Here is a 144179-nt window from a genome sequence, read left to right as displayed (position 1 = left end):
GTTTGATATCTTGACTGCTGCTTCCATGGGCATTGATTGTGGAGCCAGGCAAAATGAGATCCTTGACAACTTCAATATTTTCTCCATTTATCATGATGTTGCTTATTGGTCCACTTGGGACGATTTTTATTTTCTCTATGTTAACGTATGATTCATGCTGAAGGCTGTGGTCTTTGATCATCAGTAAGTGCTTTGAGTCCTCTTTACTTTCAGCAAACAAGGTTGAGTCATCTGCATATTGCAGGTTGTTAATGAGTCTTCCTCCAATCCTGATGCCCTGTTCTTCTTCATTAGTCCAGCTTCTTGTATTATTTGCTCAGCATACAGATTGAATAAGTATGGTGAAAGGATACAACCCTGACACACACCTTTCCTGGCTTTAAAACTATGCAGTATCCCATTGTTCTATTTGAACAACTGCCTCTTAGTCTATGTACAGGTTCCTCATAAGCACAATTAAGTGTCCTGGAATTCACATTCTTTGCAATGTTATCCATAAGTTATGATCCACACAGTCAAATGCCTTTGCACAGTTAATGAAACACAGGCAACCATCTTTCAGATATTCTCTCCTTTCAGCCAAGATTCATCTGACATCAGCAATGATATCCCTCTTTCCATGTCCCCTTCTGAATCTAGCTTGAATGTCTGGCGGTTCCCTGTCTACGTGCTGATGCAACTGCTTTTGAATAATCTTCAGTAAAATTTTACTTGTGTGTGATATTAATGATATTGTTCGATGATTTCCCCATTCTGTTGGATCACCTTTCTTTGGAATGGCACAAATATTGATCTCTTCCGTTCAGTTGGCCAAGTAGATGTCTTCTAAACCTCTTGGCATAGACAAGTGAGCTGCCCCAGTGCTGCATCCATTTGTTGAAACATCTCAATTGGCATTCTGTCAATTCCTGGAGCCTTGTTTTTTGCCCATGCCTTCAGTGCAGCTTGGAATTCTTCCTTTAGTGCCATCGGTTCTGATCATATGCTACCTCCTGAAATAGATGAATGTGGTCAAATTCCGTTTTGGTACAGTGACTCTGTGTTTTCCTCCCATCCTCTTTTGATGCTTCCTGCGTTGTTTAATAATTTTCCCTCAGATCCTTCACTATTGCAGCTTGAGGCTTGAATTTTTTCTCCAGCTCTTTCAGCTTAAGAAATCATGAGCATGTTCTTCCCTTTTGGTTTTCTAACTCCAGGTCTTTGCACATGTTATTATAATACTTTGTCTTCTCAAACCACTCTTTGAAATCTTCCGTTCAGCCCTTTTACTTCATCATTTCTTCCACTGACTTTAGCTACTCGATGTTCAAAAGCAAGTTTCAGAGTCTCTTCTGACATCCATTTTAGTCTTTTTTTTTTTCCTGTCTTTTTAATGACCTCTTGCTTTCTTCATGTATGATGTTCTAGATATCATTCCACAACTCCTTTGGTCTTCAATTGTTAGTGAACAATGTGTCAAATCTATTCTTAGGATGGTCTCTGAATTCAAGTGGAATATACTCAAAATTATATTTTGGCTCTCGTGGACTTGTTCTAATTTTCTTCAGCTTCAACTTGAGCTTGCTTATGAGCAATTTATCACCGGTTGTGCAGTCAGCCCTGGTCTTGTTCTGACTGATGATATTGAGCTTTTCTATCATCTCTTTCCACAAACATAGTCTATTTGATTCCTGTGTATTCCCTTAGCAAGGTTTACATATATAGTCACCTTTTGTGTAACGCTCCCCAAATCTGGCCCAGATAAAAGTGCTAAAAGCACGAGAAAGGAAATAGCTAAGGACTAGTAGTTCCAGATACCTCAAATGGTGTTATAACCAAAACATTGTCTGTTCTTGTCAGCTGCAGTTGAGTTGACCCCCAACTCATGGGGTCCGCATGCACAACAGAACGAAACACTGCCCTGTCCGGTACCATTCCCATGATCAGTTGCCAGTTGAACCATTGTGATCCATAGGGTTTTCAGTAGTTAGCCCAAAAAGTGGCAGATAAAAATTGCAATAATTGAATGAAAGTAGTCACCATTGCCAAAATGGCATTCTAGGAAATGCTAATAAAAATTCCCCAAATCAAAAGAAAAGAATATGTGGTTTGATAATATGGGAAGAAGCTGGGTCAAAAAGAATTACATAGATTTCTTCACTGCAGGATTTCCAGAGTCTTTGATATGCTAAAGTAAATCTCCAAAGACAGACTATAATATGCAAAATTTCCTAAACTTCTTTGAACACAGCATCCTTTTTTCTTAGAAAGATGTGTTAACATTTTGTAGATCACCCATTTTCTGTGGAATACAGTTCAAACAAGCTAACCTTTATTCTTTCTCTGTGGTGAAAACTAGCAGAGTGTTGTGCTGAGAGAAAGATTTGTGCTGTGTGTCTTGGGTTTGCACATCTATATGCACTTACATGTAAAGTAGTATAATAAATAAGTTAAAACAGGTGGTCTTATCTGGTACATTGCAATGTGATCCATAAGCAGGGCTATGAAAACCAAAGATTCATTTAACTAGCTGGGTTGCTATGAGTCGGAATTGACTCCATGGCAATGGGTAGCTGGGTGGGGAGAGAGAATTGAACTATAGACAAATTTGTGTATGCATATTTGTTTCTGCTGTTATCTGGAGAGAGGCTCCATTGTGTTCATCAAAGATTTAAAGAGTTCCAAGATTCAAAACAGTTTAAAAACCAACTGTATTTTACACAGTAAAAATAATCTTTGCAAAGGTGATATTAACACTGAATTCCAGATACTGTTGTGATTTCAGATACATCAAAGCTTCTATTGAAGACAATATTCTTTGTTCTATCTACCATGCAGAGTTAATATGAAGATAAAGTTATATCGCAGATGCAGAGAAGCTTTCATGAACATTTAAAAAAAAAGACTTGTTGCCACTGAGGCGATTCCAACTCATGACAACCCCATGAGTTACATAGTAGAACTGCTTCCTAGCGTTTCCTCGGCTGTGATCTTTACAGATGGAGACTTGACAGCATGATGGTTAAGTGCTCATCTGCTAACCCAAAGGTCAGCTGTTCAAACCCACCCAGAGGCTCCACGGGAAAAGAAACCTGGCAATCTATACCCATTAAGATTATGGGGCAGTTCTATTCTGTCCTATAGTTTTGCCATGAGTAAGAATTGACTCAATATGCCGAGTGAAATAAGTCAATCACAAAAGGACAAATACTGTACAAGACCACTATTATGAAAACTTATGAAAAGGTTTACACACAGAATGAAACCATCTTTGATGGTTATGAGGGAGAGGAGTGATAGGGAGGGAAAAACACTAAATAGACAATAGATAAATGGTAACTTTGGTGAAGGGTAGGACAATACTAGGCAAGTCAGCACAACTTGACCAAGGCAAAGTCATAGAAGATTCATACCAAAAAAAGATTCATAGACACAGCCAAACTCCCTGAGGGACTGAATTACTGGAGAATATCTAGCTCAGTTGTCATAAAACAGTTTATAAAGAAAGTATTCTACATCCTACTTTGATGAGTAGCATCTGGAGTCTTAAAAGCTTATAAGTAGCTATCGAAGATACTCCACTGTGCCCATCCTGTCTGGAGCAAGGGAGAATGAAGAAAACCAAAGATACAAGGGAAAGATTAGTCCAAAGGATTAATGGACCACAACTACCACAGCCTTCACCAGACTGAGTCCAGCACAACTAGATGGTGCCCCGCTACCACCACTGACTGCCCTGAGAGGGATCGCAATAAAGGGCCCCAGACAGAGCTGGAGAAAAGTGTAAAACAAAATTCTAACTCACAAAAAAAAAAAGAAAAGAAGACCAGACTTACTGGTTTGACAGAGACTGGGGAAACCCTGAGAGTATGGCCCCTGGCCACCCTTTTAACTCAGTACTGAAGTCACTCCTAAGGTTCACCCTTCAGCCAAAGATTAGACAGGTCCATAAAACAAACAATAATACACATAGTTCAACCATGTATATGAGACTAAATGGGCACACCAGCCCAGGGACAAGGATGAGAATGCAGGAGGGGACGGGAAAGCTGCACTAATGAAATGGGGAACCCAACGTGAGAAAGTGAGAGCATTGACATGTTGCAGGGATGGCAACCAATGTCACAAAACAACTTGTGTATTGTTTAATGAGAAATTAATTTGCTCTGTAAATTTTCACCTAAAGCACAATTAAAAAAAAAAAAAAAGAGTTGACTCAAAGGCACACAACAACAAGAGGAAGCAGAGGACCTGGCCTTTTTCCACGGTGCTGCTGGGCAGGTTCAAACAGTCAACCTTTAGGTTTGTAGTCAAGTGCAAAGCCTTCATGCTGCCTGATAAGCATAAAATGCTATACAATTATTAGAATTATTATTATTATTATGGTAGTATTAAATCATATTTTCGTCCATAAGAGGCAATATAGGAAAAGAAAAAAAAAAAGGTAACATTTTGAGATTAGCGGTGTTTTCAATCATGTCATATGCATGCAAAAGCTGGACAATGAATATGAAAAATTGATGCTTTTGAATTATGGTGTTGGTGAAGAATATTGAATATATCATGGACCGCCAAAAGAATGAACAAATCTGTCTTGGAAGAAATACAATCAGATGCTCCTTAGAAACAAGGATGGAGAGACTAAGTCTCGCATACTTTGGACATGTTATCAGGAGGGCTCAGTCCCTGGAGAAGGACATCATGCTTGGTAAAGCAGAGAGTCAACAAAAAAGAGGAAGCTCTTCAATGAGATGGATTGACACGGTGGCTGCAACAGTGGGCTCAAGCACAACAACGATTGTGAGGATGGCACGGGACCAGGCTGTTGCACATAGGGTCACTATGAGTCAAAACCTAACAACAACAATGTAAATCTGAAAACCACTCAATCTACAAAGAAATGGAAAATCATCAAAGAAGAACTAAAACCAAAGGAAAGCTCTGTCAGGCAAGCTCAAGCAATGACAATTAAGTAATTTGATGAATGCCTCTAATGTATGCAGGAAGTCCATGGATCTTAACTACTTAGTACAAAACACCAACATTTTAAGTGAAAATGGCATGTATTGATCTTTAAGTAATATTAGTAATATTCCTGCTGTACACATATACTTTCAAAGAAAGCAAATCTGGGTTAATTGTGGAACCTTAAAAACAGCATCAATGAAAATTGTTGATAAATAACAATGGTTCCTGGGTGGTAGAAACAGTTTGCACACGACTAAAACCAAAACAATAAAACCATTGCCACTGAGTCCATTCCGGCTCATAGCCACCCTACAGGACAGAGTAGAACTGCCCCCATAGGATTTCCAAGGAGCAGCTGGTGGATTCTAACTGCCAAACTTTTGGTTAGCAGCTGAGCTCTTAACCACTGCACTCTTTGCATTGAACTACTAGCCTAAAAGTTAGTGGTTCGAACCCACCTAGCGCTGTGGGAGAAATGCTTGGCAATGTGCTTCCATAAATATTACAGCCAAGAAAACCCTATGGAACAGTTCTACTCCATAACAAATGAGGTTGCCGTGAGTCAGAATTTACTCAACAGTATAAAACAACAACATAAATGACAACAGATCTGTGGCCTTATAACCGTGAAATATAAAGCATTCATGATCCCAAGTGGTATTCAAAGGATAAAGGGGTTTATAAAATAATATGAGTTAGTATCTACCACTTAAGGAGCCCTAGTGGTGCAGTGGTTAAGCCATGGACTGCTACCCTAAAGGTCGGCAGTTCAAACCTACCAGCTGTTCCAAGGGAGAAAGATGTGGCAGTTGGCTTCTTTAAAGATTATACCAAACCTACTGCCCTCAAATTGATTCCGACTCATAGGAACCCTATAGGACAGAGTAGAACTCCCCTAGCATGGCATAGTGGTTAAGAGCTCAGCTACTAACCAAAAGGTAAGTAGTTCAAATCTACCAGTCGCTCCCTGGAAACCCTATGGGGCAGTTCTACCCTGCCTATAGGTACTCGACAGCAATGGGTTTGGTTGTAGTTTATTCCATTCTACAGATGGAGCCCTTGGATGGTGGTTAATATGCTCAGTTGCTAACAAAAAGGTTAACAGTTCAAGCCCACACAGATGTGCCTCAGAAGAAACCCCTAGCAATCTACTTCTAAAAAACTCAGCCTACAGAGCCAGTTCTACTCTGACACACATGGAGTCATTATGAATCGGAATTGACTCTATGACAATTAGCCATTCTGTAGATAAGGAAACTGAGGTTCAGAGAGGTGTGACCAAGTCCACCACGTAGCTAGTAATCACCAGATTTAAGATTAAAAGTCTAGTCTCTCTGATTCTAAAATCCTTTCCATTTCAACACATCTGCTGTTTCTCCAGACAAAATAATTTCAAAAATGAATAAAACTAAAAACAAATGTGAAGAAGTGTTTGGTTGACATAACAGCAAATCTAAAAGTTTAAATACCTAAAAATAAACTTACAGAAGATCTTAATAAGAAAATATTTTTACCGTTAACCTCAAAATTTATTTTTATAACTCACATATATAGGAGAAAGTTTAAAAGGAAAAGTACTTTTAACAGAAGTACCACTTACTTAGTAAATGACAGAATCGGTGGTAAATGAAATAACTACAACTATTATAATTAAAAATAGAAGAAACACTTAGCTAAAACTTATTGATTGACAATAGGCCAGCAGTAAAAAAAAAAATACAAGTGTTATATTTAATAAAATGTTCTCTGCTCAATATTACCTATTTTTATCCTGGTCTTGAAATAGCAATGGCAAGATCTGTAGTTTTAAACCAGGTTAAAGGATGATCTAGTTTCTTTGCACCTTCAGAGTCCTTTTTAAGAAAGTTTTTTTTTTTTTTTTTTTACCTTTACAAATTCTGTTAGGATATCTCACAAACCATTAATCTCAGCTGTGATAAACAAAACGCACAAGGAAGACACTTGCCATTCTTTATTCTTCTGCACAAAAACCCCACCTTTGGAAAAACCTTTCCCTGAACACCAACCTGCCACCACTTCTTCAATGAATGAGTAAATAGGATGAGAGCCCAGAGCAGCATCCCCAGGTTAAAACACCAAAGTTTCATCAGGAGATCCCTCAGGTTCCTGACCCACAATGCAAAAGGAAATAGAACAACTGAATTAAAAGTTCCACCTGGAAATCAGGGAGCCAAATAGTTTATGTGAGTATGGAGAATTATCCTCTTCCCCAAAATCCACATAGGATTCCTCAGTGGAGGTGTGAGTTAGTTTAGCAGCTTAGAAGACACAGAAGCAGCATGAGAGAGTCTCAGGAATCTTCACTGTTAAAAACGTCAGCAGAAACGAGAGCGTTCCTAGTGCCCCAGCCTCCCAGGCTCTGTGCCTGGGTAGGGACAACTAGCATCAGCAACTGGGGAGTACAGGAACAGGGAGTTCCCATTACAAAGCCTGTGAAGTTGTTTTCTCGATTTGTCAGGTCTTATTTTTATGGCCTAAGCATCTCTCACCGTCTTACTCCCCACCCCACCCCCCAATTCCTCTTGGAAATTACATCCATTCTCCTAACTTCACCTAAGCTCCTCTCCCCCACAAGCAGAATGTGAAATGCCTCTGTTTCCTCAGTCCTAGAGACTCAAGCCCTAAAAGTCACTCCAAAAAATGAGGAGCTGCAGGGTAGGCCTGCAATAGCTTCTTTTTCCTTTACCTTCCACAACCACGTGCTTCATACTGCCTCCTTAAGGAAAGAATGCATAACAATGAAAGAACTAACAGATGAGTCTGTCTGCTAGGGTTTTTCTCATAAAATGTGGCTATCTAAAAATAATATTTTTTATTTATTTAATTGTCACAGTGGAGGTGATGGCGGCGCAGAAAGAGTGCTTAACACCTGCAGGTCAACAGTTAGAGAACTCCCATCCTTCTGGTTTTCACAGAAGGAAGGCACTCTCTTGGGTGCAAAAGGATTTAATCCTCTTTTCCTCTTGGGTTGACACATATATAGAGACATCTGGGGGACTAGGTAGGAGCCCTGGTGGTGTAGTTGTTAAAACACTCGCCTGTTAACCAAAAGGTTGGTGGTTCGAGCCCACCAGCTGCACAGTGGGAGAAAAATGTGGCAGTCTGCTTTCTTAAAGATTTACAGCCTTGGAAACCCTATAGGGAAGTTCTACTCTATCCTGTAGGGTCACTATGAATCAGAATGGACTTGATGGCAGTGGGTTTGGTTTTTTGATTGGAAACTAGGTGGGGGAGTGTTGCCAGGAGGCAGGGTTTGAATTGCAAAAGAAAACATTGGTAAGAGGCGCATCAGTCAGTTTGCTTTTGCTTGCTAGTCATTGAAAAGCAGAAGGAGCCCTGGTGGCGCAGTTGTTAAGAGCTCTGGTACTGGTTGCAACCATCAAAAAATATTAACATCTTATGAAGAACCAATTTTAAAGGATGCATAATCCCACAGATACCCCCTACTAATGTATTAGTAAATATCGTCTCTGTCTGTTACATACACACATAAGTACAAAAATTAGGATTATGGTATGTTAATTTAAGTTTTTACATTCCCTTTCTCACTGTAGTAATGGCAGCAATCATATCAACTGTGACACCTCTCCTCTAGTACGTATTCACAGTCTACAGCTATCTTTTAATATCCTTAATTACTAAAGTGTTTCATTTCAAATTAAGTCACAGGGTAAGATCCTGCTTCTTGGTGAGGGTCTTGGTTGCAGATAGAAATTAGACATTATTCACTAAAACCGAAGTCAAATAGTCAAACACTACCTCCTCTATGAAACATGGCCTGGCTGCCTCCTGTGCCAACCTAAGAAGAATTCCCTCACTTGTGCTGCAATACTATCTATCTGTTTGTCTCCTCCATCTTAACACCTATGAGTTGTGACACCATTGGTTGTTTACCTGAGTACTCCCCCACAATACCCCTGAAATCCGGGGTGATCTTTGATTTATCTTTGTACCCTCAAGAGTCTAGCATCAGTAGATACTCATTATATGTTTTATTAAACAGTAGAACAAGCTCTGGTTTTGTTTACTTCTTTTTTTTCCCCCTTGTTTCCTACGATGGTTTATCTTATTTAAAAAGAGGCAAAGTTTGACTGGTTAATTTTTAAAGTATCATTTGGAAGAAAGGGAAATGCAATTATTCCAATATTAACCTGGATATTATGCTTAAGTATCAGTAAAGCATGTACCTAAAAAAGCCAGGTGTCTATAAAAATCAAGCAGTAACTTAACAACCAGGTGATGGTTGCTAAGGAACTGCGTTATTCTGCGAGCACGTGGCATATGAAATATGGCCTAGATTCATCTCCTACATTAAACATCTTCCTTGGAGTTATCTGAAAAGTCTAATTTTGCATAGCTTGTCAAGGTATATAAGTTCCTCCTTCAGCTATCCTGCTCCTGCTATTACAAAATTATATGGTTCTATACATAGAATGTTATTTCAATACCATCATCTGGTCTGAACCTCAGGTTGCCTGGATTACAGACTGAGCCTTCTTTAGCTCTAAAGTATTTCAGTGATACTAAATGTTACCATCACTTACAGTCACCACTAAGGAGCAGCCATCACTCCTGATGCACTGACAGGGCTAAACACAAAAATTAAAATCTCTACAGTGTTTCTATGTATTCTACAGTGAAACAAAAATGAATCAGAGATTATTTGAAAGTTTAGGAAGACTTTTGCTCACCACTAGGAGTCCCTGGGTGATGTAAAATCTTAAGTGCTCGACTATCAGCTGTGGTTGACGGTTCGAACACACTCAGAGGTGCCTCAGAAGACAGACCTGGTGATCTGCTTCTAGAAGGTCGCAGCCTTGAAAACCCTATAGAGCAGTCCTGCACACACGGGGTCACCAGGTGTAGGAATCAACTCAACGGCAACTAATAACAGTGGAATATAACAGAGATTTTGCCATTTTCTGTCTAAAATAAGTTGGCCCCAAACCTTGACAGGGGGAGGTCCAAAAAGTGCTGAGGGATTGTGCTAAATTCAAGCACTAGAAATTGTGATTGAAATAAATATCTCAATACTTACCTACTGCATTGGTTAGAAATTTTTCACTGTGTAACAGAAACCCAAATCAAATTAGCTAAAGCCTGATCACCCCTTCCCTCCCCGCAAAAAGTCTTATTGAGGCAGTAGAATAACCAAAAAAAACAAAACCACTACTACCGAGTTGATTCCAACTCAGAGTAACCCTGTAGGATAACTCACAAAATCGAAGGACCTGTAGAAAGAACAGAAAAGAACTGAGGGCATCAGGGACAGGAACCATGGACAACTCAACAATTCTCTCTCTCAGCTCCAGCCCTCATCTATGTCTTCTTCTCTCTAGGTCTCAGTCTCACTTCCTCAAATTTTTCCTGCGGCCAGGGATGTGACCATGAGCGGCTCTGGAGTCACATTCAAGAGGCGAGTGCTTTAGCTCTTCATCTTCAGTTTGGAAAGTTCTGTGGGAAGAAGAATGGCTCAGCCTGGGTGACTTGCCCAGCACATGGTACAGGGTAGCATTAGATGATGAGATTGGCAGGTCCTCCAGAACCAGGGCGAGGGGGAGCAACCATCTCCAAGAGAAAGAGGGAAGCTGCTTCAAGAAAAATGGCAGAACTTAAGATAAGCAGAAGTCCATTACACCAATCATGTTTGCCAATGGTTTTTAATACCACTCTCTTTAGCCCGTCGCTATAAAATTACAGGACAATCTAACACAATGTCACCTCTAATACTCATTATTCTGAAATGTTATAAACCTTCTTCACCTAAAGAGATCACTATGCCAGCACAGTTTATGGTTTTCACATGCTTCACTCTATAAAATGGTTACATGATAAAATACTGAGGTTTAGTTTTCTCAAAAGACTTTTCCATTGAAACACAAAGAAAAAAAGTATAGAAAAGCACATATTTGGAGTATCTTCTCCACAGTTTCAAAGATTTCTAAAATCAATGTTTCCTAGTTCATTAACAATCCGTTATTTAATTATAAGAGTAAAACATTAAGTCTGACAAACATAGTGACTCCCAAAGGAAAAACATTGAGTACTTACAGGTGTCTGCTGTGTATAGTCAGATCCTCTCAGCTCTGTGGTTCTAGGCTTGAGTTCCTGGTTTTCTTACTCAGATAAGACTCAATAATTCCTAGTATATTTTAAGTAAAGGAGTGTGGCCCGTAGATATATATACATGGGAAAAATTCTTATAAGGCACAAGCTGTTTATTCAGCAAGCATTTATACAAATATATTCACTCTCTCAACCTAGAAATCTAAGTCTTTGTTTAAAAAAACAAACGAGGCTTAATGCTTAAGAAAGTATTTGCAGATGTATAGTTGGACAATTTAATGTATTCAAAAGATAGTTATCTGCCAAAAATAAGATAAATCCGTTTATAGCAAGTGTCTCAAAATGCCCTACATATTCTTTTCTATTTGAATAGTTACTCATGCAAATGAAGCTGACCCAATTCCATCCTGTTAACCTAAGAACATTTAATACATCAAATCATCCTGAAGCTTCTAATCATCTTCCAAAAGACCAGTCTCTCTTGAGTCAATTCGGACTCATGATGAACTCATGTGTTCCAGAGAAGAACTGTGCTCCACAGGGTTGTCAACAGCTGTAATCTTATGGGAATGCTCACTGGGAACCTGTACATAGAACAAGAGGCAGTTGTTCAGACAAAACAAGGAGATACTGCATGGTTTAAATCAGGAAAGAGGTGTGTCAGTGTTATATCCTTTCACCATACTTATTCAATCTGTATCTGAGCAAATAATCTGAGAAGCTGGACTATATGGAGAAGAATGAGTCATCAGAATTGAAGGAAGACTCATTAACAACATGCAATATGCAGATAACAGAGCCTTGCTTGCTGAAAGTGAAGAGGACTTAAAGCACTTACCGATGAAGATCAAAGATCACAGCCTTCAGTATGGATTACAGCTCAACATAAAGAAAATAAAAATGCTCACAACTGGACCAATAAGCAACATCATGATAAACAAAGAAAAGATTGAAATTGTCAAGGATTTCATTTTACTTGCATCCACAATCAACACACATGGAAGCAGCAGAAATTAAATGAAGTTTCGCATTAGGCAAATCTGCTGCAAAAGACTTCTTTAAGGTATTAAAAAACAAAGATGTCACTTTAGGACTAAGGTGCACCTGACCCAAGTCATGGTATTTTAATCACCTTGTATGCATGTGGAACCTGGACAATGAATAAGTAAGGCTCAAGAAAAATTGATGCCTTTGAATTATGGTGTTGGTAAAGAATATTGAATGTACAATGGACTGCCAGAAGAATGAACAAATCTGTTTTGGATGAAGTACAGCCAGAAGTCTCCTTAGAAACAAGAATGGTGAGACTTTGACTCACTCATTTTGGACACGTTATCAGGAGGGACCAGTCCTTGGAGAAGGGCATCATGCTTGGTAGAGGATCAGAGAAAAAGAGGAAGACCCTCAATGGGAAAGATTGACACAGTGGCTATGTGATGGTTAAGGCTGTGTGTCAACTTGGCTAGGCCATGATTCTCAATGGTCTGGCAGTTATGATGCAGTTTGGCAGTTTTTTAATGATGTAATTTGACAGTTACATAACAATGTAATGAACTTTATGATGAGATCTGCTGTGAGCAGCCACTACGTTGAAAGGGAGTTTCCTTGGGGGTGTGAACTGCCTCCAGTATATAAATTGATGTTCCAGCAAGTCTCTCACTCTAGATGCACATCCCGTTCACCATCATCTGGCCTCCAGTTCTTAGGATTTGAGCTAGCAGCTCACTGGCTGATCTTGGGATTCATCAGCTTCCACAGCCTGTGAGCCAGTAGCCTGCAATCTTACCTCCTGGTCTTGGAATTCTTTGGCCTCTGCAGCCTGTGAGCTGATTTTGGGTTCATCAGCCCCTGCAGCTATGTGAGTCAGGAGAAGCCTTCAGCCTGATGCCTGACCCACGGACTTGGGACTTGCCAGCCTCTACAACTCTACAACCACATGAGCCATTTCCTTGAGATAAATTTATGTGTGTATATATATATATATATATATATATATATATATATATATAAAATAAAATATATTTCACTGGTTTTGTTTCTCTAGAGCACCCAGCCTAAGACATTTTGTACCGAGAGTGGTTCTAGAGAAACAAAATTGTAAGGATGAGTTTTTGAAATTAGTTCTTATGTCTGGTTAGTCTTAAAGATGTTAATGACTCTGCTTCCAGTAGTAAAGAACGCACTGCTAATTCATGGCATGAGGTGGCAATAGAAATACACAAAATATAACCATCAATAGATCAAGTATTGGTGAGAGGGAAGGCTCTGGGTGATCAGAGCTGTTGATACTTTTCTACAATTTTGTCAGAATGTGAAGTATAAGGAAGCTAGTTGGTTGGTCCTACTTTCACTAGACAAAGTGGCGAAAAAAAGAGATGAACTCAGGGCTTCAGAATCACAGCTCAAGCATCACATAAACGATCTCAAAGTTGCTACTTGTCAAGTGGCCATCTAAGATGCATCAATTTGTCTCAACCCACCTGGAGCAAAGGAGAATGAAGAACACCAAAGACACAAGGAAAATGAGCCCAAGAGAAAGAAAGGGCCGCATAAATGATAGACTCCATCAGCCTGAGACTGGAAGCACTAGATATTGCCCGGCTACCACCAATGACTGCCCTGACAGGGAATACAACAGAGAATCCCTGATGCAGCAAGAGAAAAGTGGGATGCAGACCTCAAATTCTAGAAAAAAGACAGACTTAATGATCTGACTGAGACTGGAGCAACCCCAGAGGACATGGGCCTCTGTTAGCCCAAAACTAAAACCATTCTCGAAGCCAACTCTTCAGACAAAGATTAGACTGGTCTATAAGACATAAAATGATACTGGTGAAGAGTGTGCTTCTTAGCTCAAGTAGACACATGAGACTATGTGGGCAGCTCCTGTCTGGAGGTGAGATGAGAAGGCAGAGGGGGACAGATGCTGGTTGAATGAACGTGGGAAATACAAGGTGGAGAGAAGGAGTATGCTGTCACATTGCAGGGAGAGCAACTAGGGTCACAACAATGTGTATACAAGTTTTTGTACGAAAAACTGATTTAAATTGTAAACTTTCACTTAAAGCACAAAAAAAAGTTGCTGCTTGTGTCCTGAAACAGCCTTAATTTTTGTACTAACAGAACTGATATTGCTGAAAACCAAACCCACAGGCTTATTGTAAGAGTGGTTGAATTAAAACACTGATTGAATTCTCAACCTTGAATGGTGTCTGAAGTTAAAGTGAGAGCATTAATTGAAAATAATTGGAATCCTGAAACTTGGGATGGGGACATATGGGCAATGTCTTAGTCATCTAGTGCTGCTATAATAGAAATACCACAGCAAATGGCTTTACAAAGAGAAATTTATTCTCTCACAGTCTAGTAAGCTACAAGTCCAAATTCAGGGCATTGGCTCCAGGGGAAGGCTTTCTGTCTGTGTCAGCTCTGGAGAAAGGTCCTTGTCAACAGTCTCGCCTGGGTCTGGGAGCATCTCAGCACAAGAACCTCAGGTCCAAAGGACGTACTCTGCTCCCGGCACTGCTTTCTTGGTGGTATGAAGTCCCCATGTCTCTCTGCTTGCTTCTCTCTTTTATATCTCAAAAGAGATTGGCTTAAGACACTATCTAATCTTGTAGATCTCATCAATATTAACTGCTGCTAATCCATCTTATTATATCATAGTGATAGGATTTACAACACATAGGGAAATCACATCAGATGAAAAATGGTAGACAGTCATACAATACTGGGAATCATGACCTAGCCAAGTTGACAGATATTTTTGAGGGACACAATTCAATCCATGACAGGCAGATAATCAGGAAGCTAGGGACACTGAGCCCCTAAATTCTGTTGTATCACACATGCGAACAGAACCAGCCCTCTCACTTCTGTTTCAACAGATTACTCCATCTTTGTCTGCTAAGCCATCCTCTTCAGTAAAACCATTAGCTTTCTACCTCCATTTGATGATATTAACCCAGCTGTGTCTGAAAAGCCTCTGTCTGAGTTCTTCACCTGGGAGGCATCTTGGTCATTGCCTGGGGCATCCCCTGAGGAAGATGCCTTACAAGACATTCTGATGTTTTCAGAACACATTCCCACCACTCATTTTTGCTTCCAGACCTATAATTAGACTTAAGTCTCAGTGAGCCCCAAAAAGTGAAGTACAAAGTGTGACCCATTAGGAGGTGTGCTACACTCCAAAAGAACTGTTTGCCTTTTCTAATATGTACAAACAGAAACCTGGGGAATATGATTGGGAATAGCTATTAAGGGTGTGAGATAATGGTACAAAGAACATACAGGTGGATCAGTCTGAGTTTATTAACATGGTCCCACTAAGCACAGATTCTTCATTCAAGGTTTCAGCTTAAAAGGTTAGAAAGGATCTATTAGTCTATTTGATAGGTTATTTGATTGGTTCACTGAAACATTGATTACATGATGGCCTACGTTAAATCAAGTACCAGACCTGCATTGGTGTACTGTAGAAGAAGGTAACCAAAGGCTTAGGGAAATTGCCATGTTAAGGTAGATTTATCAGATTAGACCCACATACCCACACATGGAGTACCCAGAGGACACACTTTTCACCACAACAGTGAGATAAAATTTGTGAAAGGAGCTGCAAGATTCTTGAAGACTACTGTGATTGCTATTTTATGTAAATCAGGTTTGTCAGTGGGAACTGCTCTAACTCAATTAAGACAGCTAACTACCATGGGGCTGATTGAAACCTGTGGTGGTAGAGGTCAAGTGGCGGTACTCAATTGACAAAGACAAAGTAGGTCTGGTTACCATAATGGACAGCAGAGTTGAAGCATTAATCAGAATCGTCTGATCTGTATGGAGTTATGGCATTGGCTACTTAGTCATGGTGTGCCTAGAAGTGAAATAGATGGGAAATCTACTAAATATTTTCTTGATCTATGCGAGCGGCGGGGCCCTGGTGGCACATGGTTAAGAGCTTGGCTGCTAACCAAAAGGTCAGTTCAAATCTACCCAGCCACTCCTTGGAAACCTTATGGGGCAGTTGTACTCTGTCCTATAGGGTCACTATGAGTCAGAATCAACTCAACAGCAATGGGTTTTATACAAGTGGAAGAATTCTAGGTCAAGTGAAGGGCAGTCTAACTTGAATCACTAAGAGTAGAAAGTCACGGCCCCTCAACCAATTCCCAGACTTAAGCCAGTTTATAGACCCAAAATCCTTGAATTAAGGGGAGGCCAGGTCCCTTTGAGTAAGGATCCCACTGCACTTTCAAAAAATTTATACTGTTAATCTTTCTCCCAGCCTTATTCAAAGGGATCTATGTCCTTTTATAAGAAAGGTTTTCATCAGGAAAAAGGGAGTAACTAGACTTTTCAGGGATTACTGGACACTTGTTCTGGACTGACACTAATTCCAAGAGACCCAAAATATCACTGTGGCCCACCAGTCAGAGTGGAAGTATATGGAGGTCAGGTTATTAATGTAGTCTTAGCTCATGTCCTTTTCACAGTGGGTACAGTGGGTCCCTGAACCCATCCTATCGTAATTTTCCCAGTTCTAGAATGCATAATTGAAATAGACATACTCAGAAACTGGCAGAACCCCCACGTTGGATCCCTGACCTATGAAATAAGGGCTATTATGGTAGGAAAGGCTAAATGGAAGCGATTATAACTGCCCCTCCCTAGGAAAATAGTAAACCAAAAGCAATTCCTGGAGGGATTGCAGAGATTACTGCCACCATCAAAGACTTGAAAAATGCAGGGTTGGAAATTCCCACCACTTCCCCATTCAACTCACCTATTTGGCCTGTGCAAAAAAATAGATGAACCTTGGAGAATGACAGTGGATTATTGAAAACTTAACCAGGTATTGACTCCAGTTGCAGTTGCTATTCAAAATGTGGTCTCATTTTTTGAGAATATGAACACATCCCCTGGTACCTAGTATGCAGCTATTGATCTGGCTAATGCCTTTTTCTCCATATCTGTTTGGAAAAACCACCAGAAGCAGTGTGCCTTCAGCTGGCAAGGTCAGGAATACATCTTCACTACCCTACCTCAGAGGTATATCAACTTTCCAATCTTATGTCATAATTTTGTCCACAGGGAAGTTTATCAACTTTGCCTTCCATAAGACGTCACGCTGGCCCATTACATCGATAACAGTATGCTGATTAGACTTAGTAAAGAAGATGTATCAATGAATCTAGACTTATTGGTAAGACATTTGCATGCTAGAGGATAGGAAATTAACTGAACAAAAATTCAGATCCCTTCCACCTCAGTAAAATTTCTAGGGATCCAGTGGTGTGGGGCATTGTCACAAATTGAATTATGTCCCCCCAAAATATGTGTCAACTTGGTTAGGCCATGATTCCCAGTATTGTGTGGTTGTCTTCCATTTTGTGATTGTAATTTATGTTAAAGAGGATTAGGGTGGGATTGTAACACCTTTACTAAGGTCACATCCCTGATTCAATGTAAAGGGAATTTCTCTGTAGTGTGGCCTGCACCACTTTTTACCTTATAAGAGATAAAAGGAAAGGGAAGCAAGCAGAGAGTGGGGGACCTCATACCATCAAGAAAGCAGTGCCAGGGGCAGAGTGCAACCCTTGGACCCAGAGTTCCTGCCCTGAGAAGCTCCTTGACCAGGGGATGACTGATGAAAAGGCCCTTCCTCAAGAGCAGACAAAGAAAGTATTCCCCTGGAGCTGACGTCCTGAATTTGGGCTTGTAGCCTACTGGACTGTGAGAGATTAAATTTCTCTTTGTTAAAGCCATCCACTTGCAGTATTTCTGTTATAGCAGCACTAGATAACTAAGACAGGATTTCGCACCGAGAGAGTGGGGTGCCACTCTAACGGATACTAAAACTTGGAAAAGGTTTTGAAACTGTGAATAGACAGAAGACTCAGAAGGAAGTAAGGAGAACTGTTAACACCAGAAAAGGAAAAGATGGTGAGAAACATCAGCAGAGAACCAGCAGCAGCAGAACCAGGAGACCAGTGCCAGTTGGCACCGGAGCTGACCCACAGGGCGAGAGAGCTGAGTACCTGTGTGCAGGAGGCTTTCTGGCAGAGTGGAGTGCTTCCATGCACTTATTGGTGGAGCTACTGAGCTTTGGAACGCTTGCCCTAGCAAGGCAGATGCCAGCATGAGACCAAGAAACCAGGAAGCAGAAGCTGAAGAGGCAAGGAACAAAGGAGCTGTCTCGGTCTCAAAGGGTAAGGCCACAACCTCTGGGGTTTCAAAGGATAGAGCCATGGCCCCTGGTGTTTCTAAGGGTAAAATTGCCACTCAGATGGACTAGGAGAATGATGTACCTAAAGCCAAGGGAGCAGAGTTGCTGTCCCAGTGGGCCTGGAAGGCAGAGCTGAAGCCCAGGGCTGAGGGGCCTCCACTCAGAATTGGGAGAGTGTGACCAATTCCTAGAGTCTGGAAGGCAGGCCTATTGTGTGAAAGGTCTCAGAGAACAGGATTATTTTCAAAGCCTTGAGTGCTAATGTAATGTGTTCTGCTGACTTGCTTGGTGCCTGTTATGCCTTCTTTCCCTTCAATTTCCCTCATTTGTAATGGAAATGCCTAGTTTGTTTCTGCCTGTTCTGCCATTGTACTTTGGGAGTAGATAACTTGTATTCTAGGTTTCACAGATGAAGAGGAATTTTGGGATTTTGGACTTGGAGTTGATTTAAGACTTTTGCTATGATTTGATGGGGTGAATGTGTCTTACATGTAGAAAGGACATGAATTTTGGGGAGCCAAAGGACGGAGTGTCATGGATTGAATTGTGTACCCCAAAAATATGTGACAACTTGGTTAGGCCATGATTCCTAGTATCGTGTGGTTGTCCTCCATTTTGTGATTGTAATTTTATGTTAAAGAGGATCAGGGTGGGATTGTAACACCTTTACTAAGGTCACATCCCTAATCCAATGTAAAGGGAGTTTCCCTGGGGTGTGACCTGCACCACCTTTTACCTTACAAGAGGTAAAAGGAAAAGGAAGCAAGCAGAGAGCGGGGGACCTCATACCATCAAGAAAGCAGTGCCAGGAGTAGACTGCATCCCTTGGACCCAGGATCCCTGTATTGAGAAACTCCTCAACCAGGGGAAGACTGATGAGAAGGACCTTCCTCCAGAACCACAAGAGAGAAAGCATTTCCCTGGAGCTGATGCCTACTAGACTGTGAGAGAATAAATCTCTCTTTGTGAAAGTCATCGACTTGTGGTATTTCTATTATAGCAGCACTAGATAACTAGGACAGGCATGTTGAGATATTCCTTCTAAAATTAAGGATAAGTTATTGCATCTACCCCATCCCACAACTAAAAAGGAGACAAAATGCCTGGTGGGCCTCTGGATTTTGAAGGCAGCATATTCCTCATTTATGTGTGCTAGTTCAGCATATCTATCAAGTGACTCGAAAAGCTGCTAGTTTTGAGTTAGGCCCAGAAGAAGAAAATGCTCTGTAAGAGGTTCAGACTGCCAGGTAAGACATCCTGCTACTTGGGCCATATGATCTAGATGATCCAATGTGCTTGAAGTGTCAGTGGCACATAGACATGCTGCTTGGAGTCTTTGGCAAGCCCCTATTTGTGAATAACAGCACAAACTGTTAGGATTTTGGAGCAAAGCCCTGCCATCCTTTGCAGATAACTACTCTTCTTTTGAGAAACAGCTTTTTGGCTTGTTACTGGGCCTTAATAGAGACTGAATTCTTAACTGTGGGCCACCAAGTCACCTTGTGACCTGAGCTGCCCATCATGAACTGGGTGTTGTCTGCTCCACAGAGCCAAGAAGTTGGACATGTACATCAGCACTCTATCAGTAAATGGAAGTGGTACATACGAGATCAGGCCTGAGCAGGACCTGAAGGCACAGTAAGTTGCATAAGGAAGTGGCCCAGATGCCCATAGTCTCCACTCCTGTCACATTACCTGCTCTCTTCTCAGTCTGTACCTATGGCCTCGTGGGGAGTTCCTCAGGATCAGTTGACTGAGGAGTAGAAAATTTGTGCCTAGTTTACAGATGCACGCAGGCACCACTCAAAAGTAAACAGCAGCTACATTACAGCCCCTTTCCGGGACTTCCCTGAAGGGCAACGGTGAAGGGAAATCCTCCCAATGTGCATAACTTTGACCAGTGCACCTGGTTGTTCACTTTGCTTGGAAGGAGAAATGGCCAGATATGTGATTGTATACTGATTCATGGGCTGTGGCCAATGGAACATGATTAGAGAGTTGGAGACAAGCAGGTATGGGGAAGAGGTATGTGAATATATTTGTCTCATGTGAACACTCACTAAAGGGTGACCTTGGCAGAGGAGAATTTTAACAATAAAGTGGATAGGTTGATGCATTCTATAGAAATCAGTCATCCCCTTTCCCCAGACACTCCCGTCATTGCCCAGTGGGCTCATGAACAAAGTGGCCATTGTGGTAGGGATGCAGGTTATGCATGGACTCGGCAACGTGGACTTCCACTCACCAAGGCCGACTTGGCTACAGCCACTGCTGAGTGCCCAATCTGCCAGCAGCAGAGACCAAAACTGAGTCTCTGATATGGCACCATTCCTCTAGGTGATCAGCCAGCACACTGGTGGCAGGTTGATTACATTGGACCACTTCCATCACAGAAAGGGCAGCATTTTGTTCTTAATGGAATAGACACTTTCTCTGGATACAATTTTGCCTTCCCCGCATGCAATGCTTCTGCCAAAACTACCATCCAGGGACTCACAGGATGTCTTATTCACTGTTTTGGTATCCCACACAGCATCGCCTCCGATCAAGGGACTCACTTCAAAGCAAATGAAGTGAGACAATGATCCCATGCTAGTGTAATTCACTGATCTTACCATGTTTCCCATCATCCTGAAGCAGCTGGCTTCATGGGATGGAATGGCTTCTAAAGACACAATTACAGTACCAGCTAGGTGGCAATACCTTGCAGGGTTGGGGCAATGATCTCCAGGAGGCTATATATGCTCTAAACCAGCATCCAAAATGTGGTGCTGTTTCTCCCATAACCAGGATTCATGAGTCCAGAAATCAAGGGATGGAAATAGGAATAAGCACCACTCACTATTACCCCTAGTGACCCACTTGTAAAATTGTGCTTCCTGTCCCCATGACCCTTTGTGGTTCTAGAGGTTTTAGTTTGAAAGGGAGGAATGCTCCTACCTGGAGACACATCACCGATTCCATTGGACTGGAAGTTAAGAATTCCTCTTGGCTACTTTGGGCTCCTCATGCCTCTGGATCAACAGGCAAGCAGGAAGTTACCATATTAGCTGGTGTGATTGAGCCTGGTTACCAAGGAAAAATCAGACTGATGCTACATAATGGAGATAAAGAAGAGTGTGTCTGGAATACAGGAGATCCCTTAGAGTGTCTCTTAGTACTACTGTAATGGATTGAATTGTGCCCCCCAAAGATATGTGTCAACTTGGTTAGGCCATGATTCGAAGTATTGTGTGGTTGTCCTCCATTTGGTGATTTTCCTATGTGTTATAAATCATAATCTCTGCTCGTAGTTAAAGAGGATTAGGGTGGGATTGTAACACCCTTACTAAGGTCACACCCCTAATCCAATGTGAAGGGAGTTTCCCTGGGGTGTGGCCTGCACCACCTTTTATCTCACAAGAGATAAAAGGAAAGGGAAGCAAGCAGTGAGGGAGATCTCGTAGCACCAAGAAAGAAGCACAGGGAGCAGAGCGTGTCCTTTGGACCCCAGGTTCCTGCAGGGAGAAGCTGCTAGTCAAGGGGAAGACTGACGAGAAGGACATTCCTCCAGAGCCAACACAAAGCATTCCCCTGGAGCTGACACCTTGAATTTGGACTTCTAGCCTACTAGACTGTGAGAGAATAAATTTCTCTTTGTTAAAGCCATCCACTTGTGGTATTTCTGTTATAGCAGCACTAGATGACTAAGACAACTAACATGCCCTGTGATTAAACTCAGTGAAAAACTACAGCAACCCAATTCCAACTATTAATGACTACTAATGGCCCAAACCCTCTGGAATGAAGTTTTGGGTCACCCCACCAAGCAAAGAACCACAACCTGCTGAGGTGGTTGCTGAAGGTAAAGGGAATACAGAATGGATTACTACAACATGACCAGTTTCAGAAATGAGGAATGTAATCGTTATGAATATTTCTTCCTTGAAACAAATATTTTTGTTTTCTTCACTTATGACACGTAAGATGTAAACGGGGCTAGTGCATTTTCAGTTGTACATGTGTTTGTTGTATCATAATATGTGCAAGTATGACTTTATAATTGTCTTTATTTAGAGATTATGTATGGCTTAAGAAGATGTGTACAGGTGCCAAGTTGACAAGGGGTGAACTGTGATAGTTAAGGTTGTGTGTCAACTTGGCTGGGCCATGATTCTCAGTGGTTTGGCAGTTATGATGTAGTTTGGCAGTTATATCATGATGTAATTTGGCAGTTATGTAATGATGTAATCAACTCCATGATAGGATCTGGTATGAACAGCTGTTAAGTTGAAAGGGAATTTCTTTGGGGGTGTGGTCTGCCTCAAGTATATAAACGGATATTCCAACAAGGCTCTGTCTCTGAATCCTGCATCTGACTCATCATCTGACCTCTGGTTCTTGGGACTTAAGCTAGCAGCTTATTGCCAAACTTGGGATTCGTTGGCCTCTGCAGCCTGTGAACCAGTGGCCTGTCATCTGACCTGCCAATCTTGAGTTCATCAGCCCCTGCAGCTCAGCTATGTGAGTTAGGAGGAGGCTCCAGCCTGACAGCTGACCCATGCACTTAGGATTTGCCAGCCTGTACAGGTGGTGTCAGTGGTTAAGTGCTATGGCTGCTGACCAAAGGGTTGGCAGTTCGAATCTTCCAGGTGCTCCTTGGAAACTCTATAGGGTAGTTCTACTCTGTCCTATGGGGTCGCTATGAGTCGGAATCAACTCGAAGGCACTGGGTCTGGGTACAATCATGTGAGCAATTTTCCTTGAGATAAATCTCTCTCTCTCTCTATTTATATGCTTCACTGGTTTTGCTTCTCTAGAGAACCCAACCTAAGACAGGCTGCAATAATAGGCTCAAACATAGCAACAACTGTGAGTACAGCGCAGGACCAGACAGTATTTCGTTCTGTTGTACGTACTGTTGCTATGAATCAGAACCGAATTTATGGCACATAACAACAAGAAGAAAATCTTATGGAAGTAGATTGCCAGGTTTTTCTTCTGAAGCACCTCTGGGTGGACTCAAACCTCCAACCTTTCTGTTAGTAGCCAAGCATGTTAACCATTTGCACCACCCAGGGGCTCCATCTAAGCGTCTTCAGCCCCTACAAATTTGGCTTGCTTTCACATAGTACCAACTCACTCCCATTTACCCATTTTAGTGTCTTACCCTCTCCCCCAAATTCACACAGTCACCTCCTCCAGGGTAAGACATTTACGTCTAATCATTCACAGTCGTGTGGGAAACAAACTGCACAGTCAAAACAGGATAAGGCAAGGAAGGTTCACTTACAAAAGGAGTAATCATAAACACAGTGTGAGCTATTGAGGAAGTTTGCCATAAAACACAGAGTGAGACAAGCTTTATAAACTTTCTCAGCACTTCAAGAAAAGGGGAGCATTTCTGATTTGAATTCTTCCTAAAAGACTTTCACCTGTAACTCATAGCTTTTCATCTTTACTTTTCTTTTCCATGACCCCAGATCAGCCATCCCTTTGGTTACCACAAGCATGGTCATAAGTTATCCACCTATTGCCTCACTGGGGTTTTACCACAAATTGATGTATAGTGTTGTAGGAATAGCATGCACAATCACTGCAGTGGGAAATAAGCCAAAAGTCCCTGGGTTGTGCACATGGTTAATGTCCTCAGCTACTATCAGAAAGACTGGAGGTTCATGTCCCCTCACAGGCACCTCAGAAGAAGGGCCTGGTGATCTACTTCCAAAATATCAGCCATTGAAAACCCTACGGAGCACAGTTCTACTCTGATGCACATGGGGTCGCCATAAGTTGGAAAGGACTTGAAAGCAAATGGTTTTTTAAATAAAGTTTAAAACATGAATGTCCTACCCACTAAAACTGTTATTTGATAATCTCACTGTATATATCTGAAGTAAATGAAGTTGAGATCTGATGTCACCAGTAGCCCATTCAACTATCTACAAAAATCAGATAGCAAATAACATGACCGATTCCAACTTTGCTTGTGCTGAACACCTGTAATAAGCCATATAGAGACAGGAGAAAGAGAAAAAAAAAATTTTTTTCCAATTCCTGTTAATAGTACTTAGTTTCACAGTTCTGGATATCAGTCCAATAATTAGAAGAGTTTTAAATGTAAAGACCAAAGTCCATAGAAAAAGAATGTTGTTTAGATTTCATAATGATGATCATTAAAACCCCTTAGAATTTAAATGGTCTTGTGAAAACACAGGATTTCTTCCAGGTAAGTTCTCCCAACAAGCTGAGATAGAGAAACTATAAAGACAGGTTTAAATGCATGAGAACAATACTAGTTGTAAGGTAATATTAAATCAGGGGTGGCCAGTAGAGCTAAAATAGTCAAGATAACAAGGAAGTGATCTAAGAGAAGTCATAAGAATCCCTAAAAGAAGCAATTACGTGAACTGACTGCATCAGAACCACCTAATAATAAGTAATAAGCTTCCCAAGTGGATCTGATGCAAACCTGTCTATAGCCTAGATGGCTAATAGTCTATTGTTGTCGTTAGTTGCCCTGAAGTCAATTCTGACTCATTGAGACCCCATGTGTGCACAGCAGAACTGTTCCATACGGTTTTCAAGGTTGTGACCTTTCAGAAGCCAATCTCCAGACCTCTCTTTCGAGGTGCCACCGGGTGGGTTCAAACTGCCAACTTTTCAGCTAGCAGTAGGGTGCTTAATCGCTTGCGCCACCCCAGTACCAATTCTTTGCTTCTTCTTAGTAAGAGAACCCTGGTTTTGTTGGGAGTAGTGTATCCAGCTAAAAGCAACATTTTCCAGATTCTTTTGCAGGTTGGTGTGGACCTATGACTAAATTCAGGTAGGTGAATGTAAGTGGAGACTGTTGGATATTGCTTCTGAGAAAGATCCTAAAAGGGGGATGCAGAGCTGCGTGTGAACTTTTTGCCTTTCTTCCTGTTCCTTCTTGCCCTATGAGGAACTCAGATTCTAAAACTGAAGCTCTAGCTGCCCTAAAGGGGGAGTCACAGCTAAAGACGACATAGCAGGAAGGTCAAAGAAGCTTGGGTTCCTAATGACCATGGAACTGTCACACCAGTCCTGGACTGCTTCTCCTATACCTTTTTTTTTTAATAGAAAAGTAAACTTTACACGTTTAAGCCCCTGCTATTATCATCAAGGAAAACCTGGTGGCATAGTGGTTAAGAGTTCGCCTGCTAACCAAAAAGTTGGCAGTTTGAATCCACCAGGCACTCCTTGGAAACCCTATGGGGTAGTTCTGCTCCATCCTATAGGGTCGATATGAGTCAGAATTGACTCGTTGGCATTGAGTTTGATTTGGTTTATTATCATCAAGGAGTCCCTGCGTGGTGCAAATGGTTCACGTGCTCAGCTGCTAACCTAGAGGCTGGAGGTTCAAGTCCATCCAGAGGCATCTCCAAAGAAAACTCTGGCAATCTACTTCCAAAAAAATCAGCCATTGAAAACCCTATGGAGCACAGTTCTACTCTCCAACACATGGGGTTGCCATGAGTCAGAATCCACTCAACGGCAACTAGTGGGGTTTCTTTGTTTTGTTTTGAATTATCATCAAATCTTAAGCACAGTGATGCTGGTATTTTCTTGGCCTTACCAGATTTTAACAAAAGATTTTCATTTTCACACAACAATAACTACCTCAACAATGCCACCCGGTTGACAGTGATTGCAGCATATCATTTGGAAATGTTACACTACTGGGGAAAATATGTGTCTTAGAGTTAGTGGATATTTGAAGTTTCCAGGTTATTCAGCTACCTTAGCATACCTGAAATATGGCTAGTAAAGTCACTGATCCTGGGACCATAGAGAAGTCAGGGGTCTGCAATATAGGAAGTTAAATGGCCAAAAGAGAAAGTATAGCTTTGTGCCTACACAACAAAGACAGGAAGCTAAGGGAAAGGCAATTTAACACAAATATTGCAACTACAGTTGGATGGTAGGCAAGTATTGGTAAGAAAGCAGCTGTAGTAGCATCTGTCAGTGAATTTATTTATTACAGGGTTAAGAATCTTTTGTACAGTAATAGACCTTAAACAAAGAGGGAATGTGGAAATCATGGCTGCCTACTGATAAAAACCAAAGTGAGACCCAATGGAAGAAAATGTTGCCAACCAGAGCATGGAAGACAGACTGGCAATTAATGTTCCCCTGGCACAGGCCATCAGTACTTAACTCTGTTAATACACCTACACTAATTATCTGGTAAACTCATATTACTGTTTTGGTTGTTCTCAACGCATTTAAAAAAAAAAGAAAAAAAATTTAAGCTCCTAGTTAAAGAAATCCTTTCAGATGTGATGAATGAGAAATAATTCAGGAGGGCCTTACTAAGCATCCAGAATTATTATAGTAATGCTATTTAGGGACTATTATAAAACTGGATAACATTGTGAAGAATGGGAATTCCAGAACACTTAATTGTGCTCATGAGAAACCTTTACATAGATCAAGAGGCGGTTATTCAGACAGAACAAGGGGATACTGATTGGTTTAAAGTCAGGAAAGGTGTGCATCGGGGTTGTATTCTTTCACCATACCTATTCAATCTGTATGCTGAGCAAATAATACAAGAAGCTGGATTATATGAAGAAGAATGGGGCATCAGGATGGGAGGAAGACCCATTAACAGCCTGCATTATGCAGATGACACAACCTTGCTTGCTTAAAGTGAAGAGATCTTGAAGCACTTACCAATGAAGATCAAAGACCACAGCCTTCAGTATGGATTCCACCTCAATAAAAAGAAAACAAAAATCCTCACAACTGGACCAATGAGCAACATCATGATAAATGGAGAAAAGACTGAAGTTGTCAAGGATTTCATTTTACTTGGATCCACAATCAACAGCCTTGGAAGCAGCAGTCAAGAAATCAAAAGACGCATTGCATTGGGCAAATCTGCTGCAAAGGACCCCTTTAAAGTGTTGAAGAGCAAAGATATCACCTTGAAGACTAAGATGCACCTGACCCAAGCCATGGTATTTTCAATCGCATCATGTGCATGTGAAAGCTGGACAACGAATCAGGAAGACCGGAGAAGAATTGACACCTTTGAATTGTGGTGTTGGCAAAGAATACTGAATATACCATGGACTGCCAAAAGAATGAACAAATCTGTCTTAGAAGAAGTACAACCAGAATGTTCCTTAGAAGCCAAGGATGGCGAGACTGCGTCTTACATACTTTAGACATGTTGTCAAGAAGGATCAATCCCTGGAGAGAAAAGGGATTGATCATGCTTGGCACAGTACAGGGTCAGCAGAAAGGAGGAAGACCCTCAATGAGGTGGATTGACACAGTGGCTGCAACAATGAGCTCAAGCATAACAACGAGCTCAAGCATAACAACGATTGTAAGGATGGCGCAGGACGGGCAGTGTTTTGTTCTGTTGTGCATAGGGTCGCTATGAGTCAGAACCAACTCAACGGCACCTAACAACAACAACATAAAACTGGACTCCCACGTTATCGATACTAAGCAATTTATAGAAATGAACCATAGCAGGGTTAGACTTAAAAGCTGGGAACAAACACAGATTATCCTAACTCAGAGTGAACCAGTATTACATCCACACAACCACACGGAATAACTTATACTGGTAATGGAAAGAATATCCTCATTAAAAGGGATCCAGGATATTATTAGCATTAGAAAAATGAGGTAGTTCTGGAAACTTCTGAAAAATTGTTGTTAATATTACACATACTTTTTTTTTTTAACTAGGTAAAATATGGGGGTATTGGTGGTTCAGTAACGGAATTCTCATCTTCCATGTGGGAGAACTGGGTTCAATCCCTTGCCAATGCACCTCAGTGCAGCCACCACCTGTCTGTCAGTGGAGGCTTGTATGCTGCTATGACAACGAACTGGTTTCAGCAGAGCTTCTAGACTAAGATGGACTGGGAAGAAAGGCCTGAAGATCTACTTTCAAAACCAGTCAATGAAAACCCTATGGATCACAAGGGTCCAATCTTCAACCAATCATGGGGATGGTGCAGGACTGAGTGGCGTTTCCTTCCAATGTGCACACGGTCACCATTAGTTGGGGGCCAACTCAATGGTAGTAGCTAACAACAACAACAGGTAAAATGAAAGAATAGTCTGTAGAGACTACTTACGGCAGATTGAATCAGTCTGTTACTTCTTCATCCTTTATTAGATTTGTATATTCATGCCCTTTGCCACTACAGAGCCTATCTGACCCACAGCTGGATGCAAAGCCACCCAGCTCAGCCCAGACTAAATCAGCTGAATTCCAATCAGCAGACTTGTAAACATGAAAGTAACAGCCTGTTGCTGTTAGCCTGAGACTTCTGGGGTAGTTTGTTACTCACATTACCAGTACATGTTAACTGATAGGTTCGCACTTTTTCAAATAAAGTTGTGCAGTATAAATTTAATCACAGTTGTCCATATCCTACCTTCAACCACAGACTCCAATAAGTAGCACATTTCGTTTTGCTTCTCAGATCTTCAATGCCCTAACGCCTCTGTTTACTTCACGTTGTTGTTCGGTGCCATCAAGTCAGTTCCAAATCATAGCGCCCCCTATGTACAACATAACAAAACACTGCCCAGTCCTGTGCCATTCTCACAATCATTCTTATGCTTGAGCCCATTGTTGGAGCCACTGTGTCAGTCTATGTCCTTGGGAGACTTCCTCTTTTTCACCGACATTCTGCTTTACCAAGTACGATGTCCTCCAGGGACTGGTAGCTCCTGATAACGTGTACAAAGTATATAAGATGAAGTATTGTCATCCTTGCTTCTAAGGAGCATTCTGGCTGTACTTCCTCCAAGACACATTTGCTCGTTCTCTGGCAGTTCATGGTATATTCAATATTCTTCACCAACACCATAAGTCAAAGGCATCAATTCTTCTTTGGCCTTCCTTATTCATTTGTCCAGCTTTTGCACGTGTATGAGGTGATTGAAAATACTATGGCTTGGGTTGGGGCATTTTAGTCCTTAAAGTGGCATCTTTGCTTTTTAACACTTTAAAGAGGTCTTTTGCAGCTGATTTGCCTAATGCAATACATCTTTTGATTTCTTGACTGCTGCTTCCGTGGGCGTTGATTGTGGATCAAAATAACATGAAACCCAGGACAACTTCAATCTTTTCTCCATTTATCATGATGTTGCTTATTGGCCCAGTTGTGAGGATTTTTGTTTTATGTTGAGGTATAATTAGTACTAAAGGCTGTGGTCTTTGATCTTCATTAGTAAGTGCTTGAAGTCCTCTTCACTTTCAGCAGGCAAGGTTGGGTCATCTGCATAATGCAGGTTGTTAATGAGTCTTCCTTCAATCCTGATGCCCCATTCTTCTTCATATAGTCCAGCCTCTCAGATTATTTGCTCAGCATACAGATTGAGTAAGTATGGTGAAAGGATACAACCCTGATACACACCTTTCATAACTTTAAACCTCACAGTATGCCCTTGTTCTGTTTGAATGACTATGTCTTGGTCTAAGTACCACAATCAAGTGTTCTGGAATTCCCATTCTTTGTAACGTTATCCATAATTTATTATGATCCATACAGTCGAATGCCTTTGCATAGTTAATAAAACACAGGTAAATATCTTTCTTGTATTCTCTGCTTTCGGCCATGATACATCTGACATCAGCAATGATATCCGTTGTTCCACATCCTCTTCTAAACGTGGTTTCAATTTCTGGCAGTTCCCAGTTGATGTATTACTTCAGCCACATTTGAATGATCTTGAGCAAAATTTTACTTGTGTGTGATATTAATGACATTATTTTATAATTTCCCCATTCTGTTGGATCACCTTTCTTTGGTATGGGTACAAAGATAGATCTCTTCTAATCGGTTGGCCAGGAGCTGTCTTCCAAATTTCTTAGCATAGACAAGTTAGTGCTTTCAGCACTGCATCCATTTGTTGAAACATCTCGGTTGGTATTCTGTCAATTCCTGGAGCCCTGTTTTTCGCCTGTGTCTTCTGTGCCCGTTGGACCTCTTCCTTCAGTACCGTTGGTTCTTGATCGTATGCTACCTCCTGAAATGGGTGAATGTCAAATGGTTTTACCTCATACTCAAGGAAACTGGCCAAAAGATAAACAAATGTAGAGAATAACAAGAAGCACAAAAATATTCACATAAGCAGTGAAGCTACCTTGTTTTAATATAATGTTGAAATAGCTCCTTTTATCAGACATACAATCTGTACACTAAAAAAGATTATCTCATAAAATTTAATGTTACTATTTTTATTTTACCTGTTTACTGATTTTGATGAATGATAAATCTTTACAGTATTCACTCATTGAATATCTTTGAAATAAACATATCACCAATTCCCTATTTATCTCTCTCCCTCATAATTCCTGGTACATGGTAGGCATTCAAGTTGATACATAATAAATAATGAATAACATGGTTTCAAAGGTGTTTACTATTTGGTCAAAAATTATTTTTTTTTGTCAGTCATAACACAAAATATATATGAAAATACACATTAAATGCCGTTAATGCTCATCAAATCTGCATTAGTGCTATGTGAGAACACCTTATGGCTCATGGGACAATGGAATTCCTGAGATCAATGTTGACCTTCATTGATCATTTTCCTTACTGCTAAACCATCTTTCCCTAACTTGGGAGTGTAAATTCAGGTTAGGATGCTCAAATTTAGACCAACTTTCTATATCTACTAAATGAGTAAATATTTGGATCACAGACTCCAATCAGCAATCAATCATGGGGATGGCGCAGGACCGGGCAGCATTTCATCCCATTGTGCATTGGGTTGCCAGGAGAATGCAGTCGACTTGAGGGCATCTAATAACAACAACAATCTTTTACAAAAGGTAGAAAAATAAGCATAGTGTGCTGATTTCCCTCCCTCAAGATATACTGAATAGGAGACATGCAGACTGAACACAAAAGAAGTCTCTTCTTAATTTCTCTTATCATCCATAAGGAATGTATGCTGTCTAGTTAATCGGTCCTTGACATACAACAGCCCAGCTGTTGCTTTGCATTTATTTAAAAAATTCTTTGCTAAATAACTGCACTCATCTTTCAAAGTAGATTGCTTAAAATTTTACTCAATTTCTTTCTACAAACCAACACATTCTTCATTTTCACAAATCAAATATGTTGTACACTGACACTGAGTTTCTACCAGCTTTACATTGTTTTGCCATTTGTAATGGGCTCAAAGTCAACAAAAAAGCAATTCTGGTTTTTTATGAATTCTGCTAGAGAACACACTTAGAAATAAGGCATCAGACAAAGTCTGGGCTTAGTAGGACTATAAAACTTTATTGATTTCAAAAATTCATAGTTTTGTCAAATGGTTTTCAAAACAATCCTACAAGTCCCTAACTGAAATATAAAACAACAAAAACTATGAGCAATATTTCTTTCTTGGGTTCATTACAGCCTGGCTGGAATCATTTTTATCTGTGTGGCATACATTTTGTTTCTTCTCCACAGTTTGATGTACTTGTCCTTGAAAGCATTAGAACAAATTCATTTTAATTGGAAATGTACCACTCTGAAACCACTTGAACCTTTGATCTTATCTTGTATTTTTCTCTGGGCCTCGGTGTATGAATGTTTGTAGAATGCATGTCTCTTGCTTCAGGATGGTTTTCTAATATATATGTAACATAGAAAAGTGGGTACGTATCAAAGATTCCATACACCAAGCCCTTCAAACTGGAACTGAAAATCTTTAGAAGCATTTTTAAGTACAAATAATGGTCTCCTTCATCCATCTGAAGCCAATAATTAGTTTTCTTGACCTACAATTGAAAACAAAATTATCTTTCAACTAAGTAGATTAGCTTAAAAATCCCTTTGGAGATGTTTTTATTTATTAAACGCCTTCATTAACAGCACCATCTTCCATTTCCTATTACTCCAATTCAATGTCTCCTGCAAACAAGGTAATGAGCAGGATGGCTATGAATCCAGTTAACATTCCAGCATTCTGAATCATGAAGAAGGTGAAATCCGTTTTTCTTCCAGTTACCTTTTCTCTCAGCATATCATTCATCTCGGGAAACTAGAAGAAAGATATATCGTTAGATAACTGTTGCCATCTTGTGGTAAAATATAAAAGTCATGTATAGATTTCTGTGGAGGTAAAATGATCATTGATTTCAGATGTTTAAAAATTTTAGCATAGATAGCATAATAAGGATATCTAATGTTATCATCATTCAACATGCGGAAAAGTACGAAATAGCATTCTTCAACTGCCCCAGTCAATTGCATGGGATATACTTTATTCTTTCTCATTCATTCTCTTTATCTCTCTGTCTCTCCCTCCTGCCCTCTCTTCCTTCCTTCCTTCCTCCCTGTGCTCTAGCCACACCAGCCTTCTTTCAGACCCTCAAATGCATCTAGCTCTTCCCTGCCTCAGAATCTTCACACACCTTAACCTTCACCTGGACTCTTCCCTCCCCAGTTTTCCAATGGGCTAAATTCTTCAGGTCTCGGATTAAACTATACCTTCTCAGAGACACTTTCCTTAAATAAATAAACTTTCCTTAAAAAAATAAACTTTCCTTAGCTCCTCCAAATTTACATTAGATTCCCCCAGGCCCCATTATCATCTATCATCATATATATTGCTTTTCCTTTCATAGTTTGTTTTTACTATCTGTAATTATTTACTTATTTGTATGATTTTTTTTTTTTTTTTAATTCTGGTTCCCGTCTCTGCAGACAGAAAGCCCCATAAATGCAGCAACTGTGCCTATTTTGCTCACTCCAGTGTCCCCAGTGCCTTACAGATTTCTAGGTTTGGTACAGAAATATCAATAAATAGTAGCTGATGAAATTTTTTTTTTTTTTTAGAAATCACTATACATTTAATTCCTGATCTCTTCAATTTTGCTGCTTTCTGCTTACGCTACCCTCACAAAAGCATAAGATTCTTGAATAAATTATGTACTGTTCTAGGATCGAAAATTATAAGAGTCTCATTGCAGTGAAAGCAATTAAAACGCCAAGTCTTGTGCTTAAAATCCAGCAGACGACTTCTACCGAAAATGCTACATGAGGAGATCTGGAAATGACAGTTTCAAGCCGTATTCCAAAACGATATTCTACACATGTTGCAGTGCATTGTACCTAAGCATCTTAGAGGTTTTCAGAATTCTCAGTCAATCCACATGTCTGACGGAAGAAAACTGTCGCCAGGATAAAATGGGTGAAAGATGTGACACCATTTTTAAAAGAGCAAAACTGCTAAGTGTTATACAGCATCACGTATTATTACTATTTTTTAAACCGGACAACTTTAATAGATTTTGCCCTTATGTGAGATGGAAATGATGACTGGAATAAAGACAGGGTGAGACGGTGATTCTGTGAAAAACATACAGGTGCCGTACTGGTTCTAACAGATACAATCCTTACTCAAGGATCTGCAGAGACCAATGAACAGAGCCAGACAGCCACAATTTGGAGCCAAGAATGCAGGTGAAGGAAATTAAGTGATTGAATTATGTATGTAATACATGGTCCATTCAAAATGCAAAGAAAATATTCCTTCATTTCCACACACTTATCACATTTTCATTTTCCAGAAAGCTGTCCATGATTCAATTCATTCTGAAATATACAGGACCATTCATATGCTCTCTTATACACACACGGGACCACTGATACACTCTCTGTCTCTCTCTCTCTCTCTCACACACGCACACACACACACACACACACTCAGATATAAACAAAGACATAGGCATAAGCATAGATACAAATATATACTGGCCCAAATATCCAAGTTTAATTTTAAATCCAAGTTTCATTTTACAAATTTTAGTTTACCAGTTTTAGTTTAGCCCAAAAGTCTTCACTGTTCAGATCCTTGAAAAAATAAAATGCTATTTACTCTAACAAGTTTTTCATCTTCTAAATATGATATCCTCACAAAAGGGGAAAAAAATTCTTTGAGGACATACAATAATAGAAGGCAGGGGCATTGGTGGTTCTGTGGTAGAATTCTCACCAGAGTCCAGGGTTCGATTCCAGGCCAATGCATGTCATGGTTAGCCTCCAACTGCCAGTTAGTGGTGGACTGTGTGTTGCTAGGATACTGAACAGGTTTCAGGGGAGCTTTCAGACTAAGACAGAGTAGATGGAAAGACCTGGTGATCTACACCCAAAAATCAGCCAGTGAAAACCCTATAGTTCACAATGATCTGCCCTGCAATCAATCACGGGATGGCACAGGACTGGGCAATGTTTTGTTTCACCGGAGACGGGATTTCCTTGAGTTGGGGGCTGACTGAATGGCTAGCAACAACATAACAGAAGACAAGGTTTACCTACCATGATGCAGAAGGAAACGCAGGAAACTATGTCTAATTCAGCAAAAATTAAATCACTTCATCATCAGTCAATAAAAATGTAGATAAAAGAATCAATGAAAATCACTTTCAAATTACCATTAGTGCAAACTACTCAACAAAAGTTATTTATTGAACTGAGAATGTTTTAAATTCCAATAAAAAGGTTTTTGCACACTGGGGAAAGCAGAATTACCCAGATGTTCACTTCTAAATTTTAAATCAAAGGAAAATCAAATATTTTAATTACTTACCATATCTGCCAGAGAAATATAAAGGAACATGCCTCCAGCTAGTGCAAAGATGATATTTGGAGCAAAATTGTTGCCCACCAAAATGCCAAAAGCTAGCCCAACATAGCAGGAACACGCAGAAAGAAAGTTGAATAGCAAAGCTTGTCGTGTGCTCATCCCTGCATTGAGTAGGATCACAAAGTCCCCTAGAAGAAGAAAATAACAAGTGAATTTTTTTTTAATTGAGATAAAAGGTAATTATCAATGTCCGACAAGTACTCCTTCACTGTGATGCATCAGCAGAATTTTAGGAGCTTGTTACCTAAAATACATCATTCCACTAAAATCAAGAAGCAGAGAGCCTTACCTAGCTCATGAGGAAACTCCTCACACAAGATTGCTATCGAAGTACTGAGTCCCTGAAAGAGAGACAAGGTGAAGGAAGCCCCAATCGCCAGGCCATCGATGAAGTTGTGGAGGGCATCACTGAGCGTTATCATCCAGGCAATTGTCCCTATTTCTGACAGCTTGGGCCCCTTCAAGCAGGTGCATGAACTTGACTCCCTTTTTTCATCCTGTAAAACAGCAGAAAACCAATCAGCATGATTAGCAATTTCTTGAAAGTCTAAGGGATACAGAAAAGTAAGAGATGGGTTATGTCTTGAGAGAGACAAGCGTTCCAACATAAAGTCTTTCACGGTGGATAGGAGCCCCTAATATTTTATAACAAGAAATTTACAGTGGGGAGAATGGAAATGAATCAGTTGAGACTCCCTGAGCAAGCCATTTAAAGACATTTTACTTTAGTTTCCCCTTAAAACAATCTTTTTGACTCGTATGAACAAATTCTTAACACTGCCTTCCTAAAATGTATTAATATTAACCTAAAAATTTGATTTACTCAAGGACAAATTTTAAAGTCTTTTCCATATTACAACTGAAATGTGAAATCCATATTTAAAGCATGACATCAAGAAACATTTATTTCAAATCCTTCTATGCCATTGTGTGACTGTGAACAAATTACCTCGGCCTCAGTTTCCTCAGCTGTGAAATGCAGAAAATACATTAAATGATTCCTTTATTTCTGAATAATTTATTAACTTTCTACTGTGTTTCAGGTATTGTGCTGGGTATTTAGGCTATAAGAATGTGGTCCCAACCAGCTCTAAATTTCAATTATTCTCTTAACCAAGTTCATAAAAAGTAATTGGAATAGGCTTGTCTTTACACTAATACTTCTTTCCATTCTGAAAAAATAATAAAAATAGAAAATTCTATAATAGATCCTTTGTAGGAATTTAGAATTTCATAAAATTTACAAAATTTTACGCCATCAAGTAACAAACTGCCAACTAATGCATATTCCAGAAACCACAGGGAAAATGTAAAATTCATTTTAAGTAGTGTAGCAGTTTCCAATTAACTGGGAAACATTTTATACCTAATTTTCCTCCCCTCAATTCTACCAAAACAGCCAATCAATGTATTTATTGGACCTCTGCAATGTGTTAAACATTGTACTATTGGCTGTTCTGGGAATACAAAGAAGTGGAAATAACAGCTCTGTCTTCAAGAAACAGGCACCTTGAAGAAACAAGACATAAAGTATATGGCTGATCTTTTTTAAAAACATGATACATAATCAAATGAAAGATGCTTCCTTCAAAGCAATCACCTGAGAGGCATTACACTTAATACAACATTGCTTTTACTGCTCAAAACATTTTGGGGACAATTCTTTCAAAACTGACTTTAGATCTTGTGATATATCTTTTCACCGTTTCACTAGTGGCAAATCTCCGTCTTTGGGGGATGTTTTCGGTTTGTAGACATAGTCAAAAGTCATTTATTTGGAGCCAATAAACCCTTAAGTTAATATGGAACCAAAACTGGTGAATAAATTGAGTGGCAAAACTAAGCAGGGTGGGTGGGGGACTTGAGTAGTGGTAATAAAAGGAGGAGGAGGCAGACGAGTAGGAGGAGGAGGAAGAAAGGGAGGACAAATATTAGAAGGAAAAGAAGAAGGGAGAGGAGAAGGAGGAAGAGGGGAAGCAGAAGGAGAATCTCAAAGTTGTAGGAAAGACTCAGGAGATTAATTAACAGGAAAGTAAAAGTAATACCAACGCCTTCTTAGGATTGTTGTGAGGATTAAATAATAAGAAGTAGAAATAGAAGGAGGAGGAGTGGGGGAGGGGAAGAAAATAGCAAGGGCATATAGTATTTGTTATGTGCCAGGCATTGTTCTAAGCACTTTAGATATTTAATTCATTTAATCATCAGAACAATGATAACTGCAGATACTAGTATTACCTTTTTATAGTTGAGGAAACTAAAGCACAGAGTGGTTGGTGAGCTTACTCAGGAATACACAGCAAATAAGTGGTTTTTTTTTAATATCACTATTTTACTACTCCAAATTTTTGGGGGGAGGAGCATTTCTTATTCGTAATAGAATCTGAAGGCAATTGACGAGGAGAACTCCCCCTTGCCAAAAAAAAAAAAAAACTCTTCTAAACACAAGTAGCAATGTTACAGTAAGTATTTAATCTCCTTGAAGAGGCAAATATCAAAAAATAATTCCATTTTGTCCAAAACATGGCCTTTTTATAGACATATCTTAAATGCACAGCATAATAAAAAATAATGACACAGAACATGTCAGTTGGGTGTTCTGGATAAGAACTGTCCCAGAAGAGGGGGCAATTACTGCTGAAGGAGTAACGAAAGTGATCATGGCAAAGCCACAGAGGAAGCGATCTGAGCTCTGTAAAAACTTATTGCCAAAATACATTTAATAAAACCATATTGAATTGAAACAGTTGTTTTCATATTCCAGCCTGGGTTACCTAATCGTACATTTATAATTTCCTTATTTACTTGTGTTGATTTAGGGCAAAGACTATATAAGACCAAGTATTGACTACTTGATTTTACATATGGAGTCTGCATACAACACCCTTTATGCTGCAAAAGAATTTAATATATCAGGCATGAGTCTTTCACCTCTAAGTACAGATATCAAGTCTATTTATTATACCTTATATTAGCTCTATAAATTTAGGTCCCAAATGATACCATTGGGCAGGTTAACAGGTATACATTTTTAATAGTTTCAGAACAAACTGAAGTGGTCAAAGAGTTCTTTTGTATTTCATCTGTAACTAAGTCGCTGAGCAGAAAGTACAAGTGCAAGTCTTTCTAGCTCAGTTACTGAGTATTCTTCTCCAACCCTCCAACCCTCCACCTTTCTTGTTTGTTTGCTTGCTTCCTTGTTTGATTTCTACATTAAAGGTGAGGCTATTTCTACCTTCAGCCATGATGAAGTAACTCAATCTAGTGAAAAGACATCCAGGAGAACTGAGCTCTAGCTTGGCTCTGACAATAATTACTGTATAATCTTAAGCAAAGCTCTTTTATTTCCCAGGTTAGTTGTTAATGGAAATGAAAGTAAAAGTGAAGTGTAAGTGATCAGAATTGGGAAAGACTACCATGTATTAAAGCAGTAAGAGGAGAGAAGAGACTAAGAAGAGTTTCAACATAAATTTGCAAGGAAACAAAGAGAAGAACAAGGAGGAAGAGAAAGGCAAGAAGGACAAGGAGGAGGAGGAGGAAGAGAAGGAGGAAAAGAGTAAGGAGGAGAAGATGGAAGCAAGGAAAAGGACAAGGCGTAGGACAAAAAAGGGGGAGGACAAGGAAGAGAAGGAGGAGAAAGAAGAGAAGACGAGAAGGAGGAGTTGTAGAGGGAAGAGGAAAGATAAAGAAACAGGTTGGCTATCCTTCAGTAGAATATGAATCATAAAAGTAATGGTTTATGCCTGCAGTGAAATACTATGTAGTGTAGAATAGATGATGAATATCTACATTTTTGTACATGAAGATGTCCAAAACTGTGTTGAGGTATATATATATATACACACACAACATTGTTTATTGGACGCCTTTTTGGTAAAAATAATAATCATTATTGTAATTACATGATGGTCTAAGTGCAAATATCTGGAAAGATATATACAAAAATGCTAACCATGGTTCTCTCTGGGAGATAGTACTGTAATAAGTTTTTTTTTTTGTACATCTTTTCTGGATTTTTGTGTGTTTGTTTTCACTCATTATGCATTATTTAAATACACCAAAAAATAAATAAATAAAGTCGTGTGGGGAAGGGATGAGAAAAAAGCCAGAGGGAAAAGTGAACCTGTGAGGACATGGGTGTTATCACCAGTGAACAAGGTGAAGTTGGGGGAGCAGGTTGCCTGCTGGGTTTTGTTTGCAATGAATTATGCATCCATCCCTCGGATATGGTGCTTTTTTCACTGAAGTGAATCCTTCTTGGTTTGCTTAATAGATCTAGAGAGTAGCAGGAACACAGATCCCATTCTGCACTGTGAGACGCAAAGTGAGCTGTGATTAATGAAACAGTGTTTATAGCTTATGGTCTTTATGTTTTATTGATAAGAAGGCAAAAGCGAACAACTATGACAGAGGAAAGTTAAATTTCACATGCCATGTGCCAAACTGAAAGAAACATGCAGGAGGAAGGAAGAGCTCTGCTAAAAAAGAAAACCAAGTCAAAAAAAAAAAAAAAGGTAGCAACCCACCTAAAAACACAGTGAAGGTGGCAAAATGAAATACACATGCCAGGAAAATAACAAGGAAAAGTATATATAAAGCAATACATAAAAACGTATGCCCATAAGTGAGAAATTAATGTAATAGAAATAAGAATAATAAAATGTTGTCTAAAGGCTGCAAATAAATGAAGATTTAAGGAACACAGCACTGGAAGGCAGACTACCTTAATGATTACAGGGCGCAGGACTTGGCAACAGGTGAACCTAAGTTTAAATAATGTCTCTACTACTTAAGAGCTCTGTGCCCTTGGAAAAGTTACTTGGCATCTCTGAGCTTCAAATTCCTCACATGTAGAATGGAGAAGATAATACTAGGGTCTTCATAGGATTGTAGTGAGGATTAAATGACATGATGCTTATAAATCACTAACCAAAAGTGCTCCATTAATTATTATTATTATATAACATAGATCACTGCATCTAAAAAAGTACTGATGAACACAGCATTACTACAAGGAAGAGACACAAAAGCTGCCTAACACAAAACTGTGCCAAGAAAAAAAGATTTATCATCTCAGATTGGTATTATATTCAGGAGTCTATTGGCCATGAGGGAGCCCAGGTGGTGCAGTGGTTAAAGCGCTCAGCAGCTGACCAAAAGGTCGGCAGTTTGAACCCACCAGCTGCTCCCTCCACAGGGGAAAGGTGTGGCAGATTTACAGCCCTGGAAACCCTATGGGCCACTATGAGTTGGAATCCACTCGACAGCAGTGGGTTTGATTTGGTATTGACCAAGATTATTGGATAAAAAAGGGAGAAAAATTAAATCTACAAAGAAACAGCTTTAGGAAAGTGAGGCGGAGCTGAGACTTGTCTCAAAAAAAAAAAAATGAGAAAATATTTTAACAAGGATGGGCAAGCTTGGGCATAAATGTGCTCTTGGAGAAAGCCCAACTACTGAAGCTCAAAGTTGTATGAAAGAGTCAGGAGATTAATTAGCTGGAAAGTAAAACCCCCTATGAAAAGTATAAAAGCCGAGTTAATAGGTTTATATGAATCAGACAGTTGACAAGAGTAAGAGAACCTTAAAGATGTGAAGTAATATCTCGTGTATCACAGCACTTCATAGTTTACAAAGCACTTCCACCTGTTAACTTCTTCACTGTCTTTTGACCTTTACAACGTCCTCAAGAATGAAAGAGGACAGAGGCTGGTATTTTAGAGATGAGGAAAAGGACATTCCACGAATACAAATGATTGCTCAAAGTCACACAGAAGGTGTTGGAATTAGACTACTTAATTGTTCACTGAGCACCTTGTTTATAAACCTAACCCAGTGCCGTTGAGTCGATTCCGACTCATAGTGACCCTATAGGACAGAGTAGAACTGCCCCATAGAGTTTCCAAGGAGCGCCTGGTGGATTCGAACTGCCGACCCTTTGGTTAGCAGCTGTAGCACTTAACTGCTACGCCTCCAGGGTTTCCCTTCATTTATAGCAGGCAGGAATTATGCTGAGAAGATTTTTAAATAACAGGATCCTCATCTGGTTGGAATTCATAGTCCAGAAAGGAATTCCCAAGATTCAAACCTCAGGTCTGTGATAAATAGCTCCCATTTGCCCATCCCAAATGGTTCTCTACTCTTCTCCCTCTGCTGTCTGCCCTGAGGCTGTCCTGAATGGGCCACCTCTACAGGCTCCTTGTCCTCTGGTTTCCATTTGAGATTGGCTGTTAGAAAATCCGGGAAGAGATACGGAGAGAGGGAGAAAGAGGAGCTCAGGGTATTTGTGCCTCTGGTCTCCCTTCATGGCCTCTCCTCCAGCTGTATATGACCCTCAAATCAAGGCCATAGCTCTTCTCAAGATAACTCTTTCCAGGTTCACCCTCTCCTCCACCCTTTCAGTCTAGGGGCGGTAACAACTTTGCCATTCCCAGTCCCTAGTCCACCACTATTCCTAGTGACTACCTTACAACCCGTTCACACCTTATAAATAAACCCTTCCCAGATTACACTAGGAGGCTCTGGGTGGTGCAAACGGTTAACACACTCAGCTACTAACCCAAATATTAGAGGTTGAGTCTACCTGGAGATCCTCAGAAGAAAGGCCTGGTGATCTACTTCCAAAAAATCATCCACTGAAAACCCTATGGGGCACTGTTCTCTGACACACATGTGGTCACCATGAGTGAGAATCAACTCAACAGCAACAGGTTTTAAATTATCCAAATTTGAATGTGCCTTCCGTTTCCTATTGGAATTCTAACTGATACAATAAATAAATAATGTGGGAAATGGCCATAGGAAACAGACCCCCAAAATGAGACTCTTTAATTGGGCTTCCCATTTGTTCGAGGTATAGGGGAAATGGAACATGGGTTATCCATAAGGTGGGCTGCATTTCTGAGTGAAGCCCAGAACACAAAAGGGCTCTGAAAGGTCTAGGCTGTGTTGCAAGCTTCCCCTCCATCTGGGTCTTAGGACTTATCAGTCCCAGTGAAACTGGGAAAGTTTGTGGCAGACAGAGATGTTATAAGGAGCTTCTGGCAAGCCCTAATCAGAGAATCACACAGTGCAACCTCCTAGGATTTCAGAGTAAAGCCATGTCCTTTTCTGCATTAACTATTCTCTTTTTGAAAAGCAGTTCCTGACTTGCTCCTGGGTTATCATAGAGACTGATTTTCTGCCCATGGAATGCTAAGTGACTTTGGGATCTGAACTGCCCAACATGAACTGGATGCTGTCTGATCCAGCGTACCTTGAAATCACATATTCCCATCAGCATTCCACTATTAAATGAAAGAACATACTGAGGCTGGTCTTGACTCACGGATAAATTGTAATAGTAGGTAATCCAGACTCTCATGGTATCTAATCCTAATGCTTCATCTCCTCTTCCTCAAACAACAATAATACTTCATGGGGAGTTCCCTATGGCCAGTGTGATGGTTAATTTTATGTGTCAGCTTGCCTAGGCTGATTCCCAGGGGCTTGGCCAGGCACTGACTGATTCCTGGTCCATAATATAATGTAACCACCTTCCATGATGTGAGCTGATGTGATCAAACAATCAGTTCAAAGGGGAGTTTCCTTGGGGGTGTGGTCTGCCTCCAAAATATAAATGGATATTCTGACAGAGTTCTTTCTCTATCCATCTTTTTTCTCTCTCCTCTCTCTCTCGACCTAGCAGTCTTCTCATGGCCAGAGCTATGGATCTTGGGACGCAGGCCTGCCACCGGACCACAGATTTTGGACTTGCCAGTCTCCCACGATCTTATGAGCCAGCAGTGTTCCCCAGCCTGCCACCTAACCTATGGATTTGGGACTTGCTAGCCCCCAAAATTTCATGAGCGGCTTCCTTGAAGTAAATCTCTCTCTCTCCTTCTCTCTCTATGTGTGTGTGTGTGTTTCTCACTGGTTCTGTTTCTCCAGAGAACCTAAGACAGTCAATTAACTGAGGCTAGATCTGTAGGTGTGCCAGCACCAGTCAGCCATACAATCTTACTCATAATAGACATAAAATACAGTGATAAAGGGAAATCCTCCAAGTGCGTAGAACTTTGAGTGGAATATCTGATTTCTAGCTCTAGAGAAGAAATGGCCTGAAGTAGAGATTTACACAAAATTATGGGTGAGTGCTAAGGGCTGGTCAGAGATTTGTAAAGAATAAAATTGGAAAATTGATGGCAAAGATATCTGGAAAGAAATATATGGATGAACCTCTTGTAACAGGAACAGGGTGTGAAGATAATTTTGTTACATGAAATCTCATAAGAGTTTATCATAGAAGATAACTTCTTAACAATGTGAACTTGAAGATCTGATTGTAAATATCACTCTTTCTCTTTATCAGTCATCCCATTGTTTGCTTAATGGACCCACAAAGGGGCCATGGTGGTGGGGAAAGAATTTATTCATGGGTTCAGTGTCCTCTTCGCTTACTAAGAGTGATCTGGCTTGCCAACACTGAATAAAGCTGATAATAATGCTGAGCCCCAAAAGGGCACCACTGCCCAATGGGACAGGAGGGACCAGATGGATATGTGTGGCAGCAGAGCGATTACATCATGGTATCACATTGGATCTCTCCCATCCATACCTTTGGACTCAGAAGGATATACATATATGATATGCCTTCCCTGGCTTAGGTGCTTCTGCTAGGACTATCATTCATGGGCTTACAGTATACCTGCTACCTAGTCAATGTATCCTGCACTAACTGCCTCCAAACAATTTTTCAGCAAAGAAAATGAGACAAAGGGCTCAATCCATAGAATTCACTGGTCATATCATTTGCCCCTCATAGAAGCAACTAACTGAATGCAACTGTGGAATGCCCTGCTAAAGACTGAGTCAAGGTGCAAGCAAAGAGATAACACCTTGAGAGGCTGGATTTCTGCCCACAGCATGTGGATACGTTTTCAACTGGCAGCCAAATATATGGTGCCATCTCTCTGCAGAGGATACACAGATCCAGGAACCAAGGGGTGCAGGTGAAAGTGGCCCATCTCACTTTTATAACTAATAACCCACTTGAAGAATTCTTGCTTCTTGTCCCCAAGACCTTAGACTTGGTGAGTTTGAAGGTCCTAATATTGAAGGGAGTAATGAGTCCATCAAGAAATACAATCATTTTCTGATTAATTGGAAGTAGAGACTAATTCCTAAAAATGTGGGTTCTTTATGCCTCTAAACCAAGGTCTAAATGAGAAAGTCACTATGCTGGCTAAAATAATGACACTCAATTATCAAGGAAAATTGAGTCGCTGCTACAGAATAAGGACAAGAGCAATGCTTGGACTCAGGGATTTCAATGGAGCACCTCCTGGTACTCCCTTCCCAATAGTCCTGGTCAAGGGAAAGCTGCAGACAACCAAGGACTCATATCTTGCAGGTATGAAGGTTTGGGTAACAGACCCCACTTGGAAAGGGACCCCAGCCAGTCACAGTGACAGCAAACAACAATGTAATCATAGAATGAATAGTGGAAGGAAGCAGCTATGATTATCCACTTACGCCTCACGACCAGCTATTGAGGGGAGGAGCAGCTATAATTTATGTTCTTTAACTGCATCTTTTCTCCATCCTCGTCTGCCAATGTTTTATATGAAGAACACTGGTGGTGGCCAACACTTTAGTTTCAGGTTACAACATTACTGAAATGACATCATGCAGTGATGATGACTTTATGCATTGCTTGTGTTGGGGCGTGCATTTTTCACCTACATGAAGGACAACAGTGAGGCTGATGGAAAAAAGGGGTGGAATATGCCAGATAGCTTTCATTTTTCCCTCCAGATCCATTTTCCACCCTTCTCTTTCCAGCTTTCTGCCCCATGAGACCTGTATGAACTCTATCAAAGGATTCACATGGCCCTGGCTTCCAGTTGGTTCCAGCCAAAGAGCTCTTAACACAAAATTGGAAGGAGGAAGGAAAGGAAGAGCGAGGCATTTATTCCCTTGGTTCCCTTCTTGATGGGAAACTTAGGCTGACTATGTCCCCAATTAAAGATTGCTGCTCCCCTCACAATGGCTTTCTCTACAGGACTAGCTCCTTCCAGGTTCTAGTAACTTCTTTCTTTCTTGCCTTTGGACATATGATTGTTAACAGCTCCACTATTACTAGTCCCAGGTTACTACACTCTCCCCTACATCCCACCCACAGTTTTGTAAATTGTCCCTTTGGGAGTAATCCTCCTCTATTTATCCTAATTTAAGTGTAAATTGTCACTTTGGAAACAAGCTTTTCTCTATTAATCTTTAATTGAGGGTGCCATCTCTTTCTGGAAAGGACACCACTGATTCCAAGTCTAATGCTCATTTCATAACACAACACCCACTGACTCTATATTTACTATTGGTGTTGGCAAAAAAAAAAAAAAAAAATATTGAATATGCCACGGGCTGCCAAAAGAATGAACAAATCAGTCTTGGGGAAGTACAGCCAGAATGCTCCTTAGAAAAAAATGGCATGACTTTGTCTCACTTTGGAAATCTTATCAGGAGTGACTAGTCTTTGGAGAAGGGCATCATGCTAAGTAGAGCGTCAGCAAAAAAAGAGGAAGACCCTCAACAAGATGGACTGACACAGTGGCTCCAATAACAGGCTTAAACACAGCAATGATTATGAGGATAGCACAGGACCAGGTGACCTTTCAATCTGTTATATATAGGGTCGTTATGAGTCAGAACCAACTCAACGGCACCTAACAATAACAACAACAGTGGAAAAAGTAACATAAAGTATTATATATGAAAATATATGAAGAGTTAAAGTCACTCTACAAATGTAAAATTTTCATACGCTTTGTTTTTATGGCTAGATTTTCCAGTAATTTCAATGTTTATACTTTATTCATGGTGGTTTTTTGGTCTTCCCCTTAGCTATGAAAAGCCAGTTTCAGCTTACAATAACCAAACTTAAACTTCATATAAGAAAGGCAAAATGAATTTAATCTTTAATGAATATAACTAGATATAATTCAAGTGTATTTAGCCTCTAGTTATTTGGTTTCAGAAAAACCCCATACCTATTTCTAAAACTCTGCTAATGAAAATAACCATTAACAGGAAAATAACAATTTCCAGAAACCTTGAAAATTATTTCCTTTCTCCATACATTCTGTGGGATGTGAGTAAAGTTGTTTTGGTCTGTAGGAGCTGAAATAATTGCCTTTCGTTTTCAATGTGGGACCATGTCATTTTACAGCCTTGAAAAAATAATAATTTAAGGGAAACCTGAGGGATTTTCAAGAAATCAACTACTATTTTGCCAATGGAATTTAAAGTATACACTAATTAAATATTTACAGTTATCCTAATGGACTGTCTATTTACACTACTCTAAGATTGCCTACTGTTGGTACGGCTAAGGATAGCATTAATGCTCTTGTACATTCAGGAAACAGAATATCACTTCTTATAAAAGGCCTGAATAATGTAATGTACTCCCCAGTCCACAAAACTCTCATTGTTACTTAGGAGGCATAAAGGGAGTCAGAGGCACCAGGAATTGGGTTAAGTTTCAATGTCCACTGGAGAAATTGGTTGCTAAACCAAAACCAAACTGTTATGGATTGAATCGTGTCCCCCCAGAATATCCAACAACTTGGCTAGGTCATGATTCCCAGTATTGTATGACTGTCTACTATGTTATCATCTGATGTGATTTCCCTGTGTTGTAAATTCTGTCACTATGAAGTAACAAGATGAATTAGCAGCAGTTATATTAATGAGATCTACAAGATTAGATAGTGTCTTAACCCAGTCTCTTTTGAGATATAAAAGAGAGAAGCAAGCAGAGAGACAGGGGCACCTCATACCACCAAGAAAGCAGAGCTGGGAGCAGAGGTGTCTGCACTGAGATGCTCCCAGACCAAGGTAAGACTGATGACAAGGACCTTCCTCCAGAGTGAACAGAGAGAGAAAGCCTTCCCCTGGAGCTGGTGCCCTGAATTTCGACTTCTAGCCTACTGGACTGTGAGAGAATAAACTTCTCTTGAGGTATTTCTGTTATAGCAGCACTAGATGAACAAGACACAAACCCACTGCCATCAAGTCAACCCCAGCTAAGCAACTCCAAGAAGAATGAATACCCACATGTATATGGCACATTATGAGAACTTTAAGCTCTCCTTAAACACAATAATGTTTTCTTTTACGCACGTGATTTGTAAGTATATTTTTCATGCAGGACAGTTTTTCAACCTTAATACAGTAACTGTATAAAATTTTTCTTTCAGTGGCAACCTGTAGTCTTTAAAATATGGTAAGTATCTTGTCTGTTTTGAAGGGGATATGACAATGAATCTACTAGATGGAAAATCCTGGTAAAAAGTAGATCTCTGACTCATAGCAACCCTATAGGACAGAGCAGAACTACCCCATAGGGTTTCCAAGGAGCAGCTGGTGGATTAGAACAGCCAATCTTTTGGTTAGCAGCCGAGCTCTTAACCACTGTGCCACCAGGGCTTCTCAGGAGGCTTAAAGGGAGTCAGAGTCACCAGGAATTTGGTTAACTTTTAATCTAAGTCAGAGAAATCGGTTGCTAGGATCCTAAAAATCAGTATTCCCCAAAGACAGGAATATCTACATTTCTATGGAAGCATCAAGGCTTCTAGAATAATTCAGATGAGGAAACAAGGTAAGATGGGGTGGGGGTAGGGTAGAGGAACTGACCCCAAGCAAAAGCCGCCTGCTGTGTATTTACTATTTGACATGAATTATGTCAAGGACTGAACAGCAGAAGATTCCATCGAATGTACAACAATGATTGACTAGGCCTGCAGAAAAAATGAGAGTGCTGACTGCCAGATAGGATGTAGAAACACAAGCCTTTGAGGGCTAGGAACTTGGGAAAAGTGGTAAGAGCAAAGAATGATAGATGCGAAGAGGAAAGAGAGCAACAAGTATCTATAGCCACCATGACAGAACCACCAATTAGGGCCATAATAGAGGTGGCAAGAGGCAGGCAATCTGCCAGCAGAGAAGGGAGCGAGTAACACAGAGACAGAAATGAAAATTATTCTCTTTGAGGAGGTAGCCAGCACACTGGTCTGTATTTAAATAGTTCTGAAAAACAGAGACCGTCTTTGTATGTAGAGAGTGAGGGGTAGGGGCTACAGAGAGGATTAAGGTACCAGGACGTTAATCCTTAAAGGTGTCACCACGACATTCTGAAGATTTACTGACTGGTTTATGAAAATAACTTTTATAGTGGGAAATTGAGCACAAAAGATACAGTATATACTACTAGTACACAGAACATAAATGATGATGATGACAGTACTAATAACATGCCCTCATATAGCACTCACAATGTTCCTGGCACTATTCTAAGCATTTTACATGTATCAAGTCATTTAATCTGTACAACAAAGCTACGTGGTTATAATTCCCATTTTTGGAAATGAGGAAACATTAGCACAGAGAGGATAAGAAAACTTGCCCAAAATTATACTTGTAGAAAGGAACAGAACCAGGATTTGCAGCCCTATGCCAAACAAGCTAAATTTGTGATCTCTAGCAGATAAGAGATCTTATTTCCTGTGTTGTTCATGCCTGTTTACCCAGTATTTAGCACTGCAGGCACTCAGTGAATATTTGTTGACTGAATAAATGAAAGCATGGTTTCTCATCACAGATTCACAAATCATTGTCAAATGAATCATCTATCCCAGTTTTTCTGAAGAGCAAACACATGGACATTTACATACAATGTGAAAAAGGTGAGCACAGAAAAATGTTCATTAATCAATTCCAAATCAGTCTATGTACATAAAACTCAGAAAGTGTACAGGTGTTTGTTTCTGTTTGTTCGTCGTTGCCAATTCTTAGCGACCTAAAGTTATAAAAAAAAAAAAAAAGTTGTGGAGCAGGATTAAAAGTTCCTGGAGAGCAAGAATTATTTTTCATTTTAGTCCAGAGTTTAACACATATTAAATGTTCAAGAAATGTTTTCTTATCAATAAATGATGGGAGAGGGGCATTTACTGTGCTGAGCCAAATGGAGAGGTAGAATATCAAAATTACTCAGAGTCCACAGAACTCAGGGCGCCTCCACTTTTATCCCAGTGATCTCTAAATGACAGAAGGTTTTTATCAGCAGTCATCTTGCATCTCAGTTTATGAGACAAACATTTATCAGAAAATTATTTTGAAAAAAAAATTTTGAAGGAGTGCTTAAAAATAAGAACAGTAAAAACAAAGGCAACTAACATTGTTGAGTGCTTGAGTCGGAATTGACTCTACAGCAACCAGTTTGTGTTTTGGGGGGTTTACTGTTTTCTAGGTCTTCTCCAAAATGTCAAGAGATGAACACTATCACCCTTATTACAGATTAAGTAAATGAAATTACCTTGAGGTAAAAACTCCACCAAAGCCACAAAGTGAGAAAATGGAGAAGCCAGGATTTGGCCCCAAGCTGTTTAGCTCCTCGGTCCACTCACTAAGAAGCAGACAGAGTGCTCAAGAGAACTGTGAGTTCATTCAGATAAAGAACTGTTGAGCTCAGGAGTTCACTGCTACAACCATGGTTAATTTATTGATATTTGCCAGCCTCCATCCTAGAACACGCCAGTGATTCAAGTACTCCTGATTTTGAGTAGAATGGAGTCAGCTGATGTTCTGAGGTTTGTTAACACCTCAGACACATTTTAAAAAATATCTCTAATCGTTGGGTTGAGGGAGTGACACTGTTCTGGAGCTTTCAAATCTATATAACCTGTTGTTTACAGACTGCAAGCATGGATGGAAAAATACAGTCGTTTTCTTGACTACCTCTTCCTGAGTCTGTTGCAATTAATGAAAAGTCATCTTAGAACCAGAGGTTTATTTATTATCAACAGTATTCAACTGTTTGAACACAGTAACACTTTGAAGAAGGATTACTACCTAGAAATTTCTCTGATGTCATTGTATACCAGCCTCCACTGTGTCCTAGCTACTCTGACATTCTTTCAATTCCCAAAACCCACCAAACTCATTCCCACCCTAGAGACTTTGCACTGGCTGTTTCCTCTTTTATAATACTCTTTTCCCTTATCTTTGCATGGATAGTTCATTCCTACAATTAAAATTTTAACTTAAATGGGTACGTTTCAAAGAGGCCATCCTTGGTCACCCAAGTTAAGTAGGCCCAGATACCATCACTTCACCACATTTTAATTCCTATGTTATTGGGCTGCACACCTCACTGGAATGAACCAAAGTGAGAGCAGGAACATTTTCCATCTATTTCACCACAGTATTTTCAGGGTATAGACTAGAACCTGACATGTAGGAGTGATCACTTTATTTATGGTGAGTGAATAAATGATAGAATGACTGACTGACTACCATCTTCTTCTGCCCTTTAATATAATTCACTTATTTAACTTACAGATCAAAATGTCATTCTGAGCATGAAATGTTAACACAAAAGAGGTGTGATGTATCATGGAAGCCCAATTTAAGATCGCCATTATTGTAACATCAAAGTTTCATGACACTCAAGCTTTGGTAAAATTAACAAATGATAAAATAACTCAGAGAAGTTATGATCTATTTTTTAAAAAGTGATGTCTTCCCAGTAAAGGTTTGTAACAATTTTACTTCCCAAATGTAAAACAATCTCTAGACTTGAGTTTTTCTTTTTCTAACCTAGAAAACTGTTAAATATTATGCTCACTTCAGTTTTTCTCACACATATTTTACAACCTAGTAGTAAGAGAGTCAAGCTTTCGGGACCTTCATTTGCTAATGTGGCACGACTTAAAATGAGAAGAAACAGCTGCAAACATCCATTAATAATTGGAACGTGGACTGTACGAAGTATGAACTAGGTAAATTGGAAATGGTCAAAAATGAAATGAAATGCTTGAAGCTCAATATCTTAGGCATTAGTGAGCTGAAATGAACTGGTATTGGCCATTCTGAATCAGACAATCATATGGTCTACTGTTCTGGCAATGACAAATTAAAGAGGAATGGCATCACACTTGTCATCAAAAAGAACATTTTGAGATCTATCCTGAAGTACAACTCTGTCATTGATAGGATAATACCCACATGCCTACAAGGAAGACCAGTTAATAAGGCTGTTATTCAAATTTACATACCAACTACTAAGGCCAAAGATGAAAAAATTGAAGACTTTTGCCAACTTCGGAAACTCTGGTGGCGTAGTGGTTAAGGGCTATGGCTGCTAACCAAAGGGTCGGCAGTTCAAGTACACCAGGCACTCCTTGGAAACTCTATGGGGCAGTTCTACTCTGCCCTATAGGGTCGCTATGAGTCGGAATCGACTCGACAGCACTGGGTTTGGTTCTTTTTTGGTTTTGCCAATTTCTGCAGCCTGAAATTTATCAAACATGCAATCAAGAGTTACTGGTAATTGGAAAGTGAAAGGTGGAAACAAAGAAGATGGATCAGTAGTTGGAAAATAAGGCCTTGGTGATAGAAACAATGCTGGAGATCGCATAATAGAGTGTTGCAAGACCAACGACTTCTTCATTGCAAATACTTTTTTCAACAACATAAATGGCAATTGTGCATGTGTACCTCACCAGATGGAAAACACGGGAATCAAACCGACTACATCTGTGAAAAGAAAAGATGGAAAAGCTCAATATCATCAGTCAGAACAAGGCCAGAGGCCAACAGTGGAACAGACAATCAATTGCTCCTATGTAAGTTTAAGTCGAAGCTGCAGAAAATTAAAACAAGTCCACGAGAACCAAAATACAACTTTGATTATATCCCACCTGAATGTGGAGACCATCTCAAGAATAGATTTGACACATTGAACACTAATGACCGAAGACCAGACAAGTTGTGGGATGACATAAAGGACGTCATAGATGAAGAAAGCAAAAGGTCATTAAAAAGATAGGAAGGAAAGAAATGACCAAAATGGATGTCAGAAGACACTCTGAAACTTGCTCTTGGACACAGAATAGCTAAAGCAAACAGAAGAAATGATGAAGTAAAAAGGCTAAACAAAAGGTTTCAAAGGGAAGCTCAAGAAGACAAGTAAAATATTGTAAAGAAATGTGCAAAGACCTGTAATTGGAAAACCAAAAGGGAAGAACACGCTCCGCATTTTTCAAGCTGAAAGAACCGAAGAAAAAATTCAAGCCTGAAGTTTCAATTCTGAAGGATTTTATGGGCAAAATTTTGAACAAGGCAGGATGCAACAAAAGAAGATGGAGGGAATACACAGTCACTGTACCAAAAAGATTTGGTCGACATTCAGCCATTTCAGGTGAAGTCCAAGCTTCACTGAAGGCACTGGGGATAAACAAGGCTCTACGAATTGATGGATTACCAAATGAGATGTTTCAAGGTGCTCACTCATCTATGCCAAGAAATTTGGATGACAGCTACCTAGCCAACTGACTGGAAGAGATCCATATTTGTTCCATTCCAACAAATGGTGATCCAACAGAATGAGGAAATTATTGAACAATATCATTAATATCACCCACAAGTAAAATTTTACTGAAGATAATTCAAAAACAGTTGCTGCAGTACATTGATGGGGAAATTCAAGCCAGATTCAGAAGAGGATGTGGAACAAGGGATATCGTTGCTGATGTCAGATGGATCTTGGCTGAAAGAAGAGAATATCAGAAAGATGTTTACCTGTTGAATATGTAAAGACATTCAACTGTGTGGATCATAGAAAATTAAGGATAACATCACGAATAATGGGAGTTCCAGAACAGTTAATTGTGTCATAAGGAACTTGTACATAGACCAAGAGGCAGTCCTTCGAACACAAAAGGGGATACTGTGTGGTTTAAAATCAGGAAAGGTGTGGGGCAGGGCTGTATCTTTTCACCATATTTATTCAATCTGTATGCTGAGCAAATAATCCAAGAAGCTGGACTATATGAAGAATGGGGAAATAGGATTGGAGGAAGGACTTATTAAGAACTTGGAATATACAGATGACACAACCTTGCTTGCTGAAAGTGAAGAAGACTTGAAGCACTTATTGATGAAGATCAAAGGCTACAGCCTTCAGTATGGATTACACTACAACATAAAGAAAACAAAAATCCTCACAACTGGACCAATAAGCAACACCATGTTAAAGGAAGAAAAGATTGAAGTTGTCAAAGATTTCATTTTACTTGGATCTATAAACAATGACCATGGAAACAGCAGTCAAGAAATCAAAAGATGTACTGCACTGGGCAAATCTGCTGCAAAAGACCTCTCTAAAGTGTTGAAAAGCAAAGATGTCACTTTGAGGACTAAAGTACACCTGACCTAAGCCAAGATATTTTCAATCGCCTCATATGCATGTAGAAGTTGGACAATGAATAAGGCAGACCGAAGAATTGACACCTTTGAATTATGGTGTTGGAGAATACCGAATACACCATGAACTGCCAGAAGAACAAGTTTATCTTGGAAGAAGTACAGTCAGAGCACTCCTTGGAAATGAGGATGGCGAGACTACATCTCACGTACTTTGGACATGTTATCAAGACGGACCGGTCCCTGGAAAAGGACATCATCATGCTTGGTAAGGTAGAGAGGGTCAGGGAAAAAGAGGAAGAGCCTCAATGAGATGGACTGACACAGTGGTTGCAATAATGGGTTCAAACATAGCAACGATTGTGAGGACGGTGTAAGACCAGGCAGTGTTTCCTTTTGTTGTACACAGGGTCACCATGAGTTGGCACCGACTTGATGGCATTTAACAACTGTAAGAAAATGACCTAGAAAGCATCAGACCAGAGATCCGTATGGTCTACTGAACCCTCAACGGTAACCTTTATGGCAGCTTTCTCAGCTATTAAATGTCTGACTTTAATTCACCTTCTCTGAGTTGCTATAAAGGTTTAATAAAGTCACATTCATTAAGCTCTTTGATATTCCTAAGTAGAAGACGATTCAATAAAATAAAGTCTGTTCTTTTTTCTCTGAATGTTCTGATATGTGATGACAGAAATGAAAAGTGATAGCCCAACCACTTTTAAAGAGAATTGGGCTCACATGTTTGTATTTCTGTTCTACTGATAAGAACTTAAAATTTCTTACAATACTTCTGAATAAATTAGGCCATTGATTAACATGGTGGATAAAGTTAAAGACAGGAAACAGTCACCACTTAATTAAAATAAATGAGGAGTCATTAATTTAACTGGATTGAGATTCTCAAAGGGGGACTGAAATTCCTTATCTTCAAAGCAGACATATAGTAAAATCAAGTTTCACCACCCAATCAATGATCTTGACTCTAACCTGAAGGCCCATTTCTTAAGAGTGAGCAATTACTTTGGTCTTCAGACATCTTTAATTCTTCTTTTTTATTCACTAATATTAAGCACGGGGTCAGCAGAAAAGAGGAAGACCCTCAACAAGATGGATTGACACAGTGGCTGCAACAATGGGTTCAAGCATAACAACAATTGTGAGCATGGTACAGGACTGGGCAGTGTTTCATTCTGTGGTACATAGGGTCGCTATGAGTCAGAATCGACTCGACGGCACCTAACAACAACATTATCAATGTAGTAACAATAGTTATACAAGTGATAGTTGTGACCTGGACATTTCCATCCAACATAAAGCTGAATAGATATGGATATAAAAATAGATGGATATCTATAGGTAATTGTGTGTGTGTACATGCGTGTGTGCATGCATGTGTGTGTGCCCGTGTGTGTGTCTGTGTGTACGTGTGACAATCCGCTTATACTCTATTACATAGTGTCAAACTCAGAAAGCATTTTGGCAAGACTAGGCTCCACTTTTGGTATGCTTTTTGACTTTTTAGAGTTTAGGATCTTCATTCTGGGTTTTAGTACAAGAATAAATACAACACAAAATAAAAGAATATAGCATAAATTCTGTCTCCCTAAGTGCCTCTCTCTGGGACATGGACTTCATTAGTACAACAATAAAATACCTCATGCTCAGGCAAATTTCCCATCATGTAATCCACTGAATAAAAGTTACTCACCAGGTCCTGGTCCAGAATTCCCAAACTGCAGAATGTAGCATGTAAAGAATATAGCACTACATAAATATTTTTAAATGAGCAAATTGCAAAAGCCAAAGAAAAGAAAGAGACCTGTTTTGGCAAGTCCCATAATTATGACATGGACATTCTTTATAATGCAACATGAAAAAACAAAAAAAAACCTTGAAAAAGCTGACATTAAAGAAGCATCGGCAACGGAATCTGTATTTAAAAAAATTTCCGTTACATATGCTGATTTACAACTGGGCTTTCTACATAATGAGACTAAACAACTCATTCTAATGCCCGGAATAATTTACTTGAACCTCTGATTTTTTTCCTCTCATTTTTCAAGAGAAAAATGTCTTGGCATTTCAATTTTTTTGTATCAGTCAGCACGCATACTAGAGCAACACAGCAATTCTTCATTATATTAATAGGTAAAAATTAACTTGACACCAAGCCTAATTGTGTAAAACCTCACTAATTCTTCTAAATAGGGATAAGCCCTGCTTGATTAGTGGAAGCAATTTACTGTAGAACATGTTCAGATAAACGCACTTTTATTGCTTTTCAGGAACTCACACTAACAAACTGGGCACCAGCAGCAAGCACACAGTGTGCTAGAAGTCCCAGAAAACCTACCACAGTGTATGGATAAAATTAATTTAGCATATCAATTACGTAACAGCAGCTTGGTATTTCCTTAGATAACATAAAAACTTTGGGTGCAATCTCATCTACGAATTGTTTCAAAAACAATTTTTATAGATGCTGCCCAAAATGCTTTACAGACCAGCCCATAAGCAACTTTTTCATTGCTGTAAAAAATATAGATGACGCAATATTTGCCAATTCAACATGTCATTTGTACAATTCAGTGAAACCAATTACATCAATCGTGCAATCACTACCAATATTCATTCTATAAGCAAATTTTGACAAAACATAAATTTATTTGCTCTGACAAATTAGTAGAGCCAAAATTAACACGACTGCACTCTTCAGACAACTCTCGACTCACTACATGCTGTACCCTGAGCTAACTGTTAGAAATAAATACCGATTATAGCAATGCCCCCATTAGAAAGTTAGTGTCATGTTTATGGAACAAGCATGGATTTTGGATGCAAGACTCCAGGAGCAGATCTTATCGCAGCCTTGCCATTATACTGTGTGGACTTGAGTTACTCATCTGAGTCTTAATTTACTCATCTGTAAATAGATCAATATTTCTTTCACAAGGCCAATGTGGAAATTAAGCTTAAGCTCTAAAGCATCTAGACTGTCCCCTCTATTCTTATACATTAGGTTTTTGTTTTTTTTTTTTTTCCAAGTACTTCTTACATAAGAGGGTATTAGCTGGGAGGTCATAGAGGAGCTTCACTGGGTTCATGAACCGCCTTAAATTGTATGCAAAATTTGGTGAGTCTGCATATTCTTTTGGTGCAAAAGTCAGTGGGTTCCATCAAACAGCTTCCTAACAGGAAAAATTAAGAACTATTGCTCTATAGAGATTCCTCTCTTAAATTTTTCAAAATTAGAAATGTTTAAATATAATAATTAGAAGTATTCTAATTATTAGGTTAGTAATTAGGTTACTGTTTTACCTAATCTTATTTGCCTAGCAACTTCCTGCCCATCTTTAAAGACCTCTGCGAGCATCACCTTGTCAGTAATTCAACCATGACTGTCCCTGCATCACTTCCCACCCCAACTTGTGCCATATCTTTCCCTCCACGGTAACCTGATCATGCTCTCTACTACAGTACTTATGGAAACCCTGGTGGCATTGTGGTTAAGAGTTTGGCTGCAAACCAAAAGGTCGGCAGTCTGAATCCACCAAGTGCTCCTTGGAAACCCTATGGGGCAGTTCTACTGTGTCCTATAGGGTCTCCATGAGTCAGAATCAACTTGATAGCAACGGGTTTTCTTTTGGTTTGGTATAGTACTTATCACACTATGCTACAACTAGTTTTTACATGTCTACAAGGAGCGCAGGTGGCACAACAGTTAAGCTCTCAGCTGCTAACCAAAAGGTTGGCAGCTTGAACCCATCCGGCGACTTTGAGGGAGAAAGACCTGGTGATCTGATTCTATAAAGATTACAGCCTAGAAAACCCTATGAGGCAGTTCTACTCTGTCACATGGGTTCACTATGAGTCAAAATCAACTTGACAGCACCCAATGACAACATAAGAACCTGTAAGGGATGATTCATAAAATTTCATTTTGTACCCCCGATACCAGCCACATAGTAGATGTTCAAAAAGTATTCATCACGTGAATAAGAATTTTTTTCTTACAAAACTGAATTTATATTTGGATTTTAGTAAAAGCAGTCATTTTAATTGATAAAAAAAGAAAAAATTATTGCAAAAATTTAGGCAACAATTAGAACCCTAGATTTTTGATTCCAAGCTAATGCAACAAGGCAACCACCCTTGTTGATGATGACTGGAGATTTACTCTGTGAAGCAATTGAACCAGAGAGACCCTCAATTCAGCAAAACTGAAGAGTGCAGTGAAGCACAATGCTAAAGACAGGGGACAAGGTCAAAATACTTATAGCGCCCCAGCCCCCTTCTCTTCCTACCCCACTTTCCAACAGGGGCAGCCAGGAATATACTCCACCCTTCCTACCTCCAGGAAGGACTGTGGAGAAAACAACCACCCAAGAGAAAAGATCAGCAGATAATCCACACACACATAGAGCTTCCAATCAGTTTGCTTTCCAATTTTCTCTGCAAATTTATTTTATGGAAAGGCATACATTTTGTCTGTTCTGTCCCACTGATGTATCCCCAATGCCTAGAATAGTGCCAAATACATATTAGGTACTTTATGACTACTTGTTGAAGGAGCCATGGTAGCACAGTGGTTAAGTGCTATGGCTGCTAACCAAAGGTTTGGCAGTTTGAATCCACCAGCCACTTCTTGGAAAACTTATAGAGCAGTTCTACTCTGTACTATACGGTTACTATAAGTCAGAATCGACTTGATGGCAACAGTTTGGTTTTTGGTTTTTTGTTGAAGGAGTACAATATATTTAAAATATGTGGGATTATCAGGGGGACCCAAGCACTTCAAAACTGTTATCTTTATATTTGTAGAGTTATCACTTCATATCAGTTATTAACAAAGCAATTCTCCTAAACTTCGTTTTGCAGCTAAATTCCACTTCATTGCATCTCAGTTTTAAATGGTAAAATCCACGAGTCGACCTCTCGAAATGGCTGATTGTAATTTTTCTTTTACTAGAAAAATAGTCGGATCATATCACTTTACATTTATTGGGATCTATTCTTAATTGGAAGAACAAGAGATTTCATTTAGAAAGAAAGAGACAGCTAATGGACTGTTGAAGGAATGAGCTAGATGGTCCCTCTAGTGGTCCTGAAGAGCTAACACACATCCCAAAGGACCTAACATTTTTAAGGAATCAGTACCTAATATGGTCCTTCTAATGCTGTGGGTGGAAACCCTGGTGGCATAGTGGTTAAGTGCTATGGCTGCTAACCAAAGGGCTGGCAGTTCGAATCCACCAGGCGCTCCTTGGAAACTCTATGGGGCAGTTCTACTCTGTCCTATAGGGTCGCTAGGAGTTGGAATCGACTCGACAGCACTGGGTTAATGCTGTGGGTATCAGGGGTGGTGTGGGAGGGGATCTGCCAGTTTCATAGATACTGAAATTACCCCTCCACGTGTCTAAACAGAAAAGAGAGAGAAAAGAACAAGGCAATTGTCACAGGGTATAATGTTTATGTAAAACATTACCTAGTGGCAATAACCAGAGAAATGGAATCCTGGGCTCTCCCTTCCCTTCCTCCATATGTCTTCTTACTTCCCCTTTACTACCCTACCTTTCCTCCAAAACATGGGCACAGACACACAAACACACACTCACACACCACACGAACTGTTGAGCCTAACATTTATTGGGTCTGGAGCAAGAGCCTTTCATCATTTGTCTAAATATTTGGAAGTTATAATAAAGTTAATAAACTTACATAAAACACCTGCTGTTCTCCTACTGTGACAAATATGCCTTCATGACATTTTTTTTAAATGTACATAAAGCTATGATTTTTAGATAACTGAATATAGACAAAATACAAAGACTATTAAATTTAATTATTGTATATCTGAATATTCTATGATGGGGGTAGAATTGTCCATATATATAACAGAATGTTATAACATAAAATAAAGACATTCCTAAGTTATACATTTTAATTATTCTATAACATTTATTTTGTTCTGCCATTTCACTAAATCAAGAATTATACTGTTATAATCTAGATTATAATTGTAATGGTAGATGATAATGGTAATGCCAAATTAGACTACTTTTCTTAGCTCCTAATTTTTAGATAGTTTTGTATTATTTTCAATTTGTAGAAATTACACTCTGTTGAGGCAGTAGCAACTGGAATTGCCAATAAAATTCTTAAAGCAATCCCTGGGTTCAGAAATGAACCATGAATTTTACATACCATGTTCTATCACTGTAATGTCACTTTGAGGTTAAATTATTATCATATGAAATATTAGAAAATATTTTTTATTATTAAAATCACTGTCACTTATATTGCAATATCCACTTTCTTTTAAAACAATATCTAGACCTTACAGTATTTCTTGCAGCCCTGGGGGTTCAGTGATTAAGAACTCAGCTGCTAACCAAAAGGTTGGCAGTTTGAATCCACCAGTCACTCCTTGAAAACCATATGGCGCAGTTCTACTCTGTACTATAAGATCGCTATGAGTTGGAATCAACTCGATGACAATGGGTTAGGATTTGAGTTTTACAGTATTTCTTAAATTACACCTCTTTTAATTTTTTTATTTAAAAAAAAACTGAATAGCACTGTTGCTCAATCTGTTTGAATCTTTCTTCATTTGAGATTATATCTTTAATGAAAATGGAAAGAAAAGAGTCTCCATGAGAAACTAGTTTCAGGGCTATATGGCTCATCTCAAAGCCTGTTGCGTGGTTGTCATTTTACCATTCCCCTTCCCTGATTTCTTCAGCTGGACCTCTTATTGCTAGGAGCATACGCCCAGAACCCTAGCTTCATTCCACCTTCTCACTAGATTGGTAGTTTACCTAGATTTACAATTCCACGATTGTTTCCATTTAGAAGATTGAAGGAATTGTGCCACTGGTCTCCAGTGTCAATGTTGGGAAGTCCAATATCATTTGCTTCCAGTTCCTTGGTATGTGACCTGTCTTATCATTCTCAAAACATTTAGAATATTCTTCGCCCAGATATTTGCATGGGTGGCTCTTTCTCATCACTGAATTCTCTGCTGACCTCTTGGAAGACTTTTGTTACCAACCAATCAAAAAAAAGCCTCCACAAGTCATTCTCACATCGCCCTGTTTTATTTTCATCAAAGTATTTATTGCTCCCTGATAGCTTCTTGTTTTACTCTTTTCTACAGTCTGTTTCTTCTGAATAAACTGTAATCTCCATATTAATGTTTCCTTCTCAATCTCCAGTGCCAAGGACGATGCCTGGCATATAGCAGTTACTCAGTAAATATTTATTGAATAAATTAATGAAAGCCTGTACTCTAGCATTACTGCCAGAAGTAGAGTAAGAATGGACTCTTGACTGATATTTCTAAATTAGGTATAAGAGCATCATGTGTAGGATTTCGTCTTTGTCAGGATGCTTAGCTTTACTGTAAACATGTCTTCTGGCCATAGCACATCCAGTATCTGAAGAATTATTCATCAGTGTTTAAACCAGTAACACAGTTGACCGACACTTCCTGAATCACCTGTCAGCAAATTCAACCATAATTTTGCTATGATCCAGTATTTACCAAAATCTTGCATAACGCAACTAGAATTTTGATAGTGTAAGGATGGTTTTTAACTATCATTCTCTAGGTTCTCACTGCTATGTCCCTGCATTAAATTATATCATCAGAAAGCAATGTCTTTGGCCAAATTATCTTCCTTCTTATAAAAATAAATATTTATCATGTTAAGAGTTAATGCCGCCATCTTGTTTCTAATAGAGCAGTGACACGTGGAAAGCTGTACCAAAGCGTGTAAGAGCATAGGCTATAGCTTCAGATGACCTCAGTATGAATACAAGCTTCACCACTTATGAACTATGTGTCCTTGGATTTGCTGCTTAACCGCTACATGCCATAATCTCCTAATTATAACAGTCCAACAATTCTAACAGTAGTGTCCCCAATTTATTATGAGGATCAATGAGGTAGTTCATGTAAAGTAGTAGGCAAAGTCTTTATACATAATGAGTATTTTAAAAACCTTAGCTGAAATTATTATAAGAAATTATCTATTTAAACATTTCTATACCTTTTGCAAAATCTTAGCTGAAAGCACTATTCATTACATTACATAAAATAAATTCCTTAATTAGGTGAGAATTATATGATCGATCACGTTTTCTTTCCAGAGGGAAATCCAGGTCATGGTCTTTTACCATAGTAACTTCTATTCTGCTTTTTTGTTTTTTTTTTTTTAAGATAGCTTCCTTTTCCTTTTTGAGTTTATTTTAATTTTCCTCTTTCATATTGTGTTTAACTTCATAACTTATGGTTCTGCCATTTACTAGCATAGAGACCTTGTAGAAGTTATATAAAATTTAAAGCTTCACTTTCTTCATCTGTTAAATGGGCATTGTTTTGGGCACCAAAGACAATGTCATACCAGTATCTCTTTTTTAATAACCACTCCTCTACTCCATCCATACTCCACTGGGAGCCATATAAGAGGCCCAATTTTCTAAGCACTTATTATTTGTCTGGAAGTGGACATCTAATTCAAGATGGGCCAGGAAGACACTTCTGAGGAATTTCAGATTTAGTACTGAGAGAACTGCCTTCCGGTGGCTGAAATTATAAGACATAAATCTCAGGAGTTGCTAGTAGCAATGTTTTCCGCTTATGGAATGAGTCAGTCCACAGCCAAAGAAAAGAATGATACTAAGACCCAGCTTTACATTCCATTTATTCCACATATCCAGGAATGAGCCTGATATATACTTAAATGTACAAAATATTGGCTTGTCCTCATTTATGGAAGTTGATACATAGTATAAAGTAGGTAGTGTAATAAAGAAAAAAGTGGAATCAGCATACCTGTAGAGATACGACATCGACATTATCAAAATGGATGTGTCCATTAGGTTCTGTGACAGCAGGATTTGCATAGCACGTAACACCATTGATGGCAGGTAACGTTTTGGGTTGATGGGTTTTTTCCTGAGGAGGGCCAAAGTCATCACTTGCAAAGTGGGTATGATTATTCTACAAGCAGGGGAAAAAAAAGCAGAAGTTATAGAAAGATTTAAAAAATTAAAAAAGATGGCTTCCACAGACAAGAAAATAGAGTTTACTCCTTTTTGTTTGTGAGAGGAAATTTTTATGCCTATTCTATATGTGGTAGCCCTGGTGGTGCAGTGGTTAAAGCAATCGACTGCTATGTGAAAAGTCGGTGGTTCGAAACCACCAATGGCTCCGTGGGAGAAAGAAGTGTCATTCTACTTCCATAAAGATTTACAACCTTGGGAACCCTATCAGGTCGCTATGAGTCGGAATCGACTCAACGGCAGTGGATTAAAAAAAAGACAATAATTGGGAGTGGTTTATTCTATATGTATTCAATGTGATCTTTTTAGATTTATAAATTTCTCTTCCTTTCAATATTCTCTCATTTTCATTTATTAGCTTCTGCTGATTCTTTTTTCATGTTAGGCAGATATACTTTCTTATTTTGATGAGCATGAACGGAATATAAATTATGCACATCTGTAATTTGGCATTAAATTGTTAGTACTTGTTTAAATTCTACACTAAGAATCAAGTATTTCTCTTATACTTGTCAATACATTGACTCTTTTCTTTCTCCTCACATTCACAAATCTAATAACTGGACCTTTCACACAATCCTAAGAATAAATTCCATGCCTTTATTTGACTATATAAAGTAACTTTTGTTAGTAAAATATCAAATGTATTAGTCTATTTACTTGACCATATGTCTTCAATAACATCTTAAGCATTCTTTCAACAAAGAAAAATATGTAAAATCCACCAAACACAGCAGCTGCTTTCTCAACATAGTTGTCAACTTTGGGATCGAATCCAAATGCCTGAGGAAGGAAAAAAAAAAAGGTAATTCAGGTAAAATCAAATAATTTAACTTGATTTCTGGAAAATAATACCATATTTTCTCAGCACATATTTTCACCAAAGTTCTAAGCCTATCTTCACATCCAGATAATATTGAGAGTTTACCTGCCAAAATCACAAAACAAAAACTCTGAAATATGAGTAACAAAACTGCAAGGGATAGCATACAGACCTTATAAACAGAGAAAGTCCCATTAAAGAAAGACACCAAAGGACCTTATAGTTGCCTAGCGATAGCACCTACAGAAATTTTTGCCTTGAAAAGCAAACTATTAGCAGTAAATAAACAGCACTGATTCCTATCTTCAGAAGACGGGATTAAGTCTAGGTAATGAAGATAAATGAGATGTTGATGACCCAGTTTCTCTAAAAGTAATATATTTGCCCATCATACCCAGAGTCAAATTTTTAAAGTAAATATGGTAGGCCACTTGGATAACTGTTTCCCTAAGACAGATCCTCTTATACCTAGTGGGTCCCATGAAGTCATAAAGAAATAAATAAATCAAGGACTGGAACCAAGAATAAAAAAGATGATTTAAGATGGATATCTCACACACACACACACACACACACTCACTCACACACAGTAAGAATGAACTAATCCATTGTTTAAAGGACCAAAGGACAAGAGTTAGAGTTTGAGCTTATAGAGTCAAGATCCCCCTAACAGACAAGAAACATAAATTTAATGTAAATAAATAAAACAGGAAGAGAGCGTAATGCACAAAAGCCGCAGCTTCCACCCATCCCACCCATCGCACATCTCCCCTCAGGCCAGCAGTCTAGTACACAGGATGCCTGGGTCCTTGTTCTACATTTGCTTCTGCTAAGACCTCACAGCCAGATCTTCATCTGAGTGACCTCTCAGTCCCCATTTACACAGCACAAAAATGGTGTAAAAATACCTACTGCATATATTTAATACAGCTGTTATGAAAAAAAAGAAATAACAAAAAGGAAAGAAAATTGCCAAAAACAAGGAAAAAAAAAGAACTCTGCATGGAAATTTGAGAATTATTGCAAGAGTTCTTTAGTGCTTATGTAATTCTCTGATCACTTCCGTAATTCCTTAATGATCATAGAAAGGCAAAAGAACATCCAACCATAAATGTTTTTGAAGGGGTTTCTTATTTTCCTGGTAGACGTCTGCAGCAAAATAACAAACCTCAAAATCACAGATGTGGAATGTCCAGTACACATGCAATATCAGTTTAATTTAATTTGACCCACAAGACACATGTGAGATATCAATATAATTAAAACCAAAAAAAACCAAACCCAGCGCCGATCGAGTCGATTCCGACTCACAGCGAACCTATAGGACAGAGTAGAACTGCCCCATAGAGTTTCCGAGGAGCACCTGGCAGATTCGAACTGCCGACCCTTTGGTTAGCAACTGTAGCACTTAACCACTACGCCACCAGGGTTTCCGGAAATATAATTACACATATAAAATTATATATTATACATATATTATACATTATATTTAATATAATTAAAGCACATATAATTTTACATATGTAATTATATTAAACACTTTATATATAATATATGTAATATGTATTTTTATATCAGAAAATTTGCATTATAATCCCAGCTTTGCTACTAGCTGATTATATGACTATAATCAAGTCATTTAACGCCCCCGGACTTCAATTTTTTTTTCATCTCTAGAATTAAGAGTTTGAAGTAGATGTTCTCCTAGGTCTTTTCTGCATCAAATAATAAGGGCCAGGCCCAAGAAAATGTGCACCCACTTTTGTACATAGCTGTCAAAACTGAAATAGGCTTTAATTAAAATTTTGAGATGAAGTTGGTATTCTCATTTGGAAATACCACTTTCTCTTTGTTCAGGGCTTGTCCCTCCATCTCTATGTATGCATGGGCATGGAGAGATACAGTCCATGGTACAGATATTCCTCTAGTTCCCCTTGATGGCTCCCTCTTATTAACATCTCTTTCTCTTTCTCCTCCTCATCAACTTCCCCTCCCTTTTCAACTCATTTATTCTCCCTCCTCTCTGTTCCTGAAATTGAAGTCCACAATATAGACTTTGAATAAAACACACATATTTGTGGGTAAATCGAGTAGTGTACTGTAGTCAATGTCAGATCAATAATGCTTCATATCAAAAGAAAAATAAGTTGCTGTTTATTTATTGGCCCTAAATTAATTTTCCCACAGTCAAAAAGGAAAAGAAAAGGCTTGTGAATTGTGCTTTATCATCCAGTCTTTTACAGCTGTAGTAAATATATGAGGGAATTTTATGGTGTATCGTCAGTAAATTTGACATTGTGTCCTCCTTAGAAAATAAATAATGAAATGGTGTGTAGAAAAACTAAATTTGCCAAATGCAAGGCAGAATGAAGTTTTAAAGCCCTCCAAAGTGTCCCAAAGACGTCTGAGCACGTACTGGTGGCTGGCCTTCCAGAATGTTAATTTTGTCTCCAACACTGACATCCACTGCAGCTGGGGACAAGCTTTTACATTTGCTGTGATTCAGCGTTCTCTTATTCAAAACACTATAAACCAGATCATAAAATGCTGTGAGAATTATGGAGGCTAAAAATGTACAAAGCCCTAAAACTTAAAAAAAAAAAAAAAAAATTGTTCACAGAAACAAATAGCCCATATCCTTACCTCTGGAATAAGTTGAAAAATTGCATTTGAAAACAGGGTCCCAATAGCCAGCCCCACAAAATAGGTCAAAACCTTAGGAAAATAAGGTTTCTTTATCAATGGAGTCAAGACCAATCCAAGAAGAGACGCCAGATTAATAATCGTCACTGACAGGAATCCATACCCCCAAACTGTGGGTGGGAGAAAGAAGAGAATAGACATTAATCAGCACAAATGAGCCAAATGAAGTCTTATTGTACAGTAACCTTGAAACAAATTTCTTCTTTAAAAACTTGAAACAGATTTCTTCCTTAAAACAAAATCTTCTCTACAAAAATCATAACATGAAGAACATAAATATTGCATAATAAAAATTAAAAGTAAACTACCTATGCTTCAATAAGTCCTAACTGTGGAATCAAAGAATATTGTAGCTAGAAGAGAATTTGAAGAACATCAAGACCGCAGGTTTCGAACTACATTCAGCTGCCTAGTTTCATCTTGGCCCAGGGCCTAGTACAAAATTCAGTCTCCCAGAGGCATATACAGGCAGTGTGAGTTTCAGGAGAAGGTATGGAATGATGAGTAGAGGGTAGGGGTGGAGACGGGTGGGGATGCATTATCTGCAAGATGACTGTAGCTGCTGACACTAAACTTATAATCCTCTGCAGGTGCCTGTGTAGAGCACCTCCTGGGGAGGGACAGCACCTTAGCCCCCAGCTGGGGCCTCCTGGGACCTGGAGTCAGCCCAGTGCATGAGCACTCAGGAAGTGAGCACATGCGGCCGGGAGGGAGCAGCTGTGTAAGACATAAATACGCTGTGCAAAGGAGACCCTGGTGCAGAGAAATCTTTCATCTCCAGGGCCTGGCACCCAAAAGGTGCTCTATAAATAGTGCTTTGAATTAAATTAATTAATGCTATCAAAAGCTTCACAGCAAGTGTCATGTGTGACCTGTTGCTTTGGGCTTCAGTTGCCCCATCACGCAAACACACACACACACACACACACACACCATTTGCCATCAATTTGATTCTGACTCATGGCAACTCCATGTTTGTCAGAGTAGAACCATGCTCCACAGCCTTTTTAATGGCTGATTTTTCAGAAATAGGTTGCCAGGCCTTTCTTCTGAGGCACTCTGGGTAGACTTGAGCTTCCAACCTTTCAGTTAGCTGCTGAGTGCATTAACCGTTTGCTCCACCCTCATCAGAAAAGAGTGGCTGATATAAGGATAAACTGGAAATTCAAGTGAAACCTACTGTGTGACTCTAAGACAACAGTCTATGGCAGTGCAGGCGGAGATACAATGTGGCCTCTGGGATCGTGCAACATGTGACCTTCCCTATGGCCCCATACGCTGTGCACCAAGTACAATATGAAAGATTAGAAAGCTGCCTCTGCACTGCCACTTTTTTAAAATGCCCTGAAAACATTCTTAAAAGTAGAGCCATTTTTCTTATTGACACCAACAGTGGAATATGCTAGTGATACCTAACACAGTGAGTGTTTGCCATGTGCCAGGCACTGTGCTAAGTGATTGACAGGTATTAACTCATTTCATCCTCACAAAACCCTATAAGGTAAGAACTATTATCACTTCCTTCATACAGTTGAGGAAATCAAAGTATATGGAGTTCAAATAAGGTCACGCAGATAGAAAGTAGACTTCAAACCCAGGCCGTCTGGCTCCAGTATCCGTATTTTTTAGCAGTATACGTTATTACTTTCTGTGGAAGTAATCTAATTGCTAAAAAGCACAAGGGATTCAACAAAACTGTGAACATTTCATCCTGAATTATACCTCAGGCATACAAGTTTAGCCACGCTATTCTTGTCTAGGATACCCTGGTGGCATAGTGCTTAAAAGCTATGGCTGCTAACCAAAAGGTCAGCAGTTCAAATCTACCAGGTGCTCCTTGGAAGTCCTATGTGGCAATTCTACTCTGTCCTTATAGGGTTGCTATGAGTTGGAATCAACTCAATGGCAATGGGTTTGGTTTGGTTTCTGGTATTCCTGTCTAAAAGAGTCTATCTACAAATAAACAATGTTAGCAAATGTCCATGCAGCCCACGATTACTGACAAGGAGTTTATAACCCTTTGCTTGGAGATCTGGGACAAACACACGCATCCACACACACACACATTCACACACACACACCCCAAAACAAAGTAGCATATGTTTAGCACCAAATGAAGGGCACAGATAATAAATGTTACTATGTGACCACAAAGGAGCCCTGGTGGCACAGTGGTTAAGTGCTCAGCTGCTAACCAAAAGGTTGGTAGTTCAAACCCACCAGCCACTTCACAGGAGTCCGTTTCCGTAAATATTTACAGCCTCAGACACCCTATGGGGCACTTTTTATTCTGCCTTATAGGGTCACTATGAGTAGAAATTGACTCATTGGCAATGGGTTGGTTTTCTGAGTTTATGTAACCACAAGAGTCATCTCAACACTGACCATGACTTTCTCTTCCCCAGACACGTTGCTATCAATTCCAAACTCTTGACCATGTCCTACAAAGTCATCCTTCAGTCCACCTCATCCCTATTTTTTATAATCTTTTCATCTAAAACAAGGCTACCTATTCCCCTCTTTCTAATTAGAAAGTGTTTTCAACCCCACATCTTCCTCCACTGTATGTCTACATGTGGTTTCTCTTAACACAAACACTAGCCAACATTCATTCAACAAATATTTATAATCTCTTTAGGTAGACAAGAGGTATACATATGAAAAACTAAAAAAAAAGCAATTTTTAGTACCAAATAGAAGTAAAGCCATATACATATATTAAATATATCAGCTTCTCCTGAGAAATCCTGCTCCACTTACCCTCATTGATTATCTCCACAGATAGCAGAAACATCAGGGTCAATTTCAATTTCCCACTCTGCCCCAGTCAATTCCTATAGACAGTTGGTGACCAATCCTTATAGTTCTGCCTCAGGGATATTTCTTTCCTCCAGCATCTCTACCCTCATTGCCTCTGCCTTGAGTTCAGGCCCTCATCGTCTCTTACTCCTTCATCTGATTTATTGACAGCTTTCAATTTTGTCTTCCTCCTCCTAGCTGACATGACCACCAGGCATATCATACTAAACACAAATTTGATCATCTCATGCTCCCATTTGAAGCTGCCCTTCATAAACTGACTCCCACATAACCTCTCTGGCTTTACTTGCCCTGCCCCCTCCAAACATGGCCTTTATCCAGACACAGTGTTTTCCAAATAGCATTAACTTCGCATTATGGTTCTCTCTCTGGAAATACCTTTCCATTTCCGTTGCTGAAGGAACTCACATATGGCTCTCCATGCCAACTCAAAGACCTTCTCTATGAAGTTTTCCTGACTCATCAAGAGTCCCACAGCTTCTTGTTTGAAGCTAATCTGTCCACTGACCATTTCTTGTGTGATAGAGTAATTTTATCACTTACATGCTTGTCTACATCATATAGATTGTGAGATTCTCAAGGAAAGGGGCTATCTTTTATTCATACATGATTCCTGGCGAATTGCCCAGCAAATAAGACATTCTTCGCTGAATGAGTTAATAAAAGCCGTATTTCAAGGTGCACCTCAGAACTCTGTCAAAGAAAATACCAATTCATGTACTAGTCTGATCTTTCTAAACTTCCTTGCTCTTTTACACATCTATCAGAACCACCGGGAACTGTTGGGGAGTGTAAATGATCACACTCTAGCCATACTGCATAGTTTTCCCTTCTTGTATTGTTATTATTCAGAAAAAGGTCCATTCATCAAAAATGAACTGATATAAAAAAATTCCTTGGATCTCTCTATATACACATGAGACTCCTTCTAATAATCTGTTTCAAGCAGGAGCCTTTCTCTTTGCTTCTAACTGCATCTATAAGAGCTTAATAAATTTCCCAGGAATAGTATCAGTAACAAGAGCTAACATTTCTTGACTGTCCATTGTGTGTTAAGTTTCTTCTAAGAACTTTACCTATTTTAATTCATTCAATTCTCGTAACAGCCCTATAAAGTGGGTCCTATTATTATCCTCACTTTACAGATAAGGAAATATGATCCTGGTCTTTTCTGCAAATGACCCAGATCTAAATATATAAGCTTCAATTTCTACCTGGCCCCATTCATACAGAGCAGCTGTTCAAAATGGCGGTTAACAGTGTGAGCTCTGGAATCAAATTATTTGGGTTCAAATTTAACTCTTATATTCACTGGCATTTTAGATTTGTTGGTTGAATTCACTAAGCTTCAGTTTTCTTACGTCAATAATGCTAGTTTCAATTTCATAGAGTTTTTACAAGATTAGAACAAAACTAGTTAGTGCAGTCCTTGAAATATAGTAAACCTTCAATAAATTTAGTTTAAAAATATATCCAATGGAATATTACTCAAACATAAAGAGAAATGATACATGCTACAACACGGATGGAACCTTGAAAACATTACGCTGAGTGAAATAAGTCAATCACAAAAGGACAAATATTGTATGATATCACTAATATAAAGTACATAGAGTAGATAAATACACAGAAATCAGAGTTTAATAGTGGTTAGCGGGGCAGTAGGGAGGGGAAATGAGGGGGATTCCTGTTTAAAGCCTTAAGATTTTGTTTATGGAGATGAAAATTTTGGCAAAAGACACTGATGGTGATTCCACATGACTGATGTAATTGATCTCACTGAATTGTATATGCAAAAAATGTTGAATTGGCAAATGAGGTGCTACCTATATTTTCACAACAATTTTAAAATATAAATGGGTAGGAAGAATTTCAAAAGAAATGGAGATACACAGTGAGAAAAATTAATGTTGTTTATTATTTCCAAAAAAATTAATTAGTTTAAGTGGACCACAATATAAATTTAGTTCATTTAGTTGTCATACAGTGTCAAGAACAACAAACTAACAGTCAGGAGACTTGGGCTCTAGTCCCACCTCCAGTATTTTACCTACCAGCAGCCAGTTTACTTCTCTGGAGCTTACATTTACATCATTGGTTGTATTAGGGAGTTGGAAAATATGATCTCCAAGGATGCATCAAATAAAAGTCTACAGTATTTTTATATGTTACTTGAATTAAATAGTCTCCTGTGACCTCACCAAAAAAAAAAAACGAGGCAATTTCAGCCCATTAAATTAAGCCTAAAATGTAGTTAATTTACCTCCTAGAGAACTTAACTTACCATCAATTTATTACACTCATCAATATGACTTTAAAAACATCTGAAAGGCAACTTCACAAAATTTAAGGTCCCTGAGAAATAAGGCTGTTCTACCTGCCCACTGAAACAGTTCAAGGGAAGCATGCTCATAAAATCCTTGTATCACGACTCCTTTCAACTGCTTTTATTTTGGTTTTCCATCCCCTTGCATGGGCTCAAAAGTAACTCTACATTAAATGAACAAAAAACAGATATACCCAAATCCAGTACATTTAATTATTTTCAAATCATATCCTTGTTGGGGAAAAAATAGGCTTTCACAAGGACTAGAGCATGATGTAAACCTATAAACACATTTGTCATAAGAAGCGCAAAGATGTATTCTGTCTGCTCTGTACCAGGCACTGTTCTAGGCACCTGAACATATGAACTCATTTGATAATCCCAATAATTCTGTAAGTAAGGTAGTATTATTATGTAATTGAAACACAGAGACATTAAATAAATCTCCTGAGATCACCCAGGTCCACTAAAATAAAACAATAAAAGCTGAAAGACACTATATGGGCCCCACAGAGTTTCCAAGAAGCAGCTGGTGGATTTTTGAACTGTCGACCTTTTGGTTAGCAGCCAAGCTCTTAACCACTGCGCCATCAGGGCTCCATGAGCAAATCTGAGATATTAAATTAGTAATACTAACTACTACTTTCCCTAATTATATTGAAACTTCCTATACCTTCCCCCCCCCACCCCTTCATACCCCACTTCAACCCATTTCAATTCCTCAGATAATATGTACTTTAAGTCATTTCTCTTTATCAGGTCTTCTGTCCAAATATTTGGTACCTTTCTGATGTTTAACATAGCGTTGTTGACTTTCCCATTTTATGACTTTGCAGTATTGATCCTAGAATTCTCTCTCATTTCCTGCTTACCACTTCCCTGTTTCTACCTCCTGAGTCCCACCTAGTTCCTGAGAGTAAATTGAGCAAGTAGGGTTAAAAACACTTTTGAATATTAATAATTAACCTGCACAGAGTGGATATGCTTTTCCTTAAGCCCCATCTCCTGCACCCAGAATTATGCACATGTTAGATATATTTTATTTATTTACAGACACATATATAGCACTAACAATGTCTTCAGTGCATTACAACCTTATGTTTGTTGTTGTTAGTTGCTGTCAAGTCAGCTCCAACTCACGGCAACATTATGTTTAACAAAATTAAACACTGCCCAGTCCTGTGCCATCTTCACAATTGTTGGTATGTTTGAGTCCATTGTTGCAGGTATTACGTCAACCTTATGAGAACCCTATGTGTCAATCTTGGGAGAAAGGTACTATTATTATCCCCATTTTAGATGAGAGAACTGAGGCAGAAGAGCTCAAATCACATGCCCAACATAGCAAGGAAATGACAGAGCTGGATTTGAGCCCAGGTGGGTTGACTTCGGAGTCTGTGCTTTTCCTATGCTCTACTATTAGCAGTTGCTGAGTTTAGTTTTGAATGTAAAATGTATGACAGTTAAACAGAGTTGTAGAAATACCAACATATTCTCATTTAGAACACACTGTAAAAAATATTTTATTGAACAATTAGCTTGGAAATTATTGTCATTCACAAAAACTGTTAATTATATTTATCAGATTTGTGCTTGGTGCTTTTCATTCTTTGTGTATATAAATATAGAATATGAAAGAGAACATGGATTCTGAAGTTAAGACTGTCTGCTTTTGAGCCTGGCTCTACCACCCACAAGTTGTATAACTTTGGCCAAATGACTTTAACCTCTCTGTACCTTGGTTTCCCCAGCTATAAAATGGGGATAATAATGCTTAGCTCACAGAGTTGTATGAAGATTAAATTAGTTAATACATGTAAAGTATTTGGAACAGTGCTGAGTACATAATAAGTACTACATAAGAGTTGACTATTATCATTGTTGTTTTTCCTGTTATATAGAGAGAAACCTAAGTACTCATACATACACAAAGGAATCCAAAAGTAAGTACAATAGCCATTTCATTTCTTGGCCCCCCCCCTTTTCTTCTCTATCCATACTCTCTTCATATTCTCTATCTATACTCAGAATCGACTCGACAGCAATGATTTTTTTTTTTATACTTGCATTAGGTGAATTTGCTCAGACCTTCAGTTTTCAATACCATCTCTACTATGACAAATCTCCAGCCTTGCTCTCTCCCTTGAGCTCCATATGTGTACATGCCACAGCCCACTGGACATCTGCACTTCAGTGTCTATGTCAATAGCTGACCATGTCAAAAATTATGCTCTTTTTTATTTATTTATTTTTTTACAATAAGCATTTGTTTTCTCACGGTTTTTGGTTTTTTTTAATCCCTTGAATTTCAATTTTTTTTATTGTACTTTAGATGAAGGTTTACAGAGCAAATAGGTTTCTCATTAAACCATTAATACACATATTGTTTTGTAACACTGGTTGCCAACCCCACGACATGTCAACACTCTCCCCTTCTCAAACTGGGGTCCCCCATTTCCATTCATCCAGCTTTCCTGTCCCTTCCTGCCTTCTCATCCTTGCCCCTGGGCTCGTGGTGCATTTAGTCTCATATACATGATTGAACTATGTGTGTTATTGTTTGTTTTATAGGCCTGTCTAATCTTTGGCTGAAGGGTGAACTTCAAAAGTGATGACTTAATCACCTAGTGCTGTTGTAACAGAAATACCACAAGTGGACGGCTTTAACAAAGACAACCTTATTTCCTCACAATAAAGTAGGTTACAGGTCCAAATTCAGGGCGTCAGCTCCAGGGGAAGGCTTTCTCTCTCTGTCTGCTCTGGAGAAACGTTCTTCTTGTCAGTCTTCCAAAGGACGCACTCTGCTCCTGGTGCCTCTTTCTTGGTGGTATGAAGTCCCCAATTCTCTGCTTGCTTCCCTTTTTATCTCTTGTAAGATAAAAAGAGGTGCAGGCCACACTCCAGGGAAACTCCCTTTATACTGGATCAGGGATGTGACCTTAGTAAGGGTGTTACAATCCCACCCTAATCATCTTTAACATAAAATTACAGTCACAAAAGAGAGAACAACCACACAATACTGGGAATCATGGTCCAGCCAAACTGATACACATATTTTTGGGGGGACATAATTCAATCCAAGTAAAGTGACTTCAGTACTGGGTTAAAAGGGTGTCCAGGGGCCATACCCTCAGGGTTTCCCCAGTCCCTGTCAGGCAAGTAAGTCTGGTCTTCTTTTGTGAGTTAGAATTTTGTTCTACATTCTTCTCCAGCTCTGTTCAGATCTCTATTGTGATCTCTGTCAGGGCAGTCCGTGGTGGTAGCCAGGCACCATCTAGTTGCACTGGACTCAGTCTGGCAGAGGCTGTGGTAGTTGTGGTCCATTAGTCTTTTGGACTAATCTTTCCCTTGTGTCTTTGGTTTTCTTCATTCTCCCTTGCTCCAGACAGAGTGGGACCAATGGAGTATCTTAGATGGCCACTCACACAAGCTTTTAAGACCACAGACACTACTCACCAAAGTAGTATACAGAATATATTCTTTATAAACTGCTATGCCAATTGAGCCAAAAGTCCCCCGAGATCAAAAATTATACTCTTGATCCTCATCAACCGCTTCCTGACCAGCAAATTGCTCCTCTCCAATTTTCTCCATCCCAGAAACCATTTATCCACTTTGTCTCACCCAAACCTTGATGCACCTTTCCCTTTCCTGCGTCCAGTCCAGAGGCAAATTATTTTAGCATAATCTCCAAAATCTATCCTAAACTTTATTACTTCTCCCCAGTTCTGTCTCTCCTACCTTAATCCAAGTCACCATCACCTCTAGCATCAACCCCTGGCAATAGGTTCCTGAGCAATCTCTTTGCTTCTTACTGTTGGCCCATTACAATCTATTCTTCAAACCACAGGTGGAGTACCCTCTTACAAATTTAAATGAAATCAAACACTCCACTGTTTAGAAGACCACAGTGGCTTCATACCACATTCAGAATAAAACCCAATCATTTTATTGCACTTTATAAGACCCTGCCTACCTCCCAAATATCACCTCCTCCTACTCTCTCTCCTGCCCACTATGCTTCAGACACAGGCCTTCTTACTGCTCCTTACACAGGCCAAGCTCATTCCTAAGCTTATACTCACTTTTCCCTCAGCCAAGAATATCCTTTCCCCAGAGATGATCTTGCCATGACACTCTCTTTCTCCTCAGTCAAGACTCTGCTCAGATGTTATCTCATGAGAGAGGCCCTTATTGACCTGTCAAAAATCACACCTATCCAACACCTCCTTCTGTCCCTTACCTACTTTATTTTCTTCTTGGTATTATCACTCTGAAGTTATAGTACTGATTTGCTTGTTTGTTTCGATGTTTAGTATCTCTCTTCACTAAACTGTTTAAGCCCTAAAAAGGCATGGAAATTTTCTTCTTGTTCACTTATAAATACTGTCCTACGCTGCGTTCTCTAGAGAAGCAAAACCAGTGAAGTGTATATATATATACACATACACACACACACACACGCACACACACACACACACACACATGCACACACACACACACAGAGATTTCTCTCAAGGAAATGGCTCACACAGTTGTAAAGTCCCAAGTCTGTGAGTCAGGCATCAGGCTGGTAGCTTCTCCTGACTCGCATAGCTGCTGGGGCTGATGAACCCAAGATCAGCAGGTAAGAAGACAGGTCACTGGCTCACAGGTTTCAGAGGCTGAAGAATCCCAAAATCAGCAGGCAATACTGCAGGCAGCTGGCTCAAGTCCCAAGAACCAGACGTCAAATGATGACAAGCCAAATGCAGGATCCAGAACAAGCAAGGAAGCTTTGCCAGAATATATATATATATGTATGTATATGTATATCTGTGTGTATGTATGTGTATGTATATGTATATACATATATATACATATGTATGTGTGTGTGTGTGTATATATATATAAAATGATGCAAGCTACACCCTCGAAGAAACTCCCCTTACAACTGATTGGCTGATCACATCAGATCACATTGTGAAGGATGAATATATCATTATATAACTACCAAACTACATCATTACATAACTACCAAACCACTGAGATTCATGGCCCAACCAAGCAGACACACAACCTTAACCATCACAAATAACCAATGCATAGAACACTGCTTGCCATGTAGTTCAATAAATATTTATTGAACGAATTCATGAATGAAAAAGTGAGAAGTAAAATATCCATATGGGTTAAGTTCACAATTTCAGGACACCAAAAAATTGCACATAACTGGCAAATACACCCCCCTGAACAACTGGTTTATTTCACTGTTGAAAGTACACTTCTACAGGTTATGCATATGAACTATATATCAAATACATACTCTTTTTCTTGTATTTTTTAATGACTTCACAGCAAATTATTCCTTAAAAATTATAGACATAATCATTGTTGGCAATTTTTTTCATTTATGAAAATTAAAGGAATAAGATTTAATCTAAAAGCAAGCTAGTTCCCTTATCAGTTTACTGATAATTGCAGATAAACTAACAAGGTTTAAGATAATATAAGAAAAAGTTAATATAAATTAACTGATCAATTACGAGCCAAATATTCAATGTGCAATCCAATGTGCACATCATAAAGTATACGTTGCTTAAAACCAGGAATTTTTATTTAGGTTTCTAAGTGGTTCCTAGTATAACTTTGACTCCTCAAATGGAAGAGTATGACTTATGAAGCTTGAACAAGTTCTAATAATTCTTATTCTAACTACTTTCAGAATATAAATATTTTTACCAAGGAGTTCTACATAGATTAATTAAAAACAATAAAGCAGAAAAAAGAAGCATATTAACTTCATTTCAAACTGGCCAATAAATTTTTCAAACAAATAGGAGGAAAAAATCCCAACATACCTTCCGAAAGACTTGATTTTGTATTATGCTTTGGCCTAGCCTCGCAAGGGTGAAGGCTCAATTGCTGTAAGACTGCTGGACAGATGGTAGACAAGTTAGAGCTGGTTATCTGGGTAGCATTTGAAAAGCCATGAAGGTAAAAGATCTCCTCAGCAGATAAACACTAAAACAGAATAAACAAAGTAAACAAATATATGTTAATGTAATAAAGCACCCAAGCAAAGATGCTATAAAGGTACACAGAATATTGCACCTAAAAGCCCTTACTCTTTATATAAAAGCCCACTACAGAAATATATGGGCCTCTTAAATTGTGCAACAGTCCAAATCTCCTAAAACCCAGAAACAAGAAAAATAACAAATAACAACAAAGAAAAAAGTAAATAAATTTCTTAATCAGTAATCTACCTATATAGCAGACAAAAAAATAACAATTGGTTCGGGGATGCCCAAGAACTTTAAAAATATGAAAAGCAAACCAAAGGGCTCCAAAATGGTTCCATGTTTTCTGTCACCCCTCTCTGCTTACTTTGGTGCTAATGGATATTTGGTGAGGGCTGCTAGAGTGGCTCTCTATAACATTTCTTGTAGATAAATACCTACTTCCTTTACAATTTCACAGTCAAGAAATGCATCCCTCCTCCTACACAGCAAATAATAACTCCAATATAGAAAAGTTGATTTCAAGTCTGTTCTTAGCACAAACTATTGTTTACTAAAATATGTATTCTCAATGATGGCAAATAGCTTTTCTATACTATATGAAGTTTCTAAAATAGAGCCGTGTTGTTTAGAAATTCATTAACTATTAATTACAAATTTAATGAATTACAGAAAAAAATCACAAAATTTTTTTTTACTAAAATAACTTTTTAAAGGTATCATTTTGCTCTTGGGCACATTTTAACTGTAATGTATCTTCTACATACTTACATTATAAACTATATAAAAGAAATTAAATGTGTTGCTATTGTTAATAAATATCTGAAGAATTATACAGTAGGAAAAACAGCCATTCACTCAAATAGAAGTCTTTAATAAGCACAATTGAAAAAAGTTGCTTGTGCACGTTAGCCAATACTTAAACCCCACTAAGAACTTACAGCCTGGTGGCACAGTGGTTAAGCACTCAGCTGCTAACGAAACGGTTGGGGCAGTTCGAACACACCAGCTTCTCCACAGGAGAAAGATGTGGCAGTCTGCTTTTGTAAAGACTTCAGCCTTGGAAACCCTATGGGGCAGTTCTACCATGTCCTATAAGGTCTCTATGAGTCCAAATAGACCTGACAAGCAGTGGGTTTGGTTTCTATTTGGTTTAAGACCTTAGCTATGAATGATATAGAGAACTCCAAAGTTGATGCTCATTGTTTTAGAATTTGGGAGGGAAAAAAAAAAAACTGTTGCTATCAAGTTGATTCCAACTCATGGCAACCCCATGTGTGCCAGAGTAGAACTGTGGTCCACAGGGTTTACGATTGCTGATTTTTTGGAAGTACCTTGCCAAATCTTTCTTCCAAAGTGCCTCTGGGTGGACACAAACCTCCAACCTTTCAGTTAACAGCCAATCATGTTAATCATTTGCACCCCCAGCGGCAAACTACTTTGGTACCAGGAGAACATTACTGATTATAAAGATTAAAAAAACACCAAATATACAAGATATACGCAGATGTCAAAAACTAAAATTCAACTACTTTAAAGAAAATGCACATTTAGACCTTTTTTTTAGTGTCTAACCATGAACCTAAAACTGTTCCCTATTCAACCCACTCTCTCCTTTGGGTTCGGATGATGATTGCCGAGCGCCACCAAAAACAGCAAATGCAATGCCCTGTAAAAAGTCTTCCTTTAGGCCTAAAATAGAGGATAATAAACTCATGGAGGGAGAAAATAGCTCTATAGTCAAAAGGAGAAGGGAAACTGAGTACAGTTTATTCATCACTATGAAGCCGCCCAGGAGCATAATTGCTAGGCTCAAAAATTACAGAGCCGATGCGGTTCGACTGCCCACTGCATGATTCCAGGAATAAATAGGTGTAAGAGTACAAACACAAAGCACTACTGTTTCCCTGCAAGGAAGTCTTAACCTACTTGGACTTCAAGTTCCTCCGACTAGAAAGAGGAGGAAAAGGGGAGGGTGCCTAGATAATCTCCCAAGTCCTCTCAGAATTAACATTCTAAAACTTCATAAAATTTGATGACTCTGACTCAAATTATGACCCATTAGTGATTCAGGAAATTTGTTTAATAAGTCATAGACAGCATTTTTTAATGAAGTAAATTAAAACAGGATAGAAACTACAGAGTGCATCACGCATAGCATGGGTCATACTTTAGTTTCAGTTATACAAATCCACACACAAATACACTAGGTCACCCTTGGGGCAGATTATCCAACAGGCAAGGTCAGCATGGTGCTTACCTTGCTTACCAGATGATCCTTGGTGAACAATTTCACATTTTTTCACCACATCAAAGATTCTGCTTCTAGGTATGGCTGGTATCTGTCTCTCTCCCAACCCCACAGCACCTTCCTACAGATTCAAAGCCTCTTTTCAAATTTAGAGTCTCTGATTGAGTGGACGACCCAGTAAACCAGGTAAGCACAGGCTGTGCTACCTTGTTTGTTGGATAATCCGCCCCTGGTCACAATGTAAAATTTCTTTCTTTCTATAAATGGCAGTCAAGGATTTGAAAGCCACTGCTCTTGAGGATGCCCAAAATCCCTTTGTATAGAATTAAAGACACTCTTCTACATATAGGTGAAGAAAAAAATAAAAACAGTACAGTCCAGTGAATAAATAACCAATGCTGTACGATAGCCTTTAGAGTCTCAATGATCTACACAGCAGATATCATGGCTGGGCAGGTGGTCGTGGGTAATAGCACTTTGACAGTGGCCACTGACCAATCACCAGGAAGAACTCAGAGGTGGAGAGATGACAAAACTCAAGGCCTTGCTTTGTGATAACAGAAAGAAAATACTAACGGTGGAGACAAACTGAATTCATGGCAGGCCTGCTTTATTTAAAATAGCTATGTACTGGCAATACACTACATCATTTTCAACAGCAGCATATTTTGGCTTCAAACAATCTTTATTTCTATTATACTTTGATTTAATACAGTTGAACCCAAAACAAAAGAAAGCTGTCGTCTAAGAAAGGGTGGTGTCTGCCAGAGCAGGGACAAAACAGGATGAGAGCCCAAGGCCTGAATAGTGAGAGAGACAACAAAACCGGTTGAACCATTGCCCAAGGAATTTCAAACACCCTCTCAAGCACACCCCTTCATCTCTAAGACAAACAATGAATGAATTATGGCACTAGAAGGAGCAGCGAGTGTTCCTCAGAAATGAACTCGGGTGATTATACTGCATAATATGTGCCTTAAGAAAACCCTGTGCCCTTGCACCATCTCCCTCACTAATACGCACTGACAGGTTCCTTCTTTCCACCTATTTGGCTTTTATTATGCTGCTTTTCTCAGGAGTCCCATCCTGAGGTTTGCTGCAGCCGTTTGAGCTCTGTGCTATCAGAGACAATCTCCCACCTGCAATTATCCTAAGGTTAAGTGGATTGTCTCTTTTCCTAAAGACGGTTTCTAAATATGGAGTTAAATTGCCATTTGCTGGTATTCTGTCACATTAAGGTCATCTCCAATGGGCTTTATAAGCATGAAACACCAAAGGAAGGTAGCAGAACAGGTAGGAAGGTGTAGACCCAAGTTATAAACAAGACTGAATCACATTAACAAATAGTTCCACGTATATCTTCTGCCTCCCCTGCTCCTTCTTCCTCAGCAGTTCTTCCTAGTTAGAGGTTTCTCTGCTTCTTTTTCATTATGTGTTTGTGTAAAGGCTGAGAGCTGGTGTAGGGGAGAACATGGGGAAGATTAAGTGACTGGGAAAATTTCCTCCCTCAACATTTTTGTACAGGTGAAACCTGCTTATAAGTACCAAGGCTCACGGCAAGATTTGAAATTACCCAGCTTGGATATCACGTATAATAACCATGCAATTATATTAAACAGTTGCCATCAAGTCGATTCAGACTCATGGTGACCCCATATATTGCAGAGTAGAAGTGGACTCCATAGGGTTTTTATGGCTGTGAATTTTTGGAAGAAAACTACTAGGCCCTTCTTTAAGGCACTTCTGCGTGGGTTTGAACTGCCAACCTTTTGGTCAATATTTGAGTGCTTAATCATTTGTGCCACCCAGGGAATGCTGTAATTATACTACATGTTACATGTATTTTTATTATTATTATTCATTCACAAATATTTATTGAACATAAAAATCTGGGCATAATATTGATAGCAGAAGTGGAAGGTGGGGCAATCTGGAGGATGACAACGAAGAAAGAAATAGAATAAAGATAAGTCATAGACCTTCCCTCAAGAAACCTAAACAACTGTGGCAGAAATAAATCATATACACCAATATGTATAAAACCAGAGGGAAAGTGGTTAAGTTCACGAGAGACATCATGGTGAAGTAGCCTATGGAGTTCCTATGAGGGAGAAGAGGTATGCCAAGTGAAATCACCAAAAAACGACTAGGAAAGTAGAAAGAGGATGTGGTTACCAGTGAGACTAGGGAACCTGGAAAGCGAAACACATTTGGGGGGATGATGACAAGTTTGGCCTTGGAGATTTTAAGCTGCAATCCCAGGGGACACCCAGATGGAAATGACCAGTGAGCTTTCTCTGAGATAAGGATGCAGCTCTCTTCTGCAATGAGATAATAGCTAAGTGGGAGTGGAGGAGATCATCATGCGAGAGTGTAGAGAAAGAAGAGTAAAAGTTTGGGAATACATCTACAATTTATGCAAAAGCAGGAAAGGGAGACATTTAAGAAAGAGACAGGAAAACAAGCCCAAAGAGTAAGAAATAATCTAGGCCAGTAAAATGCGGTGAATACCCATTACTTTGGCCGACCTGAGATCCCTCCACCATCATCCAGTAACAGACTGCCTTACTGCCATGGGAGACCCCTTCCATGTGATTTAGTGGGGTAAATGGAGGGGCTGGCCAGGGAACACAGGACCCAGGCCTATCCACTCTCTGGGAGAGCTACTGAAGAAGCCTTTCTCCACTAGGATTTCTAAATTGGTAGGTCATGAGTCTAGCACTCCTTGGCCACTTTTTTCACCATGTGAAAAGAGGCTGGCTAAGAAGTAAAGAAAAAGATTCCAATACCATCATTAATCTCCTGGATACAGCCGTGCAGAAATCTAATTCTGTCCCTCAATTCTTCAGTCACCTAAGTCAACAACTTCCTTCTTGGCTTAAGCTAGTTAAAATTGAGTTTCTTCCACTACAAATGAAAAAGTCCTGTTTGTACACAAATAATTATTTAAAAGGAGTCCCTGGGTAGCACAAATGGTTAAGCGTTCAACTATTAGCTGAAGGTTGGCAGTTCGAACCCACCCAGAGGTCCTCAGAAGACAAGGCTGGCAATCTGCTTCCAAAAGATCACAGCCTTGAAACCCCTATGGAGTACTTCAGCTCTGCACACACAGGCCAACATGAGTCGGAATTGACTCGATGGCAACTAACGATTATTTAAAAGCCATTTTTTAAAGCTCATGAATGAGATATACATTCAGATCTTGTGGAGAAGGAAAAAAAAAGATAAAAAATTTTTCACTTTTTAAAGCTTCTACATTTCTTCCTTTTCTCAATATGCAGGCTATCTTCTTCACTTGACTGTCTTCTCAAATGGCAATCATTAAATCATATAAAACAACAGGACAATCTGACCCTGTACCCATTATGGCAAGGCCTTGATACCACACCAGAAATTAACTATCTTCCCGTTTAAAAGTCACCGCAGAGTTGGACGTAGGTTCCGTTTTGCCATGAGCTGATTCTGTGGGAAACTTAGGAGTTCACATTCCTAATAAATACACTGCTAGGTATAGAGGTAAAGGCTGACAGAGGGAGCACCTCGTAATTCACTTAGACTTTACGACAATCAAAATTGTAATGAAATATCAAGTCCAGTCAGTTTTTCTAGGCTGTAAAGTAATTGAACCACACAAACTTTAAATTCCACTACAAAGGGAGCCAAAGGCAGGACAGGGGTTAGAATGCAAGTCTGAAAAAATCCTGTTGAATCTCTTTTCTCTTAAGGACTTCTCTGCCCTGCCCTACTCTGCCGCTGACCGCTACAGCTTTTACTTTTTTACAGGAACTACAGCCATCTTCTAGAATTTGGCCATGCATGCAGCTAAGATGGAAGCTGTGCAAGCTATCCTTCTCCACACCACAGGCGAATGACGAGTCTTCCCTCTTGAAGAGATGTCACAGGTAAGAGGTTTAATATGAATTCATCCCCAATCTTCAGCTATTCTGCTCTCACAGTAACCAGCTATACTTCTCGCTCACTCCTGTTCATCTATTCATTCACCCAACATGAGCTGATCATACCTTCTCTGGGCCAGGTGTTCTGGTAGGTGCTGAGAAAAAGATATGGTTCCAGACTTCAACGAGCTCACCATTCCATAGGATAGATATACAAACAGATAAGTAAAATACAATGTGGAAAGTAGAATATAGAGATATGCACTAGGCATTGTGAGATAACTCAGGGAAGGCTTCTGAGAGGAGTTCAATACACTCCTGAGCCTAAAATGTTGAGTGCTTTTGATGGCTTGGGAGGTAAGGTATAAACCACAGAAAATTAAGTGAGGAAGAACTCAGTAATGCACTTGACATTAATGTAACTGACAAGTGAGTTTTTTAAACAATAGTTATTATAGGAGTTCTGAGAAGCATATATAAGAGCTACAGTAACCATGACCATAATGTATGCTTAACATATATTCTCTCTTTTAATCCCCTTACCATCTGCTAAAGTAGATTTTAGGAGAAATCTAGGATGAAAAAATCATGGCTTAGCAAGGTAAATTGCCCAAGATTAAGGAATTTATAAATGCTAATGACAGAATTCAAATCCATGTCTTCACATGCCTTCTGACTTTTAAGCCACTGTTCTTGTCACTACATCCCTATGTGTTGGACTGTTGAACACTAAGACGAACTCAGATAAAGAAAGAGAAATATTCAGATGCCGGTAAGGAATGCATTTTGTCACCTCTAATAGTGACTTGAGTCAAAGGGTTAAATTACTCTTACACCCTATTCAGGATCTTACCCTGAGAGAGACCACAGAAGCAATCCCGGAGTTCAGACATCGGCCAAGTTTTCTGACCATGGTAAGAATGAGGAATCACGGAAAGATGGTCATGATTCTTTAGCCCCCACTATGCCCTCCTGTCTCTCACCCAAAGAGGAAAATTTAACACTCAAATGCAACAGCCACACTCGAGCAGTAGAAGCTAGCAGGCCAGAACCTGGCACAACACCCTCTGCTGACATTGCCGTAAAGTACTCCTATAACAGGTGTGCTGTCTTGAATGGCTGGCACAATGAATGCTTTGTTTCACTACTTTTATTTTAAACCCAGTATTTCTGTTGCTCAGAGAAGCCAACTTATTGATTCATCCACCTGAGCTACGAGTCCAGCATGACCGGCCACAGATTATTAAGCGCGTACTCAGAGGCAAGAAAGGTGAAGATTCAAAATAATTACTTAATGGGAAAGAAATCTCTGACATCCTTAACCTCATATGTACCTTAGTATTTGCTAATACTAATACTGTGTGCCTAGCAGACAGTATTGCTCAGTAAATATCTGCTGAATGAATGAACCTCTCACCTGTCTTCATAGTATTTTTTTAAACCAGTTGCAAACATCTTGAATTTACAGTAGTAACATAAACAATATCATGAGGAAGCAAAATGAATTAAGTGCAAAAATTGAAATACATATGAGTGTTTCAAATATAACAACTGGCCAAGGATTCCAAGAGAAACTTTTAAATATTTAAATTTTAAAAGGCCCGTTTGAGCTTAACAATTGGGAGGCCCTTTCTAAACAGTGAAACAAGTGAACGATTCCATTAATTTATCCGTTCATGGGTCACAGAATAATGTTATAGAACTGGTGGCTTAAATGTTCCAAACTCCTGACAAGAGCATTCAAAGCAGGAGTGACTGAGGAAATGTCTTCCAGATATTTATTGATGCAGCAATGGAACTACCTAACCTCAGTGACAAGGAACTCAAATACCACTTCCAAACCTCTCTTCATATTCAGATATAGATGTATGCTTGTCATTTGAGGACTAAGGTGCACCTGACCCAAGCCATGGTACTTTCAATCACCTCACATGCACGTAAAAGCTGGACAATGAATATGGAAGACTAAAGAAGAACTGATGTACTTGAATTATGGTGCTGGTGAAGAATATTGAATATACCATGGACTGTCAGAAGAATGAGCCCATCTGTCTCGGAAGCAGTACAGTCAGAGTGCTCCTTGGAAGTGAAGATGGCGAAACTTCACCTCACATACTTCAGACATGTTATCAGAACGGGCCAGTCCCTGGAGAAGGACATCATGCTTGGTAAAGGGTCAGCGAAAAAGAGGAAGACCTCAATGAGATGAATTGAGACAGCGGGTGCAACAGTGAGCTCAAACATAGCAACGATGGTGAGAATGGCACAGGACTGGGCAGTGTTTCGATTTGTTGTGCACAGGATTACTGTGAGTCAGAACTGACTAGACAGTACCTGACAACAACAACATGTATGTATTATGTATACCCAGCTTCAATCAAGTCGACTCTGACTCATGGGGACCCTATGTGTGTCAAAGTAGAACTATATTCCATAGGGTTTTTAATGGCTGATTTTTCAGAAGTAGATCTCCAGGCCTTTCTTCAGAGGTATGTCTGTGGACTTGAACTTCCAACCTTTTGGTTAGCAGCTGGGTGCATTACCCATTTTCACCACCCAGGGACTATATATATACTGAATCACCGTCCTCTACCAAATTCTTGAGACTTTTCCCTCTTAACTCTATCTTCAAGGTTTACTCCTTACTATCTTATTAAGATAAAATGCAGAATTTTTTAAGGTCTCAGTAAACGAATGTTCTAGAAAGATAATCTCCAAGTTCAAATGCAGTCTAGCCAAGTGGTCCCAACTCTGTCTCCCTGGGATTCATTTTTCCCTCAGGTGTTCTTATACTTCTTGCTGGAGCCACTACAGTGCTGATACATTGCCAACCCCAAAACACACAGACACACACAAATTCACATTCATTCTCAAAGCTCTTCCTCAAGGAGATAAAAATCTCCTTTCCTAGACATATTATTTAAGATAGAAAGATGTTTTGTTTTATGATGTGTTATTAAGGAAAATATATTACTATGAAACAATGTGTATAGAATGATATCTACTGTAAATAAGGTTAATTGTAATTGAGAGAGACAGGGTTCAAAATGTTAACAATTTTTATCTCTGAGTGGTGAAATTATGGGTGATCTTTATCTTATCTACATTTGCCAAAGTTTAGACAATATACATTTATCCCTGATTCAATTAGAAAAATAAATTTAAATCATGGCTTTTTTAAGTCACTTTTCCTAGGTTCCCCTTAGCACATTTAAGAAAGGTTGGAATTCTTATAAGATTTTACAATCAAAATGGTCAACATTACTATAAGGCAAAGATGAGAAGGTAAAGGGGCAGGTAAACTAGATTACTGGAAATGAACAACCAGAAGGAAAATAATGAGAATGGTGATACTTTGTGAACAATGTAACCAATATCACTCAACAATTTGTACAGAAATTGTTAAATGGGAACCCAATTTGCCGTGTAAACTTTCACTGCAGACAAAATTTTAAAAAAAAAATTGTTTTTTGAAAAAAAGATTTTACAAAAAAAAATTAAAGCTAAAATATGCTTTTCAAATGAGGTTTACAAAGTTTTCTTGTTTTACCATAGCTCTTGTCAAGTTTCCCAGTCCTGTTCCACTCCACATTCAGTTTCTCAATGCCTTCTCACCCCTAAAAGCCTGGTATGGTGTCACAGCAGACACTCCAGTCTGACTTCCTGACTTCCCAGCCCTGACCGGCCTCCAGGTGGCAAGTGCCACCCTACTTTCCATCACCTATAGGATGGTGCCACAGGCCACTGATTTGCTACCAAGATCAAAAGGCCTTTTGGTATTACTGCTCACTGAGGGCCTCCCACTCAGTCCCTCTGGGTATAAGGCATGGAGAGCATACTGCTTCCCCAAATGGAGGATTGGATAGATGCCATAAGGAGTGAGCTCATGCTTCAGAACCATCTTACCCCTGCATACAAGCAGGGCCTTGTCCATCACAGGCCCAATGGTATGGCAATCCTTAGCAAGTGGTTCTCAAAGTATAATCTGGGAACTTCTGGGGATCCCTAAGACCTTTCCAGACAGTATGCAGAGTCAAAATAATTCTCATAGCTTTACCACAGCTATTCACAAGCCATTAATGAAAACTGTATTTGCCTTTTACACTCTCACTCTTTCATGAGGGAACAATGGAGTTTTTCAGAGGCTACATAACATTCAATGTCACAACAGTTCGAATGGAGAAGTATATTTGGGAATCCAGCTGTCTTCTTTAAGCCAGATATAAAGAGATTTACAAAAATGGAAAACACTGCCACTCTTCTCACTTCTTTTTTTCTTATGGAAGATACAATTATTTTTCATAAAATACATTAACATGTAATGGATTATTGTTATTTTTAATAAATTAATATTTTTTCAATATTCTCAGTATTAATTTCCATAATGTGAATACAAATAACTATAAGTCACATATATGAAAGCTCTTTGATGTCCTCAATAATTTTTAAGAGTACAAAAGCGTGCTGAGTCAAAAAATTTGAGAACCTAGCACATAAGAGTTACACACAAAGCCTTTATATTCCACTTAGCTAAGGAGTTGGGAGCTTCTTATCTAGTACACCTCTCATCCTGTTTATCCTACAAGCCCACAAGATTATTTCTATTGAAGTGTCACCATCAGGGTATCCCTCTTCTACCCAATCCATCCACCATAAAAAAAAAAAAAAAATTTTCAGAAGTACATGATTCTGCCAGGAGGATAAAGTCCTATCACTTAAAACCAAAAAAAAAAAACGAACTTATTGCCATGGAGTCAGTTCCGACTCAAGGCAACCTCACGTGATACATACAGCGTAGAACTGAGCTCCATAGGGTTTTCTTTACTGTAATCTTTACGGACGGAGTTCCCCTATCCTTTCACAGTGCCGCTGGGTGGGTTCAAACCACCAACCTTCTGTAAATAGCTGAGGGCAAACTGTTTTTGCATGCAGAGACCTTATTAAAAGTGACATATAAATACAACTGATTGTGACAGAATATCTGTCTTGTTACTGCAAAATCCTGAGTTCTCCTTAAACTGTTATAAATTCCTAACACTTAAGGATAAAGTCCTAACATTTAAGACTCTTCTTTATCTATCGTCCTTTCCCTTTACCATCCTCTAAAAGTATACATGAACTCTTCATTGTAACCAAATTGTTCTAATATGTTTTGTATTTTCCCTTCTTTGTGACTTTACTTTCCCTGTGACCTCTACACAGAATTCGGATACACCTCCACTCAATCTATCTAACTGATAATGGGGAAGGCACAGGACTGGGCAATGTTTCCTTCTATTGCACATAGGTTTGCCATGAGTTAGGGCCCATGTCGAGGACAGCTAACAACAATAATGAGATACCATTGTAGGTCAGTGACATGATCATAATATTAGTGTTACAACTCTGGCAACAATGCACAAGATGAAGAGGGACGTGGGATGAGACTGTATGCAAAGGCAGCAACATAGCAGACATTTATTGAGGGATCACAGCATGCCAGGCATAAGACTGCATAATTAGATATATTATCTGATTTCATCCCTACAACCATTCCATGATATAGGTAAAATTATCGCCATTACACAAAAGAGGACACTGGTGTTTAGAGAGATTGAGTAAGAGATATTTTTGAAGTTATTGCAACAGGACTTACCGATGCACTCGATATGGGGAGCAACAGAGGAAGAAGGGGAGTTAGGAATAGGAGGAGGAAATGGAGTGTGTAGCTAACTGCCTCCATAAACAGCTGCCGCCTTTGCCATGAGACCAAAAGAACTGCATAGTTCCCGGCTACCATGACTGAACTATTTGATCAAAGATTCTATAGAAGAATCCTGATCAAAAGGGAGAAAATGCAGATCAGAATTTCAAATTCTCATGGAATCCAGAGTTTGTGGAACCATGGAGGCTAGATGAACCCCTGAAACTACTGCTCTGAAACAATCTTTACATCTTAAAACTTGAACGAATAATATCCCCTGAAGTCTTCTTAAAACCAAATAATAGTTTCCCTTAACCATTGAAGAACGTCTGTCTTGAGCACTGTGCTCTTTTAAGAACTATCGATATGGGATCAAATTGACAACAGCAACTCAAAAGATTAGATAGGAAACTTTGGGGTCAGTGAGTTTATGTTAATAGGGAAGGAACACTTTGGAAAGAGAGGGTGAGAATTGTTGCACAACTCAAAAAATGTAATCAATGTCACTGAATTGTACATGTAGAAATTGTTGAATATATGTTCTGCTGTGTATATTCTCAACAACAACAAAAATACAGTAAATTATATAAAAAGGAATAGCACCCAGTTTCTCAGCTTAGTCAATCAAGCAGGTGGTAATGTCAATCACTAAAATTGACAAAACAGGGTTACCAGGTTTTGTTGGGAAAAGAGGATGGAGGATGGAGTTGATAAGTTCCATTTGCAACAAGTTTAGACACGTTGAGAAGGGGGAAGTTGGGCATCAATAGGCAGCTGGATGAGCAAGGCTGAACCTCAGAAGAGAAATCTGAACCAAGCCAACCTATTTAGAAAGCCTCTACAGATAGGTTACAAACCATCAGAGGGATAAGCCATAACAGTGAATGATGTTGTACAGAGAGAGTGCATAAAATCAGAAGAAAGAAGGCTTGAGACAGAACCCTGAGGGACACTAATATTTAAAGGATAAGCAAGGGAAATCGAAATTGAAAAGAGGTAGCAGAGAGGTAAGAAGAATGAGGCAGACACAGTGTGCAGGCAAGGAAAGGGTGTGTTTAAGTAGGATGCGTTCAGCATGGTCAAAAGTAACACAGTTAAGGCCTGAGAAGTGCCCATGGCATTTAGCATTTAGAAGGTTCTGGGTAACTTTGTGTAGAGTAATTTCAAGGAAGTGGTGGAGACAGAAGCCAGAACACGAAGGGTTAAGGGGTGCATGAGAGGTGAGGAAGTGGAATAGGAATTCATACATTTCCATGGTCCAGTTATATACAGATATAGACAGTGAGGCACAAAAACTACAGAATACCCAGGGAATTTGTAGCACAGCAGCGGCACCAGCGCAGCACCTGCTTACAGCAGCGTAATGGAGAAGATCTGAGATTCACAGCTGGAACATCTCTTCTCCCGGACAAATTTTGCCACTTGGTCTGACTTTTGTCAAATGACTTCTTTGCGCCTCAGTTTCTGGGGAAACTCATAGGTCCTAATTCTCTCACAATATTGTTTTGAGTATGAAATGTTAATAGTCAGGAAATAACTTTATATGGTTGAATAATAACTTAAGTATCAAATGTTAGTAGTCAGGAAATGACTTTATAAGGTTGAAAAATAACTCAAGGAGAAATTCATTTCAGGTTTTAGAGCTAGCCCTGACTACTGCAGAGACAGCTTCAACAACAACAAGGAATGATTTCTTTTTTACTCAAACAAGACAGGAACATCAGCAGAGAACATCTTCCTGCTTCAAATGATTGTACAGTTCCCAGTGGCTTTGAGAAATTGGGACCACTTCCACCTTGACATCCAGGTCCACAGGAGGCATTTAGCTTTTTGGAAAATAAACCAGTCCCTCCAGGAGATAATATTCTTCAACATGAGGAATGACAGTGGAAGAAGCATAGGTTTTGAAGTCTGATCACCTTGCAGTTGAGTCCTCACTTTGCCGCGTAAGAGTTTAGCTATACAACTTTTAAACAAATCCCCCCAAAGAAACAAATCCATTGCTGTCGAAATCCATAGGGTTTCCAAGGCTGTAATCTTCACGGAAGCAGGCTGCCACATCTTTCTCGGGCAGAACAACTGGTGGGTTCAAACTGTCAACCTTTTGGTAGCAGTTGAGCACTTTAACCACTGCACCACCAGGTTCCATATGACTTTTAGTGAGTTATTTAACCTATCTAAGGCTGAGTTTCCTCACGGGAATAACAAGTGTACTTCCCCTACAGGATTAGGAGAATTAATGAGATGGTGTATAAAAAAGGACTAAGCACAATGCCTGGCACACGATAAGCACTCTATAAACATTAGCTATCATTCTTATTAGCACAGGACCTGTTTCCTACCCAGAACATTTACTTAAATGACATTCATGCCATAACTAGGGACAGTGCCCGTGTCTAGCCCGTGAAGTAACCAATGAATGCACCTAAATTCTGTGAACCCTGTTCCTAAAGAAAACTGTTGAGCATCATTTTTTAATCTACAAATGCAAGTATCATCAATAGCATGCATCCCTTAACAAAAGGACCCCTGTGTTTTAATAGCACATGGGCTCGATATTTATACAAACCAGGATCTATTACTCAACTCAATTCAGAATTGTATCGCCAGTGTTTGATAAGGGAAGTAGAGGTAAATGGTAAAAACTATTCCCAAGGTGAAAGTTGGAATGGAAACTAACAGTAAAACCATAGTCCCTGGACTGATTTATTTCTCACTGAACTTTTTATTTCATTAATTCCTACTGTCTATTTGTAGCTATGCTCTCCTCTATAAGCTGACTGGCCCTACGGTATTTAGGTCTTCAATGAAAGACAATTTTGTTAAAGATAATAAAGGTATATCAAGTGGCACAGTATTACAATGATAACTATGTAAAGAAAAAAAATAAATTTTTTTTTGATAACTATGTATTGAACATTTAATCTGAATCAGGAATGATGCTAAGCATTTACATGCATTGTCTTATTTATTATTTGAAATGATATAAACCATACCCAAAGCTATTGTTGTCAAGTTGAATTCCAACTCATAGCAACCCTATCGGGAAGAGTATAACTGCCCCATAGGGTTTCCAAGTCTGTAAGTCTTTACAGAAGCCGACTGCCACATCTTTATCTTTTTCCCATGGAGTGGCTGGTGGGTTCAAACCTCTGACCTTTTGATTAGCAGGTGAACGCTTAACCACCGCACCCCCAGGGACGTGTCTTATTTAATGAGCTAGTAAATGTAATTCACTAGATATATAAGTGTCTGAAATATCGTAAATGCTCAGTAAATGTTACTGTCTTTCTTACTTTTTAGTTCAAACAACCATCCTATGAATGTCTCATTTTTTCAGTTTGCAGATGTGAAAACTAAAGGAGCTAAGTCACTTGCCTGTGATTCCCCAGCTAGTAAGTGACAGAATTAGAATTTCAATCCAGGGGTGTCTGACTCCAGAGGCGAAATTATTAACCATTATGTTGTATTCTCTAACATGGTTAGAGATCTAAAAGGCTCACTGGATAAACTGAGGATGACTCTGGATTATCTGAACTAGGTTCATAGAACTAAACATTCAAGGCCTTATTAATGCTCAATTGATTTTTTTCTCTAACTATTCAGTTGGTTATGAATAAGTGAAGGTGTTAAATATTTGGGCTTGGAAGGCATAATACTACTTTTCAGGTTAACACCTTTGATCTAGAGTCACAGATTTTTGTGAAGTTATGTTCTTCTAAACTTCAGGCCAAGAAAAGCAACAGAGGATCTTTGGAAGGAGACAGAAACCGAATTAAACAAGGCTCTATTTTTTTTTTTTTTTTAACTATTCTGAAGGTTTTCTATGCTACCAAACTCAGCCACCACAAAGAAAATTCAGCGATAGCTTCATTTTCTTTATAAAATAAATCTCAAGACTCAATGAACCCACTTGGCTAGTGAAAAGGAGACCTGGGAATAGTTTGAGGATAAATTAGTTTCAACTACAAACAGGAGTCTACTGCAATCTGGAGTTGGAAATGGGAAATCTCTGAAAACTACATAGTTCCTTACGTTGTCTAGGGCTTAACAACTGTTTTTTTTTTTTTAAATAAATTGCATTGCAAATAATCCTAATAATGTTTGCACTTAGTAATGTTCACAGTCCCCAGAGGAAATGCCATTCTAAATACAAGTAACTCTCAAACTCATTACCAACTACATTTAGCTGCCTTCATTTGGAGTCGTTTTTCTTCTCCCTGAGCAACGTCAGTCTTTCTCAACTTCAGGCCTCCTTTCCCAATTCTATTTATGTTCATTTGTCTCTCCCTTAACTCCCATCACCACCAAAAGAAATTGATAACACTAAATTTAAATTTAAAGAAGATACCCATAAATTACAGTCCTGGTTAGCAACGATACTGAGGATAGGGTAGTACCAGGCAGTGTTTCGTTCTGTTGTACACAGGGTCATACAACAGAACGCAACACTGTGAGTTGGAACCAACTCAACAGCACCTAACACCACAGTCATGGTTGAAAAGTAATGGGTTTTTATGATTAGGAAACTAAGTCCCTGCGCCCCCAACATCTCTCAGGATGGGTGTGACTGGGAAACAGGAATACAGCGTGAACCATGCAAAGCACGAAAGCTGCAAATCACCCACCTACTTTGAACATCCCTAGGAAGGAATAAAGGATCTATAGTTTAGGAAAGTTTACCTCTCTTCTCACAGGAGCTCAAATTCCCACCATGCAGCAATGTCTTACCTACAGTTAGAGTTAGTAATTCAGTTAAAGTACTCTCTTCATCTATTCTTCCCTCACTGCTTCAACTCATTTCCCAACATCTAAGCACAAACCACTTCTCTCCAGTTTCGTGCAGTTAGAAACGTACTTGCTTCACAGGCATGATCATGGAAGGTTTCCACTCTTTAAACTGCCAGAAGAGGGAGTGGCTTCATTGGCAAAAAACTTCCAGACTGCAAGGGAGACCTGAACTGAAAGTTTTAACACTAGACATGGGTATTTCACTCTTTCCTGAAGCTTATACACAGAAGAAGGTTCAAGTTGATTAATGTGCTTTTCTCCAAGAAAACTTTTGAAACTTGGAATTATGAAAACTTGCTGCTCAAAATATTTTTTTCTGAGAAAAGTTCATATCTATGTGTGTGTATACAAATACATATAAACATAAATACATATATATATAAAAAAATCTCATTCTATAAGAAAGGATTCTTGTAACACACAGGAAAATCTACGTTGTGATTAATAATACAGATAGATTTGGTATATGCAGACATTCAATAGGTATATATTTTAAAAACCAAATTAGATAAGCGAAACTCTTCAAAAAAAGAATTGACTGAGCTGTAACTCCTCCATGAGTCATTTCCAACAGAAAAGGATCCCTCTCCCTTCTAATCTAGCAGTACATTGTATCTACAGTATTCATTTGGCAATTAATTATACACAGTCTTGTGATGTTTCCTGTTTAACATTACCTCTGGTGATTACTTAACTATGCAATTTCATCCTGCATACCTATTTTTCACTAGCTTCCATCTTATTTCCTAATCAGGTTATAAACTCTCTAGAATGGATGATGGGGACAGTCATCTGTAGCCTTACTTATCCCATTCCTTTAACATGACCAAGCAGTAGAGCTAGATAAGTGATTGGTGATTAGTAACTTCTGTCCATAGTTCAAAATCTGAGGTAATGGTAGCCCCGGCTAAACAAAGTAAGATTTTCTAGACTATAATTCAAAACAGGCACTACAGCATGTTTAAGACTGCCTGGGGCTTCTACCACTTAGTGCATGACATTGGCCAAGTTACAATTTCCACAATTTCCTCATGTGTAAAATGAAGATACTGAAAGTATCTTTATCATAGGATTCCTGTGGGTATGAAATGTAATAATACATACAAAGTGATTAAAAAGACCTTATGTCACATAGTAAAAGATCGATAAACCCTTGCTGTAACTGTTCATATTATGTACAAAAAGATGCATGTGACTCCCAGGATAGTGAGTAAAGATGTAGACTTGGGAGTTAGATATGGAAAGAATGAAGAGCATTTCCACATATGGATATCCATCATACCTGCCATTTGAGCCAACTAAATTCTTGACATACCAGTCAAATGAATTACGAATGTCCCTCCCTTGTTTTTCCAAAATCTCTTGGAAACAGTGATCACACCATACACAATCAACTTAAGTGGGGAAATGTGATAGATCAGAATGGATCCATTGTCTCAAAGGATATATAACATGTGACCCAAGCTCAACCTCACCCTCTGTTCCACCCTTAACAGTTTCTCACCTGAACAAGCAGGTTGGAAGCCATTCCTAACAGATTTACCCCATCATTTCTCAGCACATAAATGCCAAAAAAAAAAAAAAAAAATAGGAGTAGATGTTCTTTGTCTTCTCCATCCCCAATCAGTGCTTCTCAGAACCTCCCTCATTTAAACCCGCCATTACCCCAACACCAAGAAAAAGTGCAATAGATAATATCAAACAATGCATACAACATGTATGCAATGGCCACACACACACACACATACATACACACACACACACACCCCTTCTGTTTACTACACACCACTAAGCTACACACCACTAAGCTGGCCAAGACTTTACCTCACTGATTCACCTCTCTACCATTATAATGCCAGAAATTAATGAAGAAAAAGATCTAACAATAGTCAAACGACCACTAAGTGCAAAAATTTAATTAGATGAGGTTTATCTTTGGTGACTTTTTTGTACTTTTCATCCATTCCAATTCTTCCAGAAGTCTCTGGAAGCAGAAGCCTTTATGCAATTTTCTGACTGTCTCCAGGTTCAAGTACCCATTATATATGCAAAGAACTGTAGTTGACTCCTTAGCTCTTGTCTCAACCCATAATACATTCTAAGCTCCCATGTCAGATTAATTTTCTTTGAAAACACAAGTCTGATTCCATCCCACTTTCGTTTGCAATTCTTTAACTAGGCCTATAATGTTCTAACTTGCATTAAAGTTATATGTGCATATACGTCGTATCTCCTCCAATAAACTGTAAAATCACATGAGGGCACAAATCATGTTACTCATCTTAAACAATCTTCACTCATTCATTCACAAAATAGCTAATGAATATATCTTATGTACCGAACACTACAAAGTCCCTGGATGGTATAAATGATTAACATACTTAGCTCGTAATAGAAAGGTGGGAGGTTCAACTCTACCCCTGGGCAACTCGAAAGGCCTGGTGATCTACTTCCAAAAAATCAGCCATTAAAAACCATTTGAAGCAGAGTTCTACTCTGACACACGGGGGCAGCTATGAGTTGCAATGAATTCAATTCCAACTAGTTCTGGCTACCAGGCACTACACTAGACCCTGGACAGATGAGTCAAGCTGTTCCCTTCAATTTGTTAAAACTGTTTAAAATCTGGTACAACCATGTGAACAGGAAAGGGTAATACATATAATATTACTTGTATATTATCATACAATTACAATATGTAACATAATGTTACGATTGTATAAACACAAGTTAATATAGGCTCACGTAGAAATGGCTCCTACTAAACTCTTGATCAGATCAAAAAAGGGTTCTTAAAAGAAGTGGTACCCAAAATGACACCTGAGGTATAAACAGATGTGAATGAAGAACCATTAAGACTGGAATAGAGGAGCCAAGATGGCAGCTTAGTCAAACACACCATTGTGTTTCTCTACAGTAAAGACTTGAAAAACCAAGTGAAACAGATGCAGATGACAACCTGAAACCCTGAACATCAAAAGGAAGGATAAAGAATTAAACTGAACACTGACTGGAAGGAGAAACTGAACTAACGCAGCAAACGAGGTAGGATACGGAGTAGAGGAACTCTGCCAGCTGTCCAGGCTCAGTGTGGCCATCTTGAGACAAAGCCAGTAGCATTCCAGATGAGGGGCACAGGAAGGCAACTTTACAGCATCCTCAATAAGAAAGACACACCAGAGGGAAAAAAGGTGAGCAGAACACGATCTGGATCTAAGGAGGGAAAGCAAGAAGGAAGGCAAGAATTCCAGGGATTCCAGTGTCCACAGAGTAGGGAGGGAGCTAGGATCCAAAGACAGGTTTACATAAGAGCAGTGGTCCCGGACCATTAGGATGAGTGGTACACATGAGGCAATAGATTCCCTACCTGACCAGTCTACAGGTAGCCCCCGCCCTCTCATCACACTTGAGCAGGGCCACATCTGGATTACTGACAGCAGACAACAAGAAATGCCTTGAAAACCCTGCCAATAACCTGAGGTGTGCACTCTCCCTCCCCCCACACTCCTGATGACTAGAGGCATGAACCCCCCTATCCCCACAGCACCAACTGCCATGAACCACAACTCGAAAACCCCCACTCTCCCCCCATCTGGCCTCATCCACCATTCCCCCGTCCCCATCCACCAAGCGGCAGTGGCAGTGGTGCTCCCACCCCCCGACCCCATACCAACATGGTAACCAGCCCCCTTGAGCAGCACAAGACCATTCCAGAGACCCTGGCTAGCCAACCTCAACCCCCGCCCAGTGACCTGACCCCCTTCCCAGGACTGCTCTGGTGGACCCTGCCCACCTGACCCGACCCCTGCCCAGCTACCCATGCCCCCAGACAGCTCCGGCCCTGAACCTAGCCCAGTGACCTGCCCACCCAGGACTGTTCTAGCAACCCCACCCTTCCATCCTGTCTCTCGCCCAGCGGCCTGCCCCCCTGAGCAGCACGGGTATGCTCCAGCAACCCCACCTGCCCAACCCAGCACCCCAGCCCCCCAGTAGTGCAAGGGCACTCCAGCCCCCTGGGTCACCCACTGGTCTTCCCACCAGGCTAGCGGCAAGAAGGGAGTGCTCCCACATCTCCACTCACCCAACACATCTATCACACCTACCACTCCACCCACTCAATGAGCGTCACTGCCCACTCCCACGCCACTGGACTGATGACAGACAGCGGACTATCCTCGCCAAGCCCATCCTCAGCTCCTGCAAGACCAGTGAACAGAGACCTGCACTCACACTACAAGCTGCTACCCAGCCCAACCGGAGAAAAGTGGTGAGAGCTCCAGTGCTGCTAGACTATCAACCAGAGTAGCACATCTGCCCTGCCCACCTGGATATAAAAACAAAATAGAACAAAAACAAAAAGTCAGAAAAGAAGCAAACAAATATACAATCAATAAATAAAATAATACCTTAATGCCTCAGAGACAACAGACAGTATCAAATCCCATAAAGTAGCAGGACAAAATGGCTCAAGCAAGTGACCAAAAGAAAGGACCAGAAAACCTTTCTGAGGAAGATATGATAATGGAACTACCCAGTAAAGAATTCAAAAGACTTACATATAGGACCCTCAAAGAGATCAAAGAAAATACAGACAAAACCAAGTAAAATACAGAAAAAACTCTAGAAGAATTCAAGGAAACAATACAGGTACAAAACAGACAATTAGAAACCACAGAAAAACAGCAACTAGAAATCCAGAAGAATAACAAAATATCTGAAATAGATAACCCAATAAAAGGACACAGAAGTAGAACTGAATCAACGAAAGAAAAAATCAGTGAAAAGAGGACAAATCCCTTGATACTGATTTGACTGAGGAACAATCAGAAAAAAAAGAATGAAGAAAAATAAAGAAAGCCTTAGGGTTCTAGTGGGACACAATCAAGAGGAATAATCTATGCCTTTGAATGCAAGAATAGGAGGAGATTAAAAAAAGCACGGAGAGAATCTCTGAAGACTTGCTGTCAGAAAACTCCCACAATACCATGAAAGATGAGAAGATTTCTGTCCAAGAAGCTCAATGAACCTCCTATGGGGCAGACACCAAAAAAAGTCACCAAGACACATCACAATCAAACTTTCCAAAACCAAAGACAAAGAAGGAATTCTGATAGGAGCTCATGAAAAAGGAAATATCACCTACAAATGGGCACCAATAAGACTAAGCTCTGACTTTTTGGCAGAAACCATGAGGCAATGGGATGACATATATAAAACCCTGAATGATAGGAACTGCCAACCAAGACTGATATATCCAGCAAAATTGCCTCTCAAATATGATGATGAATTAGGACAATACCAGATAAACAGAAATTAAGGAAATCCATCAAAACCAGGCCGACTCTACAAGAAATATTAAAGGGAGTCCTTCAGACAGAGAACCAATGACACCAGACAACAACCTGAGAGTAAAACACATGATAGCATCACCCAGATACCAGCCCAGATAAAGAACTATGAAAAGTAAAATAAAGCTACAAAAATGAAAACAGGGAAAGAGATTTCAGTCTACAACTTCAAAACAAAGAGAGGGAACAAACGGTGTAGTAATAGAACTTCCATATGGAGAGGAAATCAAGATGGTATCAAGAAATAGCAGGCTGTTTTAAACTTAGGAAGATAAAAGTAAATCTTAGAGTAACCACAAAGAAAATTAATAAGCCTACTTATCAAAATAAAGACAATAATCAAAAAGACTCAGTAAACACAAAATCAACAAAAACAAAGGAAATGAAAGGACAATCCATAAACAAAAAGAACTCAGCAGAGAATTTAGTGGAACAAAGAAATAGTCAATACCACAAAAAAAAAAAAAGCATAACAAAATGACAGCATTAAATTCATACCTATCAATAATCACACTAAATGTAAATGGATTAAATGCACCAGTCAAGAGACAGAGAGTGGAAGAATGGATAAAAAACAGCATGACCCATCATTGTGTTGCCTACAAGAAATACACCTTACACACAAAGATTTAAATAGGGTAAAATTCAAATGATAGAAAAAAATATATCAAGCAAAGAGTAACCAAAAAAGTGCAGGAGTAGCAATATTAACCTCTAATAAAATAAACTTTAAATCAAACTCCATCATAAAAGACAAGGAAGGGTATATATAATGATTAAGGGATCAATTCACCAAAAGGACATAACCATAATAAATATTTCTGCACTCAATGACAGAGCTTCAAAATACATTAAAAAAAAAAAACTCTATCAAAATTGAAAAAGAAAAACAGACAGTTCTACAATAATAGTAGGAGACTTTAACATACCACTTTTGATACTGGACAGAACAAACAGAAAGAAACTTAACAAAGATACAGAAAATCTAAGTAACACAATCAACAAAACTTGACCACATAGACATATACAGAACACTCCACCCCACAGCAACACAGTACACATTCTTCTCCAGCATACATGTATCATTTTCCAGAATAGACCATATTTTAGGCCACAAAGCAAGCCTCAAGAAATTCAAAAGCATTAAAATATACAAAGCATCTTCTTTGATCACAACACTATTAAATTAGGAGTCAATACCAGGAAGAAGAAGGAAGAGAAATCAAATAGATGGAAACTCAATAACACTTTGCTTAAAAACAACTGGAAAGTAGAAGAAATTAAAAACAAAATTTAAAAACTCCTAGAATTATTGAGAATGAAAACATAAGACACCAAAACCTTTGGGACACAGCAAAGCAGTGCTCAGAGGAGAATTCATAGCAATAAGTGCACACATCTAAAAAGAAGAAAAGGCCAAAATCAACATGAACAAATAGAGAACAGCAAAAGAAGCCCACAGTCACCAGAAGAAAGGAAATAACAAAGATCAGAGTAGAAATAAATGAAACACAAAACCAAAACAATAGAATCAACAAGACTAGAAGTTGTTTTTTTGAGAGGATAGACAAAATAGACAAACCACTGGACAAATTGACAAAGGAAAAGAATGAGCAGATGCAAATAACCAAAATAACAAATGAGATGGGTGACTACTACAAAACCAATTGAGGTAAAAAGAATCATAACAGAATATTACGAAAAACTGTACTCTAACAAATTTGAAAACCTAGAAGAAATGAACAAATTTCTAGAAACATACAACCTACCTGAAATAACACAAACTAAGGTAGAAAATTTGAACAGACCTGTAACAAAAGAAGAAACTGACCTACCCACTGCCGTCAAGTGGATTCCTACTCATAGTGACCTTAAATTGAAGAGGTCAAAAAAAAAAACACCCAACAAAATAAAACCTTCAGCTCAGATGGCTTCACTGAGGATTCTATTAAACATTCAGAGAAGAGTTGACACCAATCCTATTCAAACTATTCCAGAACACAGAAAAGGAAGGAATACTAGGAATATTCCCAAATCCATTCTATGAAGGCAGCATAACCCTGATACCAAAGCCAGGCAAAAATACCACAAAAAAAGAAGAAAATTACAAACCAGTATCCCTCATGAATATAGATACAAAAATTCTCGACAAAATTCTAGCCCACAGAATTCAACAGCGTATCAAAAAAATAACACATCACGACCAAGTGGACATCACACCAGATATGCAAGGATGGTTCAACGCTAGAACATCAATCAATGTAATCCACCACATAAATAAAACAAAGGAAAAGAATCACATGATCATCTCAATCAACGCAGAAAAGGCATCTGATAAAATCCAACATCCATTCTCGATAAAAACTCTCAGCAAAATAGTAATAGAAGGGAAATTCCTCAACATAATTATGGGTATATATACAAACCAAAGGCCAACGTTATTCTCAAAGGAGAGAGACTGAAAACATTTACCTTGAGAACAGGAACCAAACAAGGATGCTCTTTATTACCACTATTATTCAACATTGTACTGGAAGTCCTAGCTACAGCAATTAGGCAAGGAAGGGAAATAAAAGGCATATAAATTGGCAAGGAAGAAGTAAAGCTATCCCTATTTACAGATGATATGATCCTATACATAGAAAATCACAAAGAAATCTACAAGAAAAGTACTGGAACAAGTAGAAGGTTAGCAAAGTGGCAAGCCACCAGATCAGCACACAAAAATCAATCAAATTCCTCTGTACTAATAAAAAGAACTCCAAAATGAAATTAGGAAAACAATACCATTTACCATAGCCCCCAAAAGATAAAATACTTAGGAATAAATATAACTAGAGACATAAAAAGACTTATACAAAGAAAACTACAAAACACTACTGCAAGAAACCAAAAGAGATCTAAATGAATAGAAAAATATACCATGTTCATGGATAGGAAGACTTAACATTATGAAAATTTCAATACTACCCAGAGTGATCTATAGATATAACCCAGTCTCAATCCAAATTCCAGTGACATTTTTCAATGAGATGGGAAAACTAATCATCAACTTTATTTGGAGAGGAAAGAGGCCCTGGACAAGTAAAACTTCACTGAAGAAAAAGAAGAAACTAGGAGGCCTCATATTTCCCAATCTCAGAACCAACTACACAGCCACAGTAGTCAAAACGGCCTGGCACTGGTACAGCAATAGACCAATGGAACAGAAATAAGAACCCAAAAAGACCACCTACAGACTGGGAAAGAATTTTCAGCTATGACATCTCCGACCAGCGCCTGATCTCTAAAATCTATGATTCTGTCAAAACTCAACCACAAAAAGACAAACAACCCAATCAAGAAGTGGGCAAAGGATATGAACACACACTTCACTGAAGAAGATATTCAGGCAGCTAACAGATACATGAGAAAATGCTCTCGATCATTAGCCATTAGAGAAATGCAAATCAAAACTACGATGAGATTCCATCTCACTCCAACAAGGCTGGCATTAATCCAAAAAACACAAAATAATAAATGTTGGAGAGGCTGCAGAGAGATTGGAACTCTTATACACTGCTGGTGGGAATGTAAAATGGTACAACCACTTTGGAAATCGATCTGGCGTTATCTAAAACAGTTAGAAATAGAACTACCATACAACCCAGAAATCCCACTCCTCAGAATATACCCTAGAGAAATAAGAGCCTTCACACAAACAGATATGTGCACACCCATGTTTATTACAGCTCTGTTTACAATAGCAAAAAGCTGGAAGCAACCAAGGTGTCCATCAACGGATGAATGGTTAAATAAATTGTGGTATATTCACAAATGGAATACTACGCATCGATAAAGAACAGTGACAAATCCGTGAAACATTTCATAACATGGAGGAACCTGGAAGGCATTATGCTGAGCGAAATTAGTCAGAGGCAAAAGGACAAATATTCTATAAGACCACTATTACAAGATCTTGAGAAATAGTATAAACTGAGAAGAACACATACCTTTGTGGTTACGAGGTGGGGAGGGAGGGAGGGTGGGAAAGTGTTTTTTACTGATTAATTAGTAGATAAGAACTCCTTTAGGTGAAGGGATGGACAATACTCAATACATGGAAGGTCAGCTCAACTGGACTGGACCAAAAGCAAAGAAGTTTCCAGGATAAACTGAAGGCTTCAAAGGTCAGCGGAGCAATGGCAGGGGTCTGGGGACCATGGTTTAAGGGGACTTCTAAGTCAGTTGGCAAAATAATTCTATTATGAAAACATTCTGCATCCCACTTTGAAATGTGGTGTCTGGGGTCTTAAATGCTAACAAGCGGCCATCTAAGATGCATCAATTGGTCTCAACCCACCTGGAGCAAAGGAGAATGAAGAACACCAAGGTCACACGATAACTAAGAGCCCAAGAGACAGAAGGGCCACATGAACCAGAGACCTATATCATCCTGAGACCAGAAGAACTAGTTGGTGCCCGGCCACAACCGATGACTGTCCTGACAGGGAGCACAACAGAGAACCCCTGAGGGAGCAGGAGATCAGTGGGATGCAGACCCCAAATTCTCACAAAAAGACCAGACTTAATGGTTTTTTTTTAATGGTCTGACTGAGACTAGAGGAATCCTGGCGGTCATGGTCCCCAAACCTTCTGTTGGCCCAGGACAGGAACCATTCCCGAAGACAACTCATCAGACATGAAAGGGACTGGACAGTAAGTAGGAGAGAGATGCTGATGAAGAGTGAGCTATTTGTATCAGGTGGACACTTGAGACTGCGTTGGCATCTCCTGTCTGGAGAGGGGATGGGAGGATAGAGAGAGTTGGAAGCCGGCAAAATTGTCACGAAAGGAGAGACTGGAAGGGCTGGCTCATTAGGGGGAGAGCAAGTGGGAGTACGGAGTAAGGTGTATATAAACTTATATGTGACAGTCTGACTTGATTTGTAAACATTCACTTGAAGCTCAATAAAAGTTAAAAAAAAAAAAAAAGAGAGAGAGAGATAAAAGGGAAGCGAACAGAGCGAATGGGGGACCTCATACCACGAAGAAAGCAGCACCGGGAGCACAGCGCGTCCTCTGGACCTGGGGTCCCTTCGCCTGAGGAGCTCCTCGACCAGGGGAAGACTGATGACAAGGACCTTCCTCCAGAGCCAAGAAAGAGAAAGCCTTCGCCTGGAGCTGATACCCTGAATTTGGACTTGTAGCCTACTAGACTATGAGAGAATAAATTTCTTTTTGTTAAAGGCAAAAAAAGAAATAAGAACCCAGAAACAAATCCATCCACCTATGATCAGTTGATCTTCAACAAAGGGCTAAAATGCATTAAATGGGGAAGAGACAGTCTCCTTTAACAAATTGTGCCAGCAAACTAGATTCCATCTGCAGAAAAATGAAACAGGACCCATACTGCACACCATATACAAAAACTGACTCAAGATTGATCATGGACCTAAATGTAAAACCTAAAACTATAAAGATCACAGAAGAAAAAACAGAAGTAAACCTAGGGGCCCTAACTTATGGCATAAACAGACTATCAAACATAACTAAAAATGTACAAGCAGCAGATGATAAACTAGATGACCAGGACCTCCTAAAAGTCAAGTACTTATGCTCATCAAAATATTTCTCCAGAAGAATAAAAAGAGAACCCACAGACTGGGGAAAAAAAATTGGCAACGATGTATCTGACAAGGGTCTATATCTCTAAAATTTATAGAAAACTCCAACACCTCAACAACAAAAAGACAAAAATCCAACTAAAAAGTGGGCAAAGGACATGAACAGACACTTCATTAAAGAAAACATTCAGAGGGCCAACAAATACATGAAGAGATGCTCCTGATCATTAGTCACTAAACCTATTGCCATCGAGTCGATTCCAACTCATAAGAACTCTATGTATGACAGAGTAGAGCTGTCCCACAGGGTTTCCAAGGAGTAGCTGGTGGATTCGAACAGCCAACCTTTTGGTTAGCAGCCATTCTCTTTACCACTGTGCCACCAGGGCTCCATTGGAGAGATGCAAATCAAAACTACAATGAGATATCATCTCATATCAGCAATAATGGCACTGATTGAAAAAAAAAAAACAGAAAACAAATGCTGGCAAGGTTGTGGGGAGACTGGACTCTCATACACGGCTGGAAGGAATGTAAAAGTACACAACCACAGGAAAACGGTATGGTGCTTTCTCAAAAAGCTAGAAAGAGAAACACCATATGATCCAGCAATCTCGCTCCTAGGTATATATCCTAAAGAAATAAGAGCCATGACACAAATAGACATACACATGTCCATGTTCACAGCAGCATTATTCACAATAGCATAAGATCGTAACAATCTAAGTGCCCATCAACAGGTGAATGGATAAAAAACTGTTAACATACACAAAATGGAGTACTATGCAATGACAAAAAATAATGATGAATCCATAAAACATCTCACAACATGGATGAACCCGGAGGGTATTATGCTGAGTGAAATACCAAAAAAAAAAAAAAACCAAACCCTTTGCCATTGAGTCGATTCTGACTCATAGCAACCCTATATGTCAATCACAAAAGGACAAATATCGTATAAGATCACTATTAGGAAGAGTAAGAAAAGGTTTACACACAAGTTACCAGGGGTGGGAGGGGGTGTGAGGGAAAATCACTATACAGTAGACGCATGCTAACTTTGAAGGGAAAGACAATACACAATACGGAGGAAGTCAGCAAAACGTAACCATGGCAAAGGAAGACACTGAAAGGTACGCAAGAGTAAAAGGCAACAGTAAATACTATTATATGTACAATCTTACAACAACAGTAATATCAAAAATAATGTATGACTGGATACACAGGTAGTTATAGAAGATGAACAGGCGTGGGAGGGCCATAAACAAACACCTCCCCGGACTGAGATAATGGGCTTGTGGGCTAGCAACCATAGTCTCAGGAGACATCTAGGTCAAATGGCATAACATAGTCAATGAAGACAATACTCTAGATGCTACTTTGGTGAGTAGCAACTGGGGTCTTAAAAGCTTGCAAGTGGCATCTAAGTCACAACTATTGGTCTTTTTCCTTCTGTAGCAAAGAGTGAAGAAAACCAAAGACTCAAGGAAACCATTAGTCCAAAGGACTAATGGGCCACATGAACAACAGCCTCCACTAGCCTGAGACCAGAAGAACTAGATGGTGACTGGCTACCACCATCAACCGCTCAGAAGGCACGAGATAGAGTAGGAGGAAAAGGAAACACAAAATTTAAATTCTTAAAAAAAAAAAAAAAAACTAGTCTGATGGAATCTGGCAGAACCCCTAAGGCTATGGCCCTTAGACATCCTTTTAACTTAGAACTGAAGCCACTCCTCCACTTCTGGGAGATCACCTTTCAGCCACATAAAAGGCCTACAAAGTGAATGATAACACCCAAGAGGAACATGCTCCCCAGAACATCAACTATACAAGACCAAAAGGATAGCAATTGTCCAAAAGCAAAGTTAAGACGGCAGGAAGGGGCAGGAAAACTGGGCAAAGGGAAACGGGGAGCCCAAGGTGGAAATGGGGAGAGTGCGGACATGCTGTGGGGATTGCAACTAATGTCACGGAACAATCTCTGTATAAACTGCTATATGGGAAACTAAGTTGCTCTGTAAATTTTCACCTAAGCCACAATAAAATATTAAAAAAAAAAAAAAAAAGACTGAAGTAGTGGAAAATGATAAGGCTTGAGAAATATACACAGACCAGATCATAAAAAGGCTTTTAAGTCACATTAAGGTGTTTGAAGTTTATCTTGAAGGCACTGAATTGTTTTAATAAGATGAGTGATATAATCAGATTTACACTTTAAAATAAGCATTCTAATTACAGTGCAGTAGTCAATCAAAATGTCTGCTGAACATATGAATAGCTAAGAGATATTTGCATAATTAAAAAATATTTAGAGTTCAGAAAAGAAAGAAATCAGTGAATGAGTACTGGCTATGATGCCCCAGAAAGGTTTTAAAAGAGAGTTTAACTGGGCTTTTGAAATGCAGGATTTTGATAAGGTGATTCAAGGACTAGAACAAGCAAGAGTTCAAGGAAGATAATGAGCTAAGATGTTGTTGAGCAAAAGTGTAAAGTGAATTCATAGAAGAATGAATGGCTTAGTTCAGTGGGTACTAGATCTGGAGAGGTAGATCAGCACAGGGGATGCAAGGCCTTAAATGCCAGACTCAAGATTTAGACTACACCAGGCAAGAGGCAGTTGATTGAGGGTCTCAGAGAAAAGAGGCATACTCTATGTATTGCTTTGGGAATATCTCATATGAATTGAGGTGGCTTCATGGTTTGGTTAAGTGCTTGGCTGCTAACACAGAGGTTGGCAGTTTGAACCCTTCAGCAGCTCTGTGAGAGAAAGACCTTGCGATCTGCTCCCATAAAGACTACGGCCTAGTTCTACTCTGTCATATATGGTCACTACGAGTTGTAGGGCACCCAACAATATAAACTGAGAGAGATTAAAAACAGGTTTCAGGCAACCATATTTTATGAATAAGGTGATGAAGAAGGGTGAAGACAAAAATGAAGCAGGAAACCTGATCCAAGATACATGTCAAAAGAAGAAAGAGAGTCAGGAAGAAGAAGCAAAACTTTTAAGATTGAGTGATGTGAAACAAAGATTACCTCATACTTCACGCTACCACATTCACTGCCACACTCCAGCTCCCCCATTAACACTCTCTGGGAGGCTATTTCTAGCAGTTTAGTGTGATAATCTAGAATCTTCGCTTTTCCTTTTGCCAAGTTGTCTAACCAGTGTTCACCAGTAAGAACTTTTTTTTTTAACCCCTTTTGGTTAGAGAATGAGAATGGAACATCTGAACAAATAAAAGGCAGCACTGAGGCCATTCTTAAATTCCCTACACCCAGTCATAGGAGTCCCAGAACATGTTTGGCTAAAAGGGCACCGTCCCTGGGCTATTTGAGTTTCCCATTCTACCAGCCTTTTGAACCCTTACTAGCCATAAGAAGCAAAACAATAAACTCGGTTGTTCTATTGCCTCCAGTTTGAACTCGCGTCACTTTGTTCTCCCAAAGCAACAAATTATTTTAATAGTACTGTTTTTTTAAAAAAAAAGGGATACTTAAATAAATAAAACCTGTCTAACAAAACCTCCAGAGTATGGTAGCCCAATACCTGAGAGAAACCGACCTAGTAAATACCACAGCCGTCATCCCAAGGAATAATGTCATGTGTAGACAGATCTTGTAGAAAATTCAACAAATCCCTGGCCACTAGAATCCAATTCCATTTTCTCAGTCTTTTTCAAAGTCAGAAAAGTCAAGCTTTTCACAATAGGCCCATACATTGCTTATTCTACTTTGTTTCAGGTGAGGAAACTAAAGTTGCCTTCTTTAAAGTATGTGGACATTCATGACCCTAAATTATACTCCAAACTAGGTGGTTTCCATACTATAGGAAGTATGAATGCCTTGACTAAAGTCCATCAGTTACTAGCAAATTAATGGATTCTTCCGGATTGGCATTTCATTTGTCATCACTTAACCAATGATTGTTATTGTCAGTAGGACTTTTTAGAACATCACATAGATGTTAGGCCTGATTGCATGATAAATTGTCTTTGGCTTCCCTTTGTTTCCAAGCTAATTACAGGCTTTTTCTTGTCTCTTTTTGAGGCCGACAGAGCCCATAATGAGGGTAGTTACATACAAAAGCATTTGAAGAAGAAACAAGGTGTCAACATACATATAATTTATCTATTAAAGGACTCTAATCTGTTCATAAACTGAGAATCAAATTGCTGAATGAACTTAACCAAACTTCCTAAATAACACAGGCATATTTTCCAGTGGCTATGCCGAGGGGAGGACACCCTGGTGTCATAGTGGTTAAGAGCCACAGCTGCTAATCAAAAAGTTGGCAGTTCAAATCCACCACGCACTCCTTGGAAACTTTACAGGTACGAGGCAGTTCTACTCAGCCCTATAGGGTTAAAAAAAAAAAAAGGGTAGCTGAGTCAAAATCAACTCGAAGGCAGTTTTTTGGGGTTTTTTTTAAGCCAAGGGTTGGCTTGGGGTGTTTTGTGCCCCCAGAGACTACAAGATAAGGAGATAAGTTAAAACAATGTGTTGGGGTGGTTTGGGGGTGTTTTGCACCTCCAGAGACTGCAAGATAAGGAGATAAGTTAAAACAATGTGTGGACTACAGATATGCAACTTCAAGTTCCCAAACTTCCTTCCAACCATATGACCTGCCCCTACTCCTACCCAGAAATACTATAGACAGCTCAAGTATTTCCCGTACTTGGAAAGAAGAGATAGCATCCAGTCAGAAAAATACATAAAAAGTTGTTTGCTTTGCTTTATTTTCTAAAATATTAATATAATATGTGTGCATTTTGTTTTTTCCAACATGCCTGGACCCACAGATAGTTTAGTAAAGAACATGCATAAGAGGGCCATACAATTTTCTTGATCAAAGAGAGATCATCCTGATATTTCATGGCATCAGAATGTTCTACTTCTTCTTGACTACAGTATTTTTAATTGAGGTAAGATATTTCTAACAAAAAGAATACCAAAGCTACCTATAATAATATTACCAAGGAATTTATCTGATTAAAGTTTCTCTGTCACCTGAAGTCAAATACATTAGGAAATCCCAAACTTCCTAGAGGGGAATATGAAAATGCAGAATTTCTCAAATATCTTGGACCACAAAGACTTTTTTTTTTTTTTTTAAACACTAACATCTCCCAGAAGTGAGGAACAATATGGAAAATACTGTATTCTGCTATTCACTACCAGTTGTGAATGGCAGACACTGGGACAAGGACGAAAACATCGAGGCGGTGGGACAACTCAGTTTAAAAGAAGGGAGGACGGGGCACAGAAGTTGGAGTCAGGGGAAGCTGAAAGCACACTCTGCCAGCTTCACAATTTTAAGAAATACTCAACGCTAGAATATTTATTAGGGAAATAACTAAGAATGTATAATACCATCGTTCTTGAAACTTGACTTTCATGTTCACCAACATCTATGATCTTTAATTGTTCCTAGGTAGTTCAAGGCTGGAAACCCTGGTGGCATAGTGGTTAAGAGCTAAGGTTGCTAACCAAGAGTTGGGCAGTTCCAATCCACCAGGCTCTCCCTGGAAACCCTATGGGGCAGTTCTACTCTGTCCTATAGGGTCTTCATGAGTCGGAATCCACTCGACCCGCAATGGATTTTTTTTTTTTTTTTTGGTTTAGTTCAAGGGTGTCCTTAAAACCTAGGAATTACCAAGTGCCCAGATAATACTGGGAAACTTGGTGGCCTAGTGGTTAAGTGCTACTAGGGCTGCTAAAAAAAAAAATGGTCGGCAGTTTGAATAGGCCAGGCCCTCCCTGGAAACTCTATGGGGCAGTTCTACTCCGTCTTATAGGATAGCTATGAGTTGGAATGGACTCAACGGCACCGGGTTTGGTTTTTTTGTTTTTTAGATAATACTGTGTGTATGTACTGAGAAATACATTTTTGCTGTGAATGAATATTAGAATCAAACGCTTGACCTAACCTGACAAACGACTAAAGTCGAAGACTAGTCATCTTAATTACGCTACCAACTGAACGTGTGAACTTGATCTCAAGGCCTCCTCAGTTTCCCCATTGGTATAGCATAAAGACCCTTTGGTTCTAAATATCTTGTGTAATGCACCCAGAAAAGACAAAACTGCATTATATCTGGTTTCTAAATTGCAGTCGTTACCCACCAGGTAACAGTTGAAGGTGGCCTATGATATATACCTTCTTCCTTGCCGAATTTGTAGGAAATGTGTAAGCCGGTATCTTTCTGGGAAGATTTAAGTACGTCATTCCTGTCTAAAAGATATCTCCTGAGGTGGCTTCCCGCCCTGGAGCTCCACGAACTACTTCACGAACTGTTATAGAATCTTATAACCACAGGCGTCTGATCTCTCAGCTCATGAGGCATAAAAGTGCAATTTTTGGCTGCCAAATCCCTTGAACAACACACACTAGCTCTTTAATCCTGACCAACAGGACCTAAAACTCTAGTAAAAATGTGGTGCCACTAACCAGTTATCATCTCATACTTGAAAAACTGAATTCTTTCTCCGGCAATTTCCCAAATACGGGCACCCGCATATGGGCACCCACAGTGAAGAAGGGCCGCCCGGGCCCCCGCCTGCCTTACCTGGTTGAAATGCAGCAGCCCTGGCTCGGGGGCGCCTTTCACGGGGGCGGCTCCCAGCAGCTCCAGCAGGCGCCCGAGCTGCGGCACCGACAGGCTCCGATTCGCGCCGAACACGCTCAGCACATCCTCGCTGAAGGCGAGCCCGGGCCCCGCCGCTGCTTCTCCGAGGCCCGCGGCCGCCAGCAGAAGGAGCCCGGCCACCGCCCGACCCGGGGCCATCCGGATCAGTGCTGTCCCTAGAGGGCCCTCGACCGGCTGGCGAGTGCAGGTACGTGCTGAGAGCACCGGCGTCGGTGCCCAAGGGCGCGCGGGTCAGGCGGCGGCGCCGGCTGGAGTCAGCAGTGGCAAGGGGCGCTCCTGGTCCTCGGCTGCCTTCGAAAGAGCAGCAGTCCGCGACCTGAGGGGCATTGAAGAGGCTGCACAGCCGAGGGGTAGCGATAGGCAGAGTGAGCCCCCCGGGCCTCCTGGAGAGCCTGAGATAAAGGGGACAAAGGGGGACAGAGATAAACGCCAGCTGACCACCCGCCGGCCGGACCAGGGAGCGCGGCGTGGCCGGAGCCCTCAAACGCCAGGCCGGGCATGGGGCCAGCTGCCCTGGTGCCGGGTTTGCAAACGCCCCAGGATTTGCTTAGAGTGTGGTGACACAGGCTCCTCCCGGATATAAAGCCCCAAACCACGCCACTTCTTAAAAAAAAAAAAAACTAGTGCACGCCACTTCTTAGGAAGAACTAAAACCACCACTAGCTGCAGAACCCCACCTCCTCTTCCTCTTTCTGCTTAATTCCCTCCGCAGCAAACTGAGAAGGGCTAAGACATGCAGTCCCAAGGAGCTGCAGAAAACGTCCCCTTTGGAGATCCCAAGTTTGAACATCTAGACGGGACCCCCCTTCTCTCCGTTCTGGGCTTGGGAAACTGGTAGGAAGGTCTCACTAGCCTCTCTCTCACCTTGCGTCTGTCTGCCTGACTCTTTCTCTGTATGAGTCTGCCTGAGACTGACTCTCTCTCTCTCTCCCCCCCCTTTATCTGTGGTCGGTCCGCTGTGAAACTCCGGGATCCGGAGGAGGGCCCTGACCCCGCCTATGCTGGCACGTGGTGACACACTCCCCCAGCTTGAACTCCCCGGCGTGTCCACACCGGGGCGCATAGCCCCGGGCGCCTCCGGGTTGGCCTTTCCTCTTCGCCTCCGTAGCTCATCCCCAGCCTCAGCTCAGCCCCGCGCGCTCCCCGTGCTCTCGCCTTACTGTTACCTGGATGCCACCTCTGTGTCGGAGTCCCTAGCTTCCCCTATAGTCTGGCTGGTCTGTTTGTTACTCCGTTGGAACCAGCTTCCTGGAATGAAGTCTGGGGCCACTTTCATTGTCTAAAAGACTAACAAAAATTGCTTTTTGTCTCACTTTTTAAAATCAGAGGAAAAAGAGGAAATCAAATCTGTAGCGTACGTAGTCGAGAGGCTAGCTGAGCCAGAACAGCCAATGCCGGCCCTTCCGGTCTCCTCACAGGATATCCGCGGATCAGAGTGAATGTTTATTTGTTCAGATGAGAGTTCAAGAAAACCTGGCTTAGGTGTGAGGTCAACAAGTTTGTGCAAAGCAGTGTTTGAGGCCAAAGGTTGTGTCTGCTTTATATGATTGTCCAGAAATAAAGTGAAACCATGATTCACAGTTAAATGGTGTTATGGATTGAATTGTGTCTCCCAAAAATGTGTGTCAACTGGGTTAGACCATGATTCTCAGTATTGTATGACTGTCCACCATTTTGTCATCTAATGTGATTTTCCTAGGTGTTGTAAATCCTACCTCTGTGATGTTAATAAGGTGGGATTAGCAGCAGTTATGTTAATGAGGAGAAGTGAATCTACAAGATTAAAAAAAAAAAAAAAAAACCAGTGCCATGGAGTCCATTCCAACTCATAGTGACCCTATAGGACAGAGTAGAACTGCCCCATAGAGTTTCCAAGGAGAACCTGGTAGATTCAAACTGCTGACCCTTTGGTTAGCACCCGTAGCATTTAACCACTATGCCACCAGGGTTTCCAATCCACAAGATTAGGTTGTTTTAAGTCAATCTTTTGAGATATAAAGGAAGCGAGCAGAGAGACAGGCGGACCTCATACCACCAAGAAAGCAGCGCCAGGAGCAGAGCAAGTCCTTCAGACCCAGGGTCCCTGTGCCTCAGAAGCCCCTGCACCAAGGGAAGATTGATGACAAGGCCCTTTCTCCAGAGCCAACACAGAGAGAAAGCCTTCCCCTGGAGCTGGTGCCCTGAATTTAGATTTCTAGCCTACTAGACTATGACAGAATAAATTTCTGTTTGTTAAAGCCATCCATTTGTGGTATTTCTGTTATAGCAGCACCAGATAACTAAGACATATGGCTAAGAACAATAACATCAAGAATTCAAAGTGATATTCTTGCCTTGAAGGAGCCCTGGTGGTGCAGTCGTTAAGAGCTGGACAGCTAATGGAAAGGAACCCACCAACTGATCCACAGGAGAAAAGATGTGGCAGTCTGCTGCGTAAAGATTGCAGCCTTGGAAACCCTATGGGGCAGTTCTACTCTGTCCAATAGGGTGGTTATGAGCCAGAATCAACTAGCCAGCAACAGGTTTTTGGTATTCTTACTTTTTATTGAAGGTCATCTGCTAATAAAGCACATTTTAAAAAACATAGTCCAGATAAAGACAAGGAGATTGGCTAGAGGAAAGACTCTCATCTTTCATGATGAAATTAAGGACACACTGTGGAAGAAAGGGGGTTTTATGGAAGAAAGAGACAGAGAAAATCCAGGATGATGAAGATCTAGGTGGACACAGCTGAAGGACTGTCATGTGGAAGAGAGTTTAATTGTATTCTAAGTTCAGAGGGCCGAAGACAGCATTAACAGGACAAAGTTACCAAGAAGCAGGTTTCTCCAGAATGTAAGAGCTGCTTTGGGAAGTAGTGAGTTCCCCGCCATTGAAAGTGATTCAGAACAACAGTTCCTGGGTGACCACCTATAGGGTATATGGCAGAAGGATTCTGCACTTGAAGGGAAGTGAACTAAATGATCTCAATGGTGTGTCCCTTCCAATTATAAAATCTGTGCATTTGTTAATATACAGAATTACATTGATGTTCAAAGGGCAAATGTTTCACCCAAGGACCAGAAGTAAGTTCAAATCACAGCTGAGCTCTTAAATTCATTACTCAACTAGTGGGACTCTTCAAGCCTTTGATTAGGTTTTTAAATACAGTTTGTTGCCTATTTTTCCCTTTAACCTCAGTGACTCAAGGTGATTCTTGGAAATTACTGAGGTTCAAAATTACTGAAAGTTCAAAAAGGCTCATCTATACCCAGCAATTTTTCATTTCCAGCTTGAATTGCAACTAAATTCATTTATAAAATGTTGGATTTTTCAGAAATGTAAATGGATTTTAAATAATAAAAATTTTATATTGTGGATTTTTTGAAAGCTTAATTTATTTATAGTCATTTATCCTTACATACATACATTTTGCCAGTCCACCAACCCAACAAGACGATAAACAGTAAAATAAACAATAATCAGCCTGCTCAGCAACTTTACCATGCACAATAATATAAGCATCAATTAATAGAAAGTATTCAGAAAATTACAAGTAACTAACTACCAAATTGACAAAACTAATTTCTAGATCTTCCACTCTAAGAATTTATTATCACCAACATACTGCACTGATAATGTTTTAGGGCCCAAGGTATAACATTCTATTGGCAATGCATTACTGAAGAAAAATACTTCCAATTTAAATATAATGATTTTTCTAGGAAGTTTGCATTAAAGGAAAAATAATTTAAAATGATAATAATGAAGGTAGCATGCCAAGGACACTGGCCAAAGAGTGGAAAGACACCTTTTCTATTTCTCACTCAGCCACATGGAAAACCTGAGACAGTCCTTTGACCTAACCAGGATTCAAATTCTTCATCCATAAAACAAGAAAATTGGAATACAAGAACTTTAACTATCCACTCCAGCCTTTTTATTTCTAACTGTCTCATTTAGAAGTCATCTATCACAATACAACGTGAAATATTGAGAAGAGAAATAAAGTTTAATCTTCAGTTGAAAGAATAGTTAACTTCAAATCTTACCTTTTCTAATAATTTCAAATTTTTCTTACTCCAAATCTTTAGTTACTATTGAAAAAAAGGAGCAAATTTGCTTCTTTTAAATTTTACATGCCTGCAGTTCCTTGTGGAAAGACTCATAAGCAAATCTAAGAGATGGCAAATCCCTTTCTCTTCTTCTTCTTCCCCTTCCCTTCGCTTCCTTTTCTTTCCAGTCCTAAAGTCATTAGTTGGAGCAGAGCACAGTAGGTGTCTGCAGGAAAGGGAGCCACAGTGGCCCAGAAGTGTGTTGGAGCATGAACAAGGGGAGGAGGGCTTCCAAGTAGGAGGACAACCTAGTGTGGGCAGTTAGAGTCCAAGCAGGGTAAAGAAGGTCTAGATTTGGGAAGGGGACATGGAAAGTCAGATGGTGCCTCCCTAACGGAATAAGAGTATCAGAGCCCAAGCATGAGGAGGGGAGCATCCTTCCTAGCATGGGGTGTCAGAGCCCAAGCTGAAAGCGGACAGCATCTATGCAAATGGTGGTCAGGTTTTGGATATCAGAAGCAGAGCAATGAGTGGAGAGCACCCATGAGTGGGGGGAGAGAGAGGGAGGTAGACCAGCATGGAAAGTTAGAGCCCTAGTAGTTGAAGGTATCTTCGGTTAAAGGTGTCAAAAACAGACAAGGGCGGGAAGGGTGACCCTGTTCTGGGATGGCCTAGCATCTAGCATGAGTCTGAGCAGTGAAGAGGATAGCTGGCATGAAATATCAGAATCCAAGAAAGCTAAGGAGAGAATCAACAGGTAAGGAATTGGCAGCAGAAATGGAAGATTAGTATGATGATTAATTGTATGTGCAACTGGGCTAGGCTGTAATTCTCAGTGGTTTGGCAGACACTGGACTGGAAACCCTGGTGGTATAGTGGTTAAGTGCTACAGCTGCTAACAAAAAGTCTGGCAGTTAGAATACACCAGGTTCTCCTTGGAAATTCTATGGGGCAGTTCTACTGTGTCCTATCGGGTCGCTATGAGTTGGAATTGACTCGATGGCATCGGGTTTGGACGGGTTGCTGCTCCATAGTGTAATGCAATGTAATCACTTTCCGTAATTACAGAAGTTTCCTTGGAAGGTTTGGTCTGCCTCCAGAATATAAATGGATGTTCTGGCAGAGTTTCACTCTCTCTCAACCCTGCACTCTTCTTGTCACCTGGCCTATAGTTCTTGGGACGTCAGCCTTCAAAAATCTTCAGTCTGCCACCGACTTTCAGATTTTGGATTTGCCAGCCCCGCACAATCCCATGAGCCAGGAGAGGTCTCCAGCCTACCACCACCTGATCTACAGATGTGGGACTTGCTAGCCCCCAAAATTGCCTGAACCACTTCCTTCAAATAAATAAATAAATTTATATATATATACCTCATTTCTCAACTATCACATTATCCAACATTTTGCATTTACAACAATAGTAAAAAATCTACTATCTGACTATTTTGTACATTAACTATCTATTGTACATTAATCTGGCAGTAACAAATGCCAAGGTGTGAGGCAAGAGTAATGCTAGCTTTGATTGTTAAGGTTATATGTCAACTTGTCTGGGCCATGATTCTCAGTGGTTTAGCAGTTATGTAATGATGTAATTTGGCAGTTACATAATGATGTAACTTGGCAGTTTTGTAATGATGTAGTCATCCCCCATTTTGTGATCTGATGTGGTCACTCTCCATTTTTGCATAACACTGATTTAGCATAATGACCTGGTCTTTGGAACCTAACCATGTTGATAAGTGAGGAGAGGATGTGTGTGTGTGTGCGTGTGTGTGTATATATATGTATATATATTTTTTTATATTTATATTTTGTATAAATATATATACATATGTATGTATATACATAAATATGGAAACCCTGGTGGCATAGTGGCTAGCAGTTTGAATCCACCAGGCCTGGAAACTATGGGGCAGTTCTACTCTGTCCTATAGGGTCACTATGAGTAGGAGTCGACTTGACGGGAACAGGTGTTATGTATATATATACCTGTTTCACTGGTTTTGCTCCTCTAAAGAACACAAATTAAGATAATTAGCCATACAAAGGGAGATTAATTAAATATATAAAAGATAATGAGGGCCAGTTTTCTCACTAGGGGAGAAGAAAGTTACAAAGCCACAGTCTTTGCAATCACCCATATGTATGCAAAAGTTGGCTAATAAAAAAGGAAGACAGGAAGAAATGATGCATTCAAACTATGGTGTTGACAAACAATATTGAATATACCATGGACTGCCAAAATAATGAACAAATTAGTCTTATAAGAAAATACAACCAGGATGCTAATTAGAGCAAGAATGGCGAGACTTACACTAGCTTACTTCAGACTCATCATCAGGAAGGACCAATTGCTAGAAAAGGACATACGTTCGGTAAATAGGAGGCCAACAAAAATGAGGAAGACCCTCAATAAGTTGGATTGACACAATAGCCACAACAATGACTCGAGCATACTAACAATCTTGAAAATGGTGCAGGACCAGGCAATGTTTCATTCTGTTATACGTAAGGTTGCCATATATCAGAGCCAACTTTACAGCAAATGACAACAAAGAACAAATCCTATGGTGATGGGTTAGAGTTGTAAATATCAATGTAAACTCATGGTTTTCAGGATAGACAAATAGGTAGGTAGGTAAATGATAGATAGATAGATAGATAGATAGATAGATAGATAGATAGATAGATAGATAGATAGATAGATAGATAGATAGATAGATAGATAGATAGATAGATAGATAGACAGATAGATAGACAGATAGACAGATAAATATAGAAATAAATACAGCTCTAAATAGCAGTGTCCACAGTGGCACACAATAGTAATGAGAACACCTAGGGCCCAGATCTTGCCTTCTAAATACCATTCTCCATTAAATGGAACCAGGGCTCCTTAGAGAAAGGCTGATTCCAGGACTAGGAAAGGCAAAGTACAAGATGAACCTGATATATTTTGTTGTGTCAGAAAGTAAGAAAGTGCTCAAAGAATGTGGGAAACTAATATATTTGGTGATAATGGCTCATCAGGTCAGCAACTTAATTTCAAATGATTCCGGGGGAAGAAACAGTCTTTATACTGTGCCTGCAACTTTTCTGTAAATTTGTCATTGTTTCAAAATTAAAAACATTGGATACTAATAAGGAAAGAAAAAAGAAAATTCCTGTAGCAAATTACACAAAAATTAAAACTAAAATTTTGCTCAAATGCCACTTAATAATTTTTAGTAAAAATTAATTTACTCTTTCAATGCATATTTGTTTACATTTGCATTGCAGTCCATGCTGTCTGAGAATAGAAGAATGAAAAAGTATACCTTATTTTAACCTTTAAAAAGTTTGTACTGTAGTTACAGATGAGAGAGAGGTGAAGTGGTTGAAATATGGAGATTTTAAAGGTAGCAGTGGAGAAAGATAAGAGCACTCATTTCTGCAGGAGACATTGAGCAAATAATTCACAGAGCAGGTAACCCTTGAGCTTGAAGCATTAGTAGAAGTTTGACAGAAAGACAAAAAACTGAAGCACATTTCAGGATGAAGAAATACCAAATAAAAGCTCTGAGAGGTCAGAGAGCCAGGAGAACTGCAAGAGATTCCATAGAGCTAGAGAATCTGGAACAGAAAGAAATAGAGTAGAATCAGGAAAATTCTCAAAGTTCCACTGGATCAAAGATGTCTTCACTGGGTATATTCCAAAAAATTCTCTAAGTCACTGCAGTAAAAATGTCTTCTGTTAAGTCTCCTTTTTCCTGTCTTATAAGTATCAAGCAATATTCATTATAATTACAAGTATGCCACACATAAAATTCTCAAATAAGATAATATTAAGAAAGTTTTCTTATTTAAGAAGATAATGACTCCACCTGAATCATGTCTGTTCAGTTAACAATTCTAGAGACTATATAGGTAGGAATCAGACTCCTGCAAGACCTCTCTGAACTCAGTTTTTATCTACAAATTGGGGATTAAAATAATATCTGCTCGGCCTACGTCACTGGGTCACTGTGAAAATCAGATACGAGGAGGTGTGTGAAAGTCCTTTATAAACTATAAAACAGCTTGTAGGTATTATTATAAGCTAAAATGGTAGGGTAATGTGATCTGTATAATAGACCAAGCACTGCTATTGGAAAATGGACAAGAACAACCAAGAATACATTGGAACAAAGACTACTTTATACCAAAGAAAATTCTTGAGTTCCTCTCCCCTCCCTGCCCCCAGAAAATTAAAGCACTAAACCTCAGAAGGGAAGGAACCACAGATATTTTCTCGTCTAATCTGGTTATTTTGGAGGTAAGAAAAAAGAAAGCTCAGGAGAGTTAAGTGATGTGATAAGTAACGCAGTTAGTCTGGAACACAGGCTCAAACCTGTCTCTTTGCATTTATAAACACAAAATAAACATCAATCAATGTTTCAGGAATAATATATTTATGACTTTAATTTGTTTGAGTAAATTAACTGGAAATTATATTAATCTTTGTTCTGCATAGCTCTTCTTCCTCCTTTTTCTTCGATTCTTTTCTGATGTGCCCCTTTGCTACCATTAACTCACTCAGCATTACTCCACCATAGTGTCTGTGCTTCTTAATTCTGTAACTTTTTTTCCGGATATTCTTTGATTTGGGGAAAACTTGTATGTACTAACATGATAAGATGATGAATAAATTAATGAAAAAAGTAAGTGGCAGAATATATTGCAAAACAACATAAACAACAGTGTGTGTGTGTGTGTGTGTGTGGAATAAGGAGTCCCTGGATGGTGCAAATGATTAAGCACTCAGCTACTAACTGAAAGGTTGGCAGTTGGAATCTAGCCAGAGACACCTCAGAAGAAAGGCTTGATTATCTACTTCCAAAAGGTCACGGCCGTTGAAAACCCTTTAGAGTGCAGCTTTACTCTGAAACACATGTGGCTGCCATGTGTTGGATTTGACAGCAACTGGTTTGATTTTGAGGAAAATATATGCCAAGCTGTTTACAATGCTTTCCTCATAAGGAGAAGAAATGGGGAGCAGAGAGGTAAAAAGGGAAAATAACATCTTTCCCTGGAAAGAAGGAGGGAAACTTCCCGCCTTTATATACTTCTCTATTATTTGAATTTTTCAAAAAGTGTGTCTTACATTTATAATTAAAGGAATAAAAAATTATCAAAATGTAGATGGTGGTAGAAGTCTGGGGGGCGTCTAAAATGAGAACATGAACAGTAAGAATTTGCCAATGTGTTTCCATGTGCCCAAGGAGAAGAATCCTCAGAAGCAGACTCAAAGATCCCAGGCTGTGTGACTGGCAATCTTCTTTAACATAAAAGTCTAACAAAATAGCATAAAACCAAACGCAATGCCGTTGAGTCGATTCTGACTCCTAACAACCCTATAGGACAGAGTAGAACTGCCCCATAGAGTTTCCAAGGAGGGCCTGGCGGATTCAAACTGCTGACCCTTTGGTTAGCAGCCGTAGCACTTAACCACTAGGCCACCAGGGTTTCCCGAAATAGCATAGATATATAAAAATCGCCCTTAAAGACATTCAGTTGGTTTTATTCTGTTTATTCTGAGTAGCACCAGGTCTTCCACGGGAAGTGGGGTAAGGTTAACTGTGGGCATGAATATCTAACTCTCCATGGGGGGGTATGTTGCTGTTGTTGTTAAGTGCAATCCAGTCAGTTTCAACTCATAGCGACCTTATGTGTAAGAGAATGTAACTTTGCCCGGTCCTGTGCCTCCTGACAATCGTTGCTGTGTCTGAGCCCATTGATGCGACCACTGTGTCAATTTATCTCATAGATGGTCTTCCTCTTTTTGGTCATTCTCTACCAAGCATGAAGTCCTTCTCCAGGGACTGGACGGATTTGCGTGTTCTTCCGGCAGTCCATAGTATATTCAATATTCTTTGCCAACACTGTAATTCAAAGGCATCAATTCTTTTTCTGTCTTCCTCATTCATTGTCCAGATTTTGCATGCACATGAGGCGATTGAAAAGAACCATGGCTTGGGTCAAATTCTCCTTAGCCATGAAAGTGACATCTTTGCTTTTAAAGACTTTAAAGAGGTCTTTTGCAGCAGATTTTCCCAATGCAATATATTATTTGATTTCTTGACTGCTGCTTCCATGGGTTTTGATTGTGGATCCAAGTAAAATGAAATCCTTGACAACTTCGACCTTTTCTGGTTTATCATGATGTTGCTTATTGGTCCGCTTGTGAGGATTTTTGTTTTCTTTATGTTGAGGTGTGGTTTTTGATCTTCATCAGTAAGAATTTCATATGCTTTTCACTTTCAGCAGACAAGGTTGTGTCATCTGCATACCGCAGGTTGTTAATGAGTCTTCCTCTAATCCCCATGTGGCATTCTTCTTCACATAGTCTACCCTCTCAGATTATTTGCTCAGCATACAGACTGAATAAGTATGGTGAAAGGATACATCTTTGATGCACACATTTTCCTATTTTGAACTATGTAGTTATCTCCTTGTTCTGTTTGAACGACTGCTTCTTGGTCTGTGTACAGGTTCACACGAGCACAATTAAGTGTTCTGGAATTCCCATTCTTCAAAATGTTATCCATAATTTGTTATAATCCACACAGTCAGATGCCTTTGCATAGTCAATAAAACACGGGTAAACATCTTTCTGGTATTTTCTGCTTCCAGCCAAGATCCATCTGACATCAGCAGCGATATCCCTCATTTCACATCCTCTTCTGAATACAGCTTGAATTTCTGGCAATTCTATGTCAATGTATGGCTGCAGCCATTTTTGAATGATTGTCAGCAAAATTTTGCTTGTATGTGATATTAATGATATTCTACAATAATTTCCACATTCTGTTTGATCATCTTTCTTTGGAATGGGCACAAATATGGGACTCTTCCAGTGGATTGACCAGGTAGCTGTCTTCCAAATTTCTTTGCATAGACAAGTGGGTACTTCCAGCATTGCATCTGTTTGTTGAAGCATCTCAGTTGGTGTTTTGTCAGTTCCTGAAGCCTTGTTTTTTCACCAATGCCTTCAGTGCAGCTTGGACTTGTTCCTTTAGTACCATTGATTCTTGACCACATACTACCTCCTGAAATATAATTCCCATATTTCAGCTGTCTCAAAAACGTGAAGATCATAGTGCCAAAGCTTGATTGAATTTAAACTGCTGGGAAACACAATCATCTGAGAACAATTAAGAATTTTCTTTTCAAAATAAGAACTTAGAACAAAGCCTAGACTTAGACAAACTTATGAAATAAACCAATGACAAGGAACTATTTTCTCCTCTGGGGATCTCAACCCCTTAAAACCTAGGACATCATCCTGAACCAGAATCAGTATAAGGCTGGTTTCTATGAAGAGAAGTCAAATATACCTCTGTCTTCTCACTTCTCCATTATTTCACTTTCTATTTTTCTACTGGGTTCCATGATTCATGGCAATGTTCACACTGAATTCACACAACTCACAGACTATATACCCAATTATTTAGTTTATTAGGATAATAATGCAGAAGTAACAGGATACAATTCAAGATGCAACTCACGGTAAACGTCAGGGAACTCAGGATATAACTCAGGGAAAAGCTTATGGTCGAGATCTGGGAGAGTCCCTGCAGAAGAGGCCACAACTCTCCCTTGTCAACCAAGGAAAGCTGGAACAGGTCTTCCTCAAGGGGACTCTCAGGCAGCTCTCCTCTCCATCAAGATAGCTCCCCCCTGAGGTTCCAGGATTTTTATAAGCCAGTCCATGTATTCCTTGTCAATTACAAGGCAGGGTCCCTAACCAAGCCAGGTAAAGTTCAGCTACTGGCGGGGGAGGAGGGGGCAGCCAATCTGTGTAAAGTGGATCATAAACTGACCAGTCTTAGCAAGCCACTTATGAACACAGTAAATCAACCAATCAATCCCTTGCAAGCTGCTTATGCAGATAGCAAACTGACCAATCCTTTGCAGGCCACTTAATCCAGATAGCAAAGTGAACAATCATTTTGGAAAAATTACAAACTCAGGGCCAGAAAGGCCACATAAGAGAAACACATTGCACCACATACCTGTTTCCCTTCTTTTCCCTTACTTCAAATCTCCTCATCCTAGTGGCTCTATTCACATTAAAATATAAAAAATTAGGAAGTAAAAGTAATAACTTCCCCAGGCACAATTTGCAACTTTTTCCCAATGGTACCACTTGTTTATCTAGTTTCAAAAGTATTTTTAACTTAAGAGTGTAATTAAGACTATTGGCAGAAATTCTGATTTTATGACTAAAGAGACCAAAGCAAAGAGTGAGCAAGTGTTCTCTCTTCAGTGTATGCACTTTTAGGAACTTAAATCTACGTAAGAATCCTCTTGACCAGCTTCACTTCTGATCTTTTCCATACTGCCATCTTGCCACAAAACAAATGTTTGAATGGCAGTGTTTACTCTCACTATTAAGTATTCACCTTAAAATGATGAAGATTTATTTGAAAGATCTACTTAAGAATGCATGTTCTCTAAGGAATGCTTCACAGACTACTCAACTCGGTCTCCTGGCAGCATGGCATTGTGAAAAGGCAATGAAATAAGAACCAGACTTGAGTTCTCATTCTAACTAAAATTATATGAACAGTTTTGTAGTTTTTATAGAGTATCTCACAGAGTTGTTATGAGAGTTAATTGAGATAACACAAATTAAAGCATTTTAAAACTATAAAACACCATACGAAGTGAAGGAAAATTAAAATTTCAAACTAGCTAAACCAGATTGCTAACTCATTTTAAGCATGATTTACAGCATTGTCATACTCCTTGTCTGTCTGTCTGTCTGTTTCTACAGGCATAACAACATCAAACAGACTAGATAGTTCATCCTCTCCAGACCAGAAAATTACTTCTCTGTAAGTTCAGACCATTTAGACAGCCCATTTCAAAAAACAGTGCTCTGTTCTACATGAGCTCTTGGTAAGGTAAAAAAAGGAAGGCCCTCAACAAGATGGCTTGACACAGTGGCAGCAACAATGTGCTCAAACATAATAACGATTTTAAGGATGCCTCAGGACCAGGCAGCATTTCGTTCTGCTGTATGTAGGGTCAATATGAGTTGTAACCAACTTGATAGCACCTATCAACCTAACATTCCAAGGCTTCAAACCGGTTCCATCTTGTTCAAATTCTTGCTGAGAATTTGCATTTCCACCCCAGATATATAGAATCAGAATCTGCGTTTTAACAAGATCTCCAGTGATTCTTATATATAATACATTTTGAGACCCACTGCTCTACTAGTGGGTCTCAGAATTGGTCCCTAACCAGCAGCATTAGCGTCGCCTGGGAACTTGTTAGAAATGTAAATTCTCAGCAGGTATTCAAACCAAAGCTAAGGGTTCAAAGCCCTTCAACATTTCGCATGGGTAGCATTTGCCACTTTATTACAGAAAGTGTATTATCTCCTGGTCCTATCTTTTGTGCTGGTGCCTTTGTTTGGTATGCTTAAGGAGCAGGAAATATATTCTTGGTGAACATAAATGAAAAGCCAGGATTGGTACTCGTGGTTTTACATTTAAATATGATCCAGTCTTGTACGGAAGACTTACTATAGATAAACGTACTTGGAATAAAGTATAATTTACTCAAAAATATGGTAAAAGCAGGATAGATATTACAGAGAAAAATAATGGCTTGAACACACAGGAAACTTACTGCCCCAAAAATAACATGTCCTGATATTCTAAGAACCGTAAGAAAGTGTCCAACTTGTATTTGTGATGGAAGAAAAATTCTCCAGACATATAGTCTGATATCACTGAGAAAATAATGGATTTACTAATGTCTAGTGGTTTTTATTTATGGAGCCCTGGTGGCACAGTGTTTAAGAACTCAGCTGCTAACCAAAAGGTCAGCAGTTCAAATCCACCAAGCTGCACCTCAGAAACCCTGAGACATACTCTGTCTACAGGATCACTATGGGTCAGAATGGACATGACGGCAACAAGTTAGGTTCTTTTTGTTTGTTTGTTTTTTGTTTTAGTGGTTTTTATGTTTCAGGTGCTATCTCCAGAAAGGCACCATCTGGTGGTAGTGTATTTCTTAAAAACTGTAGACAATGGATGGTCTATGGGTGTCTTCTAGGAAGTCCACAGTCTGGTCTTCTGTTTTGCTTTGTTTTTAAATAATATTTTCTTGCGTTTTTGGTGAAAGCTTACACAGCAGTTTGGGTTCCCATTCAACAATCTTTACACAAATCGTTAGTGACGTTGGTTGTATTCCTCACGATGCGTGAGCATTCTCATTTCCATTCTGGTTGTTCCTTTCCACAGTCTATTCTTAATGCAAGTGACCCAGAACAGGTTTGTTCTTTTTCTCAAAGTGAAAAATACATTTTCCACTACAGATTGAAAACTAAATTAGTCATTTACCAAAATCGTATTAAGAGAAGCTAAACAAGGGTGGGAGTTTGGGGACCATGGTTTCAAGGGACATCTAAGTCAATTGACCTAACAAAGTTTGTTAAGAAAATGTTCTGCATCCTACTTTGATGAGTGGCATCTGGGGTCTTAAAAGGTTGTGAGCACTATCTAAGATGCATCAATTGGCTCCAGCCCACCTGGAGCAAAGGAGAGTGAAGAACACCAAAGACACAGGAAAATATTAGCCCAAGAAACAAAAAGGGGCCACATAAACTAGAGACTTCATCAGCCTGAGACCAGAAGACCTAGATGTGCCCAGCTACCATCAATGACCACCCTAACAGGAAACACAACAGAGAGTCCCTGACGGAGCAGGAAAAAGGTAAGGTACAGAATTCAAATTCTAGCAAAAAAGACCAGAATTAATGGTCTGCCTGAGGCTGGAAGAACGCCAGAAGACGTGGCCTCTAGACTCTTTGTTAACCCAGAACTAAAATCATTCCCAAAGCCAAACTCTTCAGACAGAGATTAGACTGGACTGTAAGACATAAAATGATACTTGTGAAGAGTGTGCTTCTTAGTTCAAGTAGATAAACAAGTAGATACATGAGACTAAATGGGAAGCTCCTGTCCGGAGGTGAGATGAGAAGGCAGAAAGGGATAGGAGCTGGTTGAATGGACATGGGAAATCCTGGGTAGAAAAGGGAACAGTGCTGACATACTATAGGGACAGTGACTAGGGTCACATAACAGTGTGTGTATAAATTTTTGTATGAGAAACTAACTTGAGCTGTAAATTTCCACTTAAAGCACAATTAAAAAAGAAAATATGGAACTCCCTAAAAAAAAAAAAAAAAGAAGAAGTTAAATATTTACTCAGATAAAAGCACCAAAGTCTTTTTCAGATTTTTAACAAGCGGAATAAGAAGGTGCTTTTTTTTGTTACGAAGTCCCATTTATCTGTCACTTAAAGGTCTCTTACCGAGAAGAAGAAAGACGTTCCATAATGGATTTAATTCCAGAAAAATACAGAGTTCAGATGGATTATTTTTCAATCTTTTACTATCTATCACTTGTAAATTTGAGGACAGGAGAAAGGAAAAAATAAGGAGTGTGGAAGAGATGTTCTGTAATATGAGTTTAATAACAGGAGCTTCATATATTGAATGGTTTCTATTTCCTTTGACATTTGTCAATTCATTTTATTATTAAAAATATAATTAAATCTTTACTTGTCTTAAAAGTATAGTAATTCTCAAGTCTTTATTTTCAAACTAACTTGAGAGTATATATTTTTAAGCCCTCACCCTACTACTGTAATTGTTCTTTAAATATAGTTTCACTATTTTACATGTCATGGGAAAATATTTCTGATATAGTCTTAATTTTTTTAATGAGCTTGAATTTCTTTTCTGTAAACAAATAAAATAATAAGTGTGCAGAGACAAAAATTGGAATAAATACACAAAAACATCAACTGTGATCATCTCTGCATGGTGGGAATACGAAATGTTTTTCTTTATGATTGTTTTTTATATTTTCTAAATCTTCTGGAAAATGATTTAACAATTAAGTTTTTAATATTATTTTTCAAACAACAACAAAATAGAAAGTTTGAGAGCTGAGTAGGATGAGGATAGAAACAGTTTTTCACTGAAAAGCCAATGTTAAGGCAGCGTGGAACAGTCCAATTCTGGAATTCAGGTCTGTGGGCTTTCCTTTCATCTGAGGAAAGAAACCTCCTTTCTCCTTCTCTATGGGTTAAATTACAGACTTACTTTCAGAACTGAGTAAGCAAACACTATTTTTAGCAGGGAAAAAAAAGAAAAATCCCCCAAGGCCAGAATTTTTATGTTCGGTAAGACTTTCCAAATGCAACTGCACCCTCCCACATGCAAAGGGAAAATTTAGACTAAAACTTTAAATCCAAGTGAATAAAATAAAATAAACAACTAATGAGTTCTGGGTAGTTACAGCTTCACAGGGTTTTAATTTAAAATATTGCATAGGAATAGCAATTACTTTGGAGAGTTTTTAATTGAAGATATTAGGTAGGAATAAAGTATAACATTGCCATGTTGTTTCTTCCTATGTAGTTCGCTGAAACTTAATTACAAAGTCAGCTTTAACCAATGTTATATTAAAGTTTTCAATCTTTAGCATGCAGAATTATTTCTATTTTATTTTTCTGCGTTTTGTGAATCTAGGATTTGAATTCTTAAAGTAAGACTCAGAAAAATCATGGAACAAAATTACAGTCAAAATAAATTTGTCATCAGGAGAGCCCAGGACAGAAAGTAGAAGCTGATAAACCTTAGTGTCCTTTCTGCTCTTTAATCTTGAAAGAAGTTTGTAAGGCCTTCAGCTTGGCTAAGGCTGGAGAGTAAGATTAGAAAAGAGACTGGGATTAGAGAAGAAAAAGATGGGTGTAACACTGCAATTTACATACACTGAGGCTGGGCTCTGCCAAAGGTTTATAAACCAAAGAATGGAGTTTGGCGCCATTGCAAACCATATCACATCAAAACGATTTCAAGAATAAGTAAGATAGAGAACGCTTATAGCCATGTCAATTTTTATTCATCTATGCCCCGGCTGATACTATATAATTTAATATTTATGACTGTAGCTCCAGTGCCACCAACAAAAATATATGTAATATGTGTAGTTATTCTTTCTACCGAACCACCAAACTCACTGCTGTTGAGTATATTCCAATTCATAACAGCCCTATAGGACAGAGTAGAACTGTCTCATAGGGTTTTCAAGGCTATAAATCTTTACAGAAGCAGACTGCCACACCTTTCTCCCACAGTGCTACCAGTAGATTCGAACCGCCAACCTTTCCATTAGCAGTCAAACCCTTAAACCACTGCAACACCAGGACTCCTTAAAAAGACCACTTCTACCTACTAACAGTGGAGTCCCTGGGTGGTTGAAAATGGTTAAGTGCCCAGCTACTGGGCGGAAAAGGTTGGGAATTCGATTCCACCCACTGGTACCTCAGAAGAAAGGTCTGGTGATCTACTTCTAAAAAATCAACCATTAAAAACCCTATGAAGACTTCTCCAGCCTAAACCCAGAGCTAGATGGTGCCCGGCTACCACTACCAGCCGCTCGGACAGGGATCACAATAGAGGGTCCCAGACAGACCTGGAGAAAAATGTAGAACAAAATTCAAATTCACAAAAAAGAGACCAGACAGAAGCTGGAAGAACCCCCGAGACTATGCCCTCCAGACACCCTCATATTCACTCATAACTGAAGCCACTCCTGAAGTCCACCTTTCAGCCAAAGATTAGACAGGCCTATAAAACAACCAATGACACGTGAGAAACGTGCTTCTTAGTTCAATCAAGTATACGAGAACAAACAGGCAACATCTGCCCAAAAGCAAAGATCAGGAGGCAGGAAGGGACAAAAAACCCGGATGAATGGACAAAGAAGAACCTGGGGTATAAAGGGAAAGGAAGAGGGTGCTGACACATTGCAGGGATTGCAATCAATGTCATGAAACAATTTGTGTATAAGTTTTTGAAAAAGAAACTAATTTGCGCTGTAAACTTTCACCTAAAACAGAATAAAATTTTTAAAAGAACCTATGGAGCGCAGTTTGCCCTAACACATGTGGGGTCTCCATGAGTTGGAATCGACTAGACAGCAGCTGGTTTGGGTTTTTGGTACCTACTAGCAAATTGATCTACATTTGAGACACAAAACCTGTCCCTAATGACTGGGCTTCTTGCCAAGAGGCCCAGGTTAAAGTACAAAGAGGCTTCAGTGTTTATCAGCCCGTACAGTTTGCTTCAAAGAACCTAAGTGTGCTCGTTCGCAGTGTGTTTTCCCTTCAATTATTTTAAAACTGTTAAAATGTTTTGTTTTGTTTTACATTTATTTTCTTGGCCTGCATTTCCTAGTTATTATCCAAAATACATAACAAATAATAATACGGAGTTCCCTAAAAGTTTTAAATGGCATAAGAGAGACTTCTTGTTTTGTTCTGTTTTCAGCCTCTTGGTCCTGCTATTTGTAGCACATGGCTGATTTTTTATCGATATTCAAGTAATTGAGCTTTAGTCTATACTCTAAATATTTCTGAAAAAAAACTTTAAAAGTTCTGTTCTTCTCAACTCTGTTCTGAATACATTACAAACTTCCAAGAACTTATTTGCATAACTACGCGCTGTCAGTTAACCTCTGGCCCACTACGTGAACATCTTTAATACTGACCCCTAACCTTTATAGTATACAGAACAGAAGGTTCTTTTGTCAGAAAACACTATTGTCAAATGTTGTGAGGATGAGTGTAGGCAATATATGTAGAGCATAAAGGCACATAGTGGATGCTCAGTGAATGGAAGAATTATGGAGGCGTGTGCATGTGGCACAGTGGTTAAGAGCTCAGACTGCTAACCAAAAGGTCAGCAGTTCGAGCCCACCAGCTGCTCCTTGAAAACCCTATGAGGCAGTTCTACCCTGTCCTTCAGGGTTGCTATGATTTGGAATTGATTCGATGGCAACAGGTTTGGTGCATGTCTATGTGTGTATGTGTGTGGTGTGTGTGTGTGTGTGTCAAGCACTGTGCTACACTTTCATATACTTCTTTCTTTTTCCAATACCTGTTGCAATGCCCTAAAACAATACTAATGATTATGACATTGGTCTGAATTTCAAATCAGAAACATTAGCTTCTCTTTTACTGAGAAGATATAAGCACTCAGAATAGAAATTTCTCTTCCCACCATCAACCCTAACAAGCCACTCTCATATGAATTTAAAGATTCTGCCTTCTCTCCTGTTATAGCAAATGAATTTTCCAAGATGTTCTTACAAGGCCATAGGATCCCATCCATTTCTTCCCTGCTCAAGGTCTTTTTCCTACAATTATACCTCCACTCTCCTACATCACGCTTTCCCTCTCTGTACTAGATCATTCCTATGAGAACTGTCATGGATTGAATTTTTTCCACAAAAAATATGTGTCAACTTGGTTAGGCCATGATTCTCAGTATTGTGTGATTGTCCACTACTTTGTCATCTGATGTGATTTTCCTATGTGTCGTAAATCCTAACCTCTATGGTATTAATGTGGAAGCCCTGGTGGTGTAGTGGTTAAGTGCTATGGCTACTAACCAAAGGGTCGGCAGTTTGAATCCGCCAGGCACTCCTTAGTAACTCTATGGGGCAGTTCTACTCTGTCCTATAGGGTCACTATGAGTTGGAATCGACTCGACGGCACTGGGTTTGATTTTTTATTTTTATGATATTAATGAGGCAGGATAAGGCAGGACTCATTCTACAGAATTAAATTATATCTTGAGTCAATCTCTTTTGAAGTATAAAAGAAAGAATCAGAGAGAGAGGAGAGGGACATGATGCCACCAAGAAAGAAGCACCAGCAGTGGAAAGTGTCCTTTGGACCCGGGGTCCCTGCACTGAGAAGCTCCTAGACCAGGAGAAGATTGATGACCAGGACCTTCCCCCAGAATCGGCACAGAGAAAAAGCGTTCCCCTGGAGTTGGCACCCTGAATTTGGGCTTTCTAGCCTCCCAGACTGTGAAAAAATAAATTTCTCTTTGCTAAAGCCACCTGCTTGTGGTATTTCTGTTATAGCAGCACTAGATAACTAAGAGAAGTATAAAACATTCTCTCTTATCTTTTAAAAGTGCCCTTAACCCTACATCTCCCTCAAGCTACCACACTATTCCTCTGCTTCCCTCTTATAACAAATGTCTTGAAAGGGTTACCTATAATGCTGTCATCACTTCAAGCTCCCCAGCCCGCCCCGTTCCCCAGAAATCGCTTTTTTCTAAGTCACTTATTGTGTTTGCTTTTTCTTCGTAGCAAATATTATATGCTTGTTTCTTTAGTTATTGCCTGTACCCGCCACTAGAATCCAAGCTGGATTCTTGAGTCCCTGAGTTCCTGGTACTTAGTAGACCCTCATCGGAAATTTTTCAAATGACAGAATGCGTTTGCTTTTAGATTTTGAGTGACCTGTGGTACATAAAATATCCGTTAGGATTTAAGGATTCTTTATCCCTGGATACAACAAATTTTGCAAGGGTTTTGTGATAATTTTGCAAGGGTTCGAAGATTACTAACGTAAAAAGTTTTATGTAATATATATTTTGCAAGCATACATTATCACGAATATTTTATCTCAAAGTAGACACCAGTGTCTTTATATTATACCTTCCACAGCTATCAGCAGATTTAAATCTTCCTGTTCATCCTATGTATTGGGGAAGGGAGGTTTTTACTTTTATCTTACGGGCTTGGAAATTCAGAGAATTTGAGCCAAGGGGACTTCCTGTGATATCTGAGTGGATAAATGATAAAATGCAAACTGAGATAAAAGCTTTTGATTATCATATCAGTTTAATTTCCACTAGAATCCCTCAGTACTCACCCCACCTTATAATTTCATTGACATTTAAGATTATTATCTCAATTATATTCAGTGAGAAAAAATAACTTCCTTCTGGATATTAAGCAATCTACAGATGAGTATGAAATCAGAGATACTACCCAAATAAAATGAAATAAATGGAGATTTCTTGCTGCGTTCAGTGCTCTAATGAGTGGTAGAAATTTAGCGTGATGCATGGAGTATAAAAAGAAAATTAAGCAGCACTGTTAAAGGTATTCACAAAATGCATTATCTAATTGGGATGTATCTGTGTCTAAGTAAACTTGTTTTTTCCATGTTCTCATTGCCCTCTTTATTAGCGGTAAACAGTAGCTGAGCAGCAAGATAAGGCACCTTGTTAAAGATACTGAAACTTCACTAACTGAAGATATTAAGGAGGCTTTGGCCTCCTTACCGGAAGAGCACTATGTATTTTACTCAAGCTATTTTTTGGGTCCGACTAGAAGGTCAGCAGTTCGAATCCACCAGGCACTCCTTGGAAATTCTGTAGGGCAGTTCTACTCTGTCCTATAGGTTTGCTATGAGTCAGAATCAACTCTACGGCAACAGGATTTTTTTTTTTTTTTTAAATGAGTCAGAATCAACTTGACAGCAACGAGTTTGGTTTTTTGGTTTTTTATTTTTTTAAGAAATGGAGTAGTATAACAGCATTGTACTCATCCATACGTTTTCATAAAGACAATTGTTTTATGAATGCCTTGTTTTCATATTTCCACTCAATTCATTTTTAAAAAATATGTCAATATACTGATTTCAGAAGAAAACAGATTCAAGAAATTTCAAGGATGAAAGTGATATTAGATATAGCAACATAAAAATTATTTTAAAAATGCACTTGCATGCTATTTTATCAAGTCTTACTTCAACCTTAGTTTTATTCAGACTGTCTTCTCTTTCCCCGAAAAATCTGCCTCCACAAGCACCTCTCCTTTTTTCCAGTCATTTTTTTCATTGCTTTGTCCTTCCATCCTAGTCAAATGGAAGAGGGACCTATACACTTATCTAAGGTTAATCCAGTACCTGAACCCTTGTCCTCCAGCTCAGGGGCTGCTCTACCAATTGTCTCCTCTCCCTCTTCTTCAGCCCTTTCCTCTCCCATGGTTACTTCCAAGCAACACTCAATCCCATCTACCCACCCAAGCTTCCCGGGAGCTGCTGCACTCTTCCACTCAGTCCTCTCTCAGCCAAAGTTTTCACCTTCTTTTCAATCATCAACCCACAGGCTCACCGACTTCATGTTTGTCCTCCCTTTTAGGTCTTTCAGCAGCGTATGGCATTGGATGACCACTCCCTTCTTCTTGAAACAGTCCTGTCCTTGTCTTCCAGGAAGTCATGCTTTGGTTTTCTTTCTCCTTTTCTGCACTCCTTATCAGTCTGTTTTGTTAGTGTTAAATGTTAGTCCTGTTAGTGTTAATGTTGTTGTTAACCGACTCATGGAAACTCTCCGCACAACAGGATAGAGCAGCTTGATCCACAGAGTTTTCAGTGGCTGGTTTTTGGGAAGTAGATTATCAAGCTCTGGTGGTGCAGTAGTTAAGAGCTACAGTGACCTATGGCTGCTATGGTCAGCAGTTCGAATCCCCCAGCAGCTTCATGGAAACCCTATGGGGCAGTTCTACTCTGTCCTATCAGTTGACTATGAGTTGGAACCAACTTGATGTCAACAGGTTTTTTTGGGTTCCTTTCTAGTCTGTCATCATTTGGAAGTTCTACTGAGTCCTATTTGCATCACAGCAACATGCAAGCAAGGCTCCACTGACACATAGGTGTTGCTTAGCTTGAAGTGCATAGGCCAGGAATCAGTCCTGGTTCTCCCGCAAAGAACAGGAGAATTCTATCACTGAACCACCACCACTGCCCCCAGTGGTAATGTTAGTACTGTGAAAGGTTAGTGTCCCTCCAAGCCTGTTCTAGGCCCTCTTTTCCTCATTCTACTTCTTAAGCAATCTTATCTACTCCCTTTGTATGGATTACTACCTATGATTAGGCTATAGTTCCTGTCATGGATTGAACTGTATCCACCAAAATTGTGCATATCAATTTGGCTAGGCTGTATTGTGTGACTGCCCACCATTTTGCCATCTGATGTGATTTTCCTATGTATTGTAAATCCTGTCTCTATGATGTTAATGAGGGGGGATGGGTGGAAGTTGAGTTGATGCAGCAGGACTCAGTCTACAGGATTGGATTGTATCTTGAGCCAATGTCTTTTGGAATATAAAAGAGACAGGTGAGCAGAGAAACAGGAGGACTTCATACCACCAATAAAGCAGCGCTGGGAGCAGAGCACATCCTTTGGACCCAGAGTTCCTGCACAGAGAAGCTCCTACTCCAGGGGAAGATCGATGACAAGGATCTTCCTCCAAAGCAGACAGAGAAAGTCTTCCCCTGGAGCTAACGCCACGCATTTGAACTTCTAACCTACTAGACTGTGAGAGAATAAACTTCTGTTTGTTAAGGCCATCCACTTGTGGTATTTCTGTTACGACAGCACTAGATAAGTAAGATAGTTCCTAAACTCATTAATGTAATGTCAGTTCTGCATGCCAGATCCATATCCTACTACCTATTGAATCTCACCACATAGATATCTCAAAAATACCTCAAGAATTCAACATATGCAAGCCCATCCAGTTGCCTGAACCAGAAACATGGTCATGTCACTGTTGTTAAAGAAAATGGCCCCTCCTGTTTAAACTTAACTCTTAACCCTTCACAGAAAATAAAAACTTGTGATAAAGACCCTAATTGTGCCCCATGCCACGTCTTCTCAGTTGACCTCTGACTGCACTTTCACTTCAAGCTGTTCTCACATTTCCTGCCTCCGGGTTTTCTCCAAAGTTCTGAGAACTTGCTCAGCAACTCTTGAGTGCAGTGGAGTTAACATCCCCGGGCAACCCTAAACCAAAGGGAGATGAGAGCCAGGGAATAAAGGCCCAGTCTCTAGTCTTTCAGAAAGGCACGTCTGAGAAACTTTCATCATAGTTCCCCAGAGTGTCCCCCACAAGATTGTGCCCCAGTTTTTTACAGCAACAAATAGTTCAGTAATGCACCCTTTATTGACTTTCCCATATTCCCTGAATTGGCTTTCTTCCTTCCTGATTCTCCTCATTCCCTCACTCTTTCTTCCTGGAGTCACTTCTAAAACTTTCTGTACCCAAAATGTTACCTGGTGGAAACCCCAGGTTCTTACTCGGCATGACTCAAGTTGGCCAATAAATGAGAGACTGGGGTCAGAGAACAAGAAAGGCACCTTTATTTTGTTGTACAAGGAAATGGAGCAGTCGGAGCTGTTGCTGCCAAGATGCTCGGCAAGGGCGGGTGGGCAGGTTACTTCTAAAAGGGTTTACAAAGTAAGGAGTTCATACAAGTTACATCAGCAACATTCTTAACCATACTATGAAAGTGCACTGGGTTTTACATATAACCTGGAAGCAAAAGCAGAATTCAAATGCAAAGCTGATGGGGGGATGGGGGGGAGGTGGCTGCAAAGGAAACAGTTCTGCAATACAACACTGTAGGGGAGGAAGCCAAGTAAAGATTACAGCACTGTGGGGGTTCTGTCTCATAGTTCTTAACTCAGATTGCTTTTAGAGGGAACCCACACAAAGACTGTTAATGTCTTTTCCTTATCTTTTTCTTTATTCATTTCATCTGCCTGTCAGTCATCAAATATTAGTTATTCTACCATGGCTTTCAAACTGACCTACTCTCTCCAAGCCCATTTTCCTAGGCTTAAAACAAGCGAACAAATAAAACACCAAACCCCTTGCTGTCAAGTTGATTCTGACTCACAGTGACCCCAAAAGACAGAGTAGAACTGGCCCATAGGGTTTCCACGGCTGTAAACCTTGATGGAAGCAGGCTTCTACATCTTTCTCCAGTGGAGCAGCTGGTGGGTTTGAACTGCCAACCTTTCATTCAGCAGTCAAGCACTTAACCACTGTGCCACCAGGGCTCCCTATCTTAGGTTTAAGCCACCATCAAAGCTTACCTGGATAATGCTGTAATCTTTTAATTGATCACTCCGTCTTCTGAACTGTCCGTTGTCCCTCACCGAATTGTTCTCCACAGGGAAGTCAGAGTGTGCTTTCTAAATGGACTATCTGATCTTATTTACTCACACATTAAAAGCCTGCCATTATTCCCCATAGCCTTTAGCATAATGTTCTTAACATGATTTGCAAGGTCTACCCTAATCAGGACCTAGTTTTCCTCCACAGTCTCATTTCTCACCATTCCCACCTTCTCACTGGGTGTTGTTTTTGTTGTTGTTAGTTGCCGTAGGGTCAGTTCCAACTCATGGTGACTCCATGTGTGCAGAGTAGAACTGGATGCGCTTATCGTGTTAAGCTACTTTCAGGTCCCTAGCCAGCCATGACATCTGTCACTTCTGGGCCTTTGCACATGCTGCTCCCTCCACTTGGAATGCTCTTCCCCACTCCTTATCACCACTTCTACTCACCTTTACTGTTCCTGGAGCCCTAGCGGTACAATTGTTAAGAGCTACAACTGCTAACCAAAAGGGTTGGCAGTTTGAATCCACGAGCCACTCCTAGGAAACCCTATGGGGCAGTTCTACTCTATCTATCCAACAGGGTCACTATGAGTCAGAATCAACTCAAAGGCAATGGGTTTTTTAGTATTCCTAGTTTAGATGGCACTTACTCTTGAAAACCTTCTTTGATGTTAATTTTTGGTTAGGTGCCCCTCCTGTGTGCTCATAAAGCGTATTATGCTATATTTTAATTGCTTATGTCATCCACTCAGTTATACTTTTTGAGGGTTTCTATTTTTCCACTGTGTCTCAAGTACTTAAGATAATTTAGGTAGTCAATAAATATTGATAGAATTAATGAATTAATGAAAAGTTATGGATTAATGTTACTAAAGATTATAACAACAAAAAACTAGAAAACAAGTTTTTGTATCATATACAAAGGGTTGAAGCATAGCAGAAGCAAGATTAATAAATAGAAACTCTATAAAAATCTAGGACAAAAAAATGCCATCTTCAGAAATTTTGGCACCGTTACTGTTGTAACCATGGATACATGCCTACTCAAATTATTTTTAATCCATTACTTAGAAAGCAATTTTAAAAGTTGATAATACAAAGCGGTTATTTCAAGTGGAAAACTGAGACAATCCCATGAATTAAAAAGAGAATTTTTTTTAATATTTTTTATGAGATGGTTTTAAATTATGACTCCACCCAATGGAATAATAAGGTGCTAAACAAGACTAAGGACTCCCCGCGTTGGCTAGTTGCATGTTCCATGCTGTCTCTTGCCATTTCTCATGACTGTGAGTCATATGAAATGTGGAAATGCTAACTTAGTGTAGACAGTGAATTAGTCTTCTAAGGAGGTCATCTGACTTGTTTATTTCCTTGAAACTCTCACACCTGTCCCCAGAAGCTAGAACTAGGAGTGTATGTTCATGGACCAGATCCTGCTGCAAAACCTTCAGAGTATGGTTCACTGCAGAATTAATGAAGTGATGATGGAGGAGGCAGGGCTTGTTACTCATCACAGATCCCAAATAGGCACTCACTGCTCCCTCAGTGAGAAGAGGTTCAGGACTTTCAGGTTCAGTCCTACAGTACCCTGCTTCTTCTGCAGGCTCTCGTCTCTGCCGCAGCCTCACAGCATCCCCAGGTCTGGTTTAGATGGTATTTACCTTTATCTCTGAGAGGTAGTAGGCAATGAGGGGCTTTTGTCCCACCTGTTGAAGGGTAGGCATCAGACCTATTTGGTGGTTTGGGGTCATTTTACATGAATACTGGAAATGGCAAAGTTTTCTTTGGGTCATAACATTCAGGGGGGATTCCTGATACCACCATCCAGCTACCTTCACTTTCCATCAGCGTAGGGCAAGCAGGACTCCAGAATAATAAAACAAGGCTTTAATGGCAAAGTTACTGAGGTGAGGAGGCGGGTAACACACATCCTTCCCTTCCTCTTCAATCTCAGGCAGGTAAAGACAGAGCCACATTCTTCCTCTCAGTCTCTCACCATAGATTAGAAATACAGACTTTGAACTGTGCCTTGGGCTTCTCCTCAGGTCCTTGAGTGATCATCATTCTAGGAATAAAGCAGGGTAACCACATCTTTTTATCTAGCTCCTTTTCTGTAAAGCAACAAAGAGAAAATGGGCAAACTCATCTGGTTATTCCAGTTACATGGAATTTATTGCAAATGATAGGGAGAGTTTTACATACAATTTTAAGGATCAAGTTGCAAATACATAAATGTAATGCCTCTATGTATTAAATAAGAGTATAAGGGTATAGCTCCTTCCAGAGAAAAACAATCTCCCACAACTGATTACAGAGGTCCAAGCTCTGATAAAATGCAATGCATCCATTTAAATTATTAGACTTCACCCACTGACTGCTGTTTGTGCTAAATTTACACCTCAAATCTGAAAATCAAATTGCCCTACTCTGTTGTTGTTGTTAGTTGCCATACCATCGAGTCAATTCTGATTTATGGTGACTGGGTGGAGCAAACGGTTAAGCACTCAACTACTAATGAAAAGGTTGGGGGTTCAAATCTACAAAGAGGTGCCTCAGAAGAATGGCCTGGTGATCTGCTTCTGAAAGGTCACAGTCTTGGAAACCCTATGGAGCAGTTCTACTCTGCACACATGGGGCCACGAGCCATAGTCTACATACTAATAAAGTGGCCTGATACAAAGTAACCCAGCCATGACCTGCCAGCCCAGACAAAATCAGGAAGACAGACCACACACCAACACAGCGAAATTTAAGCTGGCAAGGTGAGCAATCTGAGACTATTCCAACAGACTAGAAAGAGTCCTCCATACACACAGTTAGGCTTGTTCCCTAAACCCAGTTTCCAATATGACTTTATTTTTTTTTTCTTAAATCTATAGAACCACAAGGAGAACACTAACTGTTTACCTCTCCTGCCCTCCTGACAATACCACTGATGACCTTTTAACCAGCTTTCCTAATTCCTCACTTACTGGTGTTTTGGACAGGTGCCTGTAGTGGAGCTGAGTCTTGGCAGCAAAAAATAAAGGACTCAGACTAGGCAGTCCCCAATCCCTGAAGACCAGACTCACTTTTATTATGGTTTATTGACAAATCACACTTATGTGTTAAACCTCTTTCTCCCTTTCCTGTCTAATTCTGGTAACTCCAGAACACACCCATTCCTGTCTTCCTTTCTCCAGATGTAAGAGTTAGTACCTTCAGCATAGTTAACAAATGACGCATCTCTGTTTTGTTTGCCAGTCCTGCCTTAACCTTCTTCCAGGATCCTCTCTTCATCATTCAAAGAATGAAATGCTATGGTCTTATCTTAACAGTAAATATGAATTTTCTTTTGTATTTATTGTAGTAATATCTGGGTAAAATGGTAGAGGGGACATTTCTTTCTCAACACTCTCTCACCTTTGGCCCCTTTCAGGCCCTCAGAACTTCGACATTTTCTCTTCCCTTTAAACAACTTGCTTTCCGGAAAAGATAATAAATCAATTATCCACTCTAAGATATAAGATAGGCAAAGTTTTGCCCCTCTCTGAAAGTAAGTCATACCCCTTAGAATGTTGTATTCAAGCTATCAATAACAACCCACTAGAGGATCATAAAATTACTTTAGTGGGTTGTTGTTGTTGTTAGTTGCCAAGCTGATTCCAATTCATAGTGACCAGACCAGTCTTCCGAGGTGTCTCCAGGTTGGTTCAAACCACCAACCTTTTGGCTTAGTCCAGGGCTTAACCATTTAGTGGGTTGTTTGTTGTTGTTGTTAGATACTATTGATGCGATTTCAACTCATAGCAACTCCACGTGGCAAACTAGAACTGCCCTATAGGGTTTTCTAGGCTGTAAACTTAAAAAAAAAAAAAAAAAAAATTTTTTTTTTTAAACTTTATAGGCTCATGAGAAACCTGTACTTAGACCTAGAGGCAGTCATTCAAGGTTGTTGTATCCTTTCACCATACTTATTCAATCTGTTTCCTGAGAAAACAACCTGAGAAACTGGACTATATGAAGAAGTTCGACTATGTGAAGAAGAACGGGGCATCAGGATTGAAGGAAGACTCATTAACAACCTGCGGTATGCAGATGACACAACCTTGCTTACTGAAAGCGAAGAGAACTTGAAGCAGTTACTAATGAAGATCAAGGACCACAATCTTCATATGGATTATATCTCAACAGGAAGAAAACAAAAATCCTCACAACTGGACCAATAAACATCATGATAAACGGAGAAAAGATTGAAGTTGTCAAGGATTTCATTTTACTTGGATCCACAATCAACACTCATGGAAGCAGCAGTCAAGAAATCAAATGACACCTCGCATTGGGCAAAACTTGCTGCAAAAGACCTCTTTAAAGTGTTGAAAAGCAAAGATGTCACTTTAAGGAACAAGATGCGCCTGGCCCAAGGCATGGTATTTTCCATCGCCTTCAAACCAAACTCAGCCTAATGCCGTCAAGTTGATTCGAACTCATAGCAACCTTATAGGATAGAGTAGAACTGCCCCCATAGACTTTCCAAGGAACACCTGGCGTATTCGAACTGCCAACCCTTTGGTTAGCAGCTGTAGCACTTAACCACTAAGCCACCAGGGTTTCCTCCAACGCCTCATATGCATGCAAAAGCTGGACAACAAATAAGGCAGACTAAAGAATTGATGCCTTTGAATTATGGTGTTGATGAAGAATATTGAATATACCATGGATTGCCAGAAGAATGAACAAGTCTGTCTTGGAAGAAGTACAGCCAGAACGCGCCTCAGAAGCGAGGATGACAAGACTTCATCTTATGTACTTTGGACATACAATCAGGAGGGACCAGCCTCTGGAGAAGGAAAACTTGCTTGGTGAAGTAGAAGGTCAGAGAAAAAGAAGAAAACCCTCAACGAGATGAATTTACACAGTGGTTGCAACAAATGGTCTTAAACATCGCAACGATTGTGAGGATGGTGCAGGATTGGGCAGTATTTCATTTTTTTGTACATAATCACTATGCGTCAGAACCAGCTCAACAGCACCTAACAACAGCAGCAAGATTAAAAGCTCAGCTGCTAAACTAAAGATTGTCGGTTCAGACCCAACCAAAGTTTCAGTAGAAAAAAGACTTGGCCATTCCTGTAAAGATTACAGTCTTGAAAACCCTATAGGGCAGTTCTTCTCTGTCTCCTGGGGCTGCTGTGAGTCAAAGCACCTAACAACAACAGCTAAATAAGTCACTACCCTGTTCAAACTCATTCCTTAATGGCAAACTTTTGCAAGACAAAGTCTGAATTCCTTAGCCTGACTCTCAGCTAACTGACCCCTTTTTCACCTTCTCAACCTTATCTCCTGTTTACTTGCTTCCAAGTACTCTTATCTCCAGCCTCTGTGGCTATGCTTACTCCCTCATCCTCCCACCCTCCTACCTGAAATGGCCATCTCACCCTTATCCTCTCAGTCCTCTGAATTACGCCATCCTTCAAGACTCAAAAAAAAAAATTTTTTTTTTCCAAGACTCAGCTCAATACCTGAGTCTATCCTCCAAGACGTGGTCACTGGCCACTCCACACCTCTTCTTCCTGAGAAGCCCTGAGTTTTTTTTTGTTTTTTTTAACCCTTCACTATCCCATGTTTTCAATGCTTTCATATTTTCAGTTATTCTTTATATTTTAACTTACTTTTTCAAGGAGCTTGTAAGTTCTTTAAAAGGCAGTGTCTACTAAGTTTTTTCTCAACATCCACAGCACTTATCACAAAGACCCTCATTAAAGATGTCTTAATGGATTAATTTCTTCTATAATAACCATGAGGCTAGGATCACTATGATCTAATAGTCAAAAATTGACCATACACTTGAAGAAATACTATTCAGTTTATATTTTATTTTCCATCAAATTTAAATTTCTAAATAAAAAAGGCAATTAATTGTTATTATTCTTAAATCACATTTCAGCAATTCATTTTGACTTTCTAACCACCTCTGAAATGTGTCCTGTAATTTATTCATGTCTCAAATGGTTCGTTAGTTCCGGGAGCCATAATGAAACTTACAATGAATGACATATTATAAGAGAACTAGCTCCTTAGTCTAACATTCTACAGTTTGTCTTTTGAATCTCTAAGAGATTCTTATGTATATTATATTTAATAATATTATCTAGGTTTATTTCTATTTTATATAAAAATGAGATTATTCTTTCATGATTTCCTTGATCAAATAGATTGATAAGACTATGAATAGCCTGGAAAATAATAACTGTGAAGTGTCACAAGAAAAGGTTGGGTAAAAAACCTGGTGGAGATATAGACTACATTTCATATATCTTTGATTAAAACAGAAGGGTCACCCCTAAGATCAGGAATAAGACAAAAATTCTGTTCTCACCAATATTAAACAACCTAAAAAGAAAATTTTTTTAAAAAAACCATTTGCAATAACATCCAAAAGATTAAAATACCTAGGAATAAATTTAACCAAAGAGGTAAAAGACACTAAAACCTACAAAATTTCACTTAAAGAAATTAAGGAAGACCTAAATAAGTGGAAAGACATCTGTGATCATGGATTGGAAGATTTAATATTGTTAAGATGTCAATATTACCCAAACCAATCTACAAAATCAACACAATTCCTATCAAAACAGCATTTTTGAAGAAATGGAAAAGCCGATCTTCAGATTCCTATGGAATTGCAAGGGGCCTTGGAAGTCAAAACAAACTTAAGGAATGCACACTTTCCAATTTCAAAACTTGCTACAAATCTACAGTAATTAAAATAGTGTGGTACTTGTATAAGAATGGACATACAGGCCAGATGAATACACTTGAGAGTTCAGAAATAAGCCCAAGTGTTATGGATTGAATTGTGTCCCTCCCAAAAGATATGTTGAAGTCCCTGTACCTACGAGTGTGACTATATTTGGAAATAGGGTTTTACTTTTGTTATGTTATTGATGTCAGACTGGAGTAGGGCAGATCCTAATTCTAATCCCTTCTGAGGTGTGTCTTATAAAAAAGGAAAACAGATACAGAGTGACACACACAGGGGAAGACACCATGTGCACATCCATCTACAAGCCAAGGAATGCCAAGGAATGCTGGGGTACCAACAAAAAAGGATCCTCCCTGGTAGAGATTGAACTGTGTCCCAAAAAAATGTATGTCAACTTGGCTAAACCACGATTTCCAGTATTGTGTGATTGTCCATCATTTTGTCATCTGGTGTGATTTTCCTATGTGCCGTAAATCCTGCCTCTATGATGTTAGTGAGGCAGGATTAGAGGCAGTTATATTAATGACACAGGACTCAATTCTACAAAATTAGGTCGTATCTTCAGTCAATCTCTTGTGAGATATAAAAGAATGAAGTGAATAGAGAGACAGGGGGACCTCATACCACCAAGAGAGTAGTGCCAGAAGCAAAGTGCATCCTTTGGATCTGGGGTCACGGTGCTGAGAAGCTCCTAGACCAGGGGAGGATTGATGACAAGGATCTTCTTCTAGAACCAACAAAGAAAGCCTTCCTCTGGAGCTGGCGCCCTTAATTTGGACTTCTAGCCTACTAGACTGTGAGAGAATAAATTTCTGTTTGTTAAAGCTGTTCACTTGTGATATTTCTGTTATAGCAGCACTGGATAAGTAAGACAATCGCCTAGAACCAATGCCCTGATTTGGATTTCTAGCATCCAAAACTGTAAGACAATAAATTCCTGTTCTTTACAGCTACCCACTTGTGCTATTTTTGTTACAGTAGCACTAGGAAACTAAGACATCATATATCTAGGGACAACTGATTTTCTACAACGTCACCAAGTACATTTAATGGGGACAGAATAGTCTCTTCACCAAATGATGCTGCCACAACCGGACAAATGCAAAAGAATGAATTTGTACCCCTACCTCTCACCATATACAAAAATGATCTCAAAATGGATTGACAGCCTAAATATAAGAGCTAAAACCATAAAACTTTTAGCAGAAAATATAGGAGTAAATCTCCATATTCTTGTATTCGCCAATGGATTCTTAGATGTGACACCAAGAACATGAGCAAGAGGAAAAAAAAAAAAAGATAAGGTGGACTTCATCAAAATTTAAAACTTCTGTATTTCAAAGGACATTATCAAGAATGTAAAAAGATGCTTTACGGAATGGGAGAAAATATTTGGAAATGTATCTCCATTAAGGGCTTAATATTCAGAATATGTAAGGAACTCCTATAACTCAACAACAAAAGATAATCCAATTTAAAA

General features: G+C 39.4%; 1 protein-coding gene across 1 annotated transcript; it reads right to left on the bottom strand.

Annotated features, from left to right (window-relative positions):
- Nucleotides 1-31509: 31509 nt before the first annotated feature.
- Nucleotides 31510-111330, bottom strand: SLC39A8 (solute carrier family 39 member 8). Its single transcript, XM_049885628.1, has 8 exons — nt 111016-111330; nt 76707-76869; nt 65661-65830; nt 62855-62977; nt 61965-62132; nt 35175-35382; nt 34829-35013; nt 31510-32278 (listed from the first exon to the last, which is right to left on the bottom strand). The coding sequence occupies exons 1-8, from the start codon at nt 111232-111234 to the stop codon at nt 32129-32131; spliced, it is 1386 nt and encodes a 461-aa protein (XP_049741585.1). The 5' UTR covers nt 111235-111330; the 3' UTR covers nt 31510-32128.
- Between the last annotated feature and the right edge of the window lie 32849 nt (nt 111331-144179).

The sequence above is a fragment of the Elephas maximus genome, chromosome 5 (genome assembly GCF_024166365.1).
Source record: "Elephas maximus indicus isolate mEleMax1 chromosome 5, mEleMax1 primary haplotype, whole genome shotgun sequence".
NCBI lineage: Eukaryota > Metazoa > Chordata > Mammalia > Proboscidea > Elephantidae > Elephas > Elephas maximus.
This window is presented reverse-complemented; position numbering and strand designations above follow the sequence as displayed.

Coding starts and splice junctions, on each gene's coding strand:
- SLC39A8 (XM_049885628.1), bottom strand. CDS start 111,234: ATGGCCCCGGGTCGGGCGGTGGCCGGGCTCCTTCTGCTGGCGGCCGCG. Junction 62,978..65,660: donor TTTTTCAACTTATTCCAGAG/GTAAGGATATGG, acceptor TTCCTTCCTCAG/GCATTTGGATTCGATCCCAA. Junction 32,279..34,828: donor ATATTTCTCTGGCAGATATG/GTAAGTAATTAA, acceptor TCTTTCTTCTAG/TTTCCCGAGATGAATGATAT.